At 42.1% G+C, this 143,820-nt stretch overlaps 1 protein-coding gene across 2 annotated transcripts; it reads right to left on the bottom strand.

Annotated features, from left to right (window-relative positions):
• Window positions 1–22,521: 22,521 nt before the first annotated feature.
• Window positions 22,522–118,957, bottom strand: LOC124605429 (COP9 signalosome complex subunit 1). Of its 2 annotated transcripts, none has more exons than XM_047137089.1 (11): window positions 118,811–118,957; window positions 118,170–118,259; window positions 89,724–89,905; window positions 85,295–85,427; window positions 85,012–85,209; window positions 80,135–80,212; window positions 71,755–71,990; window positions 54,105–54,210; window positions 49,726–49,944; window positions 42,849–42,983; window positions 22,522–23,017 (listed from the first exon to the last, which is right to left on the bottom strand). In XM_047137089.1, exons 1-11 carry the CDS (start codon window positions 118,841–118,843, stop codon window positions 22,937–22,939), a joined length of 1,491 nt encoding a protein of 496 aa, XP_046993045.1. In that variant the 5' UTR covers window positions 118,844–118,957; the 3' UTR covers window positions 22,522–22,936. The 2 variants fall into 2 exon arrangements, with proteins under 2 accessions (XP_046993045.1, XP_046993044.1); XM_047137088.1 differs by having other exon boundaries at window positions 118,697–118,830.
• Between the last annotated feature and the right edge of the window lie 24,863 nt (window positions 118,958–143,820).

Genomic DNA, 143,820 nt, shown 5'->3' with positions numbered 1-143,820 from the left:
TTAAGTCCATAAATCATTGCAAATGATCTCCAAGTAGCTCAATGTAGCCGTTTCCATTCAATAATCAGTTCAATTGGACTAGAGCACCCATTCCATTCCATGTAAAAACAGCCCACACCTTTATGGAGCCACCACCAGCTCAAACAGTACCTTTTTGACAACTTGTGTGCATGGCTTCGTGGAGTTTGTGCCATACTCTAACCCTACCATCGACTGATGGTGATGGTGTCGTCATCGTTGTCTTCAGTCCAGAGACCAATTTGATGCAGCTGCCCATGCTACTCTATCATGTGCAAACTTCATCTCCAAGTAACTACTGCAACCTATGCCCTTCTGAATCTGCTTAATGTATTCCTCTCTTGGTGTCCTCCTACTGTTTTTACCCTCCACTACTAAATTGGTGATCCCTTGATGCCCCGTAATGTGTCCTACCATCTGATCCCTTCTTCTAGTCAAGTTGTGCCACAAATTTCTCTTCTCGCCATTTCTATTCAGTATCTCCTTAAGCACCACACTTTGAAAGCTTCTATACTCTTTTTGTCTGAACTATTTGCTGTCCACGTTTCATTCCATACAACAACTTTCAGAAAGGAATTCCTGACACTTAAATCTGTACTCTATGTTAACAAATTTCTCTTCTTCAGAAACGCTTTCCTTGCCACTGCCTGTCTGCATTTTATATCCTCTCTATTTCAATCATCATCAGTTACCTAGTTTGCTTTCCAGATAGCAAAACTCACTACTACTATAAGTGTTTCATTTCCCAATCTAATTCTCTCACTATCACCTGTTTTAATTTGACTACATTTCATTATCCTTGTTTTGCTTTTGTTGATGAACATCTTATATCCTCCTTTCAACACACTGTTCATTCTGTTCAACTGCTCTTCCAAGTCCATTGTTGTCTCTGACAGAATTACAATGTCATCAACAAACCTCAAGGTTTTTATTTCCTCTCTTTGGATTTTAATTCCTAATCCATATATTTCCTTTTGTTTCCTTTACTGCTTGTTTGATATACAGATTGAACACCATTGGGGATAGGCTACATCCCTGCCTCATTCCCTTCTCAACCACTGCTTCAGTTCCGTACCCCTCAACTCTTAAATTGCCATCTGGTTTTTGTACAAATTGTAAGTAGCCTTTCGCTCCCTGTATTTTACCCCTGCCACTTTCAGAATTTGAAACAGAGTATTCCAGTCAACATTTTCAAAAGCCTTCTCCAAGTATACAAATGCTAGAAACGTAGGTTTGTCCTTCCCTAATCTTTCCTCTAAGATAAGTCTTAGGGTCAGTATTGCCTCGCGTGTTCCAACATTTCTACGGACTCCAAACTGATCTTCCACAAGGTTTTTCCATTCATCTGTAAAGAATTCATGTTAGTATTTTGCAACTGTGAATTATTAAACTGATAGTTCAGTAATTTTCACACCTGTTAAAACCTGCTTTCTTTGAGATTGGAATTATTATATTCTTCTTGAAGTCTTAGGGTATTTCGCCTGTCTCATACAGCTTGCTCACCAAATGGAAGAGTTCTGTTATGGCTGGCTAACCCAAGGCTGTCAGTAGTTCTAATGGAATGATGTCTACTCCCAGGGCCTTGTTTTGGTTTAGGTTTAGGTCTTTCAATGCTCTGTCAAATTCTTTGTACAGTATCATATCTCCCATATCATCTTCATCTATGTCCTCTTCCATTTCCATAATCGTGCCCTCAAGTACGTCGCCCTTGTACCGACCTCCTATATACTCCTTCCATCTTTCTGCTTTCCCTTCTTTGATTAGGACTAGTTTTCCATCTGGGTTCTTGATATTCATACAGGTGGTGCTCTTTTCTCCAAATTTCCCTGTAGGTTGTACCTACCTTACCCCTAGTGATACACACTTCTACATCCTTACATCTGTCCACTAGCCACCCCTGCTTAGCCATTTTGCTCTTCCTGATGATCTCATTTTTGAGACGTTTGTATTCCTGTTCGCCTGCTTCATTTTTATATTTCCTCGTATCATGTCTGTATTTCATCTCTTAAAGCTACCCATTCTTCTTCTACTGTATTTCTTTTACCTGTTCTTGTCAATCGTTGCCCAATGCTCCCTCTGAAACCCTCTACAACCTCTGCTTTTTCAGTTTATGCGAGTCCCATCTTCTTAAATTCCTAATTTCTTTCAGTTTTAATCTACAGTTCATAACCAATAAATTGTGGTCAGAGTTCACATCTGCCCATGGAAATGTCTTGTAATTTAAAACTTGGTTCCTGTACTTCTGTCTTACCATTATGTAATCTATCTGAAACCTTCCAGTGTCTCCAGGCCTCTTCCCCGTATAAAATCTCCTTTAGCTATGATTAAGTTGTGCTCTGTGCAAAATTCTATCAAGCGGCTTCCTCTTTCATTCCTTACCCCCACTCTTAAATTTTTGTCTCCCTTAACTACCTGAGTAATTTCTTTTATCCCATCATACATTTCTTCAATCTCTTCATCATCAGCAGAATGAGTTGGCACAGTAACTTGTATTACTGTGGTAGGCATGGGCTTTGTCTACCTTGGCTACAATAATGCATTCACTATGCTGTTCGTAGTAGCTTACCCGCATTCCTATTTTTTTATTATTATTGAACCTAATCCTGAAATGCCAATATTTGATTTTGCATTTATAATCCTGTATTCACCTGACCAGAAATCTTGTTCCTCCTGCCACCGAACGTAACTAATTCCCACTATGTTAAATTTTGATCTATCAATTTCCCTTTTTAAATTTTCTAACCTACCTGCCGATTAAGGGATCTGACATTCCACGCTCCAATTCATAGAATGCCAGTTTTGTTTCTCCTGATAACTTCCTCCTGAGTAGTCCACGCCTGGAGATCCGACTATTTTACCTCTGGAATATTTTACCCAAGAGGATACCGTCATCGTTTAACCATACAGTGGAGCTGCATGCCCTCGGGGAAAAATTATGGCTGTAGTTTCCCCTTTCTTTCAGCCATTTGCAGTACCAGCACATCAAGTCCGTTTTGATTGATGCTACAAGGGCAGATCAGTCAATCATCCAAACTATTGTCCCTGCAACTACTACTTTTCAGGAACCACGTTTGTCTGGCCTCTCAACAGACACCCCTCCATTGTGGTTGCATCTACGGTACGGCTATCCGTATTGGTTGGTTGGATTAGAAGAGGGGGAAAGGGACCAAACTACGAGGTCTTCAGTCCCTTGTTCCGAATAAAACAATGCCGCAAGTGTGAGAATAAAACAAACGAGACTGACAACTCAAAACGGAATGAAAGGAAAAATCACAAGAATGGTGAAGGGTAACAAACATGTAAAGGGGACAAGAAAACCACAGAAACGCAAGAAATGGGATGAAGAGATTAAAACAACAAAGCAGATTACCTGACCATGAAAATAAAAAAAGGAGAAGCCACCCACTCTGCAACACATTAAAACCTCGACCCCAGAAGCACTAGTGTGGACAATGGGACAAAGGACATGCACTAAAACTTAGATCAAATGATAAAACCCACTCTCATGAATAAAACGTAAAACTAAATCAGCAGATGAGGCGTTGTCAGATAAAATTAGCGGCAATGAGTCCGGTAACCCAAGACTTCGTTGCTGGGCAGTCAAAGTGGGACAGTGGACCAGAGTATGAGGCACTGTCAACTGTGCACCACACGGACACTCAGGAGCATCTTCACGGCGCAGGAGGTACCCGTGCGTCACCCAAGCGTGGCCAGTGCGGAGCTGGCAAACTGATTTCCTACGAGAGGCCTGCATGGAAGACTTTTACACATTCATAGTCTCCTTAATGACAGGCACTTTGTAGTGTGTACTGTTATGCCATTCTGTCTTCCAAAGCTGAAAAACCCTACAGCGTAAGTCAGAATGCAGGTCAGATTCAGAGATTCCCATCTCCAGAAGTGGTTTCCGCTTGGCCTGTTTGGCCAGCCTGTGGGGAAGTTTGTTGCCTGGGATGCCGACATGTCCTGGGGTCCACACAACCACCACTGAATGACGGGAGCGGTCCAGGGCATAGATGGACTCCTGGATGGACGTTACCACAGGATAGTGATACCCTCACTAGTCAATAGCTTGTAGGCTGATCAAGGAGTCAGTACACAGAAGAAACGATTCCCCGGGGCATGAACAGATGTACTGAAGTGCATGAGAGATGGCCACCAGCTCTGCAGTGAATACACTGCAGCCATCAGGCAAGGAATGCTGTTCAAAATGGCCTCTGTGGATGTAAGCAAAGCCAACATGACCATCAGCCATTGAGCCATCGGTGTAAACCACTTCAGAGCCCCGGAACACATCAAAGTGACAGCGGAGAATGGCAAGAGTAACTGAGTCTTTAGGGTCATGTGAAAGGTCCAGACGAATCTGCAGCCTAGGTGTACACCATGGAGGTGCATGCGGACAGACCTGGATGGGAGGTGGTGTAGGGAAGGACTCCAGTTCAGACAGAAGGGATTGCACGCAATCGTTATCCCTGACCTGGGCCGCCGATGCGGAAGATGAACTGCTGCAGGTGGAAAAAGGAGATGGTAACTGGGATGCTCAGGAGAACTACAAATGTGTGCAACGTAACTGGCGAGCAGTTGTGCATGTCGGATCTGCAGTGGAGGGACTCTGTCCTCCACCAGGACACTGGTCACCAGACTCTTTCTAAAAGCTCCCATAGCTGGGCGAACACCACAGTGGTGCACTGGGTCAAGTACACGCAATGCTGAGGGCACCGCTGAACCATAAATCAGACTCCCGTAGTCAAGGTGGGATTGAACAAGGACTTTGTAGAGCTGCAGCAGAGTAGAGCTATCTGCACCCCAGTTGGTGTTGCTCAGGCAGCGGAGAGCATTGAGGTGCTGCCTGCACTTCTGCTTAAGCTGACACAGGTGAGGTAGCCAAGTCAATTAGGCATCGAAAACCAGTCCTAAGAACCGATATGTCTCCACTACAGTGAGTGGATGTCATGAAGGTAAAGTTCTGGTTCCGGATGAATGGTACGATGCCAACAGAAGTGCAGGACACACGACTTAGTGGCTGAAAACTGGAAGCTGTGGGCAAGAGCCCATGACTGCACTTTGTGGATGGCTCCCTGTAGGTGCCTCTCAGCAGCACCAGAGGTAGTGGAGCAGTACGAAATGCAGAAGTCGTCTGCATACAGAGGGGGTGAGTTGGATGGCCCTACAGCTGATGCTAGACCGTTAATGGCCACTAAAAATAGTGATACACTCAATACGGAGCCCTGCAGGACCCCATTTCCCCTGGATAAGGGGAGAACTATGGGAGACACCAACTTGAACACGCAAAGTACAAAGCAACAGGAAATTCTGGATAAAAATCTTGAGCGGGCCCCTGAGACCCCACCCGTATAACGTGGCATGAATATGGTGTCGCCAGGTGGTGACATACACTTTGCGTGGATCAAAAAAGACAGCAACAAGGTGTTGGCATCTGGAAAACGCTGTTCGGGTGGCAGACTCGAGGGACACAACATTATCAGTGGTAGAATGCCCCTGGCAGAAGCCGCCCTGACATGGAAGCAGTAGGCCACATGACTCCAGGACCAATCCCAACTACTGACACACCATGCATTCCAGCAAAGTTGGTGAGGCTGACGGGCCGATAGCTATCCACATCAAGCGGGTTTTTGCCGGGTTTGAACACTGGAACAATGATGCTCTCCTGCCATTGCGATGGAAAGACGCCATCATACTAGATCCCTAGATCTGGTTGAAGATGATGAGGAGATGGCACTTGTAGTCAGACGAGAAACATTTAATCATCCGGCTGTGGATCTGATCAGGCCCAGGAGCTGTGTCGGGGCAATGTGCAAGTGCGCTGAGGAGCTCCCACTCCACAAATGGGGCATTACAGGGTTCACTGTGGCATGTAGAGAACGAGAGGAATTTCCTTTCCATCCACCATTTGTGGGTGCGAAAGGCTGGGGGGGGGGGGGGGGTTAGCTCTCTGATGCAGAGGTTCGAGCATATTGCTCAGTGAAGTGCTCGGCAATCACGTTTGCATTGGTACATAGCATGCCACTGGCAGTAATGCCACTGACAGTAATGCCAGGGACACCTTTTAAGGTCTCGTACCCAGAAAGACGTCTGATCTTTGTCCTGACCTGGGAAGGTGACGTATGGCACCCAATGGTTGACCCGTACCCCTACCAACACTCCTGTTTCTGTCATTTTATAGGCTGGCGTACACGGGCACGGAGCCAGTTAAAGGCTGTCAGATGCTCTAGGGAAGGGTGTCTCTTACGTCGCTGTAGAGCTCGTCGACACACTCTAATTGCCTCAGCATCATCCGGCGACCACCTGATCACCAAGGGACTGTCTTTCCCCCGGGGCACCTTAAAGAGCGAGGGATCGCGTATTCTGCCACAGAAACGATTGTTGTAGTCACCTGCTCAACCATCACATCAATGTTACCATGTGGGGCAGAGTCAACGGTGACATCAGGTGAAAGTTTCTGAGTCCGCCTTCTTTAAATCCCATCTGGGTAGGTGTCTGTGGGCCTGACGCTGGGGCAGTGACAGGAAGATGGGGAAGTGGTCATTACCACACAGGTCACCATGTACTTTCCAGTGGATAGATGGGAGAAGTCCTGGGCTATAAATTGATAAATCAATGGCCGAGTAACTTCCTCAAGCCACAATGAAATGTGTTGCGGCCCCAGTATTTAAGAGGCACAGGTTGAACTGAGATAGTGAAGTTTCAACATCTTTGCTTCGGCCAGTAAGCACGGTGTCACCCCCCAAGGAGTTATGGGCATTAAAATCTCCAAAGTAGGAAAGGTTTAGGGAGCTGATGAATCAGTGCAGCTAATACATTCAAGGGTACTGCAGCATCTGGAGGAAGATATACATTGCAGACAGTTATTTCCTGTGACATCTGTATTCTGACAGCCACGGCTTCAAGAAGGGTTTGAAGGGGCACAGGTTCACCACAGACTGAGTTTAGGACATAAATGCAAACTCCACCTGACACTCAATTATAGTCACTATGGTTCCAGTAATATCCCCTATAAGCACTGAGGGCAGGGGTCTCCATTGCTGGGAACCAGGTTTCCTGGGGGGTCACTGCAGAAAACAGGTGTAAGGCTCAACAGTTGCCGTAGCTCAGCCGCAATTCCACTGGAGGATGACATCATCGTGAGACTGGGAAGGCATGGAACATGCAATGAGGCAGTTTACGCCTCAGGGTCACCTGCTGCCACTGACTTTTTGCCTGAGCAGTCTATATGCTTTGTGTCTGAGGGTTCGGCAAGATCCAGGTCCTCAGCGGATGTCAGAATCTCCTCCTCAGACGCAGAGCTTGTAGGCAGCAGTGGTGTGGGTGCCACAGCAAGTTCCTTACTCTTAGGAGTCTTCTTTTTCGATTTTTGCGCTCTTTGGGTTTCCCTGGCTGGGAGGACTTCACTGAATCAGTCTCCGGGACTGGGGATGAGCGTGAAGCCATACTACCAGCTGCTTTTGGGCTCTTCAGCTGCTGGCAAGTGTCACCTGTCCCACTAGCAGAAACCTGGGAAGGGAGTGACGCAAGGGACCCCTTCCCAGCGAGAGGAGCCGAAGAATCCTTACGCTTCTCTGGCTCAGAAGTGGGGACTGAAATCCCCGACCCAATGGTTGGGGGGAAAGGGGAGGAGGGGGGGGGGGGGGGTTGCTGCTCCCGAAGTAGGTGGTGCGGGAGCAACAGGGAGTGAAGTGCCCCCCCCACCATCAAGGGGTCAGGTGCAGTTTCCCGGTACTGACAGGTGACAGGAATTTGAGGAACTGATGGGGGCGAGAACTGTTCTGGTAGTGGCGGCATATGAGGTGGTCATAGCTACAGGCTGTAGGTGCTCAAATTTCCTCTTAGCCTCAGTGTAGGTCAGTCCATCCAGGGTCTTATATTCCATGATTTTTCCTCTCTTTCTGTAAAATCCTGCTGTCTGGCGAGCAAGGTGAATGATGCTCTTCACGGTTGACACAGAGGAGAGGGGGGCACATGGAATATTGAGATGCGATAGACGTCCACAATGTCGACAGGTGGGGCTGGAAGTACAGCGGGAAGACATATGGCCAAACTTCCAGCACTTAAAGCACCACAATGCGGGAGGGATATGGCTTGCTGTCACAGGGGTAGACTGTCACCTTGACCTTCTCGGGCAATGTGACTCCCTCGAAGGCCAAGATGAAGGCACCGGTGACAACCTGGTTATCCCTCGGACCCCGATGGACACGCCGGACAAAATGAACACCTCGCTGCTCTAAATTGGTGCGCAGCTCGTCGCCAGATTGCAAAAGAAGGTAGCTGTGGAATATAATAACCTGGACTATATTTACGCTCTTATGAGGAGTGCTGGTAACTGACAAAAGCGAGTAATGCACCTGACTGGGCAGAGGATGCTGTTTTTATCAAAACTGACCCAGAGCTCATTTTGGACAAGCCCTCCACCTCCCCAAACTTTTCCTCCAAATGCTCCACAAAAAACTGAGGCTTCATCGTCATGAAAGATTCCCCATCAGCTCTGGTACCAGGGCGAATAAGATCCGCTGCCATCCTTAGCCTGGAGTTCCTCCCATGGTGTGGCCAGGGAGGGGAACAACTTGGGGTCATATTTCTTAGCATTAAAGTTACACTTTGCCCACTTAGAGACTGCTGGTGGTGGACCACCAGCAAGAGATGATGTACTACGCTTCAGGGCATGTCATCCGCCCTGATACCACCCAGTCTAACCAGGGGCCCTCTCCACGGGCACCACCCAGCCACAGCAAAGGCCACCTGGCAGGATGGCCATTGCTGGTAGTCCTGATGCCCCAAGGTGACAGGCATCTACTCCTTGGCATACATGAGGAGTAAACAGTGCAGGTGTGAGCAGAGCAATCCCTGTGTTGTCAGCTGGCTACAACCAACAGGGTACGTGGCAGCCCTACCACAACGGACTGGCTACCGTGCTGGATATGAGCTACAAAGAAGTCCATGGTCATCATCAGCACAGAAAGTGACACTGCAAAGTGCATGGTGGAAAATGCACCCAGGAGGGTGTCCTCGTCCAAGAGATGGCGATTGGGAGGGACTGCAATGTGATGATGAGAAAGTGGGCTAAAGATCTCAATACACAATGGGCAAGATGCACCATGCAAGGGCGCCCTTCGCCAATTGGCTCGCTCTTCGGGAAAATTTTGAAAAATGGAGGTCAAACCCTACAGGGGACCATCACATAAAGGCCAAAATGTGTGAGACTCCTTTTAGTTGCCTCTTACGACAGGCAGGCATAACTCTGGCCAATTCTTGCTCCCGGACCTGCCGGGGGGCTATCCGTATTGCTGTGGCACTCAAACCTCCCCACCAATGATAAGGTCCAAGGGGGGGGGGGCGGGGGGGGGGGGGTGCATCAACTCTTACTTACTGAAATTGGGGTCCCCCGGTCAGGCCATTGCTTTCCAGTCATCTAGGCTCCAACCGATACAGTCATGAGCCCAGGAGATACGCTGCAAGCAGTGTTGTACTATCAGCAAAGGCACTTGCATTGGTTGTCTGCCGCTATAGCCCATTAACATCAAATTTAGCTGCACTGTCCCAATGGGTTCAATTGTCCCACATCACACATTGATTTCTGCAGTTATTTCAGTGTTGCTAGTCTGTTAGTGCTGATAACTCTACGCAAATGCTCCTGCTTTCGTTTGTTAAGTGAAGGCTATCAGCCACTATGTTGTGCATAGTGAGAGGTAATGTCCAAAACTTTGTATTCTTGGCACACCCTTGACACTGTAGAGCTCGGAATATTGAATTCTCTAACATTTACTGAAATGGAATATGATGTGTGTAGCTCCAGCTTCTGTTCTGTATTCAAAATATTTTAATTGCCATCGTGCAGCCACAATCACAATTGAAACTTTTTCACATGAATCATTTGAGTAACAAATGACAGCTGCACCAGTGCTGCCCTTTTATACTCTACCTATGAGATGCTACAGCCACCTGTATATGGGCATATTGCTATCCCGTGACTTGTCACCTCAGTGTAAACCACTATTGTCCACTTAGTGCCTGCAAATGACCAGCTTGGAGCCATACTCCCAAACAAATTGTGTACATCGAGGAGCGAAAACCTCATGACCACCACCTTAACAGTGTGTTAGTCCACCTCGAGTAACGCAATACAGCATTGATTTCTGCGTGGCAAGGATGCAAGCCCTTTGTAGGTTTCCAGAGACATGTGGCACCAGGTAGCTGAGCACAGGTCACACAGTTCTGGATCAGTAGTGTATGGGAGTGGAGATGGCACTTGACAGCCTCTCAGATGCGTTCCACTGGGCTCGTATCAGGTGAATTTTGTGAGTGTACCACCACCACCACCACCACCACCACAAGTTCACTACCATGCCCCCTCAAATTAGTGTATCATGATTCTGCCCGTGTGGCATGAACAGTTATCCTGCTGTAAAATGGCATCGCTGACCATGAAGAGAGGCAGATGGTCCACAATAATTTTCACATAGTCTACTGCTGTCATGATGTCTTCAATTACTATCACAGGTCTCGTGGAGGGCCAGGTGGATGTTCCCTGTAGCATAACACTGGCCACACCTGCCCGCAACCATGCCATGGTGCAAGTTTCGAGCAGCCATTCACCTGGACAATGACATACCCAGATACGACTATCAACCTGATGTAATGAGAAACGTGCTTTTCTGACTGAACAACATGTTTCCATTGATCTGCAGTTCAATATCTACAGTCCCGTGTCCATTGCAATTATAAGTAATTATGTTCCTGGATCAACATAGGAACATATAAGGGCTATCTACTCCAGAGTCCCAAGTTCAACAATGTGCACCGAATATTGTCCTCTGAAACACTTGGGCTGCACTTCATTCTCCTCTTGTCATCAAATCTGTAACAGATTGATGCCTATCATGCTCTTTGCAGAGTGGGCATTTCTTCGAATTTCACGTTCTGTGACAAGGCAAGGCAAGAATGTCCAGCACCTTCTTTCCTGCTTGTGGTTTCACAGTACTTCAACCACTTGTGATAGATACTCTTAACAGTAACCTGTGCACACGTTTGCTGTTTCTAAGATGGTCATTGCCAGGCACTACCCAATAAAAATCTGTCACAGGCTTAGTTGTTTCACAGGCTTTTTGTTGCGCCCATCTGCGACTCATTATTTCCACTACAGGTATACAGGCTGTTACAAAAAGGTACGGCCAAACTTTCAGGAAACATTTCTCACACACAAAGAAAGGAAATATGTTGTGTGTCCAGAAACACTTACTTTTCATGTTAGAGCTCATTTATTACTTCTCTTCAAATCACATTAATCATGGAATGGAAACACACAGCCACAGAATGTACCAGCATGACTTCAAACACTTTGTTACAAAGTCAAGAGGGTTGAGGTCAGGAGAGTGTGGAGGCCATGAAATTGATCCGCCTCTACCAATCCATCGGTCACCGAATCTGTTGTTGAGAAGCGTACAAACACTTTGACTGAAATGTGCAGGAGCTCCATCGTGCATGAGCCACATGTTGTGTCGTACTTGTAAAGGCACATGTTCTAGCAACACAGGTAGAGTATCCCGTATGAAATCATGATAACGTGATCCATTGAGCGTAGGAAGAACATGGGGCCCAATCAAGACATCACTAACAATGCCTGCCCAAACGTTCACAGAAAATCTGTGTTGATGACGTGATTGCACAATTGCGTGCGGATTCTCGTAACCCACACATGTCGATTGTGAAAATTTACAATTTGATCACGTTGGAATTAAGCCTCATCGAGGAAGTACAGTACATACTGACGAAACTAAAATGTCCTCTAACATGGAAATTAAGCGTTTCCGGACACATGTCCACATAACATATTTTCTTTATTTGTGTGTGAGGAATGTTTCCTGAAAGTTTGGCCGTACCTTTTTGTAACACCCTGTATAGTGGGTAGCAATGTATCTTTTTCATAATATTGTTGTTATTCCTCCTGGATTTTCCGTTGTTTGATTTTGCCTTTTGTCGAAGTTACATCCCACTGTGGGCTGTATCATCAATAGATTGTTCACTCTTTCATGTCTACTCCACACGTATACTTTCCTTACCGTACCTGATGCCCATAGTGCCACCACGTTGTATTCAATCCAGTGGTTGGCACAGGTCAATGTTTTAGCTCATCAATGTACATATTTACTGTATAACTTTCTATAAATATACCATAGTTTAAATGATATGACCCACTAACTGATGTACACAAGCAGGGGGAGGGGGACACCACTGCTATGGGCACCACTACAGGTAATCGTTCAAACTACCTCTGAGGAAGCAAGACTCAGATTTTTATTTATCAAACCCTTTCGACACAGGAAATGTGTTAGGTAGGTATGTCACAGATTCTATGTGTCGTTTTACCAGCTGGCAATTCGCTGAACCACATGTGGCGAAAATCTTCTTGTTCAAGCAAAAGGTACCAGTCCTTCATTGACCTTCACGTTTGTCCAACACCTTGCCTATCTAACAAGTAAGGGTTCAAACCCCTGTCTTAATCATAAATGAATACTCTACACGCCAAATGGGGCTTTTTAGGTACAATACTGTTCACGTGTTTTAATGTGAATTTAAGATGCTTTTGTAACACAGCAGGGTTGACCTCACACCTTCTTTTGAAACAAATAATCCCGGAGATGTTTAACGCCCTTAGCCCAGTCACAGTCTCCCCCCCCCCCCCCCTCCCCACCAACCCCCTTGAAGAAAGTGGCATGAAAGTGACCATTACAAGAAAAAACATTTATTACATAAAAAAAGCCAGTTAACTACAGCTCATTTCTGTCAATGGCCAAAGTGATTAACCCTTTTGCAGTCTAACATTATGAGTGGTGAATTCTAAATATGTCACATATTTTTATACTGTCATGTAGTATTCTATTTAAATTGACATATTTCACGCTGCATTCCATTTAAAGCCACGAAAAGAATTCCAGTTTTTTATGGCGTGCCCAAACTGGCAAATTTCTCCACTTTAAAACATATGTATGTGATGAAATAAGTATTACTTTTTCTAGAAAAATAAAAATATGATTTTGTTTCCATGCAATTAGCACTCCACTTGATTCAAAGAAAACTCACCAATATTCACAAACTCTATACAATTTTCTGTGTGCAATGACAAAAAAAAAAATGAAATTTTTATTACTATTTGCATAGATATAATTATAACAATTCTGCAGTAAATCACAGTCTGCCCAATGTACATAGTTCTGTACCACCTAACACTCATGTTTTGGAGCAGAATACATTTTGCCAAACCATGGACATGCCTTAGGCAGTTTTGTGCTCCAGTATGAAAACAATGTAGGCCTTTTGTCGAGTCCCATATTCCGTGAGCAAGCTATAGAATCTCTCACCTCAACTCTTGAGGCGCTTTTCCACTTCTTTATGGGCTGGACAAACTAGCAGCACATTCAGATACAAATTGCTTAGCGAATGACATGTTTCGATGACAATTAGTTGAAATACTGCTGCAGTGAAAAAATAAATATAAAGAGTCAACTGTGCTAGATCCCACAGATGGAATATGCTAGGCACATTGTGAAATTGATGTGGTACCTGCTGTAGTGTTTCAAGTGCAATTGTTTCAATGTATTGTGCATTTTCCACTCTGTCTTCACTTTCAATCAATATAATAGCAAGAACATCACTATCACTTTCTGAAACACTGCTAGTTTCACTAAAATACTTTCTATCACTAGCATTTTCCAATAACTCTTGGATTTCATAGTTGGATACATTTTTATAAAAAAATCTGGAAGTAAACGAAATAAACAAACCGCAAACATTAACTTTAAGAAAAATACTACAGAAACAATATTCAACAACAATACTCCACAATAACAACAATGTCAGATGAAGTAACAAAATGTAAGTATTACAAAGTTTGACGTCAACAAACAATGTAGTAGCAGAGTTATTGATCGTTGATATTTCATTGGAAGCTCAAAAAAGTTGGTACTATTGATGTACAAGTAAATCAAAATGCTGAACATCAATACCAAGCACACTAGCCACATCTAGAGGCAAATTTCATGATCTGAGTGAAAGTAAACCATGTACTGACGAATCGGCCCTGGCAGTACTGGCATCTGTAGGGCTAATGATAGATCACTACATTGACATTCAAAGGGTTATATAACAACCTCACACTGAAAAACTGTGAAACCTGTGCGCAGTGAATTTTTTTTGAAAACCGATGGCAGAGCTTGTTTTTTGTTGTTGTTGATGATGATGATGATGATGTCCCATACTCCGAGGAGCGTAGGGAACAATGTGGGAGACCCACACCGCCCACTAGGCAAGGTTGTAGAGGTGGTGGTTTGCCATTGCCTTCCTCTGACCATAATGATGATGATGATGACAGCACAACAACACCCAGTCATCTTGAGGCATGGAAAATCCCTGACCCCGCCGGGAATCAAACACAGGACACCGTGCGCGGGAAGTGAGAATGCTACCGCAAGACCATGAGCTGTGGACTGTTTGTTATTAACTAGTGAAAATCTGAACCTTTCTGTCATTAGAGCATTCATTGTAAAAGTGAAAAGTATACATTATTAACAGAAAATTGACTACTGAATAAAGCTAGTTTGCTTTACAGACTTGGTGGAAGTCTGATCGAAATTATGCAGATGATGTTTTGTCAAAAAATTCCCACGTACATAGCCACCATGCATGAGAGCTATCTACAAATTAAATCAAATGTCTCTAAATGACTTTTCATGCAGTGGCCACCCAAAACTAGTAATTATCGAAGAAAATCTACACCTTGTTGCACAGACATTCGTTCAGTCTCACATGAAACTTGCACGAAGAGGAGAAGTTTAAGGAGAATATTACATCTAAAGCTTCCTAACTCTACATTACTCCACTGCCTAAACAAGGATGATCCTGATCAAAGCTGTGAATTCTCTAAGTGGTATGCAATTTGTAGCAAAAGTGATCCTAACTTTTACAAAACAGTGCTGTGGTCTTATGAAGCACAGTTTAAGGTAATGGAAGAGTTAACAAACACACTTGCATATAAGTGTCTCATGAAAATCCACGATTTGTTCTTGAGTAGTAGTAAGATGTTCTTGGAGTTACTCTTTGGACTAGTATATTCTGAAAAGGAGCAATACACCCTCATTTCTTTTTTCCAGTGGTACTGCGACTGTGGAACGGTATTTTGAAATGTTAGGAGAAATTATCACAGAATTATACAATACCTCTGTACTTCAAGCTGTATGAAACAACCTCATTTTCGTCCACCACACTACAGATTACACATCCGTGCATATTTGGACGAGTTTTCAAGAGTGTGTTGGAAGATGTGATAAAATCTATTGGCCTCCAAGATCACTGGACCAAACACCATGTGATTTCTCAATGTGTGCAATATAGAGAGAGACAATGTTTTCCCTACAAAACCATTAAACTTACAGATTTTAAGGGATTTGATGGAAAAAGACTGTAAAAATCTTTGGTAACAATGGAGAGTTATATGGCATTACTGTTTAAACAGTGCATTAAATGTTTAGGTAACAATGGAGAACACTGAACAATTTTAGTAGGACATGTTACCTTGTGTAAGCTATTAAACTTACAAAACAATGTACTGCATTATTTTTGTTAACTGACTTTTTCTGTATCCTGTATAATTTTTTGTTTTGTTTTATTTGTCACTGAATTTCGTGGACACCTGTTAGATATTGTCATGCCCTGTTATCTCAAGAGGGGGGGGGGGGGGGGGAGACCACAAAGTTAAATAATTTGATTCGGTATTCTGATCAGCCTGGAAGTAAATGAAAGAACAAATACTTAAAATTTTTCCTCAGAGAAGAGGAAGAGAGGAAATGATACTTTGCAACCACACAGATATAGTTGGCAGCAAATTGATTATGCTACTCCGGAAGCAATTATTATTGTTGATTTGTGCACCCACATACAAACTTCATAGAGAAAAATATCTTAGTAACATACGCAAGTCCTCTTTCATTATATATTACATCATCTAGAGGTTCTCATAGCTTCCAGTAAGAGCTTCACGTCACAATGAATCCCCAAAGTGAGAGATCATGTGCTGCTCTGTAATCAGAATTATTTACATATTGTCATGTACCTAACCTGAGACAATGTTCACTGGAGTCTCATGCACCATGCTTAGTGCAATAATTTTCTCTGACAGTGTAGTATGCTGCATAGGTGTGTTGGCAGTCCCCTGCTGCCAATATGAAGGTGGGTTGACAATGTATTTATGTTTAAAGATTTATCTTGTTGCTAATGAAAGAGTGCTGAAAATGGACAACAAGCAGGAATGACAAATTCAAAGCAATCTAGCAAAATCTGAAGGACTTGCTCTATCAAGTTGTCACCATTTATGAGACCTGGTTTCATTAACATGCCCTGTAAAATCAGAAGAAAGGGTTGCTTCCACTGAACCTGTCTGAAAAAGGCAAAGGCATATCAGTCTCCCAGAAAAGTTATGGCTCTGAATACAATCAGTTTTATACTCTTAATTTCTGAGGAAAGGGAAAAATGATCACAAAAATACTACAGTGAGATTGGATCTCTTTGGTACAAAATTGAAGGAAACATGGACCCACCTAACAAAAAAGAAAATGATGCTGTATCATGTCTACATGCAAGACACTCACCTTCAGTAGCTGATGCAAAACTGCACAATTTGAGTTACGAATTGCTCCCAAAGTCCCCATATTCACTCAACATGGCTCCCGGCAGTATCTTCATGCTCCCATACATGAAGTTATGGTCACAAGTAAAAATATTGCTTAAATTAAGAGGTTGTCATAAGACAGATGTATTTTAGAGAGCTTGTTAATTCATATTTTTGGGTTGTCAAAAAAGTGTATTTTTCTAAAAGGGGACTACATTTAGGAAGGTGTTGCGTACGACTTCGTACACAATAAGGAGAGATGGCATATTGAGTATTGCGACAACTGTCATTGTAGGACAGCTCGATAGGATTAGCGAACAAGTTAGCACAGCAAACAGATTTACTTCACTTTTATTTCTCCAAGTGTATGAAGACTCATTACAAATAAACAGCAAAAAACACAGAGTCCAGCTATCTGACTGTCAACAAGGATTAAGCACGAACGAAGGTGTCGCAGCATAGTGCCTCCAAGTGCAAATGGGAGTGGGATGAGCAGCTGCTGCTGGCCGTCCTATATTGTGGCAGCAGAGGGCGCAGTTAGTAAAGAGCTGCTGGAGGTGCGACTCAGTGGATGAGCACCAATGGATCTGCCGGATCCCGCACTAGTGCTGTCGGTATCATATGGAAACTTGCCATTTCGTTGCCAACTTGATACACTGATAGAATAACACTGATATCACAGGAGGGTCTCTTACAAAGCACAGTAACCTCCACCGAGGCACGTTTGTCTCTGTATCATTACAAGTAATATTTGGGGAAATATCATCCCCTTCTCCCCTCAACAATCTATAACACTGATAGAGAAATACGTTAGTCATAGGTGAACCTCAGCATGGTGACAGTCCACAGGTGCCTAAAACTAATGTACTGTCTACAATTAATGCAATTTATAAAACATAAGTATCATATATTTTGGTTACTGCACCACCAGGAAGTGGCTCGGGATACAGTTTTTGGCATTTGTCTACATGAATATAGCATCGTACCTTCTTAATCATTTGAAAAGGATTTTATATATCATTACATACTTTGTACTTTTGTAACAACACACTTTTTACTGAGTATAAACAACAAATTATGACATAACGTGAGAAGTAGTAATAAAAAATGTTAGGCAAATTACTGGGGAGGGAAAGGGGTGGTGATAGGGAAAAAAGAAGAAGAATTAAAGGGAATATGTAAAAGAAAGAGGATAACTTTCATTGCATATCACTTTTCCTCACTTTTTAAAACTTTTTTATGTATCAACTGAATCACCTTTTACCACCCCCTCTCCCATCACCACATTCTGTCACTTTTCAATCTGCAACATATAATTTCTAGTTCAGTGGCTGCCTGCTTGTATCCAAGCACAAATTAAATGTTCTCCATCATTCATCAGGTCCATTTTATTTCTGGGGGGTGGGGGGAGGGTGATAGCAAGCAAACTGCCTTCTTTCATGTGGAAGGATATGCAATAAGTAAATAAATAAATAAATATCAACATAATCCAATATCCAAATAAACCTTCAATAATATTAGAATTTGCACTGCCTCTAAGGGTCGCACTCTTTGCCACTTGAGGGTAGTTAATGCACTAATGAAGAATCACAACAGTTGATACTATTGGAAGGTTAAGTAGCTAACACCGATAGGTGGTGACTTATGAAAGAACTGGTTGCTTGAAAAATGCTCACTGATGATAATATTTCAATGAATTTTAACTGAGGAACTTAACTGTATTAATTGTAAGTACTGGATATGAAATACCTCAAAAATGTTACAAGAAAGATAAAACAATAAAATTATTTGAGAGAGAACAGGAGAGCATACTTACTAACTGAACAAACAGCATTGTGAGGAGAGCTTAGACTAGGAGCCAGAAGGTTGTGATGTTGAATCTAAATATCTTGAAAATCGTTCCCAGTTGAATTAAACTCTTTTTTTTCCTTCTATTTTTTTTTTAAAGGCTATTTTTTAAATACTGCAGTCAGCAATCCTTGCTGACTACCTGCATTGACTGGCTACCCAGACACACCACTACAGAAGCATAGAGCTTTATTTACATCGAATGTGTGAACTGAAAATCCCACTGAGTGTCCTGTATGTCTAGCGACTCTCTTCTGCCTACAAAAGATGTCAAAGTGGTCAAAATTCCCCAGCAGTTCAGTGAAGTTTGTGGAGAAAATGCCATTAGCACTGGAATGGAAGGAATAGGGTTGGAGCAATAAAAAATGGCTGCAAAAATGTTCATGATGAAATGAGCGGTCTTATGGCAGAATGAACTAAAAAAAATTGAGTTCTTCACCATTTTAAAATGATAGGGTTTTATTCTGTCTTATGACAAAACGAACTGTCTGACAACTCACCTCGTTTTGTTGCTGTAGCAAGGAATTTCTTTGGCAGAAGGTTGGTACTATTCATTCTCTTATTCCAAAGTGAACCATGCGACATCACAAGATGGCTACCACGGTATATAGCCCAAGCACACGTTCAAGAAAAATGGCAAAAAACGATGATAATTGTGAAGATGAGTGGTTTAGTTCTAGTTCTTCTGACATATATGAACCTAGTGATGGTGCCTCTCAATCATCAAATGGCAAGTGGCTTTTAATAACTAGTGATACTTTAGTTTATAGAATAAACTCGTTAATTGGAGGTTATGTTGTTTACCTCACATGCCAGAATGAATCAAGACCACAAGTAATAAATCTAAGGTCACTGCACAATCGATAGTGAGTGTGTGTCGATATTTCGGCCAGTGCTGCCATAAATGAGGGGAGAGAAAAATTGACCCCGTGGAAAGAAATGCCTCTTTATTTAGGGCGTGAAATGCGATTTAATGTTGAGATGGTTGACTCTGGCAGAAGAGTTCCTGAAAGAATTGTATTTTGCATATTTGTCAGTTACCAAAGTAATGAAATGGAATATCGCAACTTGGTATCATGATTGGCATTCTTAATAAATCAGTTTTGAAAACTGAATTTATAGATCTAAGTAATTTGTTTTTCACATGAAAATGAAATTTCTGGCAATAAAAGAAATAAAAGGAAATGGGTAACAATGGAAGAAAACCCTAAGGAAGAAGAAGCCTAATAGTGGGGAAACTTACATTAACAGTAAAGGGGAGACTGTCCCAGGAAAGACATTTGTTGATTTTAATTGTTCATGTAGACAAAAATGCTGGCAAAAAATAAATTGCGAGGAGAAAAGAACTTTTGACACATTTGATGGAAGTGGGTCTTGGGATGTGCAGACATCAATAATATATGGTTCAGTTAAAAATGTTCCCATCAAAAGGAAGTGTTCTAAAACCGACAAAAGGAAATTTTCCAGGGACTATTATATTCCTAGTGCGATTGGAAATGATGTGAAGGCGTGCAAAGGAACTGATCTAAAGACACTACAGATTTCTGGCAGCAGAGTGCATCGAGCCATAGCCATAGCCAAAGCAAAGACAAGCTCTTTATGTGACCAGTGTGGAAAACATGTACCTCATAACAAAAGTGCTGACTCTGTTATTATTCACATCCATAATCATATTAATAGTTTTCCCAGTACATAGAGTCACTACTGCAGAAGAGATTTGTCAAAAAGTACTAGGACAGTAGACTTAATCTTAGTTTCATGTACAGATTATTCATTGATAAGCTGAAAGAAGAAGATCGCAATGTTAAACCTCCCAGCCAATCGCTGTACGAAAAATTATTTAAACGAGACTTCAACCTCAGTTTCAAGGCTCCTCAAAAGGATACACGTCAAACATGCGACAGGCTAAACATGCTAATTACAGCGGAGGAGACAGAGCTGGTGAGGCAGACACTGAGAAGCTATGAAGATTAAGAAAGGAGCAGGAATTGCACCACAGGAAGGCTGAAGCTGCAAGAGATTGTCTGAAAAGGGATATGGAGAACTCAAAGACAGAAGATAATCTTACAGTTTCTTCATTTGATTTGCAGAAAGCATTACTGCTGCCAAAATTGACAACAGGTGTTGCATACTATAATCGTCAACTCTCCTGCTTTAATCATGGAATTCAAGACTTTAAAAGTGGAAAGGCAGTAATGCATTGCTGGAATGAAAGTATTGCTTCAAGGGGAGCTCAAGAGGTAGGCTCTTGTGTATTGAAGTATGTCGAATCTCATGATATTGGTGCCATGATGGTAGTATGGTCGGATTCGTGTGGGGGCAAAACGGGAATTTTAAAATTATGACAATTTGGATGTATTTGGTTCAGAGTGACAAAACTAATATTGAGGAAATTACACACAAATTTGCTGAACCTGGTCACTCGTATCTTCTGAATGACAGTGATTTTGGGGATACAGAGAGGAAACTACGGCATTATCCAGATTTGCCCCAGAACAGCTTTATTGTATTATTGAGAATGCCAGAGTGAAGGAAGGTGAATTTGAAGTTGTAAAAATGGATTGTAGTGACTTCAAAAGTACTATGCTACTCGAAAAAGCAATGACTAACAGAAAAGTAAGTCTCTCTGGAGAAAAGGTTGAACGGCTTAGGAAATGAGATTTTCAAAAGAGAAGCCGGGGATAATTGAGTACAAATACAGCCACAATGACATGGAAGAATACTCTTCAGTGAATTTAAATAAACGTTTAAAAGCTCGCCACTGTTCTCTCAGTCAAATTACACTACCTACGGTGTATCCATTAGGGCGCACTCTATGCCCTGAGAAACTGAAAGATATTCAGAGCCTTCTAATGTACATACCCCCAATATACCATGAATTCTATAAGGGTCTCAAAATGGCTAAAGTATCAGGAATGAGCAGTGGCAGTAATGAAGAAGATGAGTAATGGGGAAGCATAATCATCGCCTTAAGTATATTCCAATGTTCTCTCCTAACTCCAAAAATTGCTTAATAATGCTGTATTACATAAATTCTGAAATTCTATCTGTGTGTTTCAGTTGCAAAATAGATCTATATATGAATATAATACAAAAACAAGAAAACTTTACTTTATATTTCGTACTGAAGTGTATTAATGTGATGTGACAACAAAATAACTTGACGTACATGGATATTTTACATTGTTTCTCTGTAGTTTTAAGTTTCAAACTGTAATCAAATGATGTGCTGCAAGGCTCAAAATGCTTGTAAAAGTTTTTCACACCTATTATGCGCCAGACCACATGTATATACATAAATATTTTTGAATAAATAAGTTGCTGTGAACTCCTAACTTCAGTCCTTTATTTCTCAAAACTAACTGTCACTTAGTTCATTTTGGCAAAAGACCACTCAAATATGAAGAGGGTGATCATCTTAAATGACTTGAATCTGACGTGAAAGTTCAATAGACATTTTATGATTTTGTCTTATTCTCAGGTTTCAACAAGAGTTCTTAGTGAAAGTCTTACAAAACATCTAAACTACCAGAAACTGTGTTCATTAGTGGCTAGAAAATCATGTGGCAGATTATTATGAGAACCAGATTCTTAAGTTGGTGGTTGGCATGCCAAGTGCCATAATATGGCCAAATATTGTGTTGAAGAATAGACTGAGGTACAAGCTTTTAGGTAAAAATCTTTTAAAAAATGCACTGTTTGTTTAATGTAAAAACAGTAATTATTTTAAAAAACACGCCATGTACATAGTATTATAGCAGCAATACACACTTTTAAAATCAACAGTCCCAAAGTAGCACTAACTAAGTACGGGATGAAAATTCCCACACCTGCACACTGCTCTGCAGTAACAGATGCTTCGACGAGTGCTGTAGATTTTGCAATATTACCTACCTTCTGTTCTATATATTTATTTTAACCCGTTTACTCACACTGTAAAATGGATACAGGAGCACTTAAGAAATCATAAACATATTTGAACATAGTAAAAGTCTCAACATAATGTTTAATTTGTATTTAGCCCATAAGCACAAGTCTTGTTTCAAAACAAAGTCGAAGAATGCAACTGGCAGTGCACCAGTTAATCGCACTAATCTGCTTTAGTAAATGTTACAGGCTGCGGTGCTGATTTCACATGACACAACAAGTTTCGAAAGTCATCATAACAATCACATCAACTGCCTTGTAAAACCCAGGCAAAGATCTCGCTGTAGCCAATGGCTTGTAAAAAATGGAATAGCATATTATGTCTTTTAGTGCTGCACCAACCCAGCGGCCCCCACAGTCACACTTAAATACACCCTCATCGGTAGCAGCACAGCACGACTCCTATGAACACTGTCCACAGCAGCTCCATAGGCTATCTCGAGTCAGTATGGAACAGTCTTGCCACTGTCTCGTTCAGTTCCTCGGTGGCAGAGTGGTGCTATTTCCTGGGGCGACAGCCATCTCCCCACCTTGAGTGGTCTCCCTCTGTGGGCTCTGGAAAATAAAATCCATTTTAGTTCAGACTGAACCACACACACAGTTAATAATTTCTTACGATAACATCAGTCATAAAGGAATAGTTCCACATGCTCTCTCAGAGTAAGTGAATGTTGCTATACACTTTCAGGTATGCCTTATGCAACCAAATCAGGTGTGTGTTCCTGTCTAAGTGAATTAAATCACCTGAAGTACTTACGCAGGTCATATCTTTACAGACAAAAAAGGGGCAAGTGTAAAGGGCGAACTGCTCAGCTAAAGGGCATTATACACACACACACACACACACACACACACACACACACACACACACACACACCTGCGGTAATGGTGTGCTCCCTCTGTAGGAAGCAGTGAGAGTTATGTGTGGCACACAAGTACGTGCAGGAGTGGACTGCAAGGGGAGATAGAACATGGAAGAGAGAGACTATGAGGAGAGACCACTGTGGGTTTAGATTACTTGAGTCAGAATAATAGTGACAGAGGTGGAGACAGGCATGGATCAAAGATTATGTTGAAGAACAATTCCCAGCTATAAAATTCTGGGGAGCTGATAGTGAGAGTGGGACATCCAAATGGTACAGACTGTGCAGTAGCCATTCAAGTCTAGCAAATTGTGCTCAGCTGTGACTTCTGCCACTGCTCTCAGTCACAGTTGGGCAGTGGCCACCCATTTGTGAGGATGGCCAGTTGATGGTCACACTCACACAAAAGGTTGTGCAAGAATTATATCGGGGCTAGTCTACGATAGTACAACTTTCACAGGTGACCCTGCCTCAGACAGGGTTGGATAAGCCCAGAAAAGCATTGGGACAGGATGTGCTGGTGTGTGCGTGTAGGTTGGTTGGTTGGTTGTTTGAGGGTTAAGGGACCAAACAGCAAGGTTATCAATCCCTTGTTTCAAATGTGACCCATTCCGCTAATGTGACATCTTAGGAAAGTCAGAACAATAAAAGGGAAAAGGCTAAAAACGTAAAAGGGCAGTCATGTTGTCAATGGTAAAAACAAAATGAGGGAAGTCAGCAAGAGAACGAACCCAACGCTACGCTGAAGCAGCATAGGCAAGACCACCTGTGACTTAAAAGGTGCAACCGCTAGAATGTAGAAGTACGTATGGGAAAAGGAGACTAACCAATCCTTAAAAAAAGAAAGGGGGTAAAAACAGAGTAAAAGGGGAAGAAAAGAAGGTCTCAGTCAGGGAGGTGAATCGGGAATCTCCGAACACGGCTTACAGTGGGAGACACCCAAACACTCACCGCCCTGCCCCAACAGCAGAGAGAGATTAAAAACCTTAAAACTGAGAATAAAAACCACTTTCCCGGAGGAAACCGAGAAGAGAGGAGAGAGGGAGAAGAAAGAGAAAGATCAATGGCAGAAAAGGTACCATGACTGGCACTGAAATGAGTAGAGGAGCCATCATTAAGAAGGCAAAAGTCGTGGTCTGCAATAAACTGGTCTATAAGAAGACCTCATCTAGATGGAAAGGCACTGCCCCACAAGGGATGATGAGCATTAAAATCCCCAAGGAGGAGGAAGAGAGGAGGAAGTTGCTGAAGAAGGGCAGTTAAGGCAGCAGGTGTAAGAGTCCTGTCAGGAGGGAGATAAAGATTGCAAACTGTGACCGCAGAGTCTAGGTGGACCCTAACAGCAACCGATTCCAGTGTAGTTTGAAGAGGAATCCACGTGCTAGCAATGTCTGTACGGACCAACGTACAGACGCCACCAGAAGCCCGCAGGGGTCCGACCCGATTTCGACAGAAAACACAGAACCCACGGAGGGTCAGTGAGTGAGCATCAGTAAAATGAGGTTCCTGGAGAACCACACAAGCTGCAGAGTAAGAAGAAAGAAGGGATTTCAATTCCGGAAGGTGACGATAGTATCCATTACAATTCCATTGGAGAACCACAGAATGATGATTTAAATGGGGGCTGAACACGCTAAAGCCAGTCATACCGCCTGGTCCCCACCCATCACCGACAAGGAGGGGGCGACATCCATGAACGATAGGTCAGCATCTGATTGTGAAGTCGGGGAAGGGACCTCCGGTGACACCGAGGCTCTTTGTCCCGGGACTTATGTTTCTTCTTCTTTTCAGGCTGAGATCGAGGAGGGCTGTGTGGCATAATGGAGCCAGCTGCAGCAAGATCAGGAGCAGAAAGAGACCGGGCGACCTGGGGGCCGACAGACCGCGGCTCTCGCGGTCGTCGCGCGGCAGCAGACCTTTGACCTGGAAGGTGCCAGGAAGGGGCATCCCGGGAGAGGTGCCCTTGACTGGCAGACGCCGAAGGAGTGGGACACTTCTCCGGCTGGGGAGGGGGAGCAGCACCCAGAGGAGAAGGTGTGGGAGCCACAGGGGAGGGGGGGAAGAGAGGGGTCCGGGGATGGGGGTAAGGAAGGGGGAGGAAGGGGTGAAGATGTAACCAAGGCGTAACTAGATGTCATGGACACAGGGTGAAGATGTGTATATTTCTTACAGGCCTCTGTGTAAGTTAAATGATCGAGGGACTTATACTCCTGTATCTTCTTTTCCTTCTTATATACTGGGCAATCTGGTGAACGTGGAGAATGACTACCATGACAATTTACACACACAGGAGGGGTAACACAGGGACTCCCCTCATGGAGTGGACGTCCACAGTCACCACATAGAGGGGCCTGTGAACAGGGGGAAGACATTGTCCCAAACGCAAGCACTTAGAACACCTCATAGGAGGTGGTATGTACGGCTTCACATCACATTGATAAACCATAATCTTAACTTTCTCAGGGAGGGTATCCCCTTCAGGATAAAGGCACCAGTATCAATGCGATTGTCTTTAGGACCCTTCTGAACACGCCAAACAAAGTGAACATCCCGCCGTCCGAGATCGTCCCGAAGTTCCTCATCAGTTTGAAGGATGAGGTCCCTGTGAAAAATCACACCTTGTACCATATTTAGAGACTGGTGAGGGGTAATGGACACAGGAATTGCGCCAAGATGGGTACAGGCACGAAGGGCCGCAGATTGGGCAGCTGAAGCAGTTTTGATCAGCAACAAACCCGACCGCATCTTGCTCAGGGAGTCCACTTCGCCAAACTTGTCTTCAATGTGTTCCACAAAGAATAAAAGTTTGGCATTGGTGCAAGTATCTCCATCGGTCCTGGTGCGAACTAGATAACAGAGGAAAGGTTTCGCCCCTAGCCGACGGGCCTGACCCTCTTCCCAGGGGGTAGCCATGGAAGGGAAGGCCGAAGGGGCAAGAGAAGCAGAACTTGAGGAATCAGTTCCACGCAGAAAGATGGCTGCAGAAGAACGGCCAGAGTTCTGGACCCGTATGCGTTTCATTTGCATAGCGTCCGCCCTGATACCACCCACTCCGATCAGGGGCTCTCCTCACAGGCGCCACCCAGCCACAGCAAGGGCCGTCTGGCAAGGCGGCCATTGCCGAGAGTTCCGATGCTCCAGGATGACGAGCAACCACTCCAAGGCATGCATGAGGTGGTCACAGCTCAGGTATCAGAAGTTTGATCCCTTTGTGTTCAGGGGGCTCAACCAAAAGGGTACATAGCGACCGTACCACACGGGCTGGCTACCGTGCTGGCTATGCACCCTAGCATCAGACAACGACGTGAAAGAAAAGGTGGAATGTACTAGGAGGGCGCACGTCGGAGACACTAGGTAAGGTGCTCTTCCCCAAATGGCTCACACTACAGAGGAGAAATTTTGTAATGGAGGTCAAACCCCAAAGGGGGACCAAAGAATGCCAAAAGGAGGAAATGATTATGCAACAAAGCCGAATTGTAAAACCAACAGAACCAGGAGGATAGCGGGGGCTAACGTAAGCAAGGACACCAAGAGAGGGAGAGGAGAGGGCGAGGGGAAAGGAGCAAGGAGGGGAAGGAAATGCGTGTAGGTAAATGGATCACCATCAAGAAACTTACTGAAATGTACCATAGTTAGCTATGCCCATAGGCAACTGGAAACATTTTTCACCGAAAACACTGTCTGTCTGGTCTCATAGCGGGATAAATCTATTAACAGTTTTACTTACTGTTTTTCCGTAAGTCTCATTTTCGTTTGCCAACTGTATATGTGCATGCTGATGTTCAGAGAAGCACTGGTGTACTCTGCCAGTCCAGTTGGATTATCAGCACATGCTGATCCACCGAGCCAAATCTCTGCTGTTTTCAGTGAGCTTAGCCGATCTGAGATGTACACTTGGCACTTGTTGCCTTCACATGGGCTCACTTGGCCTGCTGGGTTGCTTGTATATGGCACGGGTAGAACACACAGACTTAAATCAATAGTCATAGCAACCTAACAACGAGGACATATGGCTCGTATTTTACTTTTCTTGTTTTCTGAGCAACTGAGCATCTCGCGATAATCAGGGGAGCACAGTTAGTAACCATTCCTCTGTGTAAAGAACACATTTCTAATGACCATAAGCAAAAGCAGATCAAAAAGTAAAAATAAAAATTAAAACTTGTCTCCATTCCCGAGCCATCAGTAAGCAATAAATTACTCAAAATCTTAACTTCTCCTGAAGGGTAGTTACCCTACAGAGGTTGGTTGGTTTTGGGGTTTGATGGGGGCTAAACATGGAGTTCATCAGTCCCCCGTTCCAAACAGACAAACTTCTAAAAGGCCTTTACAGTAAAAGCGTAACCTCTGCACCCAGAGAGAGGGAACACCAACGGGTACAGAGCTAAAATGAACACTGCAGTAACACAAAATAGAGGACACTTAAAAGGAGCAGAGCAAATAGTTGACTAGAGTAAAACAGACTACAGTGGCTGATGGATCAGGTAAAAGGTCAACCTCTCAACTACAAAAGAAGAACCTCCAGCTGGAGAGTGTTGATAGAGGTACCAACACAACTTGTTACCATAAAAGACACTATTTTGGTATCCACGTCACAATTAAAAGTCACTGGAGTGGGTGCAGCCTGAGAAATCATGCGAGAGCGCCCACACTAGAGCGAGTGATAAAACCCAGCTGCATGGATAAAACGTAAAACTGAGTCAGCTATAGAGGCATCGCCACTGACAACTACAGGAAGTGCAGCTGGTAAATTAAAGGACTGCCGCAAGTGGGCTAAAAGGGGGCAGTCCATCAGAAGATGGACCACTGTCAGCCCTACATCACAGCGACACTTGGGCGGGTTCTCACGACGAAGGACATAGCTGTGGGTCAACCACGTCCAGTTCGCAGACGGCAGATAACAACTGAGTCACTATGCGTGCCCCTCAAGGAAGAGTTCCATACAGCCGTGGACGACTTGACCATGCGGAGCTTATTTGGCGTATTCAAGACAGACCATTCAGAGCTCCAGACATCACAGATCTTGCGATGTAGGGCTGACCGGAGATCTCTTTCCACAAGACCAAGCTCCAGGGATGGCTAAGTGGTGGCCTGCTTGGCCAACCGATCGACACGTTCGTTTCCTGGACTGCCGATGTGGCCCGGGGTCCACACAAACGTCGCTGAACGACCACACTCTGCGAGAGCAGGAACAGCATCTTTAATACCGCGCACGAAAGGGTCCCGAGAAAAACAGTGGTCGAGTGCTTAGTCGCCGTGGATGAAAGCAAACCCAGTGCATCCATCGACCACAGAACCATCGATGTAGACTGCACTGCGAAACAAGGCAAGAAGAGCCAGGAATTTTTGACGAAGACTGGCAGGTGGAACGGAGGACTTGGAGGGGTAGAAGAAGAGGGCCGGAAGGATGGAGGAAAGGGAAAGGACTCTAGTGATGAGAGAAGGGAACGAACGCGGGCCGCGATCGGGAGACCCGACCTAGGCCGCGATCGTGTGGAGGGGAGTGCAGAAGATGGAAAAAGGAGCCAGCGGTTTGGGTGGTCGGGCGAGGCATGGACACGGGCGATGTATGACACAAGCAATTATTGTTCGCGGAATCGTAGGGGAGGGATTCCAGCTTCTACAAGAAGGCTCGTCACTGGGCTAGTGCGGAAGGCACCTGTCGCCAGTCTGACACCACAATTGAGAATCGGGTCGACGATGTGCAACGTTGAAGGTGCTGCTGAGTAGTACACCATGCTCCCGTAGTCGAGACAGGACTGGACTAAGGCCTTATAGAGCTGTAGGAGGGTTGTTCGTGCAGCCCCCCAAACGGTGTGGCTGAGGCAGTGAAGGATGGTGAGGGGCCGCCAGCACCATTGTTTAAGCTCGCGAAGATGAGGTGTCCAAGTGAGCTGAGCATCAAACAGCATGCCAAGCAAGTGATGCGTCTCCTCAATATGAATGAGTTCATTGGCAAGGTAGAGTTCTGGATGGAGGTGGACCATTCGACGACGACAGCAATGCATCACTCGGGTCTTAGAGGCTGAGAACTGAAAACCATGGTTGGATGCCGAAAAATGTGCCTTACGGATAGCTCCCTGCAGCCGCCGTTCAGCGACGCTGATGCTTGAGGAACTGTAATAAAGACAAAAGTCATCAGCATATAGAGAGGAACAGACCGATGAGCCCACCATTGCCGCAAGACCATTAATCACCACCAAAAAGAGGGGAACAATGAGAACTGAGCCCTGCAGGACACCATTCTCCGGAATATGGGTAGAGCTAAAATATGAGCCAACTCTAACTCGAAAGGAGCGATTGGAGAGAAAATTCCGTAGAAAAATCTGAAGTGGACCCCGTAAGCCCCATTCGTGCAGCGTAGCAAGGATATGATGGTGCCAGGTGGTATCGTATGCCTTCCGAAGATCAAAGAAAACAGCAACTAGATGTTCTTGCCGAGTAAAAGCTGTATGAATAGCTGACTCTAGCGAGAATAAATTGTCAATCGCTGAGCGGCCCTGACAGAAGCCCCCCTGTTGCTGGGCGAGGAGGCCCTGAGCTTCGAGGATCCACATGAACCGCCGACTCACCATCCATTCCAGGAGTTTGCACATAACGTTGGTAAGGCTGATAGGGCAATAGCTATCAACCACCAGCGGATCTGCACCAGTTTTCAGCACCGGGATGGTAAAGCTATCATGCCAACGAGTTGGGAAAACACCCTCAGTCCAGATGCGGTTAAACAGGGCGAGTAATTCACCCTGACAGTGCGTCGAGAGATGGCGAAGAAACTGGTTGTGAATTCGGTCTGGACCTGGAGAGGCATCGGGGCAAGCTGTAAGGGCACTTTGGAACTCCCATTCACTAAACGGGGTGTTGTATCATTCCCAACAGTGCGTGTGAAACGACAACTGCGTATGCTCAGCCTGCTCTTTAATGGTGCGGAATTCTGCACTGTAGCCTGCTGTCGCGGAAATACGAGTGAAGTACTCTGCCAGATGTTCGGCGATGGCAATTTGGTCAGTACAAAGTGTACCCCGACGAGAAAGGCAAGGGACAGACGCATGAGAACGAAAGCCAAAAATGCGCCGAACCCGCGACCACACCTGAGATGGGGAGGTGCGAGAACCTATGGTGGCAACATATCATTCCCAGCAGTCCTGTTTGTTCCGCTGGATTAACCGCCGAGCCCGGGCCCACAGCCGTTTAAAGGCAACCGGATTCTCTAGGGAAGGATGACACCGGTGTTGTTGCAGGGCTCGTCGGCAGTCCCGGATAGCTTTTGCAATCTCTGGTGTCCACCAAGGGACTGACTTACGCCTTAGGGTACTGGAAGAGCAGGGGACAATTGCCTCGGCAGCAGAAACAATGGCCATAGTGACGGCCGAATATGTGCCATGAGTCAAGCTAAAATATGTGGGAGCACCAGCGTTAAGGAGGCAGATGTCCTGCTGTGCCAAGAGGGCCTCAACGTTCCTACCCTGGCCCGAGATCTGGGCCCCACCCCATAAAGGGTGGCGGGCATTGAAGTCCCCCAAAAGAAAGAACGGCGGGGAGGCAGCTGGGCGAACAAGGCAGCTAGGTCGACAAGAGGGACAATCTTATACGGGGTGGGGGGTAGAGGGAACAGATGGTAAGCTCCATTCCTGCCCGGTTTCTAACAACCACCGCCTTAAGAGCCGTGTGAAGTGACAATGGGGCACTAGGAACAGTGGCAAGAACATAAACACAGACACTGCCAGACACCCTGTCATATTCTACGCAGTTCTTATAGTAACCCCGGTAGCCACAGAGGGAGGGGGTCCGCCGAACAGGAAACCGTGTTTCCTGTAGGGCCAGGGAAGCGGCACAAAAGCTGTTTCAACTCAGCAAGGTGGTGGAAAAAACCACAGCAATTCCATTGAAGGATAATAGTATCCGACTGAAGACATGAAAGAACCTGGGGTGGGAGGGGGGGGGGGGGGGGGGTGATAGGTTATGCCTTAGAAGTGCTCACCGCCACTTCCATAGGAGTTGTGGGTCGAGCAACATCTAGCTCCTGAGGGGACGCTAGATGCTCTACATCATCTTCAGGTGCAGTGGAACTTTCCTGTCTCTATGTCCTTCTCCTTTTGCTTTTTCTTCTTTTTGGTAGGGTCCCGTTTGTCCTTCGTTTTATCAGGCTGGGTGGGCTTTTCCGACCCAGTCTCAAGGACCGAGGAAGACCTGGAAGCCCTACGGCCCTCAGGTGGTGGCTTTTTCAGCCACTGGCTGACATCTGGAGGGCCAGTAACCGTGGAAGGGAGGGCACCAAGCGATCCCTTCCGCGCGAGGGGAGCCGGAGGCAGCAGGCATTTCTCCGGCTCAGAGGTGGGGACTTAAGTCCCCAAAGAAGGAGGGGTTGTTACTCCCGATGTTGACAACAGGGGAGCAACGAAAGAGGGTGTTCCCCAACTACCTGGGGGACAGGAATACCGTATTTACTCGAATCTAAGCCGCACTTTTTTTCCGGTTTTTGTAATCCAAAAAACCGCCTGCGGCTTAGAATCGAGTGCAAAGCAAGCGGAAGTTCTGAAAAATGTTGGTAGGTGCCGCCACAACTAATTTCTGCCGTCGAATATATGTAGCGCTACACAGGCATGCTTTGTAGGCAACGATATAAATACTGGCGCCAAAACCTCTGCGTCAGTAAATAAATAAAAAAAGGGTGGAAGACGAGCTTTTTTTTCTCCGCCCTGAGTTTCGACCACTGCATTTTCATACATTATCCAACTTAGTAAATACAAATTCCGTATTGTTCATCTTCGAAAGTAGCAGAATTTCAATGTACTACGAAAATTCGACTGGCAAGACTGTTGCTAATAGGAACCTGATGAAATGCGAATCACATGCAGTATTCTCTTCACCATAAGAATAATACGAATATAAACATTTTGCCATGTATTCTTTCATGTTTGTTGCTATCTCATTTAAATCCTGTCTGCCTAATACACTACGAAACTAGAGTGAGACAACAGCAAACGCGGAAGAAAATACGTATCATGTCCTGTTTATATTCGTATTATTTTTATGCCTCATAGTGATACAGTCAGAAATGAAGCACGGCAACTGTCTAGATTTTTAAATCTAAAATGACTAATTTCTGTGCAGAATTTGATGTACTAAAGAAGCGGGCGCAAAGATTTTCAAATGGAGAAAAATTTTCGCCTAACTCTCGTTCAGAACATGTTCTATCATACGCAGTCTATTATTTGGTTCTTGTTGATCATTATCAAAGAAAGCAGCAGTGTAAGTAACAACAAGTAGCAGTCGCTTGCCATTGTTTCGCTAATGAGACAATTCCTCTCTTTTTTTAATCGTAAGCGGCGGTAGCGCGCACAAAAGCAAGCCATGCCGCGGGCGGCGACAGGCCGTAACCACGCACTATCAGATGCGACAAACAATGCATGACACAGTACAGTAATGCATTTTCATCTTATAGTGATGTAAACACCTATAACAAAGAAAACGGCACTTATCAGATCAAAGCAAAATAGCAATCGATTCAAACCAGACGAAGCACGTGAAAAAGGAAGGGTATCCGTATAAATACGGATGGAGCGCCTGACGCATAGCAATGGCTACCTGGTAAAGCTTAACTGCTAAGCTTACTACTCGAACCAAACTATTGTAGCTGTATCGTCTTTCATTCGACTTAAATTGAGTCTCGTATTACAATGGACCAACTTTGTTTCGAGTTGAAGGTGCAGCCTAGGACTTTTCTCTCCCCTTGAATTTCGAGTCTCATATTTCAGGTGCGGCTTAGATTCGAGTGCGGCTTAGATTCGAGTAAATACGGTAGATGGCTGGGCTGGAGGGCCGACAAAAAGCGGCTGAGGTTGGGGGCTCGTCGCCAGGGATGGCAACATCGAAGCTGCTGCAGCAAACGTCGATGAAATGCGCACAGGGTGAAGTCGGTCATACTTGCATTTAGCCTCTGTGTTAGCGAGACTATCCAAGGTCTTATACTCCATAATCTTCCGTTCTTTTTGATAAACCATGCAGTCTGAAGAGCAAGGTGAATGTTTCTGTCTGCAGTTGACATAAACAGAGGGCGGCGAACACGGGACTTTGGGGGTGGGAGGCACGTCCACAATCCTGACAGGTAGGGTTGGCGTCACATCTCTATGACATATGCGCAAACCTCGACCACTTAAAGCAGCACATGGGAGGAGCGACGTAAGGCTTAACACCACATTGATATATCATCACCTTGACCTTCTCGGGCAGGGTGTCTCCCTCAAAAGCCAAGATGAAGGCGCCGGTGGCGACCCTACTATCTATAGGTCCCCTGAAGTCACGTCGTACAAAGTGGACATTCCAGATTTGCACGGAGCTCTTCGTCAGACTGCAACAACAGGTCACGATGAAAAATAAGTTCCTGAACCATATCGAGGCTCTTATGAGGCGTAATGGAGACTGCAACATCACCGAGCTTGTCACAGGCAAGCAATGCCCGTGACTGTGCTGGGGATGCTGTCTGTAAGAGGATTGCTCCAAGCCTCACTTTAGACATGCCCTCAACTTCTCCGAACTTGTCCTCTAAATTTTCCACAAAAAACTGAGGCTTTGTGGTCAGCAATGAGTCCCCATCTGTTCGGCTGCAAACCAGAAATCGAGGAGAATACGTCTCACCAGGTAATTTAGACTGCCGTTCCTCCCCTGGTGTAGGCAGGGAAGGGAACGATTGGGGGTCATACTGTAAAGCATTGAACTTTCCATTCGTAGAGACTCGTGCTTGCGCACTATTCGTATTTGTTTCATGGTGGTCCCACGAGCAGCTAGGGGAAGGAATATCCATACAGACAGAGCCCCACTTGCCTGGGTAAGCCTAATACAATCGGGGGGCAGCAGGTTCCCCAGAGGTCGCCCACTTTGAACTGTTCTACCACAACAGCCATGCGTCTCCTCGGCGCGCAGCACACCTTGAGATTGAGGGGTTTTTATAGAGGTTTATACCATCCTCGCGACCCAGGCAGTTAAGCCAAGATCCCCGGGCTCTGTACCGTACAACGTTCCACCATCACGCCTTACAGTGGTTGTTGAAGCACGCTCAGAGCTTACGGTATTGAGGAATGGTGGCGCTTCCCAGTCCCCAGCTCGGGGACCCTGGCGTCGCCAGGCCCGTACCCAGCAACTAAATGCTGAGCCCCCTGAGGGGACCCTACAGAGGCAGGCAGACATTATGCTCAGAAACAAGATACTTTGTAACGTGTAATGTTCTCACATCAGTACTGTATAGAAGCAAAATCCACTATTTACTCAGGGGTGGGGGGTGCAGCTGTCTTCCCAGGTTCCATCAAAACCACATCCTCAAAAATCACTATGTATTCAGAAGAGAAACAATCAAATATTTGTGACAGCAAAGATATAAGTTTCACATACCACAGACAATTGCAAAGTTTAGAGTAAGTGTAACAAACTTTTTAGGTAGCTATCTTAAGTCAACAAAAATTCATAATTTTCCTTAGTCAGTATACATCAAAAAATGTATCTTTCCCAAGGAGCCTCCAGTAAAAAGGGGGGTTGTTATGGCAGTGTTTTACATATCTGTCTGTTCACGTACCAATAAAGCTAAACAGCAGTAGTGACAAACACGAAAAGTTACAGTTTCTTGAAAGTTATTTGTGAATTGTAGTATTTTGTAATATTATCTACTGTTTATATGTGTTCCTATGTTGATGTGGCCTTGTAAACTATCCAAAATAGCCATAAAACATTTATCTTTAAAGTTTGTTTTTTCTTCTAACAGCAAATGCACCACCTCTCCTCTGAACATCAGCATGCACATATACTGTTGTCAAACGAAAATGAGACTTACAGAAAAAAAATAAGGAAAAGTAATAATCTTAACTGTTAATAGATTTATCCCACTATGAGACAAGACAGTGTTTTCATTGAAAAATGTTTCCAGTTGCCTATGGAACCATGACTACCTGGATGCGAACCTCTTCATCCATCAGCTAATTGACAGCCATGAATGTCTTTCCTAATGGCTCCAAACATATAGAAATTGCATGCAGAGGATCTGGACTATATAGAAGTTGTGTAAGGGCTTTTCAGCCAAACATCAACAGTGTAAGCAAACCAACATTTGCAAAATGTGGATCAGTGCTGTCATGGCTAGAGATCTTATGCACACAAGAACTGATGAATATCACTGGAAGTTCTGCCAGGCTCGAACTCTTACAGGTATTAGTGAAATGCTGCAAGGAATGTGGGGAATGGGCAAGGTGTACTACATTAGTAGTGTGTGGATAAGGTCAGAATTTAGGTCTGATTCGTAAGGAGACCCAGGCTGAAATCCCCGTCCGGCATGAATCTTCAACTTCCCCGTGGTCTTCAATCAATGCCCATTTGCAGCCAATGTCTGTAATTCCTTTGTGTCTTTGTGAGACTTTTGAAAGGTAACAACACTGTATGTAAGAATGCCACAATGGCAGGAAATGTAATGAAGGCCTACAGACGATCAACTCTTAGTTCTGAGACTACCAGCTATCTACAGGTTAAAAGTAACATGCAATGCAGTATAGAAATCTAGGGAAAGTCCTGTTATACTTCTGCTCCACAATTAATAAAAAATAAAAAATGTAAACCTAAGAACCACGAACTGTCTGTATGTCAAAGAGAACCACATGAAAATATTCATGGGGAAAAGCCGATGCCAGACTGAATCATTGGAATAACATTAAGGAAATGTTTTTTCTCCATGAATCAGATGCCTTACAAAACCCTCACTCAACTAATGCAAAGTCCACGTTGAAATGTTAACAATATTATGGAAAGGATAAAATGCTACTCAGTTGCTGCCAGGCACAATGAAAAGACTGTTATAAAAATAAGCTTTCAGCCAAAGCATTCTTCAGGAACCCTAAAGTGAATTGTGGGGTATAATAATAGATTTAGAAACTGAGTGTTAATTAAGACCACAGACCATTACACTAAAATTACATGCTACTACTGTATAACCAAATATACAACTGGCCTGTACTTATGTTGAGTAGGTGAAATTCCAATTGCTGCCGGTAGACACCTATGGATATATATATATTTTAAAAAAATCTAGGTTTCAGAACTGTTTGTCTCTTACTCATGGAGGAAAGAAGGGTAGGTTGAAGAAGGTTAGAATGGAGGGGCAAGCTCACTCAGAGTCCAGGACGAGAGCGGCCCACCTGTCGTCAACATCCTCCTCCTACTTTAATGTTGTCTCTCAGCTGTACTTCGAATTCTGAACCCTGAAGGTAAGTTCCAATCAGCCATTCTGTTTCCTTGTAATTAAAAACATTAGGAGTATAACGAGGAGACAGGTCATACAATGAAGACAGAGATGACTCAAGAATTTATAGCATGGAACATTCTGTGGGTTGCTACTACAGTGGTATCAATACCGCGAAGAACCAGCTGATACTGCCATATGAATCACATTCAGCATTAAGAAAATAGCTACACAACATGCATCTGGTCATTTATGACTAAAGCTACCATGTTAAAACTATAATCTGCTTGCTACAGAACTAGTAAACCAATTATTTCTGTCTCAAGTGAATGAAGTGTACACTCTGGGGCAATCTGCATTCTCCACAACAACACACTGTTGGTCTACTTCCACGCAAACAACAGCTGTATGTTTACATAATTTATTACTGCACAGTTTTCCTTCTTGTGTCATCTGTTCAACAAGACCTGTATTCAAATAACTTACGGGAATGCAGCCTGGTGACATTGTTGACAACCGCCCATATTTCAACAGGAGCACACCCTGCCACTTTCAAGATAAAATTGCAGCAAATAAGCGCTGGGCAAAGGAATTTTAAACCTGTTTTCAGAAAAACTCCAGAAAGCTCTCTCTCTCTCTCTCTCTCTCTCTCTCTCTCTCTCTCTCTCTCTCTCTAGCAAGGGAAAGACGAGGATGCAATGCAGAATTTAAACAAAACTACAATCTATTTGCAAGGTTAATTGCGAATTTAATTTCAACAGCTTCTTTAATAACACTATCCCAACAGCTGGAAGTGCATGCTGGTGACCCATTATTGTTATATTCCATAAGACGACCAGAGACAAGACAATGTTCTGCAACATCAGATTTGCTTGACTGTCTTGAGCATGTGTGGCATTTATGCTCAGCTCATGCACTGCATTTTTACTTCAAGAATGGCAAGGTATGATCCTGTCTAAATATTGGTGGTTGTTGATGACGTCTCCTGGAAGCATTCCTGTAAGTTATTTGAATGTCGTATACACCAGGAGAAACTCGGGCCCGACAAGATCTAAATTTTATCATTTGATCTTCATCTTCTAAGTGTCCCAGATGGAATCTGAGTGCCAGATTCATTCCCACTGCTTCGTTATAGTATTTAACAAATGGTTAGCATGTAAGTTCTTAGGACTCTATTAGCTCTGGGCAGTTCCTTAGTTCCTTTCCACTTATCAAAAGTGATAACAATTAAAACAGACATACAGAGAACATTTCATGCTATCTGTACATGGGTGACATATAAACTGGATACAGTACATCAAATAGCATAATATATGACAAAAAAATCTGGTAATTCAACAATCTTGTCAACAAACTCCTTGGGAATAGGAGATTGCACATTGCCATGCATAGTTTTACAAAAATATTCAGCATGCCTTTAGAAGTCTAAGTAACATCAAAAATTTTCTGAAGAGATGCTTTTAAAGGAAGAGCAATTTTGGATAACTGGCAGCAAATCATGAAAGGCTCAGAAACTCCAACAGTCTGTCAGTTACACAACTTAAGTTTTTCAGTGTGTGTGTGTGTGTGTGTGTGTGTGTGTGTGTGTGTGTGGGGGGGGGGGGGGGGGGGGGGATGATGGACGGACAGGAGGCAAAGCAAGCTTGAGACAAATTGACTGCCAGTGTACAAAGGATTGATTTTCATCTAGTTTTGAGTTCAAAAGAAATTCTGAGGTGTGCATTTTTAAGAGGGTGCCAATTACTGTGTGAACAGACTATGGGTAAAGCATTTGCATGTTTTAATTAAGATGCTGAAGAATATTACAGCACGACTCTGTAAAGCACGCTTCTGTAAAGTTTGGAAGGTAGGAGACGAGGTATTGGCAGAAGTAAAGCTGTGAGTACCGGGCATGAGTCGTGCTTCGGTAGCTCAGTTGGTAGAGCACTTGCCCGCGAAAGGCAAAGGTCCCGAGTTCGAGTCTCGGTCGGGCACACAGTTTTAATCTGCCAGGAAGTTTCATATCAGCGCACACTCCGCTGCAGAGTGAAAGTCTCATTCTGGAAACTATGACAGTGCCTGTGGATACATTCAATACAATGCAGTGGTTACTAATGGAATTATAAATGTTTTTAAATCAAATATCTATTGTTAAAACCAAACAATCGAAGGTCCAGGTTGGAAAATCAGCAACATTATGGAAAGGATAGAGTTCTGCTCAAGGACGACACACAGTTCCAGACAGGCACATCAAAAAGACTGTTACAAATTGAGCTTTTGCGCAAAGTACGCGCACACAAGACCGCTATCTCCGCACAGACTGCAACTGTGTTGTGTCAAACGAAAGCAGCAATCCAGAGTGGGACAGAGATAGTTACGTACATGTGAGGGAGAGAGAAGTGAGCACTGCCTGGCAGAGTGTGCAAGGACTGGATGGTGGCAGACCAAGGCTGCTATGGGCAATGTCTGGAGGCTGTGGGGGAGAGAGGGTGGGTTGGAATGGGGAGCAGAAAAGGAGAGGAGCAGAGAAGCAGAAAAGATTGGCGAGTGTGTTCGCACAGAGCAGTGCACAACGAGTGTGAGGGGACACGAATTAGGAGGAAGTGGTAGGACATAGAGGGGTTGAAACTGTTGAGTGGAGGGTGTGAGGACAGTAGCTCACCAAAAGTTGCGGCCGGAATGATTTCGTAAGTGCAAACATGTACTGTAACGATAACCGCCATCTGCGGGGTTCAGAAAAGGTGGTGGTGGAGGGAGGGGCCAGATGGTCCGGATTATGAAGCATGAAATCAAGCATGTTATGTTCAGCTGCATGTTGTGCCATAGGATGCTCCACTTTGCTCTTAGCCACAGTTTGGGAATGGGCACTCATCCTGGTGGACAGCCAGTTGATCATCATAACAATATGAAAAGCTGTTCAATGACTGCAGCAGAGCTGGTGTAAGACATGGCTGCTTTCACAGGTGGCCTGGCATCTGATGGGGAAAAGTAAGCCTGTGACAAGTGGAATAGGAAGTGCTGGGTTGTTGAACTGGGCAGTTCTTGCACCTTGGTCTTCCACAGGGATTTGATTTAGAGTAGCATAGGGGTGGAATAGGATGTTATGGAGGTTGGATGGGTGAAAGACTACCACTATAGGAGGGGTGGGAAGGATCTTGGGAATGATGTCCCTCATTTCAGGGCATGATGATAGATAAGGCCCTGATGGAGGATGTGGTTCGGTTGTTCCAGTCCAGGGTGGTACTTGGTGTCTAAGATTGTGCTCCCTTGTAGCTCATTCTTAGGGGCAGTGGGAGGACCGAGGGCATGTGGGAATATGGAACGAAAAATCTGTTTGTGGTCTAGGTCTGGGGGTAGTGCCTGTCAAGGCCTTTGTGAGACCTTCAACCTACTGGGTAAGGGAGTTCTTGCCACTGCAGATATGCCATCCCCAGGTGGCCAAGTTGTATGCAAGGGATAATTTTGTGTTGAAGGGATGGAGACTGTCGAAATGCAGGTACTGTCCGTAGTTGGTAGTTTAATGTGGACAGAGTTATGGGTGGAGCGGTCACAGATGGTCAACATCTAGGAAGGTGCACACACGATTAAGGCCCTAGCCTCTAGATGGCCCGTAAACACACTGGGATAGGAGAGTGTGTATGGCTGTCTCACAGATTTGTTTGTATACCTTTCCTTCAAAGTAGTAGTAGTTGCGTGTTAGGATAAAGTTACTAAGGTGTATGAGGAATGAGGTAGTACACCTGAAGTATGAAGGATGTTAAGAGAGAAGTAGTGTTCAATACCAGAAAGACCATGGGCATGAGGGATGTTGGTGTATAGAGAATTGGCATCCACAGTGACAAATAGAGATCCAGAGGCAAAGTGATGGGAACATATTCTCCATCACTTTTAGAAGATCTCAAAATCACTTCTGTCTATTTTAGATGTGTTTTAAAACCACTTTTGTGAATTTAAAAGGATTTTAAAGGTTGTAAAAGAACTTTATGCTTACTGTGCAAACATACAGTCATACTATTTGAACCTCATGTAAAAGCCATATAAACTGTCAAATTATTACTGCCAAATACCGAATATTACACTAAAGGGTACTGTTGAAAATTAGCGGAAGTATATTAATGCTGTGCTATGATGAGGCCTCACAAACACAGATGGAGCCTCTCAAATGCTCCAACCACATTCAACTAATGGGTGACAATCTATAGTAGGCACTGTGTTAAGGACGAAATGTTCAAAGTTGAACAGTTGTTAATACGTCAAAATGCACAAACATTAATTCACTGATCATTTCAGAAACACTCAGGTATTTTGTAACCACTGCAGTGAACTACTGTGATTTGAAATACAGAATGTCAAGACACTGTTTATCTAGCTTAATATTTATATTTTACATTTTTATTAATGATAAATAGTAACACTGAAAACAGCTGCCGATCCTTTTACCAGCACAATGTTGGAATTCCATAAACACAAACTTTCCCCATGCAGTGCTCTTCAGTGTCACACAAATACCTATGTAATGTTCTGCATTGTTTACACTGCAGAGGGCTTCATTACATTCCTCTCAAAGTTTGCACATGTTAAATGTCCTTGCTTATGATTTTTATGCGACTACTATAAATTGCACATATATTTATGCAATAAAGGGCACGAGTAAAATGTGCAGGCCTTACCTACTTAAGCTTGAAGAAGTAATACCAGTCAGTGACAAAAAAATGCGAGTATGTTCCTGTTTATTTAAAAGACTTATTGAGAAGTGGGATACCAGCTGCCTCATTCTACATTCCTCAGCACCTTTAAAAATTTTCCCAAAAATTTTAGCATGCGAACAAATTTGCAGTTTTTTATGCTGAGAGAGGACAAAACACTAGCAGTAGCAGTGGCAGAGACAGAAAAGTAATAGATACTGGAAGATATTACACAGGAAACAATGGCAGTGTGGGAAAAAGAGAGGGAACAGTGGTAGTGGAACATAGCTGACCATGATGCAACACTGCTATGAAAAGATTGAAGCAGGCACTACCAGAATGGGGTGGGGATGGGGGTAGAGGAGGAATAAAAAGAAACAGAAAATGGCAATGGAGGAGAGCCAGTGATAATGAGAGAGAGAGCATATGACAATGACAAGGAAGGGAAGGATAGTGACAGTGAGGAGAGAGACAGCAGTAGTAGGAAGGAAGGAAGGAATGGCATATTAGCAGGAAGAGACAGAGCAAGGGTATGAGGGACTTCCAATGATGGACTAATGGGCATGAATGAGTTAGGGGAGTTGCGGGAGTTTAAGGGGGAAAAAAAATGTTCACACGTTAAAATGTTTGGGAAAATTTTTAAAGGGGCTGATGAATGTAGACTGAGGCAGCTGGTTCTCCACTTTTCAGGCAGTCTTTTAAACAAACAGGAACACACTTGTGTTCTGACAGAAGCATTTTTCTGCTGGTTCCCTTCTTTTCCATGTAACTTTTATGAAAAGCAATGTATTGGTCAATAAAATTTAGATAGTTTACTTATGTGAAACTGAAATAACACGAAACTAATTATACACCTCAGACTGGATTTTATGTGTAAAAAATTTTTGCATGTGCTTCAGTACTACAGCATGGGGTTCACAGATGATAAAGTAGTCACTTTATTGCCTAGTTCACCGTGCTACATCACTTTATGAACTACATTTTCGCCTCTCACCAGGTTTTAAGTGTACATGTAGCGTAACTTTGAATCTTTATATCTCTAAAACTGATACAGATATGAGGAAAATTTTCAAAGTTGTACAAGACTGGGATCTTAGGAATACATCATAAAAACTACAGCCATTTCCTGTGCATAGCCATCTCCGAACCTGCATCTGAGTTTTGGTCTGCTGGTGATGGTGAAAATACAGAAAATAATCACTTTTTTCAGTTTTTTTTTTTTAGGAACTGCCCATGAACTAATGGAGCCTCCTGATGTCCACATCAAACGGTTAAGATTCTGTACAGCATAATTTATGGAGAAAACATGAATTACTGCATTAGTAACAAACACAACAAATACTCAACTTTGCTCTCAGTAAGTGAGGAAGTGTGAGCAGAGAAACTGGATTCATTACTTATTTCTATCTTCTGTTCTCTTGTGGAAAAAAAGTTTTAAAATGCACACTTTCTGTGAAAATAAACTTAATTACAGTTGACATACCCATTTCAGCAGAACAAACAATACTTCCCCTCAAAATCAATCAAAATAGAGAACATTATGTGCTTGCTGTATGAAAACAGAAGTAAGCCTTATTGTTATTATGAAGTACTTATCTGAAGCGTAACAGACTGTAGAAAACAACGTAAGTAATGATACTGACTTTAACATGGATCTGATGCTTCAGCATGGCTGCTCGCAAAATCAACATACGGGTCCTCCTCTGATACTCGCGTCCTACAGCCAGTGACTTCTCAAATGTTGTACTCCTCTGATCAATTTCTTTTGCATAAAGTATCTGTAAAACAATTAAACAGATTATATATAATCTCAAGGTGAGAATAAAAAAGGAGGACACAGAATCATTGAAGAGAGAGAGAGAGAGAGAGAGAGAGAGAGAGAGAGAGAGAGAGAGAGAGAGAAGTGACACACACACACACACACACACACACACGCGCGGAGAAATGAATCTAGGAATATATTACACCCCCCCTAGGTATCACTCTTGTTCGGATCATGAAGACAAGATTAGACCAAGTACAGCACGTACAGAGGTGTTCATAGAGGCCTGAAGAGTGTACATGTATGTAGATATTAAAACATCTGAACACGCTCACCAAACAGACCAGGCACAGCGTTCACTACATCGCTTGTGCAAGCAAACTAATTCATTATTGGAATATACATAATTGTAAACGTACACGCATAGGACAGGTTATTAAGGTATCTGGCTAACCAAACAATACAAGTGTGGCAATTGTGTAAGGCCCGAGCAGAACAGCTGAGACAGCTGCAATTCTTTGTAGGGTTAAATGTAAATACACTAATTACACTCAAATACACAATTTCACAAATAATCACGCCTTTCAGAGAAAGTGGTAGTGTGAATGAATACGAATGTTCCGGCCAACCTGTGGTATTACATGAGACCTCATCAGAAAATATACATCAATCTTTGCTAAGGTCACCAAAAAAGTCTATACCAAAACTGTGTCAGCAAACTGGAATATCTTATGGAAATGTTCACAGAACTACAAAGAAGCCGAAACTCTGTTCATATCGCACTCACATTGTGCACAAGTTTCAAGAACATGACAGAGGATAAAGACTACATTACTGTCAGTGGATTTTGTGTTTTATTTGCAAAAGTGATGGGTGTTGATAACGACTTCTACTCTGATGAAACACGATTTCAGCTAAGTGCATCCAGAACAACTCATACTGCAATTCAGAAAAATCATTTTCCACAAGAACCCATTACATTCACTGAAGATTGAAGTACGGTGAGCGATTTTGTGCGAAATAATTGTATGCCCAATTTTTTTCTTGGAAAAGAAAACTGCTGCCTTATCAGGACACAATCATGCAATTGTCAGCATTGTCAGAGGCTTACGAACGACACTGCTGGCTGTAGCACGACGGGGAATAGCACCATGATGATACTGGGTGAATTATTTGGGGGAAGTGGAGAGTGAGGGTAAGGACATTATTTCACATTATCTATAGCAGCCTCAATTTCCAGATTTTTTTTCTTTGTGAACATCTGAAGGATTATGTATATAATGTTGTCATTGTTGTTGTTGTTGTGGTCTTTAGTCCAAAGACTGGTCTGATGTAGCTCTCCATGCTAATTTGTCCAATCAAGCCTCTTCATCTCCGAGTAACTAACTGCAACCTACATCCTTCTGAGTCTGCTTAGTATATTAGTCTCTTGGTCTCCTCCTATGATTTTTACCCTCCATGCTTCCCTGAAGTACTAAATTTATGATTCCTTGATGCCTCAGAACATGCCCTACCAACTGATCCCTTCTTCCAGTCAAGTTGTGTCACAGTTACATTCCAGACAAATACTATCAGAAAAGACTTACTGACATTTAAATCTATACACAATGTTAACAAATTACTGTTCTTCAGAAATGCTTTCCTTGTCATTGCCAGTCTGGATTTTATATCCTTTCTTCTTCAACCATCATCAGTTATTTTGCTTCCCAAATAATAAAACCTGTCTACTATACGTGTCTCATGTAATAATCTAATTCCCTTGGCATCACCCGATTTAATTCGACTACATTCCATTATCCACATTTTGCTTTTCTTGATGTTCATCTGATCTCCTCCTTTCAACACACTGTCCATTCTGTTTAACTGCTCTTCCAAGTCTTTTGTTGTCTCTGACAGAATTAAAATGTCATCAACAAACCTCAAAGTTTTTATTTCCTCTCTTTGGATTTTAATTCCTAATCCATATATTTTCTTTTGTTTCCTTTACTACTTGCTCGATATACAGATTGAATAACATTGGGGATAGGCTACAGCCCTGCCTCATTCCCTTCCCAACCACTGCTTCCCTTCCGTGCCCCTCAACTCTTAAATTGCCATCTGGTTTCTGTACAAATTGTAAATAGCCTTTCGCTTCCTGTCTTTAACCCTTGCACCTTCAGAATTTGAGAGTTTTCCAGTCAACATTGTCAAATGCTTTCTCTAAGTCTACAAATGCTATAAATGTAGGTTTGCCTTTCCTTAACATAGCTTCTGAGGTAAGACAGAGTCAGTACTGCATCAGGTGTTCAACATTTCTATGGAATCCAAACTGATGTTCCCCTATGTCTGTTTCTACCAATTTTTACGTTTGTCTATACCGAATTTGTGTTAGTATTTTGCAACCGTGACTCAGTAAAATGATAGTTCAGTAATTCTCACACCTGTTAGCACCTGCTTTCTTTGGAATTGGAATTGTCATTCTTCTTGAAGTCTGAAGGTATTTAGACTGGCTTTTACATCTTGGCAACCAGATGGCTGGCTCTCCCAAGGCTATCAGTAGTTCTAACGGAATGTTGACTACTCTTAAGACCTCGTTTCTACTTAGGTCTTTCAGTGCTCTGTCAAATTTTTCACGCTGTATAATACCTCCCATCACATCTTCATTGATGTCCTCTTCCCTTTCCATAACATTACCCTCAAGTACGTCACCCTTGTATAGACACTCTGTATGCTCCTTCCACCTTTCTGCTTTCCCTTCTTTGCTTAGAACTGGTTTTCCCTCTGAACTCTTGATAGTCATACGAGTGGTTCTCTTTTTTCCAAAGGTCTCTTTAATTTTCCTGTAGGCATTATCTATCTTACCCCTAGTGAGATATGTGTCTACATCATTACATTTGTCCTCTAACCATCCCTGCTTAGCCATTTTGCACTTCCTGTCGATCTAATTTCTGAGACGTTTGTATTGATTCTTGCCTGCTTCATTTACTGCATTTTTATGTTTTCTCCTTTCATCAAGTAACTTGCATACCTCTTGTGTTACACAAGGATTTCTACCAGTCCTCATCTTTTTACCTACTTGATCCTCTGCTGCCTTCACTATTTCATCTCTCGGAGCTACCCATGCTTCTTGTACTGTATTCCTTTCCCCTGTTCTCCTCAATTGTTCCCTGACGCTCCCTATGAAACACTCTACAACCTCTGGTTCCTTCAGTTTATCCGGGTCCCATCTCCTTAAATTCCTACCATTTTGCAGTTTCTTCAGTTTCAATCTACAGTTTGTAACCAATAAATGAGGTCAGAGTCCACATCTGCCCTTGGAAAAGTCTTACAATTTAGAATCTGGTTCCTAAATCTGTCTTACCATTACATAATAAATCTGAAACCTTCCAGTATCTCCAGATGTCTTCCATGTGTTCAGCCTTCTTTCACGATTCTCAAACCTAGTGTTAACTATGATTAAGTTACGCTATGTGCAAAATTCTACCAGGCGGCTCCTTCAGTAACCACACGTTTGTCGGGCCACTCAACAACTACCCCTGTGTTGTTGTTGTTGTTGTTGTTGTTGTTGTTGTTGTTGCTGCACCTACAGTAGGGCTATCCATATTGCTGAGCCACACAGGCTTCCCCACCGTTGCCAAGACCTATGGTTAATTGGGTGGGGGGGAAGTCTATTACAACTCTCACAAAACTGAGTAACTGAATTACAACATCTAATATGAAATATTCAACATGGGTATAGCAACCATCTAGCTAACATGGAGAAACATGTTGAGGCATGTGTGGCAGTATATATAAGACATTTTCAGTATCTATTTGTGTGTGTGGTGTGCGCACGCACGCGTGCATTGTAAGTACATTAATAACGATTTGAATTTAGAGAGTGTAACTTCTATCTCCCCCTGTATATAAACTATATTCCTTCTAATGTGGCAGGTGCTTCTAACATTTCGTTTGCCGAAGACACTAGCTTGGTAGTGAAGAATGTTGAGTCCAACACAAATAATGTATCAAATGACAAGTTCTTGGCTTGTAGAAAATAAATGGATGCTAAATCACAAAATGCCTCAGTTTTTACAGATTCTAACACACAACTCTGCTAAAACTGACATTTTGATTACACAGAATGGGCAAATGATTACTGAGTCTTGATCTCAATTACTGGTTGTGGAGATGGTAAAATGTCACGGAAAGCCCATATTCAAGATCTTGTTTAAAAACTGGATAGCTGCTATATTTACTTATTTGCAGTAAGTCTACTTTGCTTACTTGCATTTGCTTATGACACATGACATTACATTCTGGGGTAACTTCCAATTCACGAAGTATTTTTTACTCAGTAATGGGCAGTTCAAGCAACCTCTTTGTCCAGCAGTCTCAATTTTAAAATCGGCCTCTTGATATATATTTGCTTTAAAGTCATTTGTTGTTAAGAATGTGAGATTATTCCCAATAATTAGCATCTTTCATTTACGTAATACTAGGCAGAAATCTAATCTGCATTTGTACCACACCACCTTGACTAATGGCAGGAAGGTGTATAGTATTCTGCTGCATCCATTTTCAGTAAGCTACCAAAAGAATTTAAGCAGTAATCTTCACATTTTCAGGTCTAAATTTTAGAACTTTCATAGCACACTGCTACTATTCTGTCAGGCAGTTTCTTGAAAAATGTAGGCAAACTTCTGAGTTCCTTTTTTGATTATGTTAATATACACTCAGAAAGTTGTCATCTGCATGGGATCATGTAAGTTTTATTTGATCTATTATTAATTTTTCTGATGTTAATTTCCTGTACTGATTTTCTTCATAACCCTGGAGAACAGCTCCTCAGTTTTGTCCTATGGAAAAAGATTCAATCCAAGATTTAATCAATGACAATGAACATGGTGATACTTAGCTATGGGTGAAGCTATACAGATGCCGTATTTACCCAATTATAAGATGAAGCTTTTTCCCCAAATTCATCATTCGAAAAATATGAGGTCACCTTATAATCACACATTAAGTATAGCTGCCGAGGTCAACGTTTTTACATTGTTTAATAGATTACATTGGACATCTAACATTTACACACAACACTTCGGCTACTGAGGTTTTGTACACATTTATTTTTACGAATTCTGAATTTAGGGCATAGCAATGCTTTCATTAAAAAGGCTCGAGATTTCCCAATATGCCAAGGAACTTTATACAGTACCGAGCTTGTCTGAACAATTGTGTGACAACTGACTCGTGGTACTAGTGCAAGGGATACATGAGAAGCTATGAACTAGCCTCTACAACGATCTAATGCTCTGCTTAAAAATTGACAGTTTTGTGAAACACAGGAGGAAATAGCATTAAATTCTATTAACTTACAAACTACTGTTGTACTTTAACAGGTCTGCAATAAAACTTGTCAAATTTATCGATACCATATACATACATTTGTGTTGTTTTTTAATAAAGTAAACATTGAAAAGTGAAAATCTTGTTTTTCAAAAACCATTACTTTATTCTGAAACCAAGTCAATATTTTATTTGGTTATGAGAAGCTGTCATGATTTTCCCAGTGGGTTAAAAATCAGAAATTCAGTCACTGTTCACATATTAGAATACTGGAGAACAAAATAATGAGCTTTCAATCAGCTTGAAAACTACAAGGTGACATTCAAATGGCTAATACTAATGATAAAAACAATAAACCAGAATTAAATGACTAACAAATGAAACAAATCACATTACACCAACTACAATTGTTATTGCCAAGAATAAATTATAGCGAAAAGCCATGTTGTGGAGATAGCACCAACAGCTGTAACTAGATCACAGGAGTTAATATATTAGTTACTTTTGTTGCATACGACTTGCGTCCTAGAAGGTATTGCCACCATCATTTCACTATCGCTTACGCACAGCAATACATATTTCATGCATCAATTTTGTTGACACTCACCATGAAGTATGGTGGGAACGATAATAGCTATGTCAGCTGCGGGTTTTACAGAGTCAATGAGAGAGCGGGGGGGGGCAGAAAATATGTTTGGAAGCAAGAGAAATTTATCATTCTCGTGTCAGTATAGAAGCAAAATCCACTATCTGTTCAGAGGGGGAAGAAAGGCTGTGTTCTCAGGTCCCACTATGACCACAACCTCAGAAACCACAACATATTTAGAAGAAATAGCCAAATATTTGTGACAACGGAGATGTAAGTTTCACAGCTCACTTGTTAGGATGAAGAGAATGATGGCCAAAAACAGTGATACCACAGATGACAGTGAACAAAAAATTGACATGTACCATTTCTTTTTGTTCATTTTGGTTTTTCTTGTATTATCACAATGTGAACAATGAACAAATGGCACCAGTTTAGAAAACTTTTTAGGCAGATACCTTACGTCCATGAAAGTTTGTAATTTTGATTAGTCATATTAAAAATAAATTTTTCTCAAGGAGCCTCCTGAGAAACGCGAGGCCATTTTAATTCATGATTGTCTTATACTTGGATAAATATAGTAAGCCTAGATGCAAATGACCTGTTCTAGGGGCCAAAGGCTTTTGTTGAACAGCATGTTGAAGTGATTGGGCAGACACACACATTCCTGCAGCACCTACACAGTTTCAGATTGCTTAAATAAATGTTAACATGCCGACTATTAATTTACCACCACATGGCACAGTCTTAGAAATCTTATTTTGATTCCGGCAACAGAGAAAAGCAGTATCTCAGATGGCTCTAGTGATGTCAGTACAAACAAAACAGTATGTAAAGCAGAAACTTGGGGATAAAAAATTCTTACCTTGTTGTGTGAATCAATGCGAGCTTGAATTTGTCCGTCAAGAATCAACTGCATGAGTTCATCTTCTAGGGCTAAAACAGTAGTATTGAAAGCAGCTGCCATTTTATGCATGTCTGCAGACAAGTAAGGACTGAAATACTGTATCAGTGCACGGTTGCGTATCTGTGTATATAATGCATTCACATGTGGTGCAATATACATATCCAAAAGGAGATTATCCTGGAAAGAAAAAAGAATTAATCTGGAAGATCTGAGTGAAATGCTGCATAATAAGTTTTGTAATACAAAAGATATCTTGCACTACACTGGACTAAAGCAACAATTTGATGAAAAACATTAACTATGTAGATGGAGAAACTTTTTTGTACTACAGCACAAAATTACTTACACCACCTGAAGTTAATATACAATGGCATAATATCTTGCATATCTCTCTCTCTCTCTCTCTCTCTCTCTCTCTCGTTAGCTTTATATTATCTTTAGACATGTTTTGTGTCCCTACTGGTGTGACCTATTTTCACATTCCTCTCAAGTGATTTATGGAAACCGTTTGAAACCTAAATTTGGACAGCCTGACAATTTTGCATCCCACTCCTCCCGGATGCAGGTCCACTGGTTCTATTACTGACTCACTGCACTTGGTAGGTAATAAATACAGGCTTAGAAGAGGAAATGAATGGACAGTGTGTTGAAGGGAAGGAAACATCACTTCAAATCCTCGATTAGGAGAGGCACAGTAAATATGATTAGTGAGGCAAGCAGCAGCAACTGGTAATCATGTGCTAAAGCATTTCTCTCTGAATGGCAGCTGGAAATCTTACTAAAATTACGCCACTGGACAAAAACATGTTTTGTAGTTATCTCTCTGTGATAGCTAGAAACCAGTGTAGAGCGCTGAAATGACACCCAGTCACAATTCAAACAACTCTGAGAAGGGATTCTGCTGTCTGTTTTCAACTGCACGTGCTTTGATGTGATGTCATCCCTGCCAGCCCTGACACTGCCATGTTGCTTGCAGTGCCAGGTCAGTATTTTCCTTTCAGCACTACGCGAAAGAACTTGCCCGCCCCCCCCCCCCCCCCCCCCCTTCTAACAGCCGTGTACCGCAAGTCTCTAGAGGAACAGAAGGTTCCAAATGATTGGAAAAGAGCACATGTAGATCCAGTTTTCAAGAAGGGTTGTCGAGCAGATGCACAAAACTATAAGCCTATATCTCTGACATCGATCTGTTGTAGAATTTTAGAACATGTTTTTGCTCGCGTATCATGTCATTTCTGGAAACCCAGAATCTATTCTGTAGGAATCAACATGGATTCAGGAAACAGTGATCGTGTGAGACCCAACTCGCTTTATTTGTTCATGAGACCCAGAAAATATTAGATAAGGCTCCCAGGTAGATGCTATTTTCCTTGACTTCCAGAAGGCGTTCGATACAGTTCCGCACTGTCGCCTGATAAAGTAAAAGCCTACAGAATATCAGACCAGTTGTGTGGCTGGATTGAAGAGTTTTTAGCAAACAGAACACAGCATGTTGTTCTCAATGGAGACACATCTACAGATGTTAAAGTAACCTCTGGCATGCCACAGGGGAGTGTTATGGGACCACTGCTTTTCACAATATATATAAATGACCTAGCAGATACTGTCGGAAGTTCCATGCTGCATTTCATGGATGATGCTGTAGTGTACAGAGAAGTTACAGCATTAGAAAATTGCAGAGAAATACAGGAAAATCTGCAGCGGATAGGCACTTAGTGCAGGGAGTGGCAACTGACCCTTAACATAGACAAATGTAATGTATTGTGAATACATATAAAGAAGTGGAACAAACACTGGTAGCAATTACTTCTGTAAAATATCTGGGAGTGTGCGTGCGAAACGATCTGAAGTGGAATGATCATATAAAATTAATTGTTGGTAAGGCGGGTGCCAGGTTGAGATTCATTGGGAGAGTCCTTAGAAAATGTAGTCCATCAACAAAGGAGGTGGCTTACGAAACACTCTTTTGACCTATACTCGAGTATTGCTCATCAGTGTGGGATCCGTACCAGGTCGGGTTGACAGAGGAGATAGAGAAGATCCAAAGAAGAGCAGCGCATTTCGTCACAGGGTTATTTGGTAAGCGTGATAGCGTTATGGAGATGTTTAGCAACCTCAAGTGGCAGACTCTGCAAGAGAAGCGCTCTGCATTGCTGTGTAGCTTGCTGTCTATATTTCTTCCCCCTACTTATACCTCCCGAGTAGATCACGAATGTAAAATTAGAGAGATTTGAGCGCGCACGGAGGCTCTCCGGTAGTCTTTCTTCCCATGAACCAAATGCGGCTGGAGCAGGAAAGGGAGGTAATGCAGTGGCACGTAAAGTGCCCTCTGCCACACACCGTTGGGTGGCTTGCGGAGTATAAATGTAGATGTAGATGTGTGTAAAGGATTGTACAAGAGTAGGGTATGAGGGATTTTGGAGCAGCCATTGTCCTCCCAGCACCATGGCCGAGTAGTTTAGAATGTAGACTGGTAATTTGTCAGCTCGGGTTTGAATCCCGCTGCTAGCAAAATTTTTTTCCACTTTATTTTATTCCTCACAACGTTGACTATTAATTATAAAATTTAACACTGACTCCTACAGACGTGCTCTATACATTCTGTGCTGAGAGTGGCTTTGTTGTCCCTGTACTGCTTGTTTAATGCTGCTGCCTGTGCTGAGAGAGAGCGGTTTGGCCACTAAGAAATACTTATTGTCCAATTTAAAAAATAATTTTTTTTGCACACCTTACAGCCTGTACCTTCACTCAATAAATGTCTGAATTATTTTCATTATTCAGCACAGTTACTGTGTTGCATCAAACTAAGCAAAGCATTGCACAAAATTTGAAAAAGTTTGCGAAGATAGAAATACACTGTGTAAACTTTGCATATGGTCGATTTTTGCCCAAAGGCTGCTGCATGTAAAATGTAGATAATATATATAAATTTTATTTAAAACTGATGGCAGAATGATACCTCATTTTGTTCTCGAGATACTCTTTTTTTTCCGACTGGACAGTCACGTGCAATGTGCCCATTCGTGTCCCTGTTCATTGGAAACTGTGTGGTCATAACAATCTTCACATTTCATAAAATGATTCAGGATGTCAAAATGAGGTATTTCAGAAGTGATGGCACACAAAAAGACACATATTTTATGATAAACATACAAAACTTTTTTTCATTGACAGAGATATAGAAATAACTTGTCGACTGCATTGAGAGGGCTGGCAGAACAGGATGCCTAAGCACACCAACAGCACTTAAATTCCCTAAGTGTATAGTGTGAGGGATTTTTGAGCAGCTGTACACATATCAGTTCTGTAGCCTACAGGTTAAATACAAGGACTGGCAATTTGTTGAATCTGGTTTGATTTGTACTGCTGCCATGTTTTTCCTTAATTTTATTTTATTCCTCAGAATGTTGAGCAAGTAACTGTAAAATTTAAATATATTTAATAGTTAAATTTATATAGATAAAATTAACATTCAATTTAGTTATAATTACTACCCTTTTAAGCCAAAATGCTATAGGCCATCAAATTGTGGCACACTGGTATAATTTTGCAACTGGGCATACCAACTAACTAATAGTCCAGTTTTAATTGTCATAGCACTCTAAATAATGAATTGTCAGAGGCTGACTAGTCAAATATGACAGCTATGCCATTAGGAAATAAACAGAACTCTGTGATGAACAGAAACAACTATGTGCAAAAACAAACAGAAGGCACCTAAATGCAGTTCTGTGTTTGAATGAAAAACGGATGGGGAGGTGGAGGTGGGAGTTGTTCACATAAAAAATAAAGATGGAGGAAAGTAGGGAAATGTATAAATATGGAGAGGGAGGGAGGAAGGGGGGAGAGAGAGAGAGAGAGAGAGAGAGAGAGAGAGAGAGGTGGTGGTGGTGGTGGTGGTGGTGGTGGTGGGGCGGGGGGGTTAGGTGCAACTCCTAAACCAGCCCATGACTGCTGGAAACAGTGCTACAGATTACCCACAAAAATTGTACATATTCAGTTAATATATAGAAATGACAGAGGCATAATATCTGAAACGTGTAGCACAAACATCAACAAAAAGTGACTGGTTACAGCTGTTTGTGTAACTCAACTGATATTTCTTGCAATTTCCTAATGGAGTCTATTTAGACTGGCTTATTTTGCTTTTAAGGTCAATGTTTATACCCATTTCTACCTTCACTTCTAAATTTATTAAGCCTATGACCCTTACTCCATCTATTCTTGTTTTAGCAATTTGTAAGCAGATGGTTCTATTTTATAAAAGCAACTATTCATATTTTTTAAAATTTATTTGCACATTAAATAGTACTTCATCTCAGGAGTTAAAATTGACTTACCTTTATCTCATCCAAGAGCTTCAGGCACGATGCGTATTTAGACTCGTAAAACTTGAAAATTATATCCCTAAGCTGAGGTTCTAATTCAAGGAACAATTTAAATGAGCTGTAAATATAAAAAAACCAAGTTAGACAATGAAATTTCGTCCACAGAAATAGATACAGTACACTAATCTCAACAGGGAGAGGGGACAGAGGAACTGTCATTCATTGACAACTAACATTGTTTGGACATAACTGTGTTTAAACTTAAGAAAACTTCGGGTGATGTTCTATTATTTATTAAACAGTATAACTTTTTATTGTTTATCCCACAAATTTGTGAGACCTGAGGCTGAAAATAAATCAAAAACAACTGTTTACCAGATGGTCACTGTGTTCCCATAATACAATACATCTAGCCTGTGTACAACTAGAGTTCTGAAAGATAAATGTACTGCAATTCAGAAACAAAACTTTTGTCTACAGATTTTTCCACATGTATGTCTTATCATCCTGTACCCTCATACAGTCAGTGTTTTCACATTTTCCTTGCAAATTATCCAAATGTCTCATTTCTTATCTCAAAAGTGCACTTAATTTTCAGAACTAAGTTAACACAAGATCTTAAACGCCTCAAGTATCTTATTTTCTGGTTTTCCCCACAGTCCAAGATTCAATTCCATAGCAAGCTGTGCTCCAGGCACCAATCCCCAGAAATTTCTTCATTAAAGCCAGTGTTCAATACTAGTACAACTACATTAGCAACGAATGCCCATTTCCTGTGCGTGTCCACTTCTTGTATCATCTATGCTTCACCCACCATGCGTTACTTTGCTTCCAAGAATTCCTTCATTTCATCTACTATGTGGCTCTCATTTGTACTGCTCTTAATTCCTTTCATCTTTCTTTAGTTTATTCTCAATCCACATTCTGTGATTATTTGATGTAATGTTGACAGTATTGTCCATCTGCAAATGATTGAATATAAAAAAAATAGCTGAAAATAGTAATATCAATGCTTTCTGCAGGGTCATCAATCATAGTTAATGTCACACCAGGTCTACCACTGCAAAGATGCTACATGTCCGTGCGGCATCACCAGCAGTGCCAATCTGGACGAGACTCGAGATACACCTCCCGGGAGATGTGAGGCGCTGGTGCCACGAGTGGTTATGAAATATAGCCACAAGGGGCATGTCTGTCTGATGTTCAGATCGAGTCTTCTTTCTCTTACAGTGGACACTTGTTGTAGCTAACTGCATTTAGAACATTCAGAGTTTTAAATCTACAGACTTGCCACATCACACTACTACTCTGTGTACTTTGAAATCAACAGTTACATCTTTATAAATAATTTTATACATGTTCACTTCAGTCACAGCAATGGAGAGCTATAAAAGGTAAGTTTCTTTCCATACTAAGTACAGAATTGTGTTACTTCACTAACTGTGTTGAATTCAACTACACCTATGAAAAAACATAACAGAGGCAACTAGTTGGGCACTTGCTGCTTGCTGTAGTAATTTATTAGCTGCTTTTTATTCCATCATTGTTTTTGTTAGTTATTTAACTAAGAGTGCATATCATATCATATCTGCCCTCACTCCAGTGCCAGACTTGTCACTGACTCAAACTGTTTAGTTAACAGGGCAACATACTGACTAGTTATTACAACACTTCAAGGCATTTTACAAGCTTAAGCAGCAGCAGCACAACTGCCACCCACACTTGTCCGAGTGGCTGCAAGCATTTTTGAGTCAAGGCAAAGAATGAGCAGCATATGTGGCCCAGCTTACAGTGTGCATTTCTGCACCTACAATGCCATCAGTCACCAATGCATTTATCATTTCTTGTCCACAGTAGGCGCAGAAGTGTATTGTTTGGTGGTTAAGTTATTCCTGGACATTCTTCCTGCCGAAGTCCCGTATGATGAACTAGTGCCAAGTACGTGTCGCAGCTACTAGACATGAACTCCTTTGGCTTAAACAGCAGCCTGGGCAATCTTATAAACAATTGGTCAGAGTTGTGTGGATTAGCAAGACACTGTCGGCTCGAAAGTTCTAGTGATGTGATGCTTCACTATGCTATCAGTGTCAATGTTTGGCCTGCACGCATTTGGTCCTCTATTATGAAGCTTCCGAACCAAAACTTGATAACTGTTGTCCATAACTGAGTCTCAGGGCATAGCAGGCATTACTGAGTTTGACATGCAAGGTCCGGCCATTTCTGTAGTAAAGAGTGAGCAAGTTTGGGGGTCAGGCTGATTGCATTTGCATCAAGGACACTGAATAAGGCACAACCAAGTTGTTGCCAATTGGGAAAGTAGGCTTTGGCCATCATTTATGGGATTACCCAGTTAAATCAGTATTTATATGGACACTGTTTTTACTTAATTATGGACCATAGGCCACTAACAGCATTGTTTGGTTCCTCTCAGCCTGCCTCAGCTTGGCAAGTGCAGTAGTTACAGGACTGGGCCTTATTATTGTCTAATTACCAATATTAATTGACATATTGGCCTACCACTAAGCATTCCAATGCAGACCTATTGTCGCAGTTACTAGTGTGTTCTGATGCGAAGTTTGATTCATCAGAAGGCTTCTGTTTCCACATCGACTAAGGAGACGTGCACTGGAAATATTTCTGCAGACTTTTTGCTAAGCAGTATTCTCGACTTTGTTTGCCATGGGTAGCCTCTTAGCACAAACGGAATCCACAACCCTGTGATATTTCACTGCCTTGTGCACCATAGAGCCATCTTGGTGCAACCAGGCGTTCTCCCCCTCCATGTGGCAATGCTCATGTAATAGTTCCTCAGTCCCTCCAGTGGAAAGTACTCAAACCATTACACAAAGATCACTATGGTTTCTTCCAGACGAAACAGTTAGCCAGACGCCATTTTCCATGGTCAGGTATGGACACACAGCTAGAAGCAATGACTTCATAGTGGGCCACATGTACGAAGCATCAGGCTGCTCCCACTCAGAATTACTTTGATTGGCCACGTTCTGCTGCACCAAGGCAGCAGCTGCACGCACACACACACACACACACACACACACACACACACACACACTCACACTCTCTCTCTCTCTCTCTCTCTCTCTCTCTCTTTGCCAGTCCATATTGGAATACCCACTGATATGGGTGGTGGGCGCATATGGCAAGTTGCCCTTCGTCGTGCACATGACCTACATTACGTCAGTGATGACTGTGTTGTCCCATACTTCAATATTTTTGTACTGAAGGGCAACTGGAAGTAATTTTGGTTGATAATGGGTCACAGTTTACATCACATGATGTTTGATCGATTTTGCAGTGACAATGGAATACATCATATCCTCAAGACGTCCTACCATTCCCAATACAGTGGATGGTTAAACATTTTGCCAAAGCCTTCAAGGCACAGATGGACAATTATGAGCTGCTATCCACTCACGGGACCAGGCCCTCAACCTGTTTTAGTCATCTTACCGCTCCTTGCTCAGGGATGGCAAGTCACCAGTGGTACTTCGAAACGGTCACTTTCATAGGACATTGCTCCTCTATCTGTGTTCATCTCAGAGCCTCTGCATTCCACAATCTACATGTAAGTTTCAGCCTCAGCAAACAGTTTCGTATAGGACCTTAAGCAGCAGGGATTGCAGATGGGAATGTGATGTAGTTTCAGTTGTGCTTTCGTTGTCCACTTACACCCACACCATCAAAAGTTCAACAAGGCTACACTGGCATCAAAACGAGCTTAGGCCTGTTACTTCTGATTCTGCTGCTCCCCTTTTGCTCACAGACCCAGTTCATCGCCAAGGCCTTTAGCACCTGACAGAGTCGCCGCCTCCTGCAGCACAGTCACCACCTCAGGAACACCAAAGGAAGTCAATGTGGAGTTGTCTACAGCATTACAGCTGAGCTGACAGTCTGGACGCAACTCCAGTGGTTGTGGTGCAGTTATTCGGCAGGACACCCCCAAGGTTCCCGTCACTGTCCTCAGCACCCCATCTGCATCAACACCTGAGTCTGCACCTGGATGCTGGTGCTCACCCGGTGGCTGGTTTCTAGTCATACTCAGGATGAACGCCGAGGGTGCAGATGGGTGTTCCATGGCAACTACAGTCTCAGCTCCTGCAATTGCATCCATGTTCAATCCTCATCCCTGCTGTTGTGCTCCATTTGGGAGGGGGGGTTTAAAGGAATATGGTGCTGTCAGTCATCAATAATGTCACTCCACCAGCCAACCATTGCAAAGATGCTGCATGTCCAAGCCAGCAGCACCAATCCAGACAAGTCTTGACCCACGCCTCCTGGGAGTTGGGAGGTGCCACCACCATGCACTGATTATGAAATACGGTCACAATGGAGAATTGTGGGATTTCCATCTGAAGCTCAAATCGAGTACACTTCTTAGTGTGCACAGAGTCACTGCATCATCACTCTGTAGAGCTTATATCATACTCTTGTGTAGCAAGTGCCAAGTTGTAGTAACTGCATATAGAACATTCAGAGAGCAGCACTCGGGCCTGCTGGAGTTAGCGGTCATGTGTGGATAACGTGTGCTTGCTTGTGTGTATGAATGGTGTGTGTGTCTCTTTTGCTCATGAAGGCTGTGCCAAAAGCTTTATGTAAGTGTCTTAATTACACTGTCTGCAACTTAACATGTCTGCTTTACAGTAAGTAGCAATCTGTCTTTCCCTACATTGTTGATATTCCTGCCTGGAATTCCTACCTACACTTCATGTTTGTTTTGTAAGCATAAGTCTCAATCTAAAATCAAAACTAGACAAATACTAACAAACTGGTATCTATGAAGACCAACTGCAGAGAGTTTGACAATATTTACATTGGGACACTGGCAGAACTTTATGTTTACAACAAACATATTTGGCCATGAAAATACAGTACAAACTACTCAACAGTTGCACATCACCTTAAACAAGCATATCACAGGCCAAGCGTAATAGGAATGTACGTGAGCAATACCACCCACTGAAAACGTACCTTTACATTTCAAACAACTTCTACATACATAGAGAACTAACACACAGCAAACAGCTGCTTACTGACCAAATAAACATTGGAGACCAAACACTGCACGAAGTCAGTGAACACATCACCTGAAAAATTATTTTAAAAAAGGTTCTAGCTCCACTACTACTCTCCATTCATCCTCCAAATCACCTCCCCCCCCCCCCCCCCCTACCACCACTTCGCCACCTTAAACATGTCTTTAGAGGACCCTGCTCCCTTTTCCCCAAACTGTCTTATGTAAAAGACAAACTACATCACACTGCACAAGAGAAGTATAGAGCAAGGAAGTAAGTATTTTCAGATAAAGTGAACACTGAATCTAGCAAATAAGTTGGCAGCACTGACCACACATAATGAAACAATTGTTGGCCGGTACATACCAACATGAAGCAGATGTTTTAGTACTGCAGCGAGGTAAGTATAGAAGTACTGTGCTACATACTATCTTAACTTTTGTAACTATAGGTTCCTTCCTTGTTAAGGAAAGAGGGATACATTGTGAAGGTTAAGAATGAAAGCCAAATTACAAACACTACAATGAGATAAATTCACCTGTAGTGAGGATAAGGGGAGACCATTAACAAACATCTATGTTCCCTATTTAAATAATTTTGGAGTGAAGGAGAAAACTCATAAAATAGTGGAGCTGCTGAATTGTCGACAGGCATGCACAAAAACGCATTACAACTTTGCAGTACTCTACATTGTGTCCACTGAACATACAATGCCGTGACTGCAGCTCAGCAAGTAGATTGGGGTGACAGGTTGTGATCGGTGGGGTGGGTAGAGAGAGAAAAGAGGCATGAAAGTGGGAGGGGGTTGGGTAAGGTTGGCTAACAGCTCAGAGGAAGGCAGCATGTGTACAGGACAGGAATGCAGGAGGACAGGGCAGCAGTTACGCAGGGGCAGGTGCGAAACACATGCGATGGAGATTTGAGTTCATGTGGCACAAGATGACGTCAGAGGAATGGAGTTGGGAGGGTGTTAGGAATGAGGAAGGGGAGATAGTAGGGCAAAATGTATAGGTGCAGAGGGTTAGTGGAGACTGAGTACTTTAAAAATGAATATGTTGCAGGGGTAACTCCCAACTGTGTAGTTCAGAAGAACTGGTGCTGGGGAGGAAAAGGATTCAGATGGCACTAATTGTGAAGCAACAACTGAACTCTACCATGTTGCACTTAGCAAAGTGTTCTGCCACTCAGCGGTCAACACTGCTCTTGGCCACAGTTTGGTGGTGACCACCCACCCTGACAGCCAGCTGGTTGGTGGTCATGCCCACATAAAATGTGCAGAAATTATATTTGAAATGGCTGGTTTCACAGGTGGTCCTGGCTCTGTTGGGATAGGGCTGGGAGGTGGGGGGTATGACCAGGCATTGCTGCTCGGCAGTAGACATCTGGTGTTGGCTACTGCACCCAAGTGCACAACATGGGGACAGCAATTATTGAGTGCAGGGGGTGGGTAGCTGGCAAGACTCCAGAGGATCTGTGCTGGTCGCACTCGTTCCTTGCCACTGGTGGCACACACTGCATCACCGGGTGGTGGGGTGTTTGGCATGGTGGTAGCTGCCACCTGCGATCCAGGACAATGGACATCACTAGCGGATTGGGACATCAGCACATTCTGCGATCGGCTGCGTATGCAAGAACACAGCACTGCCGTGAGGACAGATGGAGTGCAGTATAAGGCTGTCAATACAATTACTGTTTGATGGTACATTCTGGTGCAAGTCTGCCCTCTCCCTTGCAGCTTCTTTCACCCATCCTGACGTGTAGCAGACCGAAATGGGCCAGGTCATTACAACTGGCTTAGATAGTAACCAAAAAAGGAAGTGAAGATAAAAATTAATCTATAGCATTTGTTTTTGTTTATCTCATTTCCCTTGTATCAATTTAAATATTGACAAATAATAAACAGAAAAGTTTAGAATCTTTCTTAGATACTTCATGATAAAACAGTTTGTATTTAGTCAGAATATGTTACAAATAAAATTCTTCAGAAGCATCTTAAAAAAAAATGGGAGTACTCCTCTTACATTCTGGGTTAACTTATACTCGGGTAAATAGGAAATGTACAGGGTGACGCACGAAATGTGTAACCATTTTGTTTTTGAATGTAAACTTTATTGTCAATACAATCTGAAAGGATCATATACTACAATGAAGAGCCGTCCATGGATATTTGTTCTAACTCAACACATGCTCAATATGTCCACCATTTCATTTCCTAACTTCCTTCAAACGAACACTGAAGTAAGTGATTACCCTACGGCACATGCCTTCCATAATTTCACTGCAAGCTTGAAGACTAAGTCTTCTGAGCTCCATTAAATCACGTAGACGTTTCGGAAAAATTTTTCCCTTTAGGTACCCCCAAAGAAAAAAGTCACATGGATTGAGGTCTGGACTATTGGGGGACCAATTTTGTCCGTCATTGAAGCGACCTGGAAACCCGAGTGAAATGATCCGCATGTCGAAATGCTCGTGTGGAAACTCCATCGCAGTGTTTGCAGTATGTGGCCTTGCTCCATCTTGCACGAACCACTGTGTGTTGAAGGGCAAGGCAGTAGCAAGAAGCTGTGGAATGAAGCTATTGCAAAGCATGCTCAAATAACACTCGCTGTTTACAGTTTCTTCAAAGAAAAAGGGTCCAATAAGTCTGTGACTGGAAATTGCTGCCCACGCTGTAATCCTCGGAGCATAATGTTGTTGTTCATGAAGCACTTGTGGGTTTTCAGTGGCCCCAAAAGCGTACATTTTGTTTATTAACCACACCGTCTAAATGAAAATGTGCCTCGTCTGAAAACCAAACGTTGTTGAGAGTGTCTTCCCTATCCTATGCCTACTGAGCAAACAGTAGTCTCTGCTGCTTGTGTTCTTCAGTGAGCTGTGCATAGGTCACCTTGTACAGGTACATATGGAGGTCACTTAATGTGTTGAACAGAGCGTCTGGATATTCCCAGTTGCATTGCTGCCTTTGTACACGGTTTCCCAGGACTTCTCTCTACAGCAACTTTTACCGCTGCAATAGTCTCTGGCGAACAAAAAGGCTTAGGCCGAGGTCGCTTCGCTTCCAATACTGTTCCTTCCTGTACAAGTTTATCATACAACCTGTGGATGGTCTTCTTGCAAGGAACCCATCGTGTGTTAAACTGTTGTCGAAAACACTTCTGAGTCACAACAAGGCTTTCCGTTTCATGAAAAAGTAACACAATTGCCGATCGTTGCTGTGTCGTCAGTCTTCCATCGTCAGCCATTGCAGCTTACTAGTCTCCTAGTGACAGTATCGTGAATTACATGTCATTTCGTAACTCATTTGTTTTTCCAAGCTCTGCTGGTACTACTGTAGAGATCCCAGCGGGATATCTAATGTGCGTCGTAAATTGTTAAAGAAACAATTGGTAACACAGCTGGCGAAGAGTTCTCTGGCTTCCAGCCGGGTGGCGGTGTCTTCAAACTGTGACGTTTCGACGAGTGACATACTCATCATCTTCTGGCGAAGTGCCGAGACTTTGCGGATGCCGCAGCAAGGTCATGGCCATCATCATGGGGGATGTTTCTGAACAGGGTGGTGGCATCAACAGTGATGAATAGGGATCCAGGTGGTATGGGGTGAGTACGGTGAACATTCTGAGAAAGAAGTGGTTTGTATCTTTAATAAGAGGCACTAGGCTACATTTACGTGTGACAATGGTGCAATGTTTAGTTTTGTTTTACATTAAGAAACGGGTAGTGCTGCAAGTCAAAGTGAAAATAGGCAAAAAGGACAAATACCAGATGCAGGACTACTTGACAAATGTGCACACAGACGACCCTTCCAGATGTCAGCAGAAAACTGATGAAAGGCAGTAAGTAGAGTCTACAACCAAAACAATTTTTAAATTTGTTTGATTCCTGGCAACTGGCAAGGTTTTAAACCAATAAAACTTGTGTGTGTGTGTGTGTGTGTGTGTGTGTGTGTGTAAACATTTTTAGTAGCTGCATATGTGGGTTAAACTGGCACTTAATTGTTTATTTCTACTCAAGTTATTTTCCTCAATTCTGAACATCTCATTGGCAAAAAATGCCATACTTGACATGTTTGGGCCATTGGCATTTTCTTTATTCATGTTTTGTCATGTTATGCATGATCATACTTTTATCTGTTCCTCGTCTTTTCAGTTACTGTTGTAATAATTGATCTTCAATGTTTCTAGACTGAAATTTTCACTCTACAGCGGAGTGTGCGCTGATATGAAACTTCCTGGCAGATTAAAGCTGTGTGCCCGACCGAGACTCGAACTCGGGACCTTTACCTTTCGCGGGCAAGTGCTCTACCAACCTTGCAGAACTAGCACTCCTGAAAGAAAGGATATTGCGGAGACATGGCTTAGCCACAGCCTGGGGGATGTTTCTAGAATGAGAGGAGAGCTTCTGTAAAGTTTGGAAGGTAGGAGACCAGGTACTGGCAGAAGTAAAGCTGTGAGGATGGGGCGCGAGTCGTGCTTGGATAGCTCAGTTGGTAGATCACTTGCCCGCGAAAGGCAAAGGTCCCGACTTTCCAGTCTCGGCCCGGCACACAGTTTTAATCTGCCAGGAAGTTTCACTCTTCAATGTGTTCATCAGTTATTCTTGTTTAGTATGTTGCATGATAATTTCATCTATTAAAATTTACTCTCTTAAAATGTGTTCACATAGTTACTGTTGTGGCCGAGTTTTAACTCCTGTAAGCTAGACTTCCCTCAAACAATACAAACTACACAGGACGGCTGGCTCACCAGACAGTGAGTCCATCAATAAACTCTAGCGGCCTGCTGCAGAGGTCACGGGCAGAGTGGAACATGTTTCATGTCATGTACCATGTGGAACAAATAGTGTGGAGCTTAATATTACTGCCCACGAGGATATAAGTCTAATGTGATCAAGAGTGCGCTCCTCCATGAACCAGTCGAAGTTGCATTTCCAGTTGCTTTCACTGCCACTGCTCTGGTTTCATCACATATCTCCTATCTGAAGAAGCCCCACCACTCTTTGACAAGAGGAGACAGTGCTACAGCAGTGCCTATGTCAGACTGAAAACTGCAGTAAGCGATACTTGGATTTAGCCCAAAGCAGGACAGTCACAGACAAGGAATACTGTACAAAAATCTCTTCATGTTGATTATTTTGTCGAATGAATGTGTTTTGAAAATAGAATTTTAGTCATTTCAGTAGTTGTGACTACAGGTATGTGTGTCTGATGTTTGGTTGGAAGTAGTACCTGTGTTTACATTGCCACCAGCACCACCTCTGTGCTCATAGTCCCCATACATGTTGGCAACAAAGTCTAGTCAACAAGCCATTATCAGTAAAGCCAGTGAAGGCCACTGCCTATGTTACACACTGCAAGTGAATTATCTCAGAAACGTCACAATCTTTCAACACAAGTTAAAAACTACATCGCCTTCACACATTCTGTCCTTAGCATACATGGGACACACTTGTGTTAAAGAAGCCAGTCTGACAAAACATACAGTCAATACCACCACCACCACTTCTTGCAGTTACCCTCTCAACATGGTACACAAACAGACTGCCTACACATTCAAGGGTGTATCCAGAACTGAAACCACTTCAAAGAGTGATTGTACACACTGATTACAACTACTTTTATTATTATTATTATTATTTTCTTTCACTTTCTCAGACGTTAAGTCCGGTTAAAAAAGGAGTGACGCGGACCTTGATCAAGGGTCACTTCCTTTTAACTGTACGGTATGTGTTATATTGCATTTAGGAACTTTCGGGTAATTGAACATGTATCAATAATTACGGATTTCTGTAGTTGTATATATATGTTTGGATGTAGCTGTATTGCATTGATGTACTGGTGGATATTGTGTGGTATGACTCCTGTAGTTGATAGTATAATTGGTATGATGTCAACTTTATCCTGATGCCACATGTCTTTGCCTTCCTCAGCCAGTTGGATGTATTTTTCAATTTTTTCTCCTGTTTTCTTTTGTATATTTGTTGTATTGGGTATGGATATTTCGATTAGTTGTGTTAATTTCTTCTTTTTATTGGTGAGTATGATGTCAGGTTTGTTATGTGGCGTTGTTTTATCTGTTATAATGGTTCTGTTCCAGTATAATTTGTATTCATCATTCTCCAGTACATTTTGTGGTGTATACTTGTATGTAGGAACGTGTTGTTTTAAAAGTTTATGTTGTAAGGCAAGCTGTTGATGTATTATTTTTGCGACATTGTCATGTCTTCTGGGGTATTCTGTATTTGCTAGTATTGTACATCCACTTGTGATGTGATCTACTGTTTCTATTTGTTGTTTACAAAGTCTGCATTTATCCGTTGTGGTATTGGGATCTTTAATAATATGCTTGCTGTAATACCTGGTGTTTATTGTTTGATCCTGTATTGCAATCATGAATCCTTATGTCTCACTGTATATATTGCCTTTTCTTAGCCATGTGTTGGATGCGTCTTGATCGATGTGTGGCTGTGTTAGATGATACGGGTGCTTGCCATGTAGTGTTTTCATTTTCCAATTTACTTTCTTCATGTCTGTTGATGTTATGTGATCTAAAGGGTTGTAGAAGTGGTTATGAAATTGCAGTGGTGTAGCCGATGTATTTATATGAGTGATTGCCTTATGTATTTTGCTAGTTTCTGCTCGTTCTAGAAAGAATTTTCTTAAATTGTCTACCTGTCCATAATGTAGGTTTTTTATGTCGATAAATCCCTTCCTCCTTCCTTTCTGCTTAATGTGGATCTTTCTGTTGCTGAATGTATGTGATGTATTCTATATTTGTGGCATTGTGATCGTGTTAGTGTATTGAGTGCTTCTAGGTCTGTGTTACTCCATTTCACTACTCGGAATGAGTAGGTCAATATTGGTATGGCATAGGTATTTATAGCTTTTGTCTTGTTTCTTGCTGTCAATTCTGTTTTCAGTATTTTTGTTAGTCTTTGTCTATATTTTTCTTTTAGTTCTTCTTTGATATTTGTATTATCTATTCCTATTTTTTGTCTGTATCCTAGATATTTATAGGTATCCGTTTTTTCCATCGCTTCTATGCAGTCGCTGTGGTTAACCAATATGTAATCTTCTTGTTTAGTATGGTTTCCCTTGACTATGCTATTTTTCTTACATTTGTCTGTTCCAAAAGCCATACTTATATCATTGCTGAATCCTTCTGTTATCTTTAGTAATTGGTTGAGTTGTTGATTTGTTGCTGCCAGTAGTTTTAGATCATCCATGTATAGCAAATGTGTGATTTTGTGTGGGTATGTTCCAGTAATATTGTATCCATAATTTGTATTATTTAGCATGTTGGATAGTGGGTTCAGAGCAAGGCAGAACCAGAAAGGACTTAATGAGTCTCCTTGGTATATTCCACGCTTAATCTGTATTGGCTGTGATGTGATATTATTTGAATTTGTTTGGATATTAAGTGTGGTTTTCCAATTCTTCATTACTATGTTTAGGAACTGTATCAATTTAGGATCTACTTTGTATATTTCCAATATTTGTAGTAACCATGAGTGGGGTACACTATCAAAAGCTTTTTGGTAATCAATGTATGCGTAGTGTAGCGACCTTTGTTTAGTTTTAGCTTGATATGTCACCTCTGCATCTATTATCAGTTGCTCTTTACATCCTCGTGCTCCTTTGCAACAGCCTTTTTGTTCTTCATTTACAATTTTGTTCTGTGTTGTATGTGTCATTAATTTCTGTTTAATGACTGAAGTTAATATTTTGTATATTGTTGGTAGGCATGTTACGGGGCGATATTTAGCTGGGTTCGCTGTGTCTGCTTGATCTTTAGGTTTCAGATATGTTATTCCGTGTGTAAGTGTATCAGGGAATGTGTATGGGTCTGCAATGTAACTGTTAAATAATTTAGTTAGATGTGAATGTGTTGAGGTGAACTTCTTTAACCAGAAATTTGCTATTTTGTCATTTCCAGGGGCTTTCCAATTGTGAGTAGAATTAATTGCTTGGGTGACTTCATGTTGCAAAATTATCACTTCAGGCATTTGTGGTATCATCTTGTATGTGTCTGTTTCTGCTTGTATCCACCGTGCATGCCTGTTATGTTGTACCGGGTTTGACCATATGTTGCTCCAGAAGTGTTCCATGTCTGTTATGTTTGGTCGATTGTTTATTTTAATGTGTGTGTTATCTATTGTCTGGTAAAATTTCTTTTGGTTTGTGTTGAATGTTTGGTTTTGTTTCCTTCTATTTTCACTTTTTTTGTATCTTCTGAGTCGTTTGGCTAATGCTTGTAATTTCTGCTTCTTTTCGTCTAATTGCTCTGTCGCTTCTTGTTGTGAGATTTTACCTAACCTTTTTCGTTTTTTTCCGAGATTTCATCTCTTATAAATTGTGTTAGCTGTCCGATGTCTTTTCTCAGTTTTTCTATTTTGATCTGTAGCCTGTGTTGCCATGCTGGTTTTGTGGGTTTCTTCTGTGTGTTGGTTGGTTCTGATCTCTGCCTAGTGTGTATATTTAGTGTAGTGAGTCCTCCTATATAAACCAGTAGTTGTAACTCTTCCATAGTTGTATTTTCATTTATTTTGTTGTGTATGACTGTGTTGATAGTTTTTATTGTTGTTTCGACTTGTGGGTTATTTGGTGGTCTACGCAAGAATGGTCTAATGTCTGTATTTGTGTCTTTGTATTCTATATATGTTAGCTGAAATTTTTCTTCTATATCTAACATCTGTGTCACTTCGTGTTCTATTTGTGCTTGTTCTGGTGGCTGTCTTAAGATTTCGTTTTCCTCTGATTGTTTAATTGGTGCATGTTGTTCTTTGTTTGTTTGCTCTGGGATGTTTGAGTCCATTACTGTATTTTCTTCTTCTTCTGATTGCACATTATTTTGTTCCAGTATTTGTTGTACTTGATGTTTGATGTTTTCTAATTCTGACTGGGGTATCCTGTTATTTTTTATTATTACACGGATCTGATCAGCTAATCGTTGTTCTGTTAAAAATTTTAATTCTGGGTATCTGGTAATAAATGTTGTGTATACTTGTGATCTGTATCCAGTTGTGTTGGTTCCTAGGTTTGTTGCTTGGTAATAACAGAACATGAGGTGTCGGTAACTTCATCTGACCATCTCATCCTCTGTCTTTGTTTTCCTTCTAGGGTGGTTGCAGGAAGCATATCCTGCAAAACACCTCTATTTGGATTTAAATCATTTTCCAGTTGGCTAGCAGTGTCGTTACCATTGTGGGCGGGCATAGGGTTCAAGCGTCGTCCCCGACCATGACGGCGCTTGTCCGAGGCTTCTTTAGTTCTGTCCTGAACCAACTAATCACACTAAAAGGGGGGGTTAGCCCTATTAGTGGTTTGTTCTTTTCGTCGCCTTTTACGACTGGCAGAACATACCAGAGGCCTATTCTTTTATTATTAATTATTATTATTATTATTATTATTATTATTATTATTATTATTATTATTATTATTATTATTATTATTATTATTATTATTATTATTTCATGTGGCACTACAGCCTTGCCACACTGAGTATCTTTGCGTCTCAGTTAAAGCTCTGACAACAGATGAACCCATTTTTGCCCACTGCGGCAGGCAAAAGTGAAATAGGCTGCTGGCAGTGGCAGATAGAGAGATTTTGCATGTTCATTGTGCTACTAGAACACTGCAGGTGAACTAACATTCCAGTGGGGCACACCGGTAACAGTGGACAGTAAATTTTATGTCGAGAACTCCTACTGATGGAGGTATGTTCTAAGGCATCAAGTACCACTGAACGAGCAGTTTTAAAGAGGGTCCAGCTCTCATTACTAAATAGTATACTAGGATGCATCAATATTCTTCGCTGCCAGGACTATAATTCTCTTAAGTCCTGTTCCTTGACAAGGATCAACCTATGTACTAGTCACAACTTGTCAAGAACAGTAACTTATAGTTGTCCTGAAAATACTTGTCATGAGTGCCTACAATATCCCATTAAATCATTTCCATATGGTATGGATCAAATCTCCACAAATGACAATCACAAAAATATTTGCCCAAGTACAGTGTGGGGCAAAAAGACCTGAGGGTATTTAATTAATAAGACCTCATGTATTATGCAACTGTGGCACTGTTACACATTGTTTGTTGCCTGCATGATGCTGTTTCACTAGCCTTGGAGCTCTGCTTGTGTAAGCACAGTGCACCTTTTGTGAGAACATTTTTAAATGTTCTGACTCTTGCTTTGCAACACAACAACAGCTCAGCCAGCACTTCAATATAGGTCAAAGAGGGCACTTTTCATCCTGCAACATAATTCTGCTATGGGTGAAATAATTCAGAGCAACGAGTTCAACCCTAAAACAAAAGTCATTCAGAGCACAAGAAGAGATTGGCAAGTGAGATATGTGGTGGGTATTAATACCAGCCAGCTTGTAAACTCGCTTCTGATGTGCACCTCTCTGATTGCAGTGTACAGCAAATATTTTATTATAAATTACACTTTTGGCATCACAAAATTGTCATGGCTCAGGAATTTAATCAAGTGAAGACTTGGTTCTCATGATGAGTGGCTAAACTCATTTCCTTTTATCTGGTTATGTTAGCAATCAGAACTTTTGCTGCCAGACAGACAAAACCTATGAAGTGATGTATGAATGTCTTCTTACACTGACAAAGTGACAGTGAGAGGTGGAATTGTGAAGTACAGTAGTACATAACTGGGCCATGTTTCAGTAAGGTAGGGCAGTAGCTTACACACTTAACAAAGATAACTTCATTGAGTGAAAACATGACTTCATTGAGTGTTCAATTCCCTGGTCATTAGTTTCTCACAATGGCAACATTGCCTGACTCAAAGAATTATCAATATCAAATCTCAGCATTTGGTTTTTTTCCTTCTCTTTCTTTTTAGTTATTTTATACACTGGAAAATGTCAAGGTACCATTTGCCAGGAACACACTAGCATACTAAAAGAAGTTTGGGTGTGTGCGACACCTTTGGAAAGAGTCAAGAGTGCACAGCTAGGAACAGACACCACTCTCATTTTGTCATTTTCAAATCATAAGATGATGTTTTACAGGCATTTTAGTACTCTTAAACAAATGCTGAATCAATAAACTTGTTAAAATGTCGTGTAATAAACACGGTATTATTAATTAAAAATCATCCTTTCATCTTGACACACCCTGTAATATCCTACTACCATCTACTGATACATGTCTTTTCTCACAAACTAAGGCAAAGAGTGTTCCTTGGGTTTGGATATTTTCCCTTTTTGTTATCTTATGAAATTATATTTTGGCACAGTCCACCTAAATTAAATAAAGTATTTATTTAGTAGAAGCTAAAACGAAGACTGTTGCACAGACAACCTTGTAGATAGGGCAACCACAGCTATGGATAGTCATCTTGGGTATTAATAACCGCTTAAGTTGTATTTAGTCCTTTATTATTTGATCACTACCGGTTTAGTGGCACTACAAGCCACATCTTCAGTTAACATATAAGCAAAACATTAGCTCGAAAAAACTTTGAAATTTTTTACCCAACATTCATTCTCCGTCATAACAAAACACTGCCTTTCAGCGGTGCTTTGTTCTGATGGACAACGAATATTTGGTAGAAAGTGTCTGAGATTTTCCACTGATGTTTTAGTCATATGTTCACCTAAAGATGTGGCGTTTAGTGCACACACCAACTGTAGTGATCCAATAATAAAGGACTACATACAGCTGAAGTAGTTATTAATACCCCGAGATAAAAACTGTTGTGTAAAGTAAATAATGACGAATGTAGCAGAGGCACTTTGAAGGATATTTCAAATCTAATACTCAATTCTCAGTGCACTTAACTTCTGACAGTTTTCGTTGTTGATGTTAAAAATCCATTCCAACTGAAAACCTATTTGCACAATAACAATACAAGACCCAAAAATAATTTCCTATAAATAATGTCTCCTTGCTGTCATTTCTTTTGCCCTTTTCCCTTTCATCCCTCAGAAACGCCTTACAAATATCAAAATATTATCATACCTGATGTCATTATAACTAGGTTTAACAATTCTACATTTCTTTTTATCCCATCATCTAATTTCTACTTTCAGCACTGTTCAGTTAATACAAAAACTGATTGCATTTGCAAGTCTCTAAATGTATCTTTTCCCTCTTAGCTCTGGAAGAAAGGCAGACTGGGAGCTGGAACTTTTACAAATCTATAAATATTGATTGTGCATTTGCCACAGATCGACTGCCTTAAAAGTTGACAATTGAGATTATCTTCATACAGTTCACTGTAGTTATTACATATTAAACAGGATTCATTAGTGTAATATAGCTCAGCAATTTTTGTGGGGGTGCTGAGTGCAGTTGTACTGCTATAAGTTGGCCAGTATTGACTCATTTCTGCTACGAAATTTCTATACTAGTATTTTTATAATTTGTAGCAACAAGATTTCTGTTTCACTTATAGAAACTCAATACACGATCATTATCTGTCACCTACACTTTCATGGAAACACATGTTTCCCCTTGCATATATGCTGCCTGTCCTGTGAAAGACATGTTGGTGGAAGGCAGGGATTGCTCCCAGTACCACCCACATGAACTGCTAAGTTACATTGTGTAAATAGTACCCATGCATCAACAGTAATGAAGTTTTTTTGTATTAAAATCCTTTGTTACAAACCTGCTGAATATAACATTCTTCTGAAGTTCATGGCGATCAAAGGTAGCGAGGGCACATAAACCACCATACATTGCAACATTGCTGGCCGACAGCAGTTCCGGGAAATCACAGTGATCAAAATTTGCTTGCAGGAAGTGTCTCGCTGCAGACTTATATTTCTTGGTGGCCAGTTCCGCTAGAGCAGAGGCACACTTCAGCCTGGTGAGAATCGTCTGATTGCTATCTTTGCCATGTACCTACATGAGCAACATCAGGGTTTCAGTGAACACTTCCACTTCAAGATACACTGTCAATATATTTACATTCCCACAAATGTGGTAAAATATGTTGTCAATCACATAATAAATTACACATTACATATAGTACAAAAACAGAAAAAGCTGTAAGTCAGAAAATAGCAAAGATACACGATGACACACTGGAGAGGGCAAATAATGCATAGAAACAATGTGAAAAACACACGAACACTATCCGTTAGAGTGAGCCCCTCCTACAAGTTACAAAAATGATATCAACACCATTTAACTCAGTAGCACACCTACATTTATCATCAGTAGTATGATATATGCAATCCATATCAAGTGAAATTTAGGTTGCACTGAAGATTTTTGGTAGGGATTATCTTGGATCATGAGTCCTCAATAGCCTCAATAGTCCTCAGTGGCCCATGGAAAGGGTTTGAACACTTGCTGTTCATGTTGTACACTGATAAGCCAAAACATTATGACAACTGTCCCCCACAACATTTCATGCCGCCTGGTGGTATTGCGGCCATGTGGCGTGGTAACAGAAGTGTGTACGCAGAGAGCAGAAACAGATGGGAAACCATCCCAGTGATCTGGGCTGGAAATGTGGAAATTCATTGCCGTAAGCGACTTTGACAAAGGGCATATTATTATTACACAGAGCTTGTTAACAAATATCTTGAAAATTGTGAAGCTGGTTGTATATTCATGTCCTACTGTCGTGAGCATCTACGGAAACAGGTACAAGGACAGTGAAACTACCACTAGGCGTTAAATGGTTGGACATGCACGACTCTTCATAGAATGTGGAGTTTGGAGGTTTGTCTGCTCTATAAAGTAGGATAGATACTGATCTGTGGCACCTCTGCCAAAAGAGCATAATGCTGGTGCATGCACAAGTGTTCAAAGCACACCATTCATTGTATGTTGTTGAACACTGAGCTCTGCAGCAGACCACCCCTACGTGTTCACACATTGACCCAATGACATCATAAATTACAACTGCAGTGGGCACGAGACTATCGGGTTTCAATCATCAATCAATGGAAATGTGTCAGCTCTACAGGTGAATCATGTTTTTGCTACACTATACTGATGGTCATCTCCACAAACGCCGTCATCGAGGTGAGTGGGGGCTCGACGTGTGCAGCGTGCCACAGAAGTTAGCTGGTGGGTGCAGTATTATGCTATGGGAGACACTCTGCACCTGCACGGTACCTGTGGTAATAATCGAAGACACACTGACAGCTGCGAACCACCTGCATCCCTTCATGTTTGATGTCTTGCCCAACGGAGATGTCATCTTTCAGCAGTATAATCGCATGTGTCCCTGAGCCAGAATTGTGTTTCAATGGTTTGAGGAGCATTATAGTGAACTCACATTGGTGTCTCAGTGATCAAATTCACCTGATTTTAATCCTATGGAACCCATCTGGGTTGCTGCCGGGCACCACATCACGTATGCAGATCAGTTGCCCATTTCTTACACAAATTACATGACCTGTGCATGAGCTCCAGAAACCTACCAACAAACTGTGTGATCCCTGATGCAGAATCAGTTATGTATTTTGTTCCAAAGATGGACACAAGTTATTAAGCAGGTGGTCATAATATTTCAGCTCATCAGTGTACATTAATGATCTGTTATATAATGAAATGCATGAAAATATTGATTTCATGGATGATGCAATTATGTGTAGTGAATTACTATCTGGAAGAAGTTGCACATATTCAATAAAATTTTGCACTTCACTAAAATAATAATAATAATAATAATAATAATAATAATAATAATAATAATAATATCCTATGATTACAATAACAATGAATAACAGCTGGAATCAGGCACCCCATAAAAATTCCTGGTGTAACTGTTTGCAGGGATAGGACATGGAATACTCACAAAGGCTCAGTTGTAGGTAAAGCTGCTGGCAGACTTCAGTTCATTGGTAGGATATTAGGAAAACGCAGCCTATAAAACTGACAGACTGACTGATTACAGTGTATACAATCAACACCAAATATAACCAGTAGGAATGCTGGACGTACACAAATAACAGCAGCACAAACGATCACAGGTTGGTTTGACTCATGGGAGAGCACCACGGAGGCGCTGAAAAACTGAAATGGCAGATGGTTTTCGATAAGCAGTAACTGTCTTGAAAGCATACTTCCCAAGTTTCTAGAACAATTTATTTAAGTGAAGGATTTACAAATATAGTACAACATCCAATGTATCACTCCAGCTGAAATCGCAAATACAAGCTTCGACTAACTACAGAGTGTACAAAAGTTTTTAAGCAATCATTCTTCCCTTGCTCCAGACACAAATGGAACAGGAAGAAGCCCTAATAACTTGCACAACAGAAAGTACCCTCTGCCATGCACCTCAGTATGGTCTGCAAAGTACTAGTGTAGATGCAGATCTGCCAAAATAGCAGGGAAATGTGTGTGAAGATTCTCAGAAAAGACACGTGGTACATTCTTTTCTGAAATTTTCACTTCTGTCAATGAGAGACGATTTCAAGAATTTTAGATTGTTTCCTTCATTCCTTTATACAGCTTTCTGTTTACCTTTTTCATCCAATTTAAATCACTCTGCCTGTACCACCTGAAGTGGGGGAAGCACAGGGAAGAGGCAAGTCATTTTTTATACAGCATTCAAGCAAAAGAAAATAACTCAATAAGAAAAGGAATTATTCTGGAAGAACCTTTTGTCAACTGAAATGTAGTGCCTCTAGGATGATATTTTGTGTTGCCAACGTGATGGAAATTGAGGATGGAGTAATAAAGATGCAGAACTATGGGAAGTGCATCCTGACAAGTTACGGACAGATGCAGAAAAAGTAAGCAAGCTAATGACTCAATTCAAAATACAATGTAGGGGCAACTAATATTTTCAAAAACTGTATAACTGGGCAGATATGACTAGTAGTACCCGTGGTCTAGGGATAGCATCTTTGATTCATAATCAAAACGAGGATGCAGAAGGCAATGGAAACCACTGCATTAAAAACATGTAATGTGTATCCACAGGACATGTGGCCTGTATTTGAAGAAGTGTCATGATGATCTCTCCATTGGCAAAAGATTCCGGAATAGTCCCCCATTCGGATCTCCAGGAGGGGACTGCCAAGGGGGAGGTTACCATGAGAAAAAGACTGAATAATCAACGAAAGGATAACGTTCTACAAGTCGGGGCGTGGAATGTCGGAAGCTTGAACGTGGTAGGGAAACTAGAAAATCTGAAAAGGGAAATGCAAAGGCTCAATCTAGATATAGTAGGGGTCAGTGAAGTGAAGTGGAAGGAAGACAAGGATTTCTGGTCAGATGAGTATCGGGTAATATCAACAGCAGCAGAAAATGGTATAACAGGTGTAGGATTCGTTATGAATAGGAAGGTAGGGCAGAGGGTGCGTTACTGTGAACAGTTCAGTGACCGGGTTGTTCTAAGAATCGACAGCAGACCAACACCGACAACAATAGTTCAGACATACATGCCGACGTCGCAAGCTGAAGATGAACAGATAGAGAAAGTGTATGAGGATATTGGAAGGGTAACGCCGTATGTAAAGGGGGACGAAATTCTAATAGTCACGGGCGACTGGAATGCAGTTGTAGGGGAAGGAGTAGAAGAAAAGGTTACAGGAGAATATGGGCTTGGGACAAGGAATGAAAGAGGAGAAAGACTAATTGAGTTCTGTAACAAGTTTCAGCTAGTAATAGCTAATACCCTGTTCAAGAATCACAAGAGGAGGAGGTATACTTGGAAAAGGCCGGGAGATACGGGAAGATTTCAATTAGATTACATCATGGTCAGACAGAGATTCCGAAATCAGATACTGGATTGTAAGGCGTACCCAGGAGCAGATATAGACTCAGATCACAATATAGTAGTGATGAAGAGTAGGCTGAAGTTCAAGACATTAGTCAGGAAGAATCAATACGCAAAGAAGTGGGATATGGAAGTACTAAGGAATGACGAGATACGTTTGAAGTTCTCTAACGCTATAGATACAGCAATAAGGAATAGCGCAGTAGGCAGCACAGTTGAAGAGGAATGGACATCTCTAAAAAGGGCCATCACAGAAGTTGGGAAGGAAAACATAGGTACAAAGAAGGTAGCTGCGAAGAAACCATGGGTAACAGAAGAAATACTTCAGTTGATTGATGAGAGGAGGAAGTACAAACATGTTCCGGGAAAATCAGGAATACAGAAATACAAGTTGCTGAGGAATGAAATAAATAGGAAATGCAGGGAAGCCAAGATGAAATGGCTGCAGGAAAAATGTGAAGACATCGAAAAAGATATGATTGTCGGACGGACAGACTCAGCATACAGGAAAGTCAAAACAACCTTAGGTGTCATTAAAAGCAACGGTGGTAACATTAAGAGTGCAACGGGAATTCCACTGTTAAACGCAGAGGAGAGAGCAGATAGGTGGAAAGAATACATTGAAAGCCTCTATGAGGGTGAAGATTTGTCTGATGTGATAGAAGAAGAAACAGGAGTAGATTTAGAAGAGATAGGGGATTCAGTATTAGAATCTGAATTTAAAAGAGCTTTGGAGGACTTACGGTCAAATAAGGCAGAAGGGATAGATAACATTCCATCAGAATTTCTAAAATCATTGGGGGAAGTGGCAACAAAACGACTATTCACGTTGGTGTGTAGAATATATGAGTCTGGCGACATACCATCTGATTTTTGGAAAAGCATCATCCACACAATTCCGAAGACGGCAAGAGCTGACAAGTGCAAGAATTATCACACAATCAGCTTAACAGCTCATGCATCAAAGCTGCTTGCAAGAATAATATACAGAAGAATGGAAAAGAAAGTTGAGAATGCGCTAGGTGACGATCAGTTTGGCTTTAGGAAAAAGTAAAGGGACGAGAGAGGCAATTCTGACGTTACGGGTAATAATGGAAGCAAGGCTAAAGAAAAATCAAGACACTTTCATAGGATTTGTCGACCTGGAAAAAGCATTTGACAATATAAAATGGTTCAAGCTGTTCGAGATTCTGAAAAAAGTAGAGGTAAACTATAGGGAGAGACGGGTCATATACAATATGTACAACAACCAAGAGGGAATAATAAGAGTGGACGATCAAGAACGAAGTGCTCGTATTAAGAAGGGTGTAAGACAAGGCTGTACCCTTTCGCCCCTACTCTTCAATCTGTACATCGAGGAAGCAATGACGGAAATAAAAGAAAGGTTCAGGAGTGGAATTAAAATACAAGGTGATAGGATATCAATGATACGATTTGCTGATGACATTGCTATCCTGAGTGAAAGTGAAGAAGAATTAAATGATCTGCTGAACGGAATGAACAGTCTAATGAGTACACAGTATGGTTTGAGAGTAAATCGGAGAAAGACGAAGGTAATGAGAAGTAGTAGAAATGAGAACAGCGAGAAACTTAACATCAGGATTGATGGTCACGAAGTCAATGAAGTTAAGGAATTCTGCTACCTAGGCAGTAAAATAACCAATGACGGACGGAGCAAGGAGGACATCAAAAGCAGACTCGCTATGGCAAAAAAGGCATTTCTGGCCAAGAGAAGTCATTAATATCAAATACCGGCCTTAATTTGAGGAAGAAATTTCTGAGGATGTACGTCTGGAGTACAGCATTGTATGGTAGTGAAACATGGACTGTGTGAAAACCGGAACAGAAGAGAATCGAAACATTTGAGATGTGGTGCTATAGACGAATGTTGAAAATTAGGTGGACTGATAAGGTAAAGAATGAGGAGGTTCTACGTAGAATCAGAGAGGAAAGGAATATGTGGAAAACACTGATAAGGAGAAGGGACAGGATGATCGGACATCTGCTAAGACATGAGGGAATGACTTCCATGGTACTAGAGGGAGCTGTAGAGGGCAAAAACTGTAGAGGAAGACAGAGATTGGAATACGTCAAGCAAATAATTGAGGACGTAGGTTGCAAGTGCTACTCTAAGATGAAGAGGTTAGCACAGGAAAGGAATTCGTGGCGGGCCGCATCAAACCAGTCAGTAGACTGATGACAAAAAATGACTAGTCAGCACCTAGTTGCACCAGCCTGGTCAGTAAGTATGGATTACTGGGAAGCAACACACAACAATATAATAAACGCAACCCTGTTTCTGTCTTGGAAACTAAACTTCTGCTGTATTACAAGTGTCCAGAATTTAACAATACCAGAGAAGGAAAGTTGCTACTCACCATATAGCGGAGACGCTGAGTCGCGATAGGCACAATAAAAACATTCACACAATTAAAGCTTTTGGCCATTAAGGCCTTTGTCAGCAGCACACACACACACACACACACACACACACACACACACACACACACACACACACACACACACACACACACACACCCCTGCAGTCTCAGAGCGCTGAGAGTCATGTAAAATTGATACTAGATTTTTCATAAACTTGGGGAAAAAAAAAAAAAAAAAAGGTGTGTGTGTGTGTGTGTGTGTGTGTGTGTGTGTGTGTGTGTGTGTGTGTGGGTGGGGGGGGGGGGGGCACACTGAAGTATAAGGAACTGCATCAAGCATCAAAGCAATCTAATTTCTGTAGGATGTTGGAACATAAGCTAGAGTGATTTTAGCAGAAATGGTAGAGAGAGAGAGAGAGAGAGAGAGAGAGAGAGAGAGAGAGAGAGAGAGAGAAATGTGAAGTCCTGAGAAGGTCCTGAACTGAGGCAAATGCCACTTTATAAGAATCATTTCTAAAGAAAGAGTGATACCCTCTTCATATGGATGTTAGCTGCTCCTGCAACTATTACAGAGATTTGTTTAGAACTAACGGAGGAAATAATGCTTCTGAATGACTATAATAATCATTATGATAATGAAATTACAACCAAACACCAGAAAGCTGAAACATGGAACAGAGACAATTTTAAGTGAACATTACTTTGTACATAAACAAGAAAATTTTTACTTTCATAATTACAATAAAACAGTAGTGCTATTTGAAATGGCTGCTTAGGAATCAAAAGTAACAGTAACATTTAACTGACCACATAAATGAAGAAAAGACAATAATTCTATCAATAAAAAATTCTTAACATAACTTTCTAGGGAGGGCAAAAACAGCTCAGGCACATTATGAATAACAATAATGCCACTGAACTCTCAATAGCTGTTCAAATTATCATAAAAATTACAAAAATTCGGTTTCACATCAGTATAGACGCATCTTCAGTTTTATCTGTCAAAAATACAAATCACTGTATAAAATTTTTCTAACAGTAGAAATACAGAACCATAATGTTTACATTCAACAAGAAGCAATGATGAGTACTCACAATGGTCATATTTCCATAATGTAGATTGACAACTGCAGTGTCCCACCTTTTGGGAAGTTACCGAAGTTAAAAGTCCAACCACAATGGTGGGTTGCCATAATAAAATTGAGTACACCCAAAAGATACTTGTAAAAATGTGCGAAGCATGCCTGCTGAATGAGCCAGCTGAATGTAACTATTGTGAGTACTCATCATTGTTTCTTGTTTTATGTGAACACTATGATTATGTATTTCTATTTCAAGAATTTCATACAGTGATTTGTATTTTTAACAGATAAACCTGACAGAGCATCTATAATGATGTGAAACCAGTATTTGTGAATAAAGCACCTTCATACAGCTACGTAGCTTTTGGTAACACATCATTCTTTTATTTTTAATTGTTGTAATTTGTATGGTAATTTGAACAATTATCGGGTGTAGTTATTGTTATTTGTAACTGTATGTTTAACTGTAACCAATGCAACAGGCAAAAACAGAAACAGTGCAATACAATTACTTAAGCTACGTTAACAAAATTTTTTTGAAGTTAGAACTAGAAAGCATGAAAAATACAGAGAAAGCATATTGATAACATAGGAACAATAACTTATGAAACTGCTACATTAGAATATGATGTAATGCAATGCAAAAGTGGTGAAAGCAATTAAAGAACACTGTTGCATTGGTTTGATCCATAAAATGCAAACCGAGCAAGATATTGAGGAAAATCATAACAGTAGTGTGTGGGAAACCACAGTTTTAACAACTTGTTTTGCAGTGATTTCACAAAATTCCTAAGTATATCTAATGTATAAAAAAATTATATCACTGCAGAAGCTTACCTCTGTAAAGTCAGGCGTTGCTTCAGCCTTGCTAACATAGCTCAGAACGTGGGACCAGTTCTGCAGATAGACACTCACCTGTTGGATCAAGAGCTTACTATAACAACATACCTGAGTAACTCTACAACAGTTAACTAGGTGATTAAGAAAGCATGGTAAGCATAATGATGGTCTGACTGCATATTTTAAAACTTAACTTCTTAACATGTTATTCAATAGGGTTCTGTTTATGCAATAAGAAATAATGAGAAACACAAGTTCCACTCTCTCAACTTGCATTTATAATTTACATATTTTTTATTTATTTCGGATACGAATTTTGGTCCAATGCTACCACACTGACTAGCAAAGGCAATGTCACCAACAAGATATTCTAGCCTTTTTCAGCTCCAAATCAGGGAAGGACCGAATTCTTATTATGGACACTATCAGAATGACATGTAACAGTACTTCAATTCAAAATAAGTTTCCTTGATGAAACCTGAATCAGATAATTAATATAAACTTTTCTCAAGTGGTCAATCCTTATTAGAAATACGGGAGTTGTCCACAAAGTATGTTCTGTTTCTATTTCTATTCACAGCAGCGCTACAATCGCAGTTCCGAGCATGCGCGGCACTTACTCTGACTCATGGAGAAGACATGTATGCCATTTTCAGATTGCTGCTGCCGAAATGTGCTTTGTAGTGCTTCTTTATAATGTCAGCCATAATTGAAAATGCGCCGCATGTGAAATCAGGTCTGTGATTCGTTTTCTAAATGCAAAGAAAGTTAAACCAAAGGAAATATATCGGCAAATCTGCATGGTTTACGGACAAAATGCTACGAGTGATTCAATGGTTAGAAGATGGGTTAGACTGTTCAATGAAGGATGTGATCAAGTGCACGATGAAGAACAAAGTGGACGCCGATCTGTGGTTACTGATGAACTGGTTCACACAATTTAAGAGAAGATTAAGCACAACCACAAGTTCAAACGTAGTGCCCTTGCTATGGAAGTTCCACAAATCCCATGATCACTAATTAATGAAACTTACTGAAAAACTGAAATTTCGAAAACTTTGCTCATGTTAGGTACCCAAAATTCTGATTGAACAACACAAAAAACAATGGATGGGCAGTGCACTTCAGTTTTTGGCACACGACAACGAAGAAGGCGGTGGTTTTCTTTCTCTGGTATTCACGGGGGATAAAACTTGGGTATCGTATGACACCCTTGAAACGAAACAGCAATTAATGGAATGGCGGTACACTTCACCCCCAACAAAGGTTAAGCCTAAGCAAATCTTGACACCTCAAAAAGTCATGTGCACCATTTTTTGGGACAGAAAAAGGCATTTTGCTGATTGATTTCTTACCACGAGGCCAAACAATCAATGCACACTGTTACTGCAAGACCATTAAGAAAGTGCGCCATGCAATACAGAACACGCCAAGGATTACTGCCAAAGGGTGTCAGAAAAGTAGCAAGAACTGTGGGTCAGTGGAGACTTACCAGAATGAATGAGAAGGAAAGATTAATTGTTGGGGACTGTACTGGATGAGATTTGAAAATCTTATTTAATTAACTTAAAAGATAATTAGTATAGAAGTATAGGTACAATCAAAATTGCTGTTGCCTTTTGTTCTGTTTTACCTGTGTAATTCCCAAGTTGGACACCATACTTTCTTTGCCACTATTTTTCCTATACCAAATGAGCCCTTCATTAATCAATTAAGTCACTAAGAATTTGCATAACATCATAATTACATATGTGGCAACTGTACTCAAAATAGGTGATTTCCAGTGCATACAGAAAAAAATAGTTCTGTAATCTTCTGTAATTTACTAACTGTTATGTAGAAATGTTTGTGCATAGAAAGTAGTGGGTAAACAATTTGATGCAAGCTTGTGTGTTTCCAGATTCAATTAAGGAATGAGAATAATAAAAGCTTGTCTGCCATCAGAATAATTCACCTGTCCACATCATCTCTCTCGTTACCATGCATGTGTGAAGTGTCTTCACAGACTTCTTTGGTTGTTGCAAATATAAATTGCATTTATCAGTCTTCACATTGTGGTTATGTTTTCTATTCTTGTTCCTGTGCTGCACAAAATATTAAAACTGACCCTGTGTGTTTTTGTAGACAGATTTGTGGAATGAAGTTTAGGGCAGGTATTGTCACAAACTGTCACTGAAGGTGTAGACTATCCAACAAGTCAATTTAAAGTTAGTAAATGTGTGACAATGAAAGTCAAACTACAAAACGGTGGTGTTCTGTCAATTTTTGAATAATATTGGTCAATATTCAAAGTTTTCAGTCCCAACACAATGAACTTTTGCACTACTGAAATGAACAAGATGAGGCTCAAACCAGATTACTGCCATTCCATGCTGAAGTTGTGTTGTGTTCTTTCTGTAGTATTTTGGTCATCAAGTTTCCCCTTTCTGCTGAGGGGAGATAGAGTTCACACAGTCTATTAGCACATCCTTTAGCAGGAAGAGTAACCTTTTTAGGGAAACTACACTTGAGAAAACATTCTTGGATATTTCAAGGTTATTTTATTACACACGAAGTTAACTTCTAAATAATGCATCTCTAGTCACTAAATTCTGCAGCAGCCACCATCACTGAAATCATCTACTTTCACTTGTTTCTGGAGTGTCTAATACTGTGTAAAACATGTAAATAAAAAATTGTGTTCAAAATTCTTCTAATAACTAACACACAGTAAAACTCAGATGCTTATTGGTAAAATGTAAGCTGTTACTCTCACTATGAGTTTTCTATTTGCATATTTCTCAGTAAGTTAGCTTATTTCAACTAAAGAACATTAAATTAATCTGAAAGCAGGCATGACTGCAATCAAAATCTATTACAAATGAATGAAAGATTTTTTAAATATCCAAGATATAATATATGCAGACACATCTGAAATGTAGCAACGCAGTCTTTTCGCATTCCACGCTACTGTGAACAGTAAACAATCTAATGCTTCCACACGAAAGGTTACAGGGGGCACAAGGGAAGCCAATTTTGTATTCATTTTCAGCAGAGCAACAGAATGCAGTGTGTGATGTAGGAGACGCTCACTTGGAGGAGAGATGGGCATGTGGTCAGGTTGTGACTGGAAAGCAGCCACATGGATGGCCTCCAAGAGCTTCGAGAACATTATGAGTAGTTGACTTTCAGGTCTACGGAAGTTTAAAAGACACAGTGAAGACACCTCTCAGCCAAGTAAGTGGTCTCATCCAAGTTGGATGTAAGGAAGCTTACAGGTTACTGTCCTATTGACATAGATGTCATTAGTGATGGAGTACAGGCTTGGATTGTTTCAGAGATGCGGAAGGAAATCTCCTATACCCTTTCAAAAGAATCATCCTAGCACCTGCCTGGGGTGATTTGCGGAAATCTCTGAAAATCCAAATCTGGGTGGCTGGATGCAGAATTGAACCATCGTCCTTGAAAATGGGAGTCCATTGTGCTAACCACTGCACCATGCCACTCTGTCCGAGTTCGGTGGGTTGGAGGGAAAAATGGTGCAGTGGATAGTTGTTATTTCTCTGACCAGTAAAATAAGAATAAAATTTGTGATAACTGATTACTGAAGGCTAATGTCTGAGAAAAACGTAGAAACATCTGAAGTGGTATCAGATGCAATAATGAGGAAATATTAAAGACCTAACATGTGGATGGCTCAAGTATACCGTGGATGTGGTGGTGGTGGTGGTGGTGGTGGTGGTGGTTGTTAGTGTTTTAGGATGCTAAACACCAAAGTCACCAGCACCTCAGCAGGTGGTGGGAACACACACGGGGGCGGGGGGGGGGGGGGGGGGGGGGGGGGGACTCAGCAGCAGGTGATGGATGAAGACTGACGTCTCAGGAGCTTGCCAAGGAAATGCACAGATTACACAGCAGAAGTTTAACATGTGCTTCCTCCATATGCTGAAGTAAAAAAAAATCAAATAGCTGTTAGCTTTCAGATGCAGTTCACGTGCAGAGTTTTGTCTGAAGTGGATTTCATATCTGTGATTAATGTGGTTAGAAAAGGAACTGCACAGTGAAGACTCCATGTCCCACATGAACAAGTACATGTATGCTATGCACTTTGTCTTGCCTCATTTCATTTTTTGCTTTCAGTAGTTTTACTCCTGATGATGAATGGTCACAGTATGGTGTGCTCAGTGAATGTGTAATATCTTTCTTATCCTGTTAAGGTGTACAGTGAAACATATAACTGAGTGTGTAGTGCTCCATTACTTTATTTCAAGATCCACGTGGTAGAGAAATAAACTTTACAGACAGATGTGTGAGTAGTGTAAGTCTGAATTCCTTGTAAAGATGAAGATTCAGTGTGTTCCCTAACATCATGTTGAATAAGCAGAAGAGTATATTCTGGGTTATTGTTTCCCGTGAAGAATCTTGGCGCTATGGTGTCAGAGAGAGAGACCACGTCAATGTGTTAATATCACATGTCGAGCAGGGTGCTTAGAGACCACTGCATCTCCATCAAACTATCATGAAGAATATTTGGTTCAGTTTTTGCTTTTAGGCTTAATAATCTCCTTCCCTGGCCTAAACTGATTATAGTGTTTTGACTGTGTGAAGCAGGGACAGTTTAAGTTGAAACATTCTCATAATAAAAAAGTTTATACAGGATAGCAAACTACAGAACAGTGGCAATCAATTATGAAGTTAAGGTGAGTCACTACACAACTTAAGTTTGTTCCTGATCATCATCATCAGGCAGCAACAGGACAGGCAGGAGAGCAAATAGCTAGCAATCAAAATTAATGTCACAGTGAAGCTATTTGACAAGTTCTACACTGGCAAACAATTCACAAGTTAGCAGTAACATCTAAAAATAAAATAATGTAATAAAATTGCTTTAGAACCTTTATAACATTGAGACACATGTTGACCACATGTCTACCACTGGTGCAATAGTCTCTGGCTCTTGAATAACATTTTAATGCATTTGATAAATCACCACAGTCTAGGTAATGGTCTCCTAGGTCATCATGGCCACGTCTTATACTCTCTTTAATTGAATTCGATTTGTAGTTCTTTAAGTCTGTATCCAGTTTCTCCAACTGTAGGAACACAGAAATTAAAAAAATGAGACTAGTGTAGACCACATCTGCAAGTGTAATAATTTAAAAGAAAACAAATGGATACCTTCAGTGCAGCCTTTTTTGACTTGGATTCAACCCACACGAGATCAAGTGTCGGCAAATCTTGCGATGTAGATTGTGCGCCACCACCTGCAATATCTGGCAGACTCTGCCCTCCTGGACAACCTCCTGTGGTTCTGTAAGAAAACTTTCTGTATTTGATCAGGGAAATCCTGTGTGATGAACACGATGCAGAAATTCAAGAAGTAACTTGTTAAGCAGAAACTTATGACAAATCCTAAGTGTTTATTAATTGCATGATTGTCATTAGTATTTTCTCCTCATGTATCTCAACCACACATTTGACTGCGTCATCATCCAGCATTCCTCTTGGAGTGTAAATGCCTGCCACCACAACAAAACTAACCAAGTTTTTTTAACAGTGTAGGAACAGACAGATTGCTACTTACCCTAAACAAGACATATCAAGTTGCAGATAGATGCAATTAGAAGACACTTACATAAAGCTTTCAGCCACAGCCTTCATCAGTAAAAGAGAGATAAATACCATTCACACACGAGCAAGCACACCTCGCACACACACGACTGTCAACTCCGACATCTCGGGCTGGAAAGCTGGAGTTGGCAGTCTTGTGTGTGCGAGGTGTACGTGCGTGTGCGTGTGTGTGTGTGTGCGTGTGTGTGTGTTTTACTGATGAAGGCTGTGGCCCAAATCTTTATGTAAGAGTCTTAATTGTGCACGTTTGCAACTTGACGTGTCCTTTTTTATGGTAAGTACCAATCTTTCTTTTTTTAATACTTGCTTCCTTAATACAAATGCCGCAACTAACATGAATATAATCACTCTGTCTGCTGTAAATAACCAAGTTTGAAAATTTTCTTAATTAGAGATGTTCAGAATGTGCTGCAAATTTATTCAGAATGTTCCAAACAAGGAAAAAGGCTATCCTACACTTTAAAACAATGTAAGTCTTACAATAAGGTTCTCTTTTAGGGTTTTCAGTAAGTCTTTCGAATTTCTCAACCAATGCCAGCTAAAAATTTTGCACCACTTAAAACCAGCAAGGTCTACCACAAAACATAAATAAAAACATTACACACCACATTTTAAGGATGTCCATATATGGTTCAGAAATACCAAATACTTTGAAAGTTGTGTGTGGCAATATGGTGATACATTATTTTCTTTATTGACATTAAAACAGTGTATGATTGAATACAGTCAAAGGTTGTTGATAAAATGAACGTAGCTACAACCACCCAACCTGGAAAAAGCACACTAAAAGACATAACAATGAAAACAATTATAGATGAAATTATTTAATTGGATAAATAAAAATCTACCCACCAAGTGGTGGCAGAACACACACATTGGCAAGCTTTCGGAGCCAGTGGCTGCTCCTGCAGGCAGAAGGGCTGAAGGGGAAGGAAGAAGGTTGAAGGAAAAGGACTGAAGAGGTCTAGGAAAGGGGGAAGACTCTGGGAAAGTCACCCAGAAGTGTGGGTCAGAAGACTTACCATACAGGATGAGAGACTGTTGGGGACTGCATCAAACAAGATTTGGTAACCTGAGAGCTTAAAGGTGGAGGACAGGGTAATATGCAAGGCAGAGATTACAACTAAAACATCATGCACAGGTTAATAAGAGTGAGAAGCTAAGTGCATTGTACGTAACAGAGGTGGGAGGGGGGTGGCGAATAATAGACGGGAAAGATAATGAAAGATGTAGAAAACTAAAACTGAGTACTTACAGTGAAGAAATTAACATAAATTAAGGCCAGGTGTGTGGTGAGAACCAAGGACATGTTGTAGTGCTAATTCCCACCTGCAGAGTTATGAGAAACTGGTGTCTGGGGGAAGAATTCAAATGGCACGTGCGATGAAACAGGCGCCGTCACGAATGTCATGTTGTAGAGCATGCTCTGCAACAGGATATTGCGAGTTGCCAGTACATACCCTCTGCCTATGCCCATTCATCCTAATTGATAATTTGATGGCAGTCATGCCAATGTAGAAGGCCGAACAGTGTTTACATAGTACTTGACTGAAAGGAGTATGTTAGTGAAGCTCGACACCAGCTGTCTGACACCTCTACATACAGTGTGCCATCAAGATCCCATCATTGTGTATCAAACTGACCTGCAGTCCCTCCTCAAAACCTCAGGATCCTCGCAAGGACTAATGCATCTATCAATAGAACATCTCACCCCACCCGAACCATGCACCCCCACCTTTTACCTTCTTCCTAAGATCCACAAACCCAACCATCCTGACCATCCTATAGTTGCTAGTTTCAAAGCACCCACCAAACGTAGATCTGCCTTAGTTGATCAACACCTGCAACCCATAGTACAAAAACTCCCCTCGTACATCAAAGATAGCAACCATTTCCTAGATCATCTGAAATCCATGCCCGTCCCACTCCCACCACACACCTTGCTTGTCACCACTGATGCCACCTTCCTCTATACCAACACCCCCTACGTACATGGTCGGTCTGCTGCTGAAAATTTCCCCACTCAGCACTCACCTGATTCCAAACCTATGGCATCCTTCCTACACCCTTAATTTCATACTTACCAACAACTACTTCACCTTTGAGGGTCAGACACACAAACATATCAGGGATACGGCCATGGGAAGCAGGGTGGCTCCTTTCTATGCCAACCTTTTCATGGTTTGCTTGGAACAGGCTTTCCTGGGATCCATAAGTCTTCAGCCTCTGGTTTGGTTTAAATACATTGAGAACACCTTTGCCATATGGGATCGCAGTGAGGCTGACCTGCTAAAATTCCAAGAATCTCTGAATCCCATGCCACTTTACTTGATGTTGACCTTGTCCTCGCCAAAGGCCAGCTACACACTTCCGTCCACATTAAAGCTACCAACAAACAGTACTTACATTTTGGCAGTTGCCATCCTTTCCATGTCAAATGTTCCCATACAGCCTTGGCATCCAATGCAAATATATTTGTTCGGATGCAGACACTTTATGGCAATACACCACCATTCTCACCTCAGCCCAGTTAAAATGCAGATTTCTTGGGCCATCACATCCAATCCTGGTACTGCTGATACCTCAACAAAACAGCTTCAGAGCACACCATTGGTGACTCAGTATTATTCAGGTCTGGAATGTGTTAATCAGCTATTTTGACAGGGCCATGACCTAAAATCACACCCTGAAATGAGATCTATTCTGTCTGAAATTTTGGCCACCATGCCTAGAATAGCTTTCTGTTGCCCTCCCAATCTCCACAATATTCTTGTCAGACCCTATTCTCCTTCTGCACTCATCTCGTTACTCTATGGCTCCTACCTGTGACCGTCCCTGCTGCAAGCCTTGCCCTATGCACCCTCCTACCACAACCAATAGCCCTGCAACTGGCAAAACATATACTATCAAAGGGCGAGCCCCTTGCAAAATGACTTGTCATATACCAGCTATTATGTAAACACTGATCATCCTTCTACATCCGTATGACTACCACCAAATTATCAATTAGGACGAATGAGCATAGACAGAGGGTATATACTGGCAACTCTCAATATCCTGTTGCAGAGCATGCTCTACAACAGGACATTTGTGACCTCGGCACCTGTTTCACCACATGCGTCATCTGGATTCTTCCCCCAAGACACCAGTTTCTCAGGATTCTGCAGGTGGGAACTAGCACTACAACATGTCCTTAGTTCTCACCACCCACCTGGCCTTAACTTACAGTAATTTCTTCCGTTTCAGCTTTTCTTCACCATAACTACTCTTTGCTTCACTCTGTTTTAGTTTTCTACATCTTTCATTGTCTTTCTCGGCTATTTTCACCACTCCCTCCTACCTCTGTTGCGTACAATGCACTTAGCTTCTCACCCTTATTACCTTGTGCACAATGTTTTAGTAGTAATCTCTGTCTTGCATATTACCCTGTCTTCCACCTTTAAGCTCTCAAGTTTTCAAATCTCGTCTGATGCAGTCCCCAACAATCAGTCTTTCCTTCTCATCCCATATGGTAAGTCTTCCCTGACCCGCAATTCTGGGTGGCTTTCACAAAATCTACCACTTTTCCTAGACCTCTCCAGTCCTTTTTGTTCACCGTTCTTCTTACCCCTTCAACCCTTCTGCCTGAAGAAGGGACCACTGGCTCCTAAAGCTTGCCAATCACAACAGTCTTATGAGTGTGTTCTGCCACCACTTTGAGAGTACACACTCAATAAATGTATTGGTTTCAATTTATTTGAACTAATTCTATTGAGCTAATTCCAAAGACATTACTTGAAGAAAGACACAAAATACTCCCGATGAACAAAATTTAATTTTCCAACTCACACGCTACTAAAGCCACAAAAATAGGTATAACGTACCAAATGTTTCTTGCTGTACAGAAATTAACTTTTCAAATAAAAGAGTTAGTGAAAAAAAAAAAAAAAAAAAAAAAAAAAAAAAAAAAAAAAAATCCGACACACTGGCTTCTTACCCAAGTGCTTCTTGAAGTTTTTTATGCAGCTGCTGATACAGTCCTACATTGTATGTGCACATAACGTATGTGATTGCCATCTTCAGAGCTTCCACTCTCAGAGATGGACAGTGGTCTGCTATATACATCAGTCTGTACAAGCGTGCAAGCCCAGTGTAACTGTTTGCTAAATTCTCAAGATCCTAAGGGAAAGGAAAATGAAGTATATTACACAAGTCCTGTAGAAATAATGTTATTACAATAATATGTACACAACACACAAAAAAACTAGTTGAACAGTTTTGCAATGAAGAATGTACTGCTCATTAAGCTCTGAATTTCAGGCCTTACAAGGAGAGGTCCCCAACTGTGGGATGAACTTTTTGAAACCATCTATAGTGATGTGGGTTAAGGTCCTAGGTATCACACTATGCAGCCATCCACGCTGGTGGGCCCCCATTTGCAACTAATCAGTGAAAAAATGTTTCAGAATTTCTCTACAGCCTTGGAAAATAGTGATGTTAATGATCATTTAACTGGTTTGAAAGCAATTTTTTAAATGTCTATTTCTTTGTCACATCATTTTAATCAGCGTATTAACTGTTCCAACTGTTCTGATTTCTATCTCATATCACTCTTTGTCCACTTGGAACTTTTGTGCATGTTAATTTCATTATTTTTATTTATCTATCAGAATATTCAAACATTTGAAAATGCCAATTTATCGGTTAAAAAAGATTAAATAATCTGTTCATACTGACTGTGGAACACTTTGAAAAATGTATTTTTTGTTCCAAGGAACATATTTTTTTGGATGACAATCATCAAACATTTAAAACAAATTCTTATTTCACCATGCAGAACATAACACAGATGAAGATTACAATGAAAGAAGGGATTTGAGTAAAACACAGTTCCAGCAAAATGAGGAATAAAAAGAACGAATGCAATCACATGGAAGAACATATATGATAAAAGGGAAGAATTATACTGAAATCAATAAATAACAATAATTAAATTCACATGCACAAAAATTCCAAGTGGAAGAAGAATGATACGAAGGTAAAATGAGAGTAATTCAAACAGTTAATACACTGGTTAAAATGACGGAACAATGGAACAGGAATAAAAAATTACATTTAAACCAGTTAATTCAACAAGGATGATGACCAAAATCATTTCGATAAACATTTTAAAAAAATTTCAATGCACCTGACAAGATCTGAACCCCATCCTTCCTGTGTAAGGAATGGACGATAACCGTTATACTATGGCAACATTCTGATTGCTTTACCATTTTTAAAGCTGTAGTGTCATGTTAAAATCCGAAATATTTTTTCGTTGGTTACTTGCAAAGAAGGGCTCACCAGTGTGGGTTACTGCAGGGTGTGATACCTTGGATCTTAACCTACATCACTGTATAAATGGTTTCACAAAGCCAATTCCACTGCTGGTAACCTCTCTTTGTTAATGCTGTTGACAAACACACAAAACAGCAAGAAGCCATTCCAGCTTCTGGTGCTATTAGTTCCATGGTAGGGGAGAGAAAGGGTGATAAGTAAGATTAGAAGGCAAGTCAAGTTCATGTTTTGTCCAACCATCCTGATTTAGGGTTTCTTACAGCACTTTAAGCAAATGCTGGGATGGTTCCTTCAACACGACTATGGTTGATCACATGTGATCTCCTTGTTAAACATATCTGCATGTGTATGGCTTAAGTTCTTTCTTGTATCACACTGAGAAATCCCATATCATAGTAGGACTTACTATCTTGGAAGTGGGAGAAAAAATTTTTTGTTGAAGTATTCGGCCTTAGAGGTCTGATGTGGATGTGACTTATAAAAGTAATTAAAACTCTGAACCATGGTTTTTGTGGTTGCTGGGCAAATTGGCGACAGTATGGATAACATTTAGCTCAAAGCTGTGGAAGTGGGATAGGACAGGATCAAGTTGTGTTCAATTAACATGAGAAAGGTTTTGTAAAAGATTTTACTTCATAATTTGTGTAACACAACGGTTTTAAAAATATATTAATAATCTATGTTTATTTTTATATTACACAAGGTGAACCTCTAACTCTTGGCAACATTTTGGAGATATTTTCTGAGTACTTTGATATAAAAGAGGAAAATGAAATAATAACGTAATTATGATTTATTCATTTTGTTTCACCAATTATGCCTGTTTCTGTGAAAATAGGCTTCACAAAAGTGAAAGATCCCGTAATACGTAAGCCTAGTCAGGGAAGTTTGTTATTGTATAGAGCCAAAGAATACCTTTGAGGTAAGGAGTATTGTCGCTGGGCAGGTAGTTGGGCAGAAGTAGTTGGTGGAGGGAATTGATAGAGGCATTTCATCTAGTGCAAACGCGGTGAGCGGGAATGTGAGGAATAAACTGCAAGATTTTTAACACACAGCCAGACATATTATGTGGTTGTAAATGGGGACAGTACATTGTCATTAAGAAGAATTAATATTCAAGAAGAGTACTGTGGGCCCAAACTTTTGTTATATGGAGTGACAATAAAGAAAAGCTTGCTGTCATACACTGTCGACGAATGATGCCTTACACTGCGCCAGTAGCAACTCAACATAAAATCTGACCAGTTTCATCTTTCAATTGTACAAAGCTAGCCAGTTTAGTAGTTTTTCATAGGCTAATTGAATAACAGTGTTTAATAAAGAAACTGTTATAGTGTAAATGAATTTTACCTCAATCACTTATCTAATGGTGTCCTATAACTATCATTGACTACCAGTCAGAGACTAGTAAAATGTTGAAAGTGATGAGCTTATCTGATTTCAGTAACTAAGACAAAGAAATTCAATTTACAAAAATTTTGTTGCTTGTCAGAACAACTAGTTACCAAGGAAGGGAAGGCTGCCAGGTCATATGAGGCAGCATATAAGAATCCTTCACCATTCGAAGAGACAGCTGTGTGAGAATGGCCATATTTTTGCAGCTTGATACGCTTCATGTGCCAAGCATCCGCCCTGATACCACCCACTCTGGCCAGAGGCTCTCCCCATGTGTGCCACCCAGCCACAGCAAGGGCCGTCTGGCACAGTGGCTGTTGCTGGGAGTTCCAATGCTCCAAGAAGACAAGCAACCACTCCTTGGCATACATGGGGAGGGAACAGCTCAGGTATCAGTAGTGTGATCCCTGTGTTGTCAGGAGGCTCGGCCATATGGGTACATAACAGCCCCACCACATGGATTAGCTACACATGCTGGTGACCTAGCAGGGCGGAAGGGGGCTACAGCGGGGATGGGAGAGGGGAAGGTAGGGGAGAGAGGAATCCACACTGTAGGTGCTAGGGAGGGAGTTCTTCCCAATATAGCTCACACTAAAAGCACGAAATTTTGAAGTGGAGGTCAAACCTCAAGTGGGGACAGAAATGCCAAAATGGTGAAAGAACAGGCAAATGGAACAAAATTGCAACCAATACAGGAAACCAGGGGAATAGCCACGTCGACATAAATCAGAACACCAGGAGAGCGGAAGGTGGTGGCAATGGAGCGGGATAGGGAAGGTGGGGGCAGGGAGAAGGAAATGCAGCTAAGGAATGAAGAATGAGTTGCAATAGCTTGGGACCCCGTGTGTGCCACGCACGAACTCATGAAAGAACTGTGAGGTGGAAGCAGACAAAGATATGCCTGCCATAATATTAGACGGCTCCTTCTTGAATACAGCCTACAAATTATGCTACCTTGGATTACCAGTATCACAAGACCTTTCTCTAAATGAGAAAATAAATGCGAGAATTGGTAATGCGTCCAACACTTTCAGGGAAGCTCCGCACAAGAGTATGGCAAAAGAAACACCTTACAGCAACCACAATAATGCTCCTCTACCAAGCACGTGTGCTGCATGCATACCCTCTTGTATGGTGCTGAGACCTGGACAGCATATGCCAAACAAGATAGTAAGCTCAGCAGTTTTCATCTGCAGTACATCTGAAATATTACAGGCATGACATGGAGGGACTAAGTGACAAGTGAGATGGTCATGATTACTGTGAATCTACCAAGTACCACTGCCGCTCTCTAGGAACATCACCTGTGACGGCTAGGATACTTACACCATATGGACCACTCCTATATTTCCTGACACACACTACTTAGTGACTGATATAGCACACGCCATGTAAGTCCTGCTTTGTGCTTTAAAGACCGCGTCAAGTGCAATATGAACACCTTTAACACTGACTTCAACAAACGGGAGGAGCTTGCCGAAGACCGCAGTTGATGGAGGAAACTCATCAAGCATAGCACCTGGCTCAACAGCACACTTAGTGTGCAGACAAGTGCCTCTGACGAACCCCTCTTTTACTTTGGTGTGCACCAAGCAGGCTCTCACATTTACCAAAGAAAGTTCCTTTATGATGCTACTTTAATCTCCCGTTAGAAGTACAGGCCACTGATGATGATGCAATAAGATAAAGGAAAAAATAAATTTTCTTGAGACCAAGAAGCTTATTTTCAAGAATTAGCATGGTTTTAGAAAGAATAACTTGTGTAGACCTCCGCTTCCCCCTTTTCTCACACTATATACTATGAACTATGGATGAAGGGCAACAGGCAGATTCCATATTTCTAGATGTTTGGATTTCTGGAAAGTGTTTAACATTGTACCCCATTGCAGGTTGTTAAAGAAGGCAGGAGCATATGGAATAGTTTCACAGATATGCGAGCAGCTCGAAGACTTCTTAAATTATACAACCCAGTATGTTGTTTTTGACAGCAAGTTTTCACCAGAGGCAAGGGTACAGTCAGGAGTGCACCAGGGAAGTGTGATAGAATCACTATTATTCTCTAGATACATAAATGATTTGTTGGACAGGGCTGACAGCAATCTGCAGTTGTTTGTTGATGATGCTGTGGAGTACAGTAAGGTGTCAAAGTTGAGTGACTATATGAGCATATAAGACAACTTAGACAAAATTTCTAGTTGGTGTGATGAATGGCAGCTAGTTCTAAATGTAGAAAAATCTAAGTTAATACGGATCAGTAGGAAATACGAACCCATAATGTGTGGACACAGCATTAGTTATATCCTGCTCGACACAGTCACATTCTTTAAATATCTGGGCATAATGTTGCAAAGGAATACGAAATGAAACAAGCATGTGATGATTGTGGTAGGAAAGGCAAATGGTTGACTTTGGCTCACTAGGAGAAATTTTGGTAAGTGTGGTTTATCTGTAAAGGAGATCGCATAAAGAATGCTAGTGCAACCTATTCTTGAGTACTGCTAGAGTGTTTGGGATCTGCACCAGGTCGGTTTAAAGGAAGAAATCAAAGCAATTCAGAGGCAGGCTGCTAAATTTGTTACCGACAGATGCGAAAATTACCGAACTGTCAGTTTAATAAGCCACGGCTGCAAAATACTAACACGAATTGTTTACAGACGAATGGAAAAACTGGTAGAAGCTGACCTCGGGGGACATCACTTCGATTCCGTAGAAATATTGGAACACGTGAGGCAATACTGATCCTATGACTTATCTTAGAAGCTAGATTAAGAAAAGACAAACCTACGTTTCTAGCATTTGTAGACTTAGAGAAAGCTTTTGATAATATTTACTGGCATACTCTCTTTCAAATTCTGAAGGTGGCAGGGGTAAAATACAGGGAGCAAAAGGCTATTTACAATTTGTACAGAAACCAGATGGCAGTTATAAGAATCGAGGGACATGAAAGGGAAGCAGTGGTTGGGAAGGGAGTGAGACAGGGTTGTAGCTTCTCCCCGATGCTATTCAATCTGTATATTGAGCAAGCAGTAAAGGAAACAAAAGAAAAATTCGGAGTAGGTATTAAAATCCATGGTGGAGAAGAAATAAAAACTTTGAGGTTCGCCGATGACATTGTAATTCTATCAGAGACAACAAAGGACTTGGAAGAGCAGTTGAATGGAATGGACAGTGTCTTGAAAGGAGGATATAAGATGAACATCATCAACAAAAGCAAAACAAGGATAATGGAATGTAGTCGAATTAAGTCAGGTGATGCTGAGGGTATTAGATTAGGAAATGAGACACTTGAAGTAGTAGATGAGTTTTGCTATTTGGACAGCAAAATAAGTGAGGATTGTCGAAGTAGAGAGCATATAAAATGTAGACTGGTGATGCAAGGAAAGAGTTTCTGAAGAAGAGAAATTTGTTAACATCGAGTATAGATTTAAGTGTCAGGAAGTCGTTTCTGAAAGTATTTGTATGGAGTGTAGCCATGTATGGAAGTGAAACATGGACGATAAATACTTTAGACAAGAAGAGAATAGAAGCTTTCGAAATGTGGTGCTACAGAAGAATGCTGAAGATTAGATGGGTAGATCACATAACTAATGAGGAGGTATTGAATAGAATTGGGGAGAAGAGGAGTTTGTGGCACAACTTGACCAGAAGAAGGGACCGGCTTGTAGGACATGTTCTGAGCCATCAAGGGATCACCAATTTAGTACTGGAGGGAAGCGTGGAGGGTGAAAATCGTTGAGGGAGACCAAGAGGTGAATACACTACGCAGATTCAGAAGGATGTAGGTTGCAGTAAGTACTGGGAGATGAAGCTTGCACAGGATAGAGTACCATGGAGAGCTGCTTCAAACCAGTCTCAGGACTGAAGACAACAACAACATGAAAATTACCACAATAAGTATTCCAATGAAGGCCAAAGCAACCACATGTGAAGATCGCATTGCTTTGTGCACTAACTCACACTTCAAAAATATTAACAAAAATAATATAGTGATGCATTAGAACAAGACTGAAAAACTGAAGCCAATTTAGCTGAAGACTAATTTGGGTTCTGTGAGGGCAGCAACACAAGGAAGCTATCCTATGGCTTCACAATGCAACTGAAGGAAGTTTCACGTTCAACAGAAAAATTTAACTGGATTCTGTATACCTCAGGAAAACATTCAACACTTATCTGAAACAAACTAATGGAAATCCTAAAGTGATTAAACTAGACTAAAGATACAGAAAAATAATAAAGATACTATACAAAGAACAAATGGTGGTGATAAAGATAAGAAATGCCCAAAAAGAAGACATAATCCCAAAATTTGCTAGAGTAGAATGCTGTTCCTATCCGTATTCAACATCCACATAGAATACGCATCAAACAAGTGCAAAGAATTTGTATAGGTATCATAATAAATGCAGAAAGACTTAAAGATACTTAGATTTGCAGATGACTTAGTTAAGATAGCTCTATATGAAAAATTTGCTAACGAGATTAGAAGTTACGGACATAATACTAAGAAATGAGTACAAAATGAAAATTGGCTCAAAATGGGGACATTTAGTCAAAGAGGATCACTGAGCAACGTATCCGAGTGAAGGTGTGGAGCATCTGTGCTTTGGACAGTCAGTTTGTGCTTACCAACGCAACAGAAATGTGGCTTTCTGTACTGTGCGGTCATGAATAATGTTTAAAACAGTAATACTTGTGTTTGTATGTTATGGGTGTGTTACTTTCCACTACACAGAGAAAGACATCCACACTGGTGACTGTGACTGCAGTGGTTGCAGAGTTATTTGAAAAATACAATTTCTCATTACTTTATTGTGCATTAACAATGGACAAAATTTACTGTGATCACTGTTTCTCACAGCTCTACTGCTCTGAATTCATCATCAGTGGCTACGGTCCAGTGTTCTCATTGGCTTCACCAAACAACAGTGCGGAATATTGTACAAGAAGCTTGACGAACATTGCCTTGTAAGAGACAATGACTGTAACTCAGAATGCCCACCATTGGAGCCTTTATTAGTAAACCTGCATGCTGACCCTATGTTGACCAGCTTCGAGGACAACTCGTGTTTGGTTTTTATGCAAACGGATATGGTACCAACAGTGTCTTCCATGTCTACTGCTACACCATCGCTGACATTCAACACAACTGTTTTGTACAAACAACCATTGTGCAATGTTGTCGCCATGTTCCCAGAGTCAATCATGGCACAAACGATTTCAGTTCAGGCAGTGCAGCTACTTCTCAACCTCACAGGACAATGTAAAACTACACCAAAATATAAACTCCCACTTTTCTGGCCTTATAAAATGACATTATGCTTAGTGATGGCCAAGTGTGAATTCCCTTTGCTAGGCATTGTGAATGATAACTCAGAATTTGTGATGTAGATATGCCACCTTACCGAACATGTAGGAATAATCAATAACATTATTCCATTACCACTGGTACACAACAAGTATGATGCAACAAAAACAGCACTACTACAACTAATTGTACACACCCCTGAGCAAGAGATATGACACGTGATTTATGATGAGCAACACACTGCAGGATGTCCTTCACTACTGTGGCATCGATAATGTTTGCTTGTGGACTCTGCTTATATGTTGGACCCAACATTAGCGATTGTCGAACTCCCACCTCGCCTAGAGCTCACAATGATTGTTGGTTGGTTGGTTGGTTGGTTGGTTGGTTGGTTGGTTGGTTGGTTGGTTGTTTGAGGTTAAAGGGACCAAACAGCAAGGTCATCAGTCCCTTGTTTCAAATAGACTCCATTCTGCTAACGGGACATCTCAGAAAAGTCGGAACAATAAAACGGAAAAAGGGGAAACGTAAAAGGGCAGTCACGTTGTCAGTAGTAAAAACAAATGAGGGAAGTTGGCAAGAGAACGAACCCAACACTATGCTGAAGCAGCATAGGCAAGACCACCTGTGACTTAAAAGGTACAACTGCTATAATGCAGAAAGTACGTATGGGAATAAAAAAACTAACCAAGCCTTAAAAAGAAGGGGTAAAAACAGAGTAAAAGGGAAAGAAAAGAGGAGTCCGGTCAGGGAGGTGAATCGGGAATCTCTGAACACTGCCTACAGTGGGAGACACCCAAACACTCACCGCCCTGCCCCAACACTAGAGGGAGATTAAAAACTTTAAAACTGAGAATAAAAACCACTCTCCCGGAGGAAACCTAGAACCAGAGAGACCATCCGGGAATCGTCAGCCAACATCAAAGGTAAAGTGTGGGGGAGTCTGTACTTAGCACGCAGAGCCAAAAGAAGGGGGCATTCAACCAAAATGTGGGCCACTGACTGGAAGGCTCCACAACCACATAGCGGGGGTTGCTCATCACGCAAAAGGAAACCATGGGTCAGCCTGGTATGGCCAATGCGGAGACGACACAGTGTGGTCGAGTCCTTGCGGGAGAGGCGAAAGGAAGAACGCCATGGGCCTGGATTCACCTTAATGGCACGAAGTTTATTAGACAGTGGAGTAGCCTCCCAAGAATTGGCCCATGACTGTGCAAAGTGGGATTTGATGTGAAGCCGTAAATCCGCTGCAGGAGGGGTTACAGAAAACGGGGGGTAAGTAACTGCTCCCCCAGCCAAACGATCAGCGAGCTCATTACCCGGGATACCCACATGGCCCGGGACCCATAGGAAGTCAATGGAACAAGCAGCACGGTGTAGATCAGCGAGATGGTCATGGATGGCAGAGACCAAGGGATGGCGCGAAAAACACCGGTCAATAGCAAGAAGGCCACTCATCGAGTCCGTACATAACAAGACGCGGTTGTGTTGGGATTGTTTAATAAAGGTAAGGGCCCGGGAAATTGCCATCAATTCCGCAGTAAACACCCCACATGAGGGTGGCAGTAGATGATTTTCCGTTCCAACAAAGGACGTGAAGGCATACCCCACATGATCAGCAGATTTAGAGCCATCAGTGTAAAAAACAACAGCATCCCGAAACTCCCATAAAATTTGGCGGAAAAAGGAACGGAACACCACTGGGGGGATGGAATCTCTCGGACCGCGGCGGAGATCCATCCGAATTCGAGGCCGAGGAACTAACCAAGGAGGGGTGGAGGGGAGGGAGCGAGGAAGACAGGACAAAGAAGGAAGCCGAAAATCACGGTTAAGAGACGCAAGGCGCAGTCCAACCGGTAAACCCGCCCGAGGGCGGGAGTCAGGCGGGCGACGTCCATGGTCTGGGAATAGGATAGAATAGGAAGGATGAGCGGGAGAAGAACGGATAGTAAGGGCATAAGACACCAGAAGCTGGGACCGCCGAACAGAAAGGGGGGGGATCCCAGCTTCAACCAGGAGACTATCAACAGGGCTAGTAGGGAAGGCACCGGTGGCCAAACGGATACCACGATGGTGGACCGGATCCAGCACGTGCAGCGTGGAAGGAGCAGCTGAACCATAAACTTGACAACCATAGTCCAAACGTGACAGAACTAGAGCACGATAAAGACGGAGGAGGAGGGAACGGTCCGCACCCCAAGAGGAGTGGGCAAGGAAGCGAAGGACATTGAGTTTACGGAAACATCCTACCTTCAGGAGTCTGATATGGGGCAGCCAAGTGAGCTTGTTGTCGAAAAGAAGACCTAGGAAATGAAACTGTGGAACCACAGGCAATCTTTGTGCAGCGAGATAGAGCTCTGGATCAGGGTGGACCGTAGTACGGCGACAGAAGTGGACCACCCGCGATTTTAAAGGAGAGAATTGAAACCCGTGTGAAAGGATCCATGCAGAGGCACGCCGTATAGCCACCTGGAGCTGCCATTCTGCAGATGGCATCGAGGAGGAACTAACCCAAATGCAGAAATCATCCACATACAGGGCAGGGGCGACCAAGGGACCGACAGAGGCCACAAGTCCATCGATAGCAATGAGGAAAAGAAGGACACTCAAGACAGAACCCTGTGGGATGCCCGTCTCCTGGGTCCGTGGAGAACTAAAAGCAGTACCAACTCAAACTCTGAATGACCGATGGATCAGGAACTGGCGGATAAAAATCGGGAGTGGGCCCCGAAGACCCCACTGATGAAGGGTTAGTAAGATGTGATGGCGCCAGGCCGTGTCATAGGCCTTGCGAAGGTCAAAAAACACTGCAACCAAATGGCGGCGCTGGGAAAAAGCCTGCCGAACTGCGGATTCCAAGCGAAGTAAATGATCGATTGGAGATCGTCCCTCTCGAAAGCCACACTGGTAAGGGGACAATAGATCTCGAGATTCGAGGACCCAAGTGAGCCGACGGGCTACCAGCCGTTCAAGTAACTTACAACCAACATTGGTCAAACTAATTGGCCGATAGCTGTCAACAGATAGGGGGTTCTGACCAGGCTTAAGGACAGGAACCACAATGCTATCCCTCCACTGAGAAGGGAAGTCACCCTGGAGCCAGATACGGTTAAACACCCGAAGAAGATGGTGCCGTTGTGGAGCACTGAGATGTTGAAGCAGTTGGTTATGAATGGAATCTGGGCCAGGGGCCGTATCGTGAGAAGAAGATAGAGCAGAAAGAAATTCCCATTCAGTGAAAGGTTCGTTGTAAGATTCTGACTCACAAGTGGTGAAACATAAGGTGACAGTTGGACACTATAGACCGGCAGCACACCCGTGGATATTTTGACTGATAAGGTGACAGCTTCAGCCTGCTGTTTTTGATGAAGGAAAGCAGCTGGATAGGAGGCCGACGCTGACGCCACTGCAAAATGGGTCGCAAGATGTTCTGCGAGAACTAATGGGTCCGTACAAATGCCATCTGGAAGGTGAAGGCCTGGGAGGGTGGACTGCCGACGGCAACCTTGGAGAGAGCGAAGTGTAGCCCATACCCGTGACAGAGGGACAGTGGAACCAAGGGAAGAAACGAATCGTTCCCAACATATCCGCTTGCTCTGTTTGATTAAATAACGGGCTTTAGCGCGAAGGCGCTTAAAGGTAGAAAGGCTGGCTACAGTTTGGTGCCTCTTAAAGTGTTGCAAAGCTCGACGGCGATCACGGATGGCAATGGCCGTACTCCACCACGGGACTTGCCGACGACGAAATTGTCCAGATGAGCGCGGGACAGCAAGGTTAGCAGCGCGAACAATCGCGTCAGACACGTCACGTAGGACGTCATCAATACAATCCGACAAAGAGGGAGAAAACTCGACCTGTGCAGTATATAGAGGCCAATCGGCGCGGTGGAAAGACCAACGAGGTAACCTCTCCATCGGGGAGCGGGAAGGGAGCGTGATAATCAACGGGAAATGGTCACTATCACAAAGGTCGTCGTGTGGCGACCAGTGTAATGAAGGGAGGAGAGAGGGAGAAGAAAGAGAAAGATCAATGGCAGAAAAGGTACCATGACCAGCACTGAAATGAGTAGGGGAGCCATCATTAAGAAGGCACAGGTCGTGGTCTGCAATAAATTCGTCTATAAGAAGACCTCGTCTAGATGGAAAGGCACTGCCCCACAAAGGATGATGAGCATTAAAATCCCCAAGGAGGAGGAAGTTGCTGAAGAAGGGTGGTTAAGGCAGCAGGTGTAAGAGTCCTGTCAGGAGGGAGATAAAGATTGCATACTGTGACTGCAGAGTCTAAGTGGACCCTAACAGCAACCGCTTCCAATGTAGTTTGGAGAGGAATCCACGTGCTAGCAATGTCTGTACGGACCAACGTACAAACGCCACCAGAAGCCCGCAAGGGTCCGACCCGATTTCGACAGAAAACACGGAACCCACGGAGGGTCGGTGAGTGAGCACCAGTAAAATGAGATTCCTGGAGAACCACACAAGCTGCTGAGTAGGACGAAAGAAGGGATTTCAATTCCGGAAGGTGACGATAGTAGCCATTACAATTCCATTGGAGAACCACAGAACGATGGTTTAAATGAGGGCTGAACACGCTAAATCCAGTCACACAGCCGGGTCCCCACCCGTCACCGACAAGGAGGGGGCGACATCCATAAATGACAGGTCAGAATCCGGTTGTGAAGTCGGGGAAGGGACCTCCGGTGACACCAGAGGCTCTTTGTCCCGGGACTTATGTTTCTTCTTCTTTTCAGGCTGAGATCGAGGAGGGCTGTGTGGCATAATGGAGCCAGCTGCAGCAAGATCAGGAACAGAAAGAGACCGGGCGACCTGGGGGCCGATAGACCGCGGCTCTCGCGGTCGCCGCGCTGCAGCAGACCTTTGACCTGGAAGGTGCCGGGAAGGGGCATCCCGGGAGAGGCGCCCTTGACCGGCAGACGCCGAAGGAGTGGGACACTTCTCCGGCTGGGGAGGGGGAGCAGCGCCCAGAGGAGAAGGTGTGGGAGCCGCAGGGGAGGGGGGAAGGAGAGGGGTCCGGGATGGGGGTAAGGAAGGGGGAGGAAGGGATGAAGATGTAACCAAGGCGTAACTAGATGTCATGGACACAGGGTGCAATCGTGCATATTTCTTACGGGCCTCTGTGTAGCTTAAGCGATCAAGGGACTTATACTCCTGTATCTTTTTTTCTTTCTTATAGACTGGGCAATCTGCTGAACGTGGAGAATGACTACCATGACAATTTACACATACAGGAGGGGGAACACAGGGACTCCCCTCATGGAGTGGACGTCCACAGTCACCACAGAGAGGGTCCTGGGAACAGCGAGAAGACATGTGGCCAAAACGCAAGCACTTAAAACACCGCATAGGAGGTGGGATGTACGGCTTCACATCACAGCGATAGACCATAATCTTAACTTTCTCAGGAAGGGTATCCCCTTCAAAGGCCAGGATAAAGGCACCAGTGTCAATACGATTATCTTTAGGACCCTTCTGAACACGCCGAACAAGGTGAACACCCCGCCGTCCGAGATTGTCCCGAAGTTCCTCATCAGTTTGGAGGATGAGGTCTCTGTGAAAAATCACACCTTGTGCCATATTTAGAGACTGGTGAGGGGTAATGGACACGGGAATTGTGCCAAGATGGGTACAGGCACGAAGGGCTGCAGATTGGGCAGCCGAAGCAGTTTTTATCAGCAACGAACCCGACTGCATCTTGCTCAGGGAGTCCACTTCGCCGAACTTTTCTTCAATGTGTTCCACAAAGAATAAAGGTTTGACACTGGTGAAAGTATCTCCATCAGTCCTGGTGCAAACTAGATAACGGGGGAAAGGTTTTGCCCCTAGACGACGGGCCTGACCCTCCTCCCAGGGGGTAGCCACGGAAGGGAAGGCCGAAGGGGCAAGAGAAGCAGCACTTGAGGAATCAGTACCACGCAGAGAGACGGCCGCAGAAGAGCGGCCAGAGTTTTGGACCCGTATGCGTTTCATCGGCATAGCGTCCGCCCTGATACCACCCACTCCGATCAGGGGCTCTCCTCACGGGCGCCACCCAGCCACAGCAAGGGCCGTCTGGCACGGCGGCCATTGCCGGGAGTTCCGATGCTCCAGGATGACGAGCAACCACTCCAAGGCATGCATGAGGAGGTCACAGCTCAGGTATCAGAAGTTTGATCCCTTTGTGTTCAGGGGGCTCAACCAAAAGGGTACATAGCGACCCCACCACACGGGCTGGCTACCGTGCTGGCTATGCACCCTAGCATCAGACAACGACGTAAAAGAAAAGGTGGAATGTACTAGGAGGGCACACGTCAGAGACACTAGGTAAGGTGCTCTTCCCCAAATGGCTCACACTACGGAAGAGAAATTTTGGAATGGAGGTCAAACCCCAGAGGGGGACCAAGGAATGCCAAAAGGAGGAGATGATTACGCAACAAAGCCGGAATGTAAAACCAACAGAACCAGGAGGATAGCGGGGGCCAACATAAGCAAGGACACCAATAGAGGGAGAGGAGAGGGCGAGGGGAAAGGGGTATGGAGGGGAAAGGAGGGGAAGGGAAAGGAAATCCAGCCCGGGAGAGAAAGAAGGCTGCAATGGCTCGGGGCCCCGTGCTCGCCACGCACGTATCCACAAACGAGTTGTGGACCCCCTGGGGGGCACAATGATTGTGCACAAAGTGAATCTGTTAAACAAAAATCTCACCCTAGAAGACAGGTTTTATTTAGTGATACAGCACAGGAGCACATCAATTCAGGTACCACTACCGCCACGACCCAACCAGACAGCGAAGCTGACGTAATGGGGCCCCTCTCCAAGCACTGAATGCTGATTGCACATGGCACCACACCACCTGCACCAAACGCTGTGCCAGCTGATTCCCATTCACTGTAGCCAGTGCAGTATGATGTAGCTGCTTGCAACTGCCAGCAGCCTTACTGTTACAACAAATGACAAACATGAACCATGTTGGGTGCACTGGCCCCCGCCACATCACCAAGTCGCTCCCTTCTACAAAAAAGTCATCCTCCAAAGGATGCTTGTATCTCTTTGACCATCCCATAGATTTACACTACTTCACTGACACGGGTTCAGATGCGTGCACAGTGCCTCGTCAGATATTTGAACCACACACTGAAAACTTCAGACCACAGCTGCACACAGCTAATGATAACAATATCCATGAGAACTGCACTGTGGACCTAGTCATACAACTTATGGATAGGCTATGTTGTCCTTTGACTTTCCGTTGCCAACATGGCTGAACTCGTCATAGTGGCTGACTTCCTTTGCAAATTCATCCTTTCACCTTACTTCTACCATGGTGCTTTGTTCACACAGCAGTCCATCTTAGGTCTTTTTGCCCCAACATCACCACAGGCCATGAACCAATCCTCGTGCCTGCCTTTGAATTGCACCATGGCCTTGGTCGGTTGGTTTAATGATTAGAGAGACTGAACTATGAGGTCATCAGTCCCTCCTACCTGGAACAGGCAATTAAAGAAAACCACCCACCAAAGACATACCTAGTGCGCAAAACTCGAGGAAAGATAATCCTAAGGTTCTAATATCAACACAGCCTAGGGAAGGGAATAAGAAAGACGAGAAGGGGGAAAGAAAAAAAGGCACGCAAGGTGCCCCATCCAGGGAGCAGCCAGAGACCCCCAAGGCAGAAAGTGAAATGGAGGCCATACTCCCTGCCACTTACCAGATCTCCGCACCCAACAATACCCGGAAAAACTAGTGACACAAACAAGGCAAGAGAAGCACATGAAAACTGAGGAAAAGTACCAAGTCAAACAGAACATGTGAGAAGGGGGAAGAAGAGCAAAAGGGTGGGTAGTGCAGCACTGGGGTGGACCACGAAGCCCAGACAGCCACTGCCCATTTGGGGCAGAGGAGGCAACAGGGCATCCTGCCAAACTCTCATTGGGCCAATGTGGCTGACGCACTCTGCCTTAGAGAGGGTGGCAAGAAAAAAACTCTTTACGAATGAACCATAAAACTAGGTCAGCCACTGAGGCATTGTCTGCTAACACAACTGGCAGTGGGTCAGGAAGATTAAGAATGCGCTGCAAGGTGGCTAGGTTAGGACAGAACAGCAAAATGTTGACCACCATCAAACGGACACTGAAACGACAATGGGGTGGATCCTCGCAATGGAGGAGATTACCACGAGTCAGCTAAGTTTGGCCAATGCGGAGCCAGCAAATAATGATAGCTTAACTGTGAGAGACCCACATGGAGGACCTCCACAAATTTGTCATCTCCTTTACCACCCGTAGTTTGTTCAGCAAAGTCAAAGTACACCATTCTGTATTCCAAATCCTTACAATCTGATGGCATAAAACTGACTGAAGATTTGATTCCAGATACCAATCTCAAGAGGCGGCTTGCTGGTAGCCAACTGGGCCAGCCTGTCAGTGAATTCATTCCCCAGGATCCCCACGTGACTCAGGGTCAACACACAGACCACTGAGCGGGCTCACAGTTCAAGAGCAAAAAGAGAATCCTGGATGGTCAGGGATGGCCAGGGTAAAACTTTTCATGAGTTTGTAAACTTATCAAACAGTTGCTAAGATGAGGAAGGACTCACTGGTGCAGGAACAGATATAATCCAGAGGGCGAGAGATGGTTAGCCACTCTGCACTGAAAAGACTGCAGCCACCTGGCAGGGAGCAGAGTTCATTACAATCCTTACGAACGTAAGCAAAGCTTGCATGACTGGCAACCAAAACACACCAAGAATGGAGACGTATTGGCAGTGGAAGGCCTCAGAATGAGCTGAGGCTTTCAGACCTTGTGATAGATCAAGACAGAGCTGTGAATGGGGGAAGAGAAAAAAGGGACAAGATGTGGATGGTGATTGTAACCCCCACACCTGGGCTGCTGTTGTGGGAAGTTGATCTCTGTACCTGGAAAGAGGAGACAGTGGTTCGGGTGCTCCTGGGAGCAGCAGATGCATAACGCATAAGCAATCAACTGTTGTTGGTGCAGAACCTGCAATGGTGGAACCTTCATGTCCATTAGAAGGCTGATCATGGGACTAGTCCAAAAGGCACCAGTTGATGATCGTAACCCACAGTAATGTATCAGATCCAGCACCCGCGATGTAAAAGGTGGTGACGAGCTCTATGCGAGACTCCTGTAACATAGATGGGACTGAGCCAATGCTGTGTAGAGCAGTATCAGAGTAGAGTGGTCCACACTATAATTGGTGTTGCAGACACATCGAAAATCTCAAAAGTGTGACCAACCCGTCTGCTTTAGTTGAAGATGGGAAAGCCATGTCAACTGGGTATCAAAGACCAGTCCACCACATTGAGGGACTGGCCATCAAGGTACAGATATGGTTGGGGATGGACTGTACAGAAACAACAGAAATGCATAATGCTGGTCTTGGCAGCTGAAAAATGGAAGCCATGAATGAAAGTCAAAGATTGCGCTCTGTGTATTGCTCCTCGCAGTCTGTGATAAAGGGAATCATTCCAGATGGTATCTGAGATAATGGAATACAGGCACATAGCAAACACTGAGGCATGGGCGAAATCTTGAGTAAAATTCTCAGCAATACGAGACCAAGCTTGTGAGGATAATAGTGTTCAGGGAAATTCCTGGAACACCTGTAGGAGGATGGCAGCCGAAAATGGACCTGATACTTCACCATACCTGCATGAAGAGGGATTATGCTGCCCTATGGCAGCAACATATCATTCCCAACAAATCCACTTCGCACTTAAGAAAATCACAGGTCTGAGCATCCCATTTAAAGGACAGGATGTGGTCGAGAGATGGATGCTGTCTGTTGTGATGAAAGGCACAATGGCAGTTCTTAATAGCTGCAACAATTTCTGGGGTCCACCAAGGGATAGTCTTCTATCGGGGAGAACCTGAAGAAGAAGGAAATGCTGAAGCAGCTGCCGAAAGGATGGTGTCTGGCAAACTCCATCATGTGATGGAGCAGTTGGGATGGCAGCCGAGGAAAAGGTATCTCAATCCGTATTAGTTAAGGCTCACCTGGGTAAGTCAAAGCCCACCTAGGAAGGCACCCAGGTGAGTGATGCTGAACAAAAATAAGACGATGGGAAAATGATTGCTGTCACACAAACTGTCATGAACTGTCCATTGAACAGATGGGAAGAATCCAGGGCTACAGATGGGCAGATCAATGGCCAAGAAAGTGATGTGTCCACACTAAAGTGTGGGAGAGCTCCAATGTTGAAGAAGCACAGATCAATTGCTGCCAGCAAGTTTTCAACAGTCTTGCCCTAGTTAGTGGTCACAATACCACTCCATAGATGGTTATGGGTGTTAAAATTCCCAAGGAGGCAAAAGAGGAGGTAACGAACTGACTAGGAAGTTTAAGAAGAGCAGGAAGCTTGGCAGATCAGCCTGGTGGGAGATAAAGAGTGCTTATTGTTACTGCAGAGCCCAATTGGATCTGAACGGCCATTGTTTCCGGTGCAGTTTGAAGAGGAACTCAGGAACTAACAACATCCAAGCAAACCTACATACAGACACCTGGAGGCTCACAAATGGACGACTCAATTCTGGCAAAAGATTAGTATGCTGGTGTTTTTGAGTTAAAGGGATTAAACTGCGAGGTCACCAGTCCCTTCATCCTATACATATCGAACCACGGATCGTCAGAGGAAGCATAAAAAAGGCAAATCCTGAGAAGCCCGATTGCAACCAAGGTATAATAAGAAAGAGGTAAAAGCAAGGAGAAGTAGGAGAGGAGTGAGAGGGAGCAAGGTGGGAGAGTCGCTCCACCAGGATGCAGTTGGGAAGTCACCCAGATATGGTTTGCAATGGGAGAAGCACCCTCTGCATCTGACCAGTACTACTCACCCTATGTTACCCCAAGAAAACGAGCAGCTCATACAAGACAATAAAATTTTAGGAAAGAAGACAATAAAATTTTAGGAAAGAAGACAATAAAATTTTAGGAAAGAAGACAATAAAATTTTAGGAAAGAAGACAATAAAATTTTAGGAAAGAAGACAATAAAATTTTAGGAAAGAAGACAATAAAATTTTAGGAAAGAAGACAATAAAATTTTAGGAAAGGAAACATTAAAAATGGCAAATATAAAAGAGAATAAAAAGGTGGGAACTATAGGAGCCAGGCTGGACCACCGACCAAAGGCTGCAGTAGATCAGTCTGTTAGTTTTAAGTATTTGTATTACACATGGTGCTGGCAAGTCCTGGTAAAATGTAAATAATTTACAGGCATGGGTAACAGCTCGTTAATATTAGAGGCATGGAGTCATCAAAAGGCATATAACAAAACCTGTGGAAGACTTACTGCCTCCACTTTTCAGCGAGTTGTTACCATTGCTCCTAAATTATTTACATTTGTCTGTCTGTCTAGTCAGAATGACTTCTATTATTCCACACTTTTCTACAATGTATAACCTTACAAAATGTAGCCAATGTTATTAACATGTTGAAATACAGAAACGGACAGTACGTGATATTTTTAACATTGCCAATAATACATGTCATGAACAACTATGAGTCAAGAACATTTGCTTGGCATACACCCCAAATAACTTTCGCGTGTTTTGAAGACCCTTCATCAATGATAATATGTGGTTTTCCTTCATTCAAAAAATATTCAGCATCAAAAATTTATCACAAAATCTGCAATATGTGAACACTCAAATGGCAAAAGTACAACAAAAGCACCTCACAACACACAAACATGTACGAGTGAACAAGGTTGTGACACATGGGAAAGATCCATTTTGCTTCAATGGTCACAGTAGAAAGTTACTGTGAGGACAAAGAATTTCATCATCACATACTTTAGACTCTCCTCTTTTTAAAAAGCATAAATAGGACTAAGATTAAATGAGTGCAGAAAGAGCATTATGACAAATTTTTGATGAATTATAATGTAATCTCTCTCTATCAAACTGAAAAGCAGCCAAATACTTTCGAAATGCACTCATACAATTGTTCACTGACTACAATGGCAGCAAACTGGGAAATGACAGAATTTTTTTCTCTCAAAATGTTTTCACTGAAGAACACCAACAACTCCTCTTTTGGTCACGCCATAAAAAAATTATGGACAAGGAGAAATGTTTGTGGAGCTCAACAGTGAAGTTCAATGGTATAGGTGCAGATAATGCGAAGCAACGGAGGTTTTATCATAAATTTCGAAGTAATTGGGTGTTCCAAACACCTGGAATATGTGCAGTTACCTTGTATTCTCAAAAAGGTTCAATGGACACATGCACCTTACTGTGTCGCTGTTGATTGATTGGGGGTTAAGGGACTAAACAGAGATGCAATCAGTCTCTTGGTCAACAGGTAGCTCATCGAAAGTTAGTGACATCCACCAGAAAGCAGATTGAATAATGAAAGTACATAGCAGTGATAAAATCAAGGTACTGGAAGCAATAATGATGCCAGAACTGAGCAATAATTTAAGAACACAGGTCATAGCAGACAAGGGGTCTCCCCCAGGGCTCACGCGCGGCAGGAGAAGCCCCACCAGCATCCAACCCCCACCAACCTGACTAAGGCGGAAGACAGTTAAAGGTATAGAATGCCTTCTAGTTGGGAGATTGGTTTGGGGTATAAAGGGACCAAACTACAGGATCACCAGTCACTTTTTCCTGACGCAAGCAAAGCTCAAGGAACAAAAACATCCAAAATAGGTTTGAGAAAGTAAAAGGAGGAAAAGGAATGGGGAACCACACCTAAAAAGAAATTGAATGAACAGAAAATGGGGAAAACATACACCACAAGGAAAAGTAGAAGAAGGTATTAAAACCCTAGAGCAGATGGTCTGGGCTGGCTAATCACAATAATAAAAGAGGATGAGCCAGCTACTCTGCAATACATTAAAATGTCCAACCCATAAAGACAAGGCAGGATGAATACATGTGAGGAAAAGATAACCACCAAGAAAAACAAATGCAAAGAAAGTGTGACAGAGTTAAAATGGAAGAAAGGTGGTGGCCTCTGAGAGAAGGCTAAATGGCCACCCTTAGATGGTACGATTAAACCCCCCCCTCCCCCCCCCCCCTCACTAATAAAACTTAAAACTAAATCTGCTGTTGAGGCACTGTCGTCCAACACCGAACGTAGGGTGCTGGGAAGGTTAAAAGCCCACTGCAGAGGGGCTAAAAGTGGGCAGTCCGGCAAGGTGTAGATGACAGTCATATGTGAGCCACAGTGACACCGAGGTGGGTCCTGGCGACAAAGTAGGTAGCCACGCGTTAGCCACGTATGGCTAATGTGGAGCTGGCAGAGAACCACAGAATCCCTGCAAGAGGCCCGCATGGAGGGCGCACATTCATAGGCTCCTTAATGGGTCACAAATTGTTGTGCGTACTGAGATTACGCCATTCCGTCTCCCAAATCTGAAAAATGTGGTATAATAATGATGCGTCAGTTACGGGGATGCTGGTCTCCAGAAGCAGTTTCCGTGTAGCCTGTTGGCAAGTTCATTTCCTGGGATTCTGATGTGGCCTGGGGCCCACACAAACACCATGGAACAACTGGACCATTCCAGGGCATAGATGGATTCCTGGATGGTCACTACCAAAGGATGGCGGGGGTAGCACTGGTCGATAGCTTGTAGACTGCTGAAGGAATCAGTACAGAGAAGAAATGACTCACCAGGGCATGAGTGGATGCAATCAAAGAGTACAAGAAATGGCCACCAGCTCTGCAGTGAAAACACTGCAGCCATCTGGCAAGGAGTGCTGTTCAATACGTCCCCCATGAACATATGTGAAGCCAATGTGACCATCAGCCATCGAGCAGTTGGTGTAAACCACTTCATGGTCCCGGCACATGTCAAGAATCTAAAGGAAGTGACAGCGGAGAGCCGTGGGGTTAACTGTGTCCTTAGGACCATGTGAAAGTTCCATGCAAAGCTTCGGCCACCTCACTTGTTGAAGATTATGTTTCGCATTGACATAGAGAATGGAGGGGAGGGGGGGTTTGGCACATTCCACCAGGTTGTGAGGTACTGTCCATAACATCTTGTAACCACAATCAGGGTGTGGTTCATTGCATGAAATGAAACTATGGCTCAATCTAATATGACAATGCAGAGGTGATGTAAGAAAATGGATTCCTTCCAGGAGGAATGGAAGTGAGTGCCAGCCAGCAGGAGAGTGCCAGGCAGCAGCAGTCTCCTTGGCAGTACAGAGTATATTAGAAGCAGCAGTAGACCACCAGATGTTTCATTTACAAGTGATAAGAGGTTTTGTTTGCACCTGCAAATTCACACCCAAGATGATCAAAGTGAATGCTGGTGAGAATTGCTTCTCTAGCCAAATTGTCAGCCAATTCACCCCCTAGGGAACCCAAGTTTTGGGGACCCAGAAAATGGGAACTGAGCAGTATGGCTAAAGTCAGGCAGTCAGAAATAGCAGAGATCACAGGGACAAGAGTAACACCAAACAACAGATTGAAGACTGCTGGTTGAATCCCTACAAATTAAAATACAGATGAGGTGTATCTGTTTAATAAACATAGGCCTCTGTTAGGGGCTACCAGCTCTGCTGTAAAAATACTAAGTGTTCCTGGCAACAAATATTCTTCTTGACTGGCAGGAAATGTAAAAGCACATCCTGTACAATCTGTGGTTTTAGAGCCACCAGCAAAAATTACAGCAGCACCCTCATATTCATAGAGGCAATAAACTTTAGATCCCTGAAGTAGGTTGGTCCTAATATGTTGTCTGGGTACTAACCAAGTGGGGAAGTGTGTGGAGCACTTTCTGAGGAAGTTAGGCGGAGGTCACGGCAGACAGCCTCCAGGCACATTCCCACTGGTAATCCCACCCGAGGGTGGGTGTCAGGGAGACTATGCCCACTGTATACAGAAAGAATTTGATTGATTGGGTGATTAGGAAAATCTCAGATGGTAATTTCTTAAGTGAGCAAGAGTTGGTATCACTGGAACTGAAGAGGGAGGATCTCTGCTTTGGAAGAGATACTGTTTGTGGGTCTAGTCCAGAAGGCATCAGTGAACAGTCTTACTCCGGAATGATGGACTGGGTCCAACAATTCCAAAGCTGAAGGAGCCACTGAGCCATAATCATGACAACCATAATCCAATCGGAATGAGACCAGGGGTCAGTAAATATGGAGGAGACTAGCGTGATTCGCAACCCAAGATGAAGCTGAGAGAGAGTTAAACGTTTACATGCAGCTAGTATTTAGTTGACGAATACGCGGCCGTCAAGTCAGCTTTTTAGCAAAGAGGAGTCCCAATAGTGCACAACTCGCATTTTTAGGGGAGAAAGGTGGAAGTCACGGGGAAAGGGTCCAAGAAGAGGTCCCATATATGGGACCTACGAGCTTCAGCCAATGTCAAAGACTGGGAGCTATACCAAATGTGAAAATCGCCAACATAGGACATAGGAGAGAAAAGTTGTCTGATGGATGTCACACGCCCCTTGATCATGAGGAAGTGTGTGACATTCAGTTGTGTGACATTCAGTACAGAGCCCAGCTGCATGGCGTTCTCTAGAACCTGTATGGATCTGAGTGATGTACTAGCTCTCTGACAAAAATCTTTACCGAGCTTTGAAATCCCATTCACAGAGGGTAAGAAAAATATCATACCATCATGTGTTGCCATTTGCATTATGTAAGTCGAAAAAGAGTGCAATGAGGTGCTGGCATTTAGAAAGACTTGTCAGATTGTTGTTTCCTAATCAGATGGCTGGTAATAGATCTCTGTGACTTGAGAACCCAGGGTAATTGTCAGGCTACCATCCTTCCAAGCCGTTTGCTGAGCATACTGGCGAGGTAAATGGCCGATACCTTTGAATGGATGTTGGGGGATTTACATAATTTAATGATTAGGGCTATGATACTACCTCGCTACTGCGAAGGGAAAACACCTAGCCAAATACAGGTGAAGAACATGAATCGATGAAGTCTCCAAGTAACATTCAGAAGTTGTATCATCTGATTATGAGTTGAATCACACCCCACAGCCTGGAGCTGTAGCATGTGAAGCCTGAAGCATTTACCCAATCAGCGAAAGGTGTATTACGTAATTTGGCAAGACTGAGGGGGGTGGGGTAGGTGAATGGTAGGGAGATTTCTTCAACTTTTTGCCTATGCGTTTGAAAGGTAGCTGAGTAAGAAGTTGGTGTCAGTGCTGCTGCATAGTGAGTTGCAAGGTGTTTAGCAAGAACAGACACTGGTACAAATACCACCATTAGGATGAGATCTGGAGCAGTTGCTGATTTTTGCCGGTTAGAAGATTACAGAGCTTGGCCAACACTTCGAATGAAGTGGCATATCTTCTGAAAGAGGAGACATTTAATTAAATAGTGTGAACTAGCACAAAGCTGCTTAAAGATAATGAAGGTCTACATGAAGGATGTCACTCAAGACGTTGCTGGGCCCTTCAACAATACTGAATAGCTGTTGCAATGTCTCTGGTCCATCACGACACCAGCTAGCAGTGGTGTGGGCCTGTAGAAAGGGAAATAGTAGTTCCAGCAGCACAACTGTATTGGAGAAGTCTTCCACAACCTCATCAATGCAATCTATAGGTGAAAGATACAACATGGCAACTGATTCATCAGGCAGTGACAAGAAAGTGATATCACCTAAAGCTGGCCAGTTGCAAAGATCGTTCAGTCGCAACTGTTGTAGTGAAGCCACTGGACTGAAGGAAGAGGCTGTATGGTTGACAGCCAAAAGATGGCAGGGGCAACATGATATGGGCACATATCAAGATCAGAAATATGTTGGTTAATCAGAAGACCACTTTTTCAGGAAACTATTGGCAGTCTCCACTAACATATCCTCTTGATTTCTGCCATCAGTCATCTTACCGCCCAAATAAAATTAAAAAAAAAAATTGTCTGCAAATTTTGTGGCCTCATTTCCTAATCTAATACTTCGGCATTGCTCAATTTAATTCATCTGCATCCCATTACCCTTACTTTACTTAGCCAATAATCATGTGATAGCCTCTTGTCAAGACACTGCTCATGCTACTGAACCAATCTTCCAAGCTCTTTTTTGTCTACTGTAATCAAAATGCTATCAGCAAAGTATAAGCCTTTATTTCTTCTTGTTGAACTTTCCAAAGTTCTCTTCGATTTCTTTTACTGTTAAGTCAATGTACAGAATGAATCCTGTTTGTCCCTGCTTAACTGGTAATTACCTTTTGTTCCCCTTGATTCTTAGAACTGGAGTCTAGTTTCAGCACAATCTGTAAATAACCTATCACTCCCTGTATTTTATGCCTGCTGTTTACAGAATTTCAAAGAGTGTATTAAAGTAAACACTGTCAAAAATCATGTTCTAAATGTACAAATAGTATAAACGTATGTTGGCCTTTCACAATTTATGTTCTAAAATAAGTCATATGGTCAGTATTGCGTCGAGTGTAGCTGCATCTGTCTGGAATCCAAACTGATCTTCCCTGGAGTTTGCTTCTACCAGTCTTCCCCTTCTTTTATGAATAATGTGTGTCAGTATTTTGCAACCATAACTTATCAAGTTGATGGTTCAGTTCTACTCTCAACTGTCAGCACAAGTCTTCTTTAGAATTCAGATAAAGAAATTCACCTTTAAGTAGGATGGTATTTTACTTGTCTCATATCTTGTATACTAAGAATAGTTTTGTCAAGTATGGTTTCTCCCAAGTCTCTCAATAATTCTGAGGAAATGTCACATACTGTATGTGTCTTGTTTCGCCTTAGGTTTTTCATAGCTCTGTCAAATCAAAGGGACAGAAATTTTGCAGTCTACTTTAGAGACCTCATGTACATAAGTGGCCTCGGAAAGTACCTACATGCAGAAAAACAAAATAGGCATGCAGACTGCAGACAATGTCCATAACTAACAATATAATGTGCACAGAACAATAACAATATTTGTCCCCAGATTCCAGTACTAATATTATGATTTGCATGTTCTTAATTGTCAGAAAAGCCTTTTCAGTCATCTACACAGTTTCACACACAGTTACACAACATTTGTTACAAATTTTATGTTTTGTTCTGTGCACATTCAGATCTAATATGCCCTTATCATGTAGCCTAATGAAGCATCTATTGTTCTGTTCAACTATAACTTCGTGTTGTATAGACAAGATTTTGTTACTGGTCTTTCATTTTCAGGGATGGATACGACTTTTAAAAATGGACATTTTCATACTAAATTATTCATGGATACTTTGAACAAAAGAAATATCTACATTCTAAAACACTTATTTTACTCTTTATTGAAAAATAATACTGCACAAGCACCAGTTACTGGTCAAATTGTTACTTAAGGTTGTTGCCTCACTGCACAGAGTATCTACTCAGAAATATAATTTGATGGAAAGTGTCAGCAGTGTTTTATTCTATATATTTTGTGTGTAAATAAGTGAGATAATTCGTTAGTCTCTTGTTGCATTTATTTCTTAAAACTTCAAAAGCCATTCTAGCATTTGCCATAATCAGTTTTTGGCAATCAGGGAACAATTAAATCTTCCAGGGAATTAATGTGCCACCTCATTCAGTAATAGCCCTAACCTTACTTTATAGATGCTGTAATTTCTACTATTCTTCATCCCAATTACTGTGAATGTGTGATTGCTCGAGAAACAATCATTTTAGCATCAAAGTGTGTATTTAATTATTCAACTGGGAAAAACACACCACAGAACTGCTGAAGCGTCTTGACAGATCTCTATTTGCAATGCGAATTGTGTCAGACATAGGAGATATAAAAATGAAAAAGCTGGCATACTATGCATAATGTCATATGGGATTATTTTTTGGGGTAATTCACCAAGCCGAGCTAAAGTTTTCTGGGCACAAAAACGTGCAGTAGGAGTTATATGTGGTTTGAACTCAAGAACATCCTGCAGAAGCCTATTTAGGGAACTATGGAGACTAACTACTGCTTTCCAATATATTTATTCTTTAATGAAATTACTCATTAAAAATATATTACTTTTTCAAACCAACAGCTCAATTTATGGAATCAATAGGCTACTAGAAATAAGAATAATCTTCACAAGGATTTAAAGTCACTTAGCCTTGTACAAAAAGGTGTGCATTACTCAGGAACACACATTTTCAATAACTTGCCAGCAGCCATAAAAAACTTAACAACCGATGAAATTCGGTTTAAGAGAAGCCTAAAGGATTTATAGGTGGCCAACTCCTCCTACTCCATTGATGAATTTCTCAGAAGAACCAACTGATGTGTGTGTGTGTGTGTGTGTGTGTGTGTGTACAGAGAAACATTCCACGTGGGAGAAATATATATATAAGTACAATATAACTTCTGCAGAATTTCAGTGCAGTAATGTGTTAATTATAAACAGATATTATAGTAGTTGTACTACACGTTTATTACCTTATAAATAACTAAATAAAAACTTTTCATATTTTAAATTCAGTGTGTTAGTATTTGTAAAATGATTCTTTCACAGTGTTCATAAAAAAATGACTATCATTCCACTTGGGACCTGTGGAATGGTACATTAGCTTATTTGTTTGAGTTGTAAATATTTGTCATGTACTGTTCTTTTTCTGACATGTTCTACATCCTGGAGGACCACCTCACTACGGATCAATTGGAATGAAAGTAAATCTAATCTAAGTCACACTTTCCTTTACTGCACTACATACTACAGCTTGTTTGCCTCCTACACTGGGATGTCACAATAGCATTTATTCCAAAACCTTTAACTGAGGCAAGAAAATCACTGTTACACTATCGGTAATTGCTGAGGTACAAGAATAAGGGGCAAATATACCATACAATTTATTTCTGTCAACAGCATGACTTTGGCTTTCATGTTCGGGAAATTACACACACACTGTAAACCATTGTTCACTTTCAAAATATATTTAAGTAAAGTATGTTCAAGATTTACTGCTATTCCGATACTTTGTGTAACCATATGCCAACAAAATATGTAAACAAATGCAGGTAGAACTGCATATCAGCATCTAACACTAATAACATCTTACAGGCTCAATCGGAAAACACCTTACTTGTTCTTGACAAGCTCACATTCAAATCACAAATGAGCAGAGCATGTGCCAAATCTCTCAACAGAGTGTCTTATGTCGAGATAGAGTACTGTTGAGAACAATGTGCCAAAGGACAAAGATGAACATCCATACCTTCAATTGCATAAAGGAGCTAATGACAACGATAACAACCCAGTTAAAAAGTATAATTTAATGCCAGTGTTGGTTAACATGCTTCTGAACAACTTCCTTACAGTAATACTACCCAGTCTTTTTTTTATCCACTGGGCAGCATAAAACAGCTGGACCAAAATCAAACTCAAATTTTTCATTTCTACTCACATCAGCAATACCGTATACGCTATATTCCATATACTTTATACACGCCCTTATATAGATGACGTAATTTCAAATCAGCAGTCTGTATTACTACTCACCAACGTTGGGTTTTCCACAATATATGGTTCCTCTTCATTATTATCGTTATCCTCCGGAGGTGCATCTACTTGCATTGGCTCAACAGGACTCTGAAAACCAAATACTCCCAACATTAAACAGACTCTATCCAACACCGATGAGTGATAATTAACCTCATAGTATAACACGGTCAAAGTTGTGATCACAGAGTTTACTAATTATGACCAAAGAAAATCAAATAGTAACAAAAACAACATCTCTCTTCGAAAGAAAAACACGCATTTCACTGACAGCACCAATCTCTAATAGTATGTGTTTATATTACAGCTCTGCGTTTACTGCCTTAGAGATCTGCTTATATCCAAATCGATTCCTCTTTGCACTTTTCTGTACTACGCAAGCGTGAAGAATTACTAACGACGATACAACTCTGATAAAACAATTCAATGTATGCAAATAGACGAATGACATACTGCCTCTTGAGGTTACGACACATTATTATCAAATCATATTAAGATTTTCATTGAAAATCACGAACTATACTTGCATGGCTGTCACTGAAATACTTCGCGAGGCGCCGCATAGCAAAACAAAATTCGAGATTTCTCACAAAACAATTAACTTCTCTTTTCTGTCAATTCTCAACCCCTTCCACACTCACTTGGTACAAAGCTGACTGCATCGGCAGCGGCATTTTGATGTAAACTGCGGACACTTGATCAAAGATATAGACTTCAACTTATTTGGAAGATTATCACTGGGTCCTCCTACAAAATTTTCACAGCAGAATATGTTACATAACTGTTCATATTCTGAATTAATTTAACTTATTGCTAAATTATAAGTAACGAGAATATTATTGATGTTGCAGTGGATTTTATCTACACATTCCAAAGAAGTGACAGATGATCGAGGTGTTCTTGTGTCACAGTAGCGTGTAAACGTGAACTAGGAGCGATAAGGTAACCAAGCAAAAGTCAACATATTTCTTATTATAAATCGAAAAGCAAATACCGCTATTCTCACTGAATCACTTATCTTCATAATCAGAAACAAAATGCAAGCATAAGACACACTTGGTTATCGACCACTTAGTCACGTAACTTTGGAACTAACATTTTTCAGGCAACAATATAAAGTTGTCATACCTAACATTACAGAAAATAAATAGTGAAGCTTTAACGCATATGAAAGAGACAAAAAAGTTTATACCCAAAAACTGTAACCTGTAAATAGGTATGCTTTATTAGAGTTATACAGTTAAGAGAAATTCCGTAGTCCCTTACTACAGAGGAAATAAAGTTCATACGAACTTCAACAACTAACATTTATTCGTCATCGTCATCATTATTAGTTTTCTACTATGTTAGTAGCAGTGCCAGTTCGAGAACATTTTCCCGCACATACGATATACAATGTGGCTCCCTTTTTCCCCTCACCCCTGGGGCGTGCTTTCACTCATGCCAGTTTTCGCTGCTAATTAAGTTGCACCCCGTATAGAAATTTTTCATGTAGGCGCCTCTGATTCCCTTCTCAGCTTGGCACCCCAAGTGGCTGCTTGTGTTGCTTGAGGCTTAAACTGGCCCTGGTTAGCAGCCTCTTTGATTCTCTCTTTACTGACAGCCCATCACTTCCTTCTTAATGCTGCTATATGTTCTGCCTTCCAGGACATCGTTCAGAATCTGAAATCTCTTCTTTCCCAACCGTCATGCTATATATCCTTCTAAGACTGTTTTTACAAGACACTCTCTCTCTCCTTTATTAATAAATACTCTATAGAGTTTATTATAATTACAATTAATAGTTATCTCTGCTCTACTATTCTTCTCAATACCTCCCTACTATGCAGCCAACTTCTTTTTCTCCATTCTTAAAATAATTACTAACTGTTTTTATTGTTCCCTTTAGAATCTCTTGGTAAACTAAAGAAAAAAATATTTGTTTCAAAATCGAACACTTTATAAAAGAAAACGAGATTTAGGAAGCTTGCGTAAAGAACCTCATATTACTGCCACTTGTAACAGAGCATGGTGGGCCTGTCCTACTTGTTTGCATACCACCTCTGACATCAATATTGGTTTTTCCCTTGTTTGATCTCGTTTTTTTAATAATAAGTTCACAATAGTTACTTGTAATATCTAATTCCTTGTTCAAATAGTGAGTCACAACACTTGATTATTCACTGTGTAATTTTCCAAATACAGAAGAAAGTAGTAGGCTTATAGATGGTTCACATAGAAATGTTTTACTTAAAGAAATACTCACAGGTTACTACATATGCAAACAAAAAGAATGTGAAATTTTCAATGAGCAAAGAGCTGCATCTTTACAATTTTTCAGACATTCCCAGTGACTCATTGTCATCTCATACAATCGGGTATGCTGCCAGTGGTCCTCATCTTCCCAGTATGATATTTTGAGATCGTAACTTGGTGTCTTCCTCAGGTATTCCCAGACACTGATCTCTCTGCTTCTTTTTTTTCATACTCTATTCTGAGGAGGGGACAGAGTGGGCTGTTGTTTACCCTTTTCAGCCCATGGATTTTTAGAATTTATTTTTATTGCATTTATTTACTTTTTCTTGCAATATAGAGCATAATGCATTTAGAGACTATTACAAATTTACAATATAATTAATTGAGACTATATTATAATTTTTGATGCAATTTGTTAAGGCATTACTATAAAAATTTTACAAATATCACATTTTTATTTTGCACTTTTTTATTTTCTGAATGTAGTTAACTGAAATATTTTTGATGTACATTACTTACAATATATTGACAGTAGTATAGTGCTTATGGAGAGTGATGTGAGGAGAAAGGAAGAGTTAGGGCATTTCAAAAGTGTATGGAGTTCAGGTAAAGTGTTTGTACAGAGGTCAGAGTTGACTGACTGTGATTGGTCCTTGAGTCGTCCTTGGCAATGTCTGGAGATTGTTGTGGCCATGGTGCTCTGTGTGTACGTGTGTGTATGTGTTTTTCAGTCACCTGTTCTCTCATGTAGATGTGTGGGAGGGAGAGGGGTGGTGGGTTGTAGTGTTTGCAGTGAGAGGTTCCAGGATGGTGTGGGTACATTGTAGCGGTGTTCTGGGCTAGTGTGAGGGATAGGATGACGTACTTGAACACAGGCTTTCGTTGCGTTCTTTGGTTGGTGGCAATGTGGCCTTCTATGTTGGGCCTTTTGTTTAATATATGTTTTCCATACCTTGTTCTCAATCTGGCCAACCTGATTTGGAGGGGTTCTACACTGTTTTTTGGTAGACCTCAGTGCTGGGTATGTTTTGGGAGAGTGTTGCAACGCTGTGAAGGAATCTCCTTTCTGTGCTGTAAAGTCTATTTCCTATTGATGCATGTATGCCTCCCAGGGGGGCTGCAGTATATGCCAGGATTGGTTGCATGATAGTCTCATAGGCATGCCATGCGTTTTGTGTATTGCAGCCACTGAAGTGACCTTACACTTGTCGGAATCTTGCACTTGTTGGAGTCTAGCTTTGTTTAGGAGGCGACTTAGGTGAGTCTTCCATTCCAGGTGTTTGTCAAGATGGATCACAGACCATCTGGCAGCATCGTTTTGGCTTAAGGGGGTTTCCCATAGTGTTAGGTGAATGTCGTCTTCTTTTTATTGTCTTGTTTTGGTTAGGTGTCTGTGTGTGAAAAGGACTAGCTGTGTTTTTGTGAGATTAGGTAGTTTCCTCCATTTGATCATCCACTTGCCTAGGCAGAGGAAGAACAAGTATGTCTTACATTGTATTGTTGTTATCTGTAATTCAGTGCAAAAACAGACTGTATCGCCTGTGTAGAGACCTATTGTTTCGTATTCTGTCTTCATGTTAGGTATGCCAGCAGTGTGTAGGATGTGCTAGACTGGGGACCAGATGCAACCCTGAGGGACGCCAGCTTGTGGGGTGAAAGCTTTAGAATTACGGGTGGCGACATGCACCCTGCAGGTCAGTTCTGTGATGTACGTTTTGATTACTCTGATGGATTTAGCTGGTATACCCATGTTAACACAGGAGCACTGCAAGTGTGCAGTGTCCCTGGTCGAATACTTTGGTTATGCTATCGATCAGTTCGGAAAGTGGGTCATTAGATGAGTGGTTGTGTCTGAACACCGCTCTTTGCTGAGCGGGTCCCATAATCATACCTGGGAGGTGCCTGGTATTCACTACACCTTCCGGCCCACTGTGGCTGTTACTTGCAGTCGTCAACGTCTTCAGGCGCTCGCTCTTCTGTCTGCATCTGTTACAGCTGTCTTCTGCAGTGGTGGCCATCCCATGGAGCTCTGTGTTAGGTTCGCGCCCGCCATGAGCACTGCCGTAGCACTGCAGACGTTCCTTATGCTGCTCGTGACCGCTGCAGCTTTCTCTCTTGGCCATGTGTTCTTCCTGGCATTCTGAATTCAGTACGTGCTTATGTGGCATGAGGCTGGTGTTGGAGCTGCATATTATGTCTGCGAACACTGCAGCAATGCCTTGTGGGAGTAGCTGCTGTGGTGTTCTGTATTATGTCTTCTCCCAGGTTGAACGGTGCCTGAGGTTTCAGATGGTTGATGTTCTCCATCTCCTTCATGACTACTTTAGCTGTCTCTAGAGGAGTCAGTTGCCACCTGGTGCTCTGTACGACGTCAGATACTGTTAATTACGTCCCTGGTCGTCTGAGATTCTTTAACAGAGAAAGAAAATTTTTGTGTGTTTCTGTAGTAGTTCCAAATCCGGATTCCACGCCATACTGAGCTGATATCCTGTTTCCCAGTTGATCAGGTTCTCTTCCATCTTGATTTCAATAGACTCAGTGATGACACTATCCCAGAATATGTGGGCCTGAGGCAGGATTCTAGTTTTGTCATAATTCGTTGTGCATTCAAGACCAAGGCAAAGTTCTGTTACAGCTGTTTCAGTGACCTGTCGTAGCCTCATATGTCTTTGGTGTTCCTTACATCGTATGTCCACTGTTCTGGTGGTTCAACCAATGTATGACGTACCATATTCACAAGGTATAAGGTAAATACCACATTTTCTTAATCCAGATTGTCATTGACCGTTCCAATAAGCGCCCTGATCTTGCTGGGTGGGCAGAACACACTTCTGATTTCATGTTTCTTCAGGGTGCTGCTGATCTTAGCCAAGACAGGCCCTGATGGTAGAAAGGCTACCTTCCTAGTCTCTTCTTCTTGTTCCTCTTCTGTATTAGGTCGTCTGGTGGCATGTAATGCTTTGCAGATATCTCTCATTGAATATCTGTTGTCCATGAACACACATTGAAGATGTTGTAGCTCTGTTGTGAAGCTGCCTGCTGCCTGTGTCAGACACTGTCTTGGCTTGGTGTACAATCGTTCCGAGCTCCCTGTTCTTCTACGTTGAATGGTTGCAGCAGTCAACCTATAGATACACGCCATTGTGAGTTGGTTTCCTATACTCATTGTGGCTGAATTTCCCCCATGCGTGCCTCCTCCCAATGACATCCAGGAACAGGAGTTGACCATTATTCGCTATTTCCATGGTGAACATAATGTTGGGATGTCGTGAGTTCAGTCTTTTCCATCCATGTGGTCAGACGACGAATGTGTCGTTAACACATCTGAAGAAACACATCGACTGGTAGGTAGCAATTGTAAGAGCTTCATCCTCGAATTTCTCCATAAAGAGATCAGCCACTACTGGAGATAAGGGCCGACCCATCGCTACTCCTCGAGTCTGCTCATAGATTTAACCTTCACATAGGAAGTAAGTTAACGTTAAAGTATACTTGGAAAGATCCAGCAGAGCTCCATCAAATCTCTCACTGATCAAATCGTGTGTTCTGAAGTGGTACCCTGGTGAATAGAGACACAACGTCAAAGCTAACCATGATGTCTGTGTTCGAGATTCGTAGGCTTTTGAGACATTCTGAGAAGTCTGAGGAGTTGCGGATGTGGTGGACACTCTTTCCCCACATATGCTGCAAACATCTTCTTTACGAAGGGTAGGTGACTGCACCAATATTACTCACAATCGGATGAAGTGGTACACACACGTTATGGATCTTTAATAACTCCCTGCAGGAGACGTCCAGTCTAGGCCGAATGTCACGGATCCTTTCCCTTACCAGAGCATTACTAGCACGATGCTTGATCCTGTTAGCTGCCTTAGATATATGTGATGTTGGCAAATAGAGGCACCATGTCTCCTTCTCTGCAACTGAGTAGGAAATTATGCAAGCTCACCATCCTCTCTTTGCATTGTCATAACTTGTCCAAGAGCTTCATCTTCATGCACATTTCCTCCCCTTAGGGTCTTGCAAAATAATTTCTTAGACTTTTCTCGCAATTCGTTGTCATCTCGTAGGAATGGGTGTACTACCAGTACCCAGCACGCTATTTCGATGTAGTAACTGAGACTGGTCGCTTTGCTATCCTGTATTGATGCCTGGGCAGTGCCTGGTGTTCACTGTGCCGTGAGCGTCCACTATAACTGTTACTTGCGGTCGTATCCATCTCCAGACGTTCGCTCTTGCCTCACCTGGCGTTCCGTATTAGATCTGCGCCCTCCATGGGAGTTCCTCACTATCATGAAGCTGTAGGTGTTCCTTGTGCTGTTCGCGACTGCTGCAGCTTTCTCTCTTGGTCATGTCATCCTCCTGGCGTTCTGAATTCTTGTAGCATCAGACTGCTGTTGGGGTAGCATGTTACCCACTGTTTGGTGTTCAGAAATGAAAAGTGTGTTCTTCCCACCCAGCGAGATCAGGGCGCTTCTCGCAATGGCCAATTATGATCTCAGATTAAGAAAATCTGGTATTTACAATATACCATGTGAATGAGGTGTGTCTTACATTGATCAAACCACCAGAACTGTGGGTGGAAGATGTAAGGAACAGCAAAGACATATGACACTACGACAGGCCACTAAATCAGCAATAGCAGAACATTGCCTTAATCTTGAATACACCCAGAATTATGACGAAACCAGGACCCTGGCTCAAACCCCCTGATTGGCCGTCCGGAGTGGCCGAGCGGTTCTAGGTGCTTCAGTCTGGAACCGGGCGACCGCTACGGTCGCAGGTTCGAATCCTGCCTCGGGCATGGATGTGTGTCATGTCCTAAGGTTAGTTAGGTTTAAGTAGTTCTAAGTTCTAGGGGACTGATGACCTCAGAAGTTAAGACCCATAGTGCTCAGAGCCATTTGAACCAAACCCCCTGATTCTGGGGTACTGTCATCAATGAATCTGTTGAAATCGAGATGGTTGAGAACCTGATCAGTTGGAAATCAGAATACTAGATCAGTGCGGAGTGGAATCCGGCTTTGTAATTACTACAGAAACAATGGATGGAAGTTCCCTTCTTTGGTAAAGAATCTCAGGTGAATGGTAGTGTAATTAACAGGATCAAACCTCATATGAAGCACCAGGCAGCAACTACTTCCTTGGGAGACAGCCGCAGTAGCCATGGACGAGATGGGGAACATCAACCACTTGAAACCTCAGGCATCGCACATACTGGGAGCATGCATAATACGGAACACTAGACTGCAGTTACCCCCACAAGGGATTGCTACAGCGATAGTTGACATAATATGTAACTCCAACATCAGCCTGATACCGCAGAAAGCGCATTTCGCAGTCGCATACCAAATTCAGACTGCCAGGAGGATGACATGGCCATAAGAGAAAGCTGCAGTGCTCGCGAAAGCATAAGGAACATCTGCAGAGTCAACGTAGTGCTAGGAATGCGCCTGGCGGGTGTAAACCTGATCCGAAACGCCATGGGACGGTCACCAACGCGGAATACAGCTGCAATGGGTGCGGACGGAAGAGCGAACGCCTGGAGACGTTGACGACTGAAAGAAACAGCCTCAGGGGTCGCGGATGGCGTAGTGAACGCCAGGCACCACCCAGGCATAAATATGGTTCCAGTCAGCAAAGGGACAATTCAGCCTAAGTCAGCAAGGCATTGTGTCTGCACTGCGCTATGCTAGCAAGGCTGACAAAGAGCTGTGACAGAGTGTTTGTGCTGTGGTGAGCGTGAGGAGCAGATTGTCTGGTGTAGTTTTCACGACACAAAGAAAATCTGTTGTGTTTTGTACCACAGCATTGTCGGACGAGGTGAACAGAATAAAGCTGATTGAGCAGTTGAGCCTTCAGTCGTGCAGCTCATCGAGATTGGCGATCGACAGACAACAGATGACGATATCATACTTGTCCCTCGTCTATACATCAAATGCAATGTGTAGTGTAACGACGTAAGTTTTGTTTAAATGATTTTGTTTTGACATATGACCATGTGCAGACTTCGTCACCTATGTCAGTTACAAAACACTTCAAAATTATTTAAATTCTTTTAAAGTTGTCTCTGAATGGTTCTTGAACGAAACTGTAATTAAAACATCATCATTTGAGTCATATGTGTAGAATTACGTCACTCAGTCCAATTGGTTTGCGCAAACTTTATTCAATTTAGATGTCGTTTGTTTCTTCTCAGAAATTATATTAATGCAAGTTATCTGCTTTAATAAATATTAAAACCACATTGAATAAACTTTTAAGACTCAAACTCGCGATGAACATTGTCAAAAATTAACAATCTTATCAAATAAATCAGTCATACTTCTTCCTTAATATAATTCTTCATAAATAAATTTTCGGAACATGTATTTAAACTTTTGTAGTATACACTAGTTTATTATCTTCGTATATACTACATATAGACGTGAACATGAGCCTTGACAAGATAGGACTGAACATTTACAACATGATTAAACTTTCTATGACGTCATTGTTGTAGAAACATGACAAATTCTTATTTTTTCAGTTTTTAGAAGCACAAAGCAAAAACTCGGTTTCAGGATCTTCTGTTGCTCTTTGGCTGTCGACCCGCGACGTATAGTGGCCAGCAATTTTCTCTCTGGTCCCGGCAGTGAAGATGCTGTCTCCGTTCGTTGCGTCGCCCTCTCCGTACATGAAACATAAAAATAAATACAAAACTTTAGATAATTCACAAACATTACAAATATTACAAAATACATAAACAAAACACTAAATTAAACTTATATTCACCTGCAAACTGGGCTGACACTGGTGGATGGGTGACTCTTCGATTTCGCGTCCCACTACAAATTGTGCAATGGACAGAAGTGTACGATGAGGTAGCCATCTGCTGCAAATACGAGGTCAGTATCGGGTCTGTGGACTCTGATGCCACAATCGCGCTGCGAGCGGCGAGCATGGCCGATCACAGTGCACTCAAGAGTGCTATGGGCGCCCACATCTCGAAAGTGCCTGATGAGAAGAAGAAGATGCCATCAAAGACGCGCGAAAAGACGACCAAGATGCTCCTCTGCAGATGGTCCTGGATATGTGACGAGGCGGCAGCCAAGAAATGACTGTTGCGTGCTGGTCTCAAGAATAGCAGTCAAGCTGTACAACCGGAAAAAACTGGCGGAAACCGCCGCTGTTTGTAGTGGCAACACAAATGGCAGAATACATCTTTGCGCTGCAGAAGCTCCTAGACGCCCGGATACAAGTGGAAGCTCCGTCTCCTGGCCTTGACCGTAAGCCCCAGTGCTTCAGGCACCAGGGAGAACGCAATGTGACTAAGTTTTGCTGCAATGCCCTGTGGTGCTTGATGTGTTCGAGAGGGCATGACAGCCGCGCATTGTGACAGAAAAAAAAGAAGAAATGGCGACAAATGATCGCTGTGTCGGGCCACACGTCGCCAAATTCCAGTGCAGCCCAGATTAAACCGGCAGAAGCCGGTCAAACCAAGCGTAAATTCCACCAAAGAGGAAGAAGACTCGGAAAACTCGTTACTTCGCCCCTGGTGGTGAGCTGTGGTGAGCCAGCAGCGGCCTCCCACGTGCACAGCAGCCGCCTCCATCAGAGAGAGAAGAGGAGGAGGAAGCCGACCGCCAAGTGCAGAGTCCAGGCAGTCAGCGTTGGCCTATAGCAAGGGGCAAGACATCGCGGTAGCAGCTGGCAGCACATCAACCATCAGGCAGGAAGACGACCGGCGCAGTAGCGTCGACGCCGACCTAGTAGAGACTGAGTCCAACTTTAGGATGGCGCTCTGTGTGGAGATGTGGCCTGCCTGCCTCCTACTGAGGGAGGCAAACCACCGTTCTCAGCCAACAGAGTCATGAGTGTACCAACTGGCGCTCATCAACTTCGTCTCATCGTCCTCCCAAATAGAGGGCTACCTTCAACACCGTGAGACACAAACAACATCAGATATCCATGACAAACATCCAGAATGTAGACCACAGCAGTGTACACGTTCGAGGTGCCCAGCAGAGGCAACGTTCTGAGAAGCCCTCAAGAGTTGGAGGAATTCAACCAACAAGACCAGTATCATCGCTGAAAACAAGAGAAATACCATAGGAGTCAATCCCAGCATAACACATAAAGTGTCAACACCAGCAGTTCTAGCTAGGATTTTCAGAGGTTTCTCCTCAGCCGTAAGGCAAACGCTAGAGCTATCCCCCTAATGCCCTCTGCAAAATTCTGCCTAATGACAACAAATCGCCAGGAAAGTCTAAGGAATTGTATTGCAAGACTCTATGGAGAGGAAATGTGCATGAAGATGAAGGTATTGGACAATCTCCTACAGTGCAAAGAGAGGATAGCGAGCTCATTTAACTTCTTGCTCAGATACAGAGAAGGATGTGTGATGCCTGCATTTGACAAAATTAAACATCACATACATCTAAGGCGGCTAACAGGATTGCTCTGGTAAGGGAAAGGATCTGTGAAATACGCATGCACTGGACGTCACCTCTAGAGAGCTACTACGTCTACATCTGTGCTCGGGAAACCACTTAGCACCAGAGGACTGGGACAGGATGGACGGTACATCATGGTCACTTGTGGCATGCATCGAACACAGTGCTATAGCTCGATAACTGGCGAAATTTGATTGCTTGAAAAACAATATGCAACAAATACATTAACCCACAAGGTGGTAAATCTGAGTGGTCGCACATTAGACGACGCCACCTTAAAGGTACTCGGAAGGAGTCTCAAGTTTGCAGTCATTTGTAGGGAACTGGTAGATACCTACCGGTTTGTGGCTTCATCACCTCTGTGGAGCAAGTGGTCAACACTCTACCATCAAGTGTTGCACAAGAGATTCGGAGAGAGACATGTGGAGCGCTAACCAGGGCCATGCCACCCAAATCGAAAATCTTAAGAGACAAGAAGACGGTACTTAAGAATTTGTGAGAAGATGAAAACTTAGTGTTGTTACCAGTGGACAAGGGGATTTCTACCTTCATACTGCAGACGACCAACTCTGACCTGAAGATCTGTCGGCTTCTAGAGAACCCTGCTTACAATCCAAAAGAGAATGACCCCATCGAAAGAGTGAACAAGTAGCCAAGGCTGTTCTTAGGAAAACAAGGTGGCCTGAAAAAGTTATCAAGCAACTGAAAGCTAGGGCACCAGTTTCATCCAGATTACATGGATTATTCAAGATCCATAAAGAGGGTGTACTGCTTCGTCTGATCGTGGGCAATATCGGTGCACCATCTACCCTACAGCCACATACCATAAGAAGATATTTAGCGCCATATGTGGGAAAGTGCGTTCACCACATCCGCAACACGACGGACTTCGTGGAACATCTCAAAGACCTACGAATCTCCAACACAGGAATGACGTTCAGTTTTCACACTGTGTCTCTGTGCACCAGGGTACCACTTCATTCGATCAGTGAGAGATTTGACAGAGCTCTGCTGGACCTTTTCAAGCATATTTTAACATTCCGTTCCATTGTTCCGTTTCCAAAAAAACGAATTTATACTAAAACAACTTGTTACTTCGTTAATTATTCCAATTAAAATATTTCATTTACTCGAAACATTTGTCGGACTTTGGGAATCCCCATGTTCATTTAAATCACCATATATATGTTATCGTAGTGGCCAGAGATAATAATCATGTGTGTCTGAGCTATTCTTACAAGAATGGGTGTGTGTTTTCTGTGTTACAAGTAGGCCTTTTCGCCGAAAGCACGCGTGTGTTGTAGTCTGTTTTTTGTGCCTCTCTGCGATTCAACATCTCCTCTATACGATGAGTAGCAATTTGTCCTTTTGATTATATTGTTATTCCCTCCTGGGTTTTCTATTATTTGATTTTAACTATTATTTTTGCCACTTCATAGTCATACCGACCTCATTTAAACAAATTTATTCCTCTGCTTGTTGTATCCTGTATCCTTTAATTTTGCTGTCTTTAAGTTAATAACTACACTCCTGGAAATTGAAATAAGAACACCGTGAATTCATTGTCCCAGGAAGGGGAAACTTTATTGACACATTCCTGGGGTCAGATACATCACATGATCACACTGACAGAACCACAGGCACATAGACACAGGCAACAGAGCATGCACAATGTCGGCACTAGTACAGTGTATATCCACCTTTCGCAGCAATGCAGGCTGCTATTCTCCCATGGAGACGATCGTAGAGATGCTGGATGTAGTCCTGTGGAACGGCTTGCCATGCCATTTCCACCTGGCGCCTCAATTGGACCAGCGTTCGTGCTGGACGTGCAGACCGCGTGAGACGACGCTTCATCCAGTCCCAAACATGCTCAATGGGGGATAGATCCGGAGATCTTGCTGGCCAGGGTAGTTGACTTACACCTTCTAGAGCACGTTGGGTGGCACAGGATACATGCGGACGTGCATTGTCCTGTTGGAACAGCAAGTTCCCTTGCCGGTCTAGGAATGGTAGAACGATGGGTTCGATGACGGTTTGGATGTACCGTGCACTATTCAGTGTCCCCTCGACGATCACCAGTGGTGTATGGCCAGTGTAGGAGATCGCTCCCCACACCATGATGCCGGGTGTTGGCCCTGTGTGCCTCGGTCGTATGCAGTCCTGATTGTGGCGCTCACCTGCACGGCGCCAAACACGCATACGACCATCATTGGCACCAAGGCAGAAGCGACTTTCATCGCTGAAGACGACACGTCTCCATTCGTCCCTCCATTCACGCCTGTCGCGACACCACTGGAGGCGGGCTGCACGATGTTGGGGCGTGAGCGGAAGACGGCCTAACGGTGTGCGGGACCGTAGCCCAGCTTCATGGAGACGGTTGCAAATGGTCCTCGCCGATACCCCAGGAGCAAGTGTCCCTAATTTGCTGGGAAGTGGCGGTGCGATCCCCTACGGCACTGCGTAGGATCCTACAGTCTTGGCGTGCATCCGTGCGTCGCTGCAGTCGGGTCCCAGGTCGACGGGCACGTGCACCTTCCGCCGACCACTGGCGACAACATCGATGTACTGTGGAGACCTCACGCCCCACGTGTTGAGCAATTCGGCGGTACGTCCACCCGGCCTCCCGCATGCCCACTATACGCCCTCGCTCAAAGTCCGTCAACTGCACATACAGTTCACGTCCACACTGTCGCGGCATGCTACCAGTGTTAAAGACTGCGATGGAGCTCCGTATGCCACGGCAAACTGGCTGACACTGACGGCGGCGGTGCACAAATGCTGCGCAGCTAGCGCCATTCGACGGCCAACACCGCGGTTCCTGGTGTGTCCGCTGTGCCGTGCGTGTGATCATTGCTTGTACAGCCCTCTCGCAGTGTCCGGAGCAAGTATGGTGGGTCTGACACACCGGTGTCAATGTGTTCTTTTTTCCATTTCCAGCAGTGTAAAACAAAGGTCAAATCACACTGGCCATCACACTGCACCTGATTACGTTATATTACATCAAAAAATTACACAGTTTATTTCAAATGGTGACATCCACACAGGCCGTCAACGCACAGTCACGTCATTTTGAGGTTTCTTGGGGAAAAAATTTTGATGACGTCGTCTGCTAACATCAAAAGTTAACCTATTTTTGCGACGCTCACTAATGTTGTAGTAGGTGATCTTGTGCTTTTGTTTCTTCTTCACCTTTATACTATTATTTTGCTTTGTTTCCGTGGCAAATTGCGAATGTTCCATGACGGCTTGAATATTGTTTTCATTGAGTTCCCTTTCACAAGCGAAATCAGATATCTGAAAGGGAAAATGATTTAGGCCTTACAATAACAGAACTGAGCTGATGTCTACATGGTATATAAATAAGAACCTAAGTTGACAAAGCGGTTTTGATTAAACAGCATTTTAAGTAAAACAGTCAGCCCTAATGAAGGAGAAAAATACGGTTGTTTATGACTTAATTAATTAGGTAAGAAAAAATGCTAGATAAAGTAAAGAGGCTCTATTTTTTCCTTATAAAGTTTGATTTATGTGTTTGGAACAATAGATTTTCGCTAGTAAACAAATATCGAAGTTCTGTAACGTTTTTTCACTTCTCAGCACTTTCCCATACAAAACTGGTCAAGAACATTGGTTAAAGAAGATCACTATTGAGCTTTAACAGAGTTTTTTGGTAGTTCCTCAATTCAGATACTTTACATTGACTTTTTGTATCACGGATACTAATGCATAACCTCAGTTTCACCTTTCAGTATAGGGCTAAGCAAACTGGTGTGATGTGACGTGACAGACAGTGTGAATAAACCCTGACTTGATGATGTTGTGACGTGACAGCCAGTGTCAATTGGACTTAATAGTCTAGTATCTTGTCAAATTTCGATTTTCCATATTATGTGTGTCTATAAATAGGCATGGTGCACAAAGTCTCAGTCAGCCAATGACCAGTAATGGGAACAGCAACTACTACACTGTCATCGAAAGTATCCGGACATCCCCAAAAACATACTTTTTTCATATTAGGTACATTGTGCTGCCACCTACTGCCAGGCACTCCACATCAGCGATCTCAGTAGTCATTAGACATCGTGAGAGAGCAGAATGTGGCGCTTCGCGGAACTCATGGGCTTTGAACGTGGTCAGGTGATTGGGTGTCACTTGTGTCATATGTCTATACATGAGATTTCCACACTCCTAAACGTCCCTAGGTCCACTGCTTCCGATATGATAGTGATGTGGAAACGTGAAGGGACATGTACAGCATCAAAGCATACAGGCCGACTACGTCTGCTGACTGACATCTATCCAGACCAACACACAGAAATTTCAAACTGCATCAGGATCTACTGTAAGCACTATGAAAATTAGGCAGGAGGTGAGAAAACTTGGATTTCATGGTCGAGCGGCTGCTCATAAGCCACACATCACGCCAGTAAATGCCAAAGGATGCCTCACTTGGTGTAAGGAGCATAAACATTGGACGATTGAACAGTGGAAAAACGTTGTGTGGAGTGACAAATCACGGTACACAATATGGCGCTCCGATGGCAGGGTGGGTATGGCGAATGCCTGGTGAACGTCATCTGCCAGCGTGTATAGTGCCAACCGTAAAATTCGGAGACGGTGGTGTTATGGTGTGGTCGTGTTTTTCATGGAGGGGGCTAGTGTCCCTTGTTGTTTTGCGTGGCACTATCACAGCACAGGCCTACAATGATGTTTTAAGCACCTGTTTGCTTCCCACTGTTGAAGAGCAATTTGGAGATGGCGATTGCATCTTTCAAAACGATCGAGCGTCTGTTCATAATACATGGCCTTTGGCAGAGTGGTTACAAAGCAATAAGACCCCTGTAATGAGCTTCACTGCACCGAGTCCTGACCTGAATCCTGTAGAACACCTTTGAAATGTTTTGGAGCGCCGACTTCGTGCCAGGCCTCATCGAACGACATCGATACCTCCCCTCAATGCTGCACTCTGTGAAGAATGGGCTGCCATTCCCGAAGAAACCATCCAACACCTGATTGAACGTATGCCTGCGAGACTGGAAGCTGCCATCAAGGCTAAGGGTGCACCAACACCATATTGAATTCCAGCATTGACAGTAGCAAATTAGAATCAGATTGGAGCAATCATCATCATGACTTAAGAATTGAATTGTTTCCAAAAATGGATTTATTTCATTACAAAATAGGTAGTAACATAGATTCAGTTTGTTTAGGAAGTTTAGTTAGGAAGCAAAATATGAGATGTAAAAGAAAATTTGTAATCTAAATATTCCAAACTGATATGGTGTACAAGAGGAGAGGAAATCATAAAACAATTTTAAGTAGCAGATGGCCCCAGTTGGTCATTCCTGTCAGAGTAAATCAGAGATGGCGGTAGGACAATCATGTTCTGCTAATAATAATAATGAAATGATGTATCAAACAGAGCAGATAGAGAATGACTGCATAAAGAAAGTGAAAGAATGTGAAGGAACTGTAAATGCAAGTATTGCTACAGACAGATCAACATGTTTCAGATGAACATAAAATTTTCAAAACTGACAATAAAATAAATCAATCACAGCTAGATGAGACATGTAAACAGGGTTGAAAGAGTGTACATGCAGGCAGGGGATTAAGAGGCTGAAAAAGTAGAAGCTGACAAAGTAAATAAAACTGTTACAAAATTTCCTTTAGTAAATGTATACAAAATTTTCGAAATTGACAATAGAGTAACCATTGCGCAAGAGATAGTTTCAGTGTGAATGCAGCATATGGAATGGTATTTGTAAACTGTAAAATGTTCAAAGATCTTGATGTGAACTTTGTTGCATGTACAATTGATTTGGACAATGAAAGTAGGATATCAACCAACATTTACAGACTAGGCTGGGAAGTAGTGTGTCAAATGAATCTTAAGTAAATTGATAAGTAGGGGTTCAATGAAGTGCAATTAGTGCTTCTCCAGCTGGGTGAATCCATTCTTAATTTCCTGCTTCATTTGCTTCTCCCACTGTCCTGCCTGTACATTATAAGAGACTGTAATTATCTTCTGCTGATTTCAGTCACTCTCAGTGTTACAATGTAAATGGATTTTTTGAGTGCCAGTGAGTACTATCATTGCCTTTTTCGGCTTAGACTTTGTTTTTTGATAACTCTATGAATCAGATTAAGACTTTTTTCTGAATGGGCCTGTCATTTATTTCCATTATAACAACACTCTTAGAACTATGTGGTACGATACAAAATTGTAACTTACTGCACAACCACGAAATAACAATTAACAAGCAGTAGGCTGTTCAGCTCGAATGGTTTCTGGGCGCTACTTATGAGTAATGACAAGCCACAATACAAAACAAAATACAACAAAACAAACTTTTGCATGTTCACACCCACACAAATTTCGTGCTGTAATCTTGGCTTGTCAGAACTTTCTTTCGATCGCTGGACTTCTACAGTACCTCATAGCAGAATCTGACTGACAGTAGCTCAGGCAGCCATCTGCCTTCTCAGATAAACAAAAGTGAAAGTATAAGCAATTTGAAAATAACTAATAAGTAAACATTTCGACTCCAATGTTTTCCTAATGCTCTAAAAGGCAAAAATAGTTCTGAAATTATCAAAAGAATGAAGTATCAAGTATAAAAGTTCTACTGTAGATTCAATTAATTAAACTTTTTGTATATTTTACATTTTTATTTGAAGGTAAAGTAAAACTTACCCCACACAAAAATCGTTTTAAACACTTATCTCTGTTACTAATGGATATGATTTGAATTATTATATCATTATCCTATGAAACTAGACAAGAAACATTTTAAAGTTACCAGAAGGAGTGACATAGCTCACCCAGTGTGAAAAACAAAAAGTTGGTGAGGGATTTAAAGTTGAAAATCTGTACTTGGATATGTGTACATATCATGGAACATGCATGTTTGATGTGGCTAAAATAGACTTAGTTGCTAATTAAAACATTGGTCTCACTTTGATTTAAATTTTTTTATTATACTTCCACCAAAATTTTGTATCTGTTGATTGAAATTAAAAAACGTGTATAATTACTGAGAGACACCTGGTGGATCCCTCCCATTACTTTATGTTACATTTAGTGTACATACTTACTAATTCTGTCAGTTTGAGAATGTACACAAATTTGAGGAAGGGAAAGGTTGTATCTACCCAATTATTTTGTAATGAGGGAAAGTCAGCTTCATTTTCGTTTTGTACTCCTTGTAACCACAGTGTCTGTGGTGTTTGGGATACTTTGCATAGCATAGACATCTCTGGTGGTAGGCTGTAGCACCCCTAAAGCAGGTGTACCAACAATGAGTGGAGCACTCCTCCGAAGAGGCTGGCAGGTGCCACAGGACACAAGCTAATGGTCAAATCATGGTGGATTAGGTTGGCAAGAAAAACAGCACTTTGGAAGGAAGCTGAGTTTGACAGACTTCCACAGTGCACAAAGGAGAGTAATGGTCACCTGTTTTTCCAACATTCTGGAATGGCAGCTAACGGGACTTGGTTGCAATGCACAATACAAAGGTACAGCGTTAGCATTTTAAGTAATAGTGAGATTCAAAACATGCGTGTGTAGAAAAATTATGGATGTTAAATCTTAATTTCGTTTTCGTGAGAAACTATGTTAGATCATGCTCACAATCACGCTGAACACTGGCACAAATGGATTGTAAGTTATGATGTCTCACAAGTGGAGATTGTTAGCTGCAATTGTAATAAAATCCACATGTGAAATAGATAAATATGTTGTTGATTAAGACCGATTTTACATGTGAAGCTTTGTGTGAATGCATGATCTCACTGGTGCCAAGTGAGGTCACAAAAGGTTTGTAAATTATAGTCTCTTTCAGGTGGAAAATATTAAGCTGTACTACTGTAACATGTGTGTGTGTGAAAATATTTTGCATGTGGTAACTTTTGAAAGGCTCTCGTGTAACTTATGATTAAATACAGCAAGGATGAGTTCAAAAAGTGATTTCTAAGCCAAAAAGTGGAGTACTGGATAATGAAAGGTGAATTTCTGTTGTAGGTGGACCACTTTGTAAGAGTTGATATGCCACTTGGTATGTGATAGAAAAGTGTTCTCTTGATGGATCTCCATCTAAATTTGGTGTCATACTGGTGGATTCCCTTAGGAAAATCAAACTGAGATGACATGGTAGAACGTCTGTCAATATTGTGTGGAAGGTGGCACATAGAGAAATACTCGTAGGTTTCAGTGTGGAAAACCATCCAGCACAACAGAGCTCAGCCAGTTAACCAGTTTCTGGTCCAATTTACGTTAAAAGTCGTATTCTCTTCTGGAAATTGTGTTTAAACGATGTGTAAAGAAACAAAGTACTGTCCCTTTTCGTGAAATCTGTTCAAATTTAGTATCCATATGCAGATTCTTTGTGCTGGAAGTATTTCTATCTCGTGTTCTTTTCTTGTAAATTAATTCACTGTAGATATATTTCCAACGAAGGGAAGAAAAACTAGGGACTTTGCTGGCACATTCTCCTCTTTATCCACTTCCCGGTTCTTGGTTTTCAGAGAGAATGCCCTGTTAATTTGCCAGGTAGAGAATCCATTGCATCTGGACACCGTCTTTAAATGTGCAATCTCTGTAGGAAAACTATCTGCATCCGACACTGTATAGGCTCTATGTACAGGGTTTTAAGCACACCCATGGTTTAGGATGGATGATGGCAATTTGAAGAGTGCAGGTGCAAATCAGTATGAGTGGACTTATCCTTAGTAATTTTCAGGTGAAAGTGATTTTCCGCGCACCATCTAAAATTTCAGACCTTCTGGGACCGGTGAAGGTTAATTTGTTATTGGGGAAGACTGGAATTTACAAAATACCTTGCCTGTGTGGTATGGCCTGTATAGGATAAACAACATGCACAGTGGAAGAATGCTACACACAACATAAACGCTACATTTGCCTTTTGCAACCCAGCAAGTCTGCGATTGTTGAACATTGTATGCCCAACGGACATTCAATGGAGTATGACAAAACATTAATTTTGGCCACAGCAACATCTTTTTGGGACTCCATTATAAATGAATTCGTTGAAGTAAACACCGTGGAAAATCTAATGAACCTTGACAACGGCTACCAGCTGGATAATGCGTGGAATCCCGTCATCTCCGAGATTTGCTTCTGACGAAGGCGCCAGAATACCCCAGTGGCTGCTGTGAGTGGCAATGTCGAAGATAGTTGATCTTTGCAGATCCACCAGAACGGCGCTGCTACCAGGAAGTGTGGTCCATCTGTCATCGTGACTCTGACGCATGTGAGGCATGTCAGCACACTATATAGGGAGAGCGTAGAACGTCTTCATTAGTCGTTGACGGCTCACATAAAGATGACTGGCTGGTGTCCAGTCGAAATACCGTGGAGTGAAGTTTACAACGAAACGTTTCAATCCCGAAATCTCTTCGAACATGTACTTCACTGTGAACATTTTAAATTTCACAAGAAATAGATGATTTTACAGGAAGAAGTTAAAAGAGCATCGCTCCTTCATTTATTCTTTGTGGCTTTGCATTCAGACCTTTACAATTTCTGTAAGTTTTGCTGTGTTAAATATAGTCTGTGAACATTTGTCAGATACGTTTATTACCCACTGGTTTTTTACAAATGCGTCATACTTTTCTTTTTATGCATCATTACCTTATCAATTATGAGAATAGAAATTAGAGCACAAAAAGAAGTAGTGATATAAAATGCTTTAAAGGTCATATACACAAATATCCTCCAATACTGCAGCCAGCTCTTGCATTAGAACATCTATTTTAACATGGGCCACTTCCACTTTATATGTTGCAGTCACAGGATGTCTATATTTGTCTGAAATGAGATTCAACGCTTCCAGGCCGATGTCTTCCAACATTTCTCTTGTCATCACATTATCTTTCCCATACAGGAGAAATGGTAGCTTTGCCTTGACACCATGTCTCACAGTGACGAAATTGGAGAATTTACTACATGGATACTACTTAAATTAACCACACATCTCCATCTTTAACATTACTGACCTTCCTTTTTTAATCACTTCTGACAGTCCACTTGACCACACATTTTAACTAGTGTAATGTTTTTGCAAAACGTTTCTGAGCTAGTGTAAGTTCATTTAAATTCTTCCTGCGATGGATCATATCATTTTCGGTGTAATTTATGCAGCCAATGTTAGTACAACATCGCCCAAGTCATTCAGTAATAATTACAACCAAAGCATTTGTCGGTTGGTCCCGTTTCCTCCCTACTAAGTGAGGGATGTTTATTAATTTGGAGGAATCCATGTTGACACATTTCACTACCACAGAAGACATTGCTTGCAGCTGTAAAAAAACACTCCGACTTCAGGCCACAAGAGGCCCATCAGGACCATTCAACCGCCATGTCATCCTCAGATGAGGATGCAGATAGGATAGGTGTGTGATCAGCATACCGCTCTCCTGGTCGTTAAGATGGTTTTCTTTGACCAGAGACGATACTAGTCGGTCGAGTAGCTCCTCAATTGGCATCACGAGGCTGAGTGCACCCCAAAAAATGGCATCAGTGCATGGCGGCCTGGATGGTGCAGCTGTAAAGCATCATTTTATTTTCTAAACAGCCAAGATGGCGGCACTCTGGCGACTAACACCATGCCGCAGCTGTTCCATACGTTATTTTTTAACTGATACTGCATAGAAGTGAACGGTGCAGAGCACAGTGGAGCGCAATGTAAATATTGATTGTTGGTGTTTAGTATACTTAAACAGTGCTGCAAACGGACAATTACATGATCCATTCTGTTCCCAGCTATAAAATTCTATTGCGGCTAAAACTTGTAGTCATCCATTCACTTGATAAAGTACTACTTCTATACATAGGAATATAGGGAGAAGAAAGATTGCTGACATACACTCCGTCCACCTACCTAGACCTGTTTTCTTACTAGTGCACTATGATTCTAAGATACTCTTTATTTGGGTTCCAAATGCTGTGGAGCGTGAGGTGGCATGAGACGCCAGTATATGTGTGTTGGTCGTGTCGCTGCCTGCTTCAAGAATTACCACATTGTAATTTGTCATTACTGCTTCCACATAATAATGCATGCACAAGTTAAAAGTTAAGCTGGATCTTATTAAAAGTACACCAAGCAAAAAGAAAGGAAGAGTCGTTTCTGTGTACATAAATCTGTATGTAAAATTTAATAAAGACATTGTACAGGAATATTTTTATTGTATTCCCTGCCTTCTTCCTAGCTGACCTCTGGTGCCGCTCCTGCTGATTCTGACAGAGGCGCTTCATACTGGTTACATATAAAAATGGTAAATGACTGCATTCAATCAATCATGCTTTCCCAGAAAATTATTTTGAACAATTAGTTCATGAGCCCACTCGGAGTGCAGATGATTGTGAAAGCATACTTGATCTCTTGGCAACAAATAATCCTGGGCAAATAGTGAGTATCGTGATGCATACGGGGATTAGCGACCACAAGGCAGTAGCTGCTAGGCTGAATACCGTAACTCCTACAACCATCAAAAAGTAATGCAAAGTATATCTATTTAAAAAAGAGACAGTTTTCACTCCTTCCGATCTGATCATGTAAACGTAGAAAAGTTGTGGAATCATTTCAAAGAGATTGTATCGACAGCAATTGAGAGATATACCACATAAATTAATAAGTGATGGTGCTGATCCCCCATGGTACACAAAACGGGTAAGATCGCTGTTGCAGAAGCAACGAAAACAGCATGCCAAATTTAAAATAACGCAAAATCCCCAAGATCAGAAAAGTTCTGCAGAAGTTCGAAATATAGCGCGTACTTTAATTCGAGATGCTTTTAATAATTTCCGCAACGAAACTCTGTCTCAGAATCTGACAGAAGACCCAAAGAGATTCTGGTCATACATAAAGCACACCAGTGGCAAGACGCAATCAGTACCTTCACTGCGCGTTCACAAAGGTGAAGTCACTGATGACAGTGCCACTAAAGCAGAGTTATTAAACACGGTTTTTCGAAACTACTTCACCAAAGAAGATGAAGTAAATATTCCTGAATTCCAATCAATGACAATTGCCCAGACGAGAAACATCGAAGTAGATATCCTCGGTGTAACAAAGCAGTTTAAATCACTTAATAAAGGCAAGGCCTCTGGTCAAGATTGCATACCAGTCAGGTTCCTCTCAGAGCATGCTGATACAATAACTCCATATTTAGCAATTATATACAGCCGCTTGCTCACAGAAAGTTCCGTGTCTAAAGACTAGAAAATTGCTCAAGTCATACCAATACACAAAAATGGAAATAGGAGTAATCCGCTGAATTACAGGCTCACATCACTAACGTCGATTTGCAGTAGCGTTTTGGAACATATACTACTGTATTCGAACGTTATGAAGTAGCTTGAAGAAAACGATTTATTCACACATAGTCAGCACGGTTTCAGAAAATATCGTTCTTGTGAAACACGACTAGCTCTTTATACTCATGAAGTTATAAGTGCTATTGACAGGGGATGTCAAATTGATTCCATATTTTTAGATTTCCAGAAGGCTTTTGACAGCGTTCCTCACAAGCGTCTTTTAACCAAACTGCGTGCCTACAGAGTGTCGCCTCAGTTGAGCGACTGGATTCGTGATTTTCTGTCAGAAAGGTCACAGTTCGTAGCAATAGACGGAAAGTCATCGAGTAAAACAGAAGTAATATCTGGCGTTCTCCAATGAAGTGTTATAGATTGTCTATTGCTCCTGACCTATATAAACAACATAGGAGACAATCTGAGTAGCGCTATTAAACTGTTTGCAGATGATGCTGTGATTTACCGTCTTGCAAACCCATCAGATGACCAAAACGAATTGCAAAATGATTTAGATAAGCTATCTGTTGACCCTGAATAAAGAAAAATGTGAAGTTATTCACATGATAAGTCACACAAGTCTTAAGGCTGTAAATCATACGGGGGCTATCCACAAAGTACATAACGTTTTGGAATTAAAAATAAATAAAGTATTGGAATTTTTTTAATTATATACAGATGAAAGCCACACTTAAATACTACTTTTCTACATAGTTGCCATTTAAATTAAGGCACTTATCGTAGCGATGGACGAGCTTGGAAATTCCTTCGTCGTAAAATTCGGCCGCCTACGCCTTCAACCACGTGGTTACCTCTTCTTGAAGCTTTGCGTCGTCATCAAAACGCTGCATAGCCAACCACTTCTTCATAGCTGGGAATAAGTGGAAGTCGTTCGGTGCCAGGTCGGGACTGTAGGGCGGATGAGGAAACAACTCCCACTTAAAAGATTCGAGAACTTCATGAGTGGCATTTGCCGTGTGGGCCCGCGCATTGTCGTGAATCAGCAAGATCTTTGAGCCCAACTTTCCCCTGTGCTTGTTTTGTATTGCTCTTCTGAGGTTGTGCAGAGTTTGGCAATACCTTTGAGAGTTTATTGTAGTGCCTCTTTCCAGGAAATCCACAAAAATCACACCTTTTCTGCCCCAAAAGAGGTAACCACGTGGTTGAAAGCTCAGGCGGCCGAATTTTATGACGAAGGAGTTTCCAAGCTCGTCCATCGCTACGATAAGTGCCTTAATTTAAATGGCAACTATGTAGAAAAGTAGTATTTAAGTGTGTCTTTCATCTGTATATAATAAAAAATTTATCCAATACTTTATTTATTTTTAATTCCAAAACGTAATGTACTTTGTGGATAGCCCTCGTAGTATCAAAATTAAAATTTCTGGAAAGGGGGGGGGGGGGGCGAGCTTGCACGCCATTGGTGCCGAAAGGGCCCATCAGACTAACGCCAATGTCTACAGAGAGAGGGGGAGGGATGATGTGAACATGAATTATTATGAAGATATTTGTAATTGTACCATTGAGAAACATCACTAACATTACTAAGATCAACTTTTTGTTTCGTATAAATGGGTTTACTGACAGTTTAATGCAAGTATCTATAAATTTCATTGGAGTACTAGGTCGCAAAATATTCTGAATTTGCTCATACAATAACGAACTATCAAGAATTACTTTTGTGCCACAGATGTGTAATCAACCATTATGATATGTATAGTGCAACAGATTATTTTACAGAAGAAGTTTCAGAGAATGCAGGTGTGTATTTCTGAGCTTCTGGTACATCATTCGAAACTCTGCTTGCTGCCTCTTAATCATAACATTCAGATGCATTCTGTTTCACTGTGGATGCAGAGTGGTTGCAGTCTATGTACCATCAAACGTTGAATGACCAACATAAACTTTATTATGCTCTGGTTGGCCATTAGTGACTATACAAATGCAGCATAGACATTTTATTTTGTAATGCACCATGTGCAGGTATAGGCAATGTGGTCAAATATAGCAACAAAACAAAGTGCCAATACATGATTAAGTATGAGAGATGATCACAACATGTGCTTACCACATTGCTGTATATCTGATAATGAGGATGATTTACAATTTCTTAGAGAAAATCTTAGAAATGATATATATTGTACAAGTTTTAATTTGAATAAAGACAAAAAAATATACTTTATCTTACCTTGTATCCATCACATAATAGTGTACAGCAAATTAAAAGCCCAGGGAATTTCATTACTTTAGTATCCTGTTAACCTCTGATAAGCCAGAAATTCGAAACAGAACCATGGATTTAAGAGGCAAATCAATATTACTATGGTCTTAAGATAGTTCTGAAAAGCAAATTACTTGTTTGGAAATCGAAACCATACATTTTCAAATAATTAACCGTACCAATTTTAACCTATGAATCCAAAACTTGAATTTTCAGGAGAAAGAAGACATCAAATTAAGGATATTTTCACCAAATATCTTAAGAAAGATATTTAGACCCATATGAACAGTGCTAATAATGAATGCAGAATATTATATAATGATAAAATTTATAACATACAAAGAACCATGTACAATAGCCAATATTAAATCCAAAAGATCCTAATGGATAGAGCACATTATGCCAGAACCATCAAATAAAACCACA

The sequence above is a fragment of the Schistocerca americana genome, chromosome 3, assembly GCF_021461395.2.
Source record: "Schistocerca americana isolate TAMUIC-IGC-003095 chromosome 3, iqSchAmer2.1, whole genome shotgun sequence".
NCBI lineage: Eukaryota > Metazoa > Arthropoda > Insecta > Orthoptera > Acrididae > Schistocerca > Schistocerca americana.
This window is presented reverse-complemented; position numbering and strand designations above follow the sequence as displayed.

Coding starts and splice junctions, on each gene's coding strand:
- LOC124605429 (XM_047137088.1), bottom strand. CDS start 118,732: ATGCGGCGCCTCGCGAAGTATTTCAGTGACAGCCAT. Junction 85,428..89,723: donor AAACTTCAAGAAGCACTTGG/GTAAGAAGCCAG, acceptor GTTTTCTTACAG/AACCACAGGAGGTTGTCCAG. Junction 71,991..80,134: donor CAACGCCTGACTTTACAGAG/GTAAGCTTCTGC, acceptor TTGCTCATGTAG/GTACATGGCAAAGATAGCAA.